Genomic DNA, 144,179 nt, shown 5'->3' with positions numbered 1-144,179 from the left:
AAACTTTATATAACAAATTTATGAAATGATGTTTGTTTTAGTTATGATATTGTTTTTTAGCAAAAGATTTTCTACTATCATTAATTTTTTAGATTGACTGTAGAAACATTGATTAGAATTGATTAACTAGTATGTGAGTAGTTGGCGAAGATTATGTTAAAGCCAAAATGTTTAAAGTTTTCATTTTTTTATTTTTAAACCACTAAAAAATATGAAATTGAAAATATAATTGAAGGGGCAAATTAAACGATCGCAAATTGCGATGGGTCAAAGTCATTTAGCGATCTTGTAAGTATATTATTTAAAGCAATTGTTAATTTTCATTTTTCTTGTTATAAGAAATAGTTTATTTTATAGTTGACAAAAAATTAAGTAACTGACTGTTGAGAACTTCACCCATAAACAATTCCCCCCTCATTGAAAAAAAAACAAACTAAATTGCGAGAAAGCAAACATAGAAGACAATATTGTGTTATGAATGTTTTATGAAATAAACAAAATAAGTAAAAGTTTTTTAAAATATTTTTCTATTTATGTTTTGAAATTTTTTTTTTTTTTTTAAATATATTTAAATTTTATTGATAAATCTTTTTTTAATAATATTGTTTAACTTAAAGAAATTAAGATTTTGAATGACTTTTAACATGGTTTCAAATTAAACTTAATTAAAATGTGATACTTTAAAATATGCAACTGACATAATTTTAACAATATAAATATGAATAAAGAGTAAAGTTACATTAACTTAAGTTACATTTTTTCATTACCCAACAAAATCTCATAACAAGGCCTGAAATAAGATATGTAAATCAAACCAACCTGTCCAATCAATTCTCTCAGTATAGATTTTAAACAACCATTGCCATCTAAGGTTAGAAATAAACTGTTATTATTTCTAGACTTAGATTGTTCATCAAAAAGATATTGATGAATATTCCCAGTATTCATTTGCTATTCCACGTCTAGATATCAGTTCAACAACTGTTGTGAACTGATATCTGAACTTTTTATATAGTTTTCCAACTTACATTAATTCTGACATAAGTTCATCATTTATATCTAATGGATTAAAAAAAGGGGACAACAACAAATAATTCTACTCTATACCATTCTTTAAGTAATGGGCCAGTTGAGAAACAAAATGGTTTGATCTGGAAAAATATTTTCTTAGCATTAAAAACTCACAACCTATATGTTAAACATTGGGAAACTGTTCTATCCAATTCCTTCACTCACTCAGTTTGCTAATATCAACTGCAACTTATTGTACACCCTATTAGAGATTATTCAACTTTGTTAGACACTTATCATTTGAAATTTTGTTACATTCATGGTACATTTCTCATTTTGTTACATTTCTGGTCCCAATTTTCTTAGATTATGCAAACAAAAAAAAACAATAATCTTGTTGATTAAGTCAAATTAGTGGATGTAAACCCAATTTATGCTAGTATTAAATACCTGGATGGACAAGAGTTGACTCTTTACCTTAATCTTGCACCATGAGAAAAGTCTTATATTATTGATGAGAATAATGCTAATGAGCCTAACAAAAATATAACTGTGGAAGTAAAAGATGTAAATAATAGCCCATCACCTGAAACTTTTTCTGAAATAAAAGTTAAACTAAATTTGCCAATACCATCTAATGATGGTTTGTGATGCTCTACAAAAGCTTGCAAAGTTTCTGTAAAACACAATGACTTTATATTAAAATGATGAAATTAGATTTTTGACTTTTCTCTAAAGATAGGAAGATTGTTTTTCAGTGCTTTTATTGTTGTTTGTGTTAACTTTTTGTGTTATATATTTTAACTCTACTATCTTTAGATTAGTATACAATTGTCTAATAAAACCTTCATTAAAGGGTCTTCATTTTTATGAGTTCATCACATATTGCAAATGAACATTTATCAAACAAAAATATATTTTAAAATGCTTCAAATAAACTAAATGTATAGACATAAATATTTACTTGTTCAGTAGTCATGGTACTGAATTTGATTTCTTTTTTTATTTTTTTATTTAGGTGCCCCAAAAAGTCCTTACGGTCTAATCACAGACCATTGCAGATGAGCATTTAATATGAAGGTCACGCCTCTTTCCTAATCAATGTCGCAAAACTTGCCCAGAAGTGAGGTTTGAACCATGGATCCTTTATTTCTGAGGCAAGTGTGCTACCACTGCGTCATGGCTGCTTTAAAAAACGAATATTTATCTCCTACCACAAGGATGTATTTATTAGCTATGGTTGTAAAGACCCGACAAAGTTCATAGATAAGCATTCCCAAGTTCTTGAATTTCAGTTAAAAATGATATAGTTTAAAATGTCAAATCTTTTATCAAAAACATTTATCTGATGTACTTTTTATAAAAATAATAAATATTAAACCTACATCCTTTAGTAAAGATGAATCTTCAAGTTCATTAGATCCAGAATCACTAATGCTTCTTTGAACAACCATTGTTAATCTATATTTGTTAACTTGAATATCTAAAGTACCTGTACTTCCAATGAACTAAGTAATTTGTATGCAAATATACTGAATATGTGAATATATCTTCATAACTTGTTTTTATTTTGTAAAAGAAAAAATTAGTGTCATATATTATAATTCATAAAAATATATAAAATATATTATTACAATATTATTAGTCTGATTAGATATAACAACAATAATACTAGTTACTAAGTTACCGCTACTAAATATTATTAGTATTGTACAATAAAATTAGTTTCATTAGTTATTGTTCACTAATAATCAAAAATAATAATACAAAAATTAAAAAAACAAACAACTAAAATACTATTTTTTGTGCTAAATTTGACCTAGATTATCTATGTAGATGATAGATATATAGTAAATAACATCTGAACATTTTAACGCATACCTTGAAAAGGTCATATAAAATAATTTAACTAAAAATAACTTTGAATTATTGGAGGCATAAATAGTAACACACTATTGATTAGTCTTGAATAATAAGCTTGAATATATCAACTTGAATGAGAACTAGTCTAATTAAGAATAAAAGCTTGAAAAGTTGTTCAAACCATTTTTTCCTTGAATTTTTTTGAAAACAGGCATCTAATTTTTTTAAAATGTTTGCATCAATAACATACTTTACATATTTATTTTAAAATTTAATCAAACTAGTATATAATGTTATAATTTAGAATCTATTATTATAAAGTAGATTAAATTAATTTCCTCTCGTTTAAAATTTACTAGTTTGCAGAGTTAACTCCAATTGATTGTTTTCACAGGTATGCTAGTTTGTATGACTTATAGCAACCACAGGAATTTATTTTAATGTTACTCGATCCGTATAGACGCATCGAAAATAAGCATGGTCTTTAGCGATAATCGCAATAATTGCAATAGGCCTAATAATCAGTAAACTTTCGGCCAGATAACAATTAACTGCATAAAAATTAACAAATGATCTGTTAATTTTTATGCTTTATTTTCTATAATTTTTTTTGAAGTCTTCACCATTAAGTCCAATACGAAAGTAGTGGTTGGCATTCCACCAACAATAATTGCAATAATCTTCAAGCTTGTTTGTATATTGTCAAAAATTGTCAACGACCTCAAAGTACTTTGAATTATTTCATTTATAAGAATTAGGGGCCATTCATAAATGATGTTAGTAAGTAAAGGGAGCATTAAAAAGTTTAACAAAAATTGTCAATGTCAAATTGTCAATGTATTGAGACCAAAACGATACCAATTTATGAAAACTTTTTATTTATTTTTTTTTTTAAGTTTTTAGTTACACTATCTATAAGTAGATTTTAAAAAAATCCATTAAAAATGAGAATAATACCATATAAAGGTTTGATGATAAATACGCATTTTCAATTTTATTTTATGGGGTGGGGGTAACAAAAACTGACATCATTTTAAAGTAGGGTTGGCAAAAATTGACAGAATTCGATAAAGAAGAGAGAGTGTGTATAAAAACCAGGAAAAATCACCGACATCATTTATGCACGGCCCCTTAGTTGTATTAACATAATTTGTTTTTATTGTTAATGGTGGTATTCATCTTAAAATCAGCAGTTTGGGAAATGACAAAACAAAATTTTATGTAAGGTTGTTTTTTTATATATTTTTCATTTTTTTTTTTTTTAAATTTTTTCTGCCACAATAAATAATCGAAGATGTTTCTTGATAACTGGAGCATATAATCCACAGACAAGTTTTGTGTGGCTTCTTACAAAACTATTATAAGCTAAAATCTTTAGCAATGTATTAGGTAATCTGGCTGTCAATTGTGAAAAAAAAACAGAATCATCCGGGTTATGTGAAGTGGAAAGAAAATGTTCGTACGGGCCTTTGCCATCGCACTAATTTTAATGATCATTTTTATTGCCACGTGTTATGTTCTGCGGGTCCTAATAGCTTGCGTAAATGGAAGATAGTAAGATAGGCTCTGCAGGTAGCAGCAATTTTTTTAATGCTAATTCACCTCCCCGAGGCCAAGAAGGCCACTACAGATGAGAAGGCTACTTAATTGTGGTTTTAACACTCTTTCAAACTCTATAACTCCGAAACATGAACCTTGACAAACAAGGCAGCTACGCGCAGGAACAAGTTGAGCGCGGTACTACCAGGGCATGGTGGGGATTGAACTCGGAACCTCTCGCTTATGAGGCGAGCGCTCTACCACTACACCACAAAGTTAATTTACTAGTATGGATATATAATATCATTAAGAAAGAGTTTAAAAAATTAAATGATGAGAGAGTTTTGAAAAGTCAATCACATAAATCGAATGTCCAGATGCCCAAATATTATGTTTATTTGAAAAGCTTAACTTGATTTGGGAGTGAAGTCAGCAGTGCTGTATTTTAAAGAGAAAAAAAGCTTTTGCTTTTTTGTGCAATTTTTCATTTTTGAAAAATCAAAACTTACGAATGACAGGAGATTTTTATTTCTTTTTTGGATTTGTTATACATGAATATGATAGAGCGTCTGAAGCAAAACTGTTGTCAAAAACAATATACTTCATGAGTTGTTGACGTATTTATGCAATTTTTTGAATAAATTATTGTAAATTAAAACTTTTTTTCTCATATTATACTCTAATCCTCTATTCAATAAGAAATAATGAAATTTGAGAAAGTTTTTTTAGGGGTGAGCCACCTTAATGCATATTAAATATTATTGTTGTCTAATAACTATTATGTTATAACAGTAATTTTACAACTGTATTATTATTAATCATTTTTTATTATACCATTGACTGATAAAGCCGTAGACGCAGCGGAGTCTGCATTAATCTACTTAAATTTAAGTCAATTTAAAAATTAATTTCCATAAAATTTAAGTCAACTTTAAGTGTCAGTTCCAATTTAAGTAGAATTGGAACAACTATAGTTGAGTGTATATAAACCAGGGTTTATTTTTGGCTTGACACTCTCTTAATAAAAAGCAAATTTTTCTAGATTTGAATTAAAAAAAAAAAGGTTGCGTCTCTAAATCAAATACTTCTCTTCTCCGTAACAAATATTATTACAATTATAATTACTTTTAATTAATTAAAATTACGCGACGCAATAAGGTTGGGGGTGTTATAAACGTCCCACTCCTTTCACATGACGTAATTTGTGGAATAAATGTTTAAATACAATAAAATCGTCAAGATACGAAAAAATGTTACACAACAAGAAAAAAATGAAAAATAAAGCAAATATACAAGTAATTCATTTTATAAAAAGAACGTGGAGACTTGCAAACGACAATCACGTATTGTCATTGAGAACCCTTTTAAATTAAAAATCTCATAAACTACGAATACGTAAATTAACATACGTAACATCAACTACCAATACATAATATGTATTGGTAATTGATGTTACGTATGTTAATTTACGTATTGGTAGTTTATGAGATTTTTATTTTTTGTTTATGTATAGTATATATTACATACTTTACATAAACACATAAATTAATGCAACAAATTGTTAAATGTTTAAAATTATATCAATTAAGAGACAAAATGATTTCTTTAAGTGTTTTTTTTTTTTTTTTTATGAGAGGTAACTGCATTCCAGAGAAAAATCAAAATGTTTTAAAATTATTTTATTCCATAGAGAAGGTTCTAGATTTTTTCTAAGTTTAGTTTTAAAATGGATCAACACACTTCAGTTGACAATAAACTTTTAAAGGCTCCTGTTTATTTTATATTAGTAAGCTTATCCAGTATATTACATTTATTGGCAATACACCAAGCATAAATTAAATTACACCAATACACCAAGCATAAATTAAATAAGGGGTAATTATTGAAATTATCTTTTTCTATTTTCTAAAATTGTATATTAAAGGTAATCAGAAAACTTATAATGATATTCTTTTTAAATAACACGTGTTTTATGCATCCTAATATTCACCTTTCTCATAGTAGTTTCTCATAGGTGCTTTTAAAGATATTGCCGTCAGATGCTTACTTTTGGCCGATGCCGATTGGTACAGGCCGATAACGATACATTGGCATCGGCCATTGGTTCAAATTTGTACTCTTCTTATTTTACTAATAGGTAATTTAGGATTTTTTTTCAAGTATAATGTTAACGGCCAATTTTATTGCTTGCCTATTTGCTAAAATTTTCTTAATGCTTTAATGCTTTGCATGTAGTTGATTTTTTTTTATTTAATTGTATCTGTATTCTAGGAATTAAACTTAGAAATAAAATTAAATAAGAAATAAGTTAACAATAAGCAAAGCAACTTAAAGTCTAACAAACTATTTTAATAAAGATGAAAGTAAACGTTCAAAGCAATTTGAAAATTTTGCAAAATAAAAATTCAAAGAAGAACATCTGGCAGAAATTTTTTTTTACATTTTACATTACATTTACATTTGTTGATTTTAAACTTTTTTTTTTAAATTTTATCTCTTTGTATAGCTTGAATCCATTACTCATATAATTGCTTTCCTAATTTATAAAAAGACACTAAATGCGGTTTTTATCAGCTCCTGATAAAAACGGTTCAATATCAGCTCCTGATAAAAAATATTTAAAGGTTTACTTAGACTTATACATGCATTTTATTTTATGGAATAATTATATTTTTGCATAAAATATAGAAATATATTTATTGTTTTGAACACTTTGTAAAAGTTTTAGTTCTTTAAATCTATAATCGTGTTCAAATAAAGGATGTTTTTTAATTTTATTTAAAACTATTTGAAGCAAACTGACAGAGCAAAACCTTAAAGAAGTTCCAAAAGAGACTTTATAAAATTCCTAAATTATAAACAATACCTGTATTAACAAAATAAAACTCTAAGAAATTTTTTCAAAATTCAAGCAAAAGAAGTTGTATTAAACAAAAATAAATTTACATTAATACCGATCACCGATCGTTATATCTTTTATATCATGTTATCACCACTTATTCCGACATAGTGATCATTATACCGCTCAGGTAATGATAGTGAATCATACCTTAGACATAAACCAAATCACTTCCATTTGTCTCAAGGCGTGCGACAAGAATCCTTTTTATCGCCACATTTATATAGTATCTATTATAGGGCTGCAAAAAATTTAAAGTTTTAATAGTTGTGCTCCCTGCCCTTTCTCAAATTATTTTAATGACTATCAGACAAGACAACAACATTTTTTATTTTATACTTTAGTTTAGCCAAACCAATGAAAAGTTCGAAAATGTCGAAAATTTTACTGTTTTCCAAATTATTCAAGTAACCAATTAGAAATATTATATAACAGTCATGGAATGGTTTCTTGATGGTTTACAACTCGTAAAATTAAAATACTTACTCATACTATAAACAACAAGAGAAGTGCACAGCACCAATAAGCTAAAATTAGGCAAAAGAATCACGCAAAGTTGTTTTCTTGAAATTTGATATATCTTGTCAGTGCTTTTCAAATGTTGGCAATAGATATTATCTCTGTATTTTGCAATTTGTAATTGTTCCAGCAAAGTCTGTGATGAGCTTAACTGCTCTCTTAGCCATTTCATTAACGGTTCTGCAATTGTGAACAAACATGGAAGCTTTATTGTAAGCTGCACCAGTTACCCATTATGTTGATGGCAAGTTTATCCAACTATTGTTGAGATGCAAGAGCCTGAACAGCTGCTAATACTTTGCGCCAATCAAAGATGGCAGCTGTATTAGTGAGGAAGTTGACAGCTGTGGAAATATTAGCACTTCCTTTTGAAGACAGCTTGTAGCATCGTCTTCATGCTTCAGAAGCTGATGAATGACTTGCTTCTTTTTGGAGTCGAACAAGAGTGTGGAGAAAAGTGCAAACAATCCTATCTCTTCAGTGAGATATCACAGATGTTTGTTATGTGTTGTCACAGCCGCATCTGTCACGGCTGGATCAAAACTTTTATACCAAGTGAGATCATTCCACAATTGCAGATCATTCACTGATGCATCTGCAGCCGAACGTGCTGAAAGCCATGTATTTATGTAGAAAATGGCATTTGAAAAAGTTGCATCACATTTGCAAAAAGCAAATGTGATGCAACTTGTCCATTTTACCTTTGTTACAATTTAGCTGCTCACCGAATGCATAAATCTTTGCGCTGTATAGGATGGTTGCTACCCATTGGGTGTGACTAAATGCTCCAAGCTGTAACCAGTGTACAGTGTATGAGATTGTTTTTCTCCCAGAAGTACCAGTATCAATTCGACATTTTCCCGATAATTGTTACGTGACATTACATCTTCTGATGCGTCATCATATTCAGGCTCAGACACCAGTTTACAAAAAAAGGCATTTACTTCTTGCTGACATTTCAGTCTATAGTCGCGAATGTCAAGCCTTTTGCACATCAATTGCTGAGCAAGAGAGTCCCAATGCTGCTCAAAATCCTTAAACTCTGGTGTGTCTTGGCTCGATGTTGCACAGAATAATTTCTGCTAAATTGCACACAAAATTCTTTCCAATACATGGTGTTAACAAACTAAGTAGGATACCTTTTTGCCTAGTAATGTTTCCAACTTGAAACAGACCCCATTCTTCCTACCAGAATTAGAAGCAGTTGTGGCAAAAACTAGACCTACATTTACATTTTTAACACTCCACTCTTGTATCACAGCATGGGTAACAGTTTCCTGGGTTGTCTTAATGCCATCAGCTATGACGGGAAAGCTAAGCAGTTTTCATTTTCTGTGAGTAGTCGAATTTCTTTTTCTGCTCTTCTAGTACTTGATATCGACAGTGTCACACTTTTAAATCAGAGTCACCCTCTAATTTAACTGCGGCCATTAGGGGTGCTCAGAAAAAAAAAAAGACTCAAAAAATACCAAAAACGGATTACTTTAAGTATCTTGAGGGCAAGGCTAGCATAAATATTTATTATAAACTTTTTTTTCAAGGTTTAGATAAATATCTGTATTTTTGATAAAAAAAGTATGGTTATTTTCTTTCTTCTCAAAAATCAGTATAATTTACATTTTAAATCGGCTAAAAAACGTTTATTACGTGGTGCGGCGTTGTTTTTATAACCTTTTCAACAATTAAATTAATACATTTTCCAAATGTATATATTCAAAATAAGAATAGAATTACTCATTTTATGTACGTTTATTATTTGTAATATTTTTATCAGAATAAAATAAAATACTCCTTAAGTTATGACTTCAATTTATTAAATTGTCTTCAAAAACCAAACTTCGCGTTTTTTTTACTTTTTTGCAAAATTTGGAGATTTTATTGCAAAAAATATTCCTTATGTGCAATATCAACGATATTCTGAAAAAATCAAACATGTGCCAAAGAACCTTACATCATTAGTAAATACGCGGTTATCAAGTGGTCTTTATAAACAAATCATTAACAATTAAGAAATAAAAAGGTTTTTTCAAATTTACCGAAAATGTTGATTTTGTAACATATCTGGTTTTTGCATATCGCGATTCAATATTACTTATTAAATCAAAAAAAAATATTTTAAATATTTAAAAAGATTTTGTAGAAGTTTCTTCTATAGTTTATCTAATTAATCTTTTTTTTTTGTTCGTGTTTTTCTATCTTCGCTTAGGAGGAAAGACTATCAGATAATCTTTTTGTTCGTGTTTTTCTATCTTCGCTAAGGAGGAAAGACTATCAGATAATCTTTTTGTTCGTGTTTTTCTATCTTCACTAAGGAGGAAAGACTATCAAATAATCTTTTTGTTCGTGTTTTTCTATCTTCGCAAAGGAGGAAAGACTATCAGATAATCTTTTTGTTCGTGTTTTTCTATCTTCGCTAAGGAGGAAAGATCAGATAATCTTTTTTTGGTAAGATTAGTAGAACTTTTCCCAGAAATCCTGAAAGCAGAGCGAACTCAGTCAACTGATATCAATCTGTTCCCTTTTTCCTCTTCGTTGTTGTAACGATGGACAAATTACTGTATCATGCTGATGGCTCTTTCCTAATGGTCATTGACAACAATAAGGCTATTGGCATAATTTTCAAACATTTTAATTGAAGTATGTGTATGACAGTATTGCGGTGAAAGTGAAAGCCAGTCTTTTATTCTTTCTTCAGTTAAACCTCTAAAACTACACATAACGTAAGAAAAGTCACCCTCAATGTTCACAAGAACTGTCAGCCTGTCAATCTTAAACTTTTTCCCTGCATTAATTTCATAAAGAGTTTTTCTATCAAAATGTATAACACATGGATGAGGAGAAGCTTCTATTGCATTTTTTACATCCTCTTTTGCTAATGTTGACATATTTTCATTTTCTGATTTCATCTTTCTAAAGGCTATTGATTTACTGCAATGTATATCTGTAAGTTCGACACCAGCTTCAGTTAAAATGGCACTTGTAACTTTTTGCGAAACATTTGGCGAAACATAGTTTTATTTCACTTGTTAAATGATATATACAACGCATTATATCTTAATTTGTGTTTCATATCGCTACTTGAAAAATTAAAAAATTGTAGTTATAAGTTAAGAATATATTTTTTTGTTTGGTAATGGTAATAAACATACATAAAATGAGTAACTCTATTCTTATTTTGAATATATACATTTGCAAACTGTATTATGAATCTAAATAACAAATTTGAATTTAATTGTTGAAAAGGTTATAAAAACAACGCCGCACCACGTTATAAACGTTTTTTAGCCAATTTAAAATGTAAATTATACTGTTTTTTGAGAAAAAAGAAAAAAACCATACTTTTTTTTATCAAAAATACAGATATTTATCTAAACCTTGAAAAAAAAATTTACAATAAATATTTATGCTAGCCTTGCCCTCAAGACACTTAAAGTAATCCGCTTTTGGTCTTTTTTGGGTCTTTTTTTTTTCCAAACGTGTGCTTTGAGGGGAAGGAAAAAGTGGTTCAATGGCGCTGAAATTTTTTGTGAGTAAGTTTAAATATATTTGCTTTAAATCTAGACGGTTTGGTTTTTCAAAATTGTTTCAAATTTCAAGTTTGATTTGCACCTTACTTCTGCAGTGTCCTATGGTTATCATACAGATCAAGAACCTTTGCTTTTACCTTGTCTTTTCGTTATATTTCAATGCTGGTTTTCGTCCATTGCTGCTGAACTTATGACAGTAACAACTTTGTCTGCCACAGCACCATTACAACTGCTTCTTGTACTTCATTAGTTCAACTTTCAAATAAAAAAACAAGCAAGTAACATCTCCTTTTGTAGAAACTCTTCAAGCTGGTAATTCCAATATGGGATTTCCTATCAGCTAGATATCATCATTTCTTTGAGCCATGACACAGTTGGAACACTAATCCATTTCTGCTATTAATTACTTAGCAAAGCAAAATACACAGTACTATCTAGTGAATTTAGATTTATAACATTTTCAATTGCATAAACGCGTACAGGTAGTCAGCCATTTTGCCACTTGTTACTTATAATTACCGTAGCAAATGAAACTTTTCCAATATTACCATAATTGCGTGTTAAACGTACATTATCACATTTTGGCATACTGGTAGCAAGGCTTACAGTATTCAAACTCAAGCAAAAATTCACCCATCATATTGGCATACATAAAAGAATGGGAAAAAGGGGCAGTGAGCATGTTTTTTACAAACTTTATTTTTTACCATTGACTTCTGAAGCATCATAATATCTATACTGAAAGTATGTTAAATTGAATTGTTTCAGATTGCAAAGTTGGAACAACTGTAACTGACATATGCACTGGCATTATTGCTTATGTAGACAATACAATCCTTCAAAGTTCTACTCTTTATGGACTACAATAATTAGTTAATAAAGTTCAAGTACAATGAAAAAAATTTTTATATCAAGCTAGACACTAAAAAAAACCGAGTTTATTATCTCTGGTTAAAGTTCAATTACAAAAAAAAATTTAAATTAACGCTTCTTTTCTATATGTCAAAAGTAATTGAAAACATCTTGGATTTCTATGGGATAATCAAGACCATACACAAAATTTAGCTACTCTCCAAAAAGCGAATGTAAACAAACGCATGATTAAGTTTCAATCAGTCTCCGGAGCTCTTATAAAATCGATAACTCGTTTATGTCAGCCATTAACTATAGTGCATATGTTTAAATCTCCGGCTGTACCAAATCTACATACAGCTTAAAAATTTTTAGTTATAAAAATGCATTTTTCAATAAATTATACGCTGTCAAAAGATCTGCATAAAAACTCCTCCTCAGCATATCAATGTAAAGCAAAAATTATCTACTTTCCTTCTTTAAAATTGATGACTTATCTTTTCTTCTCATTCAAAACAAATTAAATCTGTTTATCAGACTACTGAGATTTGTTTCGCCATGATTTTGACTCATATATTAAAGATTAATAAGGATAACTATTTTATCAACGAACTAATGCAAATTTGCAACCGATTGAAGCTAAACTTCGCCCAGTGTTTAATAGACGGTAAAAAAATCGAGATATAAGAGCGACAACTCTAAACAAATCATTCGAATTCTGGAATATTAAAGAAAAGAGAACCATATTTAAAAAATTGATGGAAGAAGATATTACAAAAAAAATTTAAATTAAACTTCAGACTAATGGTTCGAAACGAGCTATGGACATATTTTCGCGTCACGGTAAGGAAGGAGGCGTGAACTTCCTGGTTAAATACACTTCCACGGTGCACTGTGACAAGACCATTAGGTCTTCTTGGGGCCCTAAATAACAATGTAAAATTAAAAAAAAAAGTTTTATACACTTTTTTTTTCCCTAGGATTTGGGTGATGAAAAGAATAAATAAATAAGTTTATTTCATTTAAAACGTAATATATATTTTGTCAGAATATATTTTGAGACTTAAAAAAAAAAAATTTTGATTTAAGTTTAACTAATTCGTCTTAACTATGTTTTTATGTAATTTTCCTTCTTTAAAATTGACTATATAGTATATAGTATATACTCAATCGTAATCCGTTTAGTATTTGATGTTGTTATGTTTCGGCACAAGACACCAAAAGAGGACCTGGTAGGAACAACAATATGGATTCTAGTAAGAGTCGCATGGCGAAAAAAGGGGCTAATCCATCTTCTTTTGCTCAAAGTATAGGCTTTGTTAAAAGTTTATACACTAATCCTGCAAGATGGTAAATTTAAAATACATTTTTAATGTAATTATTTTTTTTGCCAATATTTTGTCAAAAAATCTAAAATTTATGTGCTAAAAGGTTTCAGAATAATCTAAAAAAATTTTATGTTTTTATTTTTATTTTCATTCTCTGCTTGTCAAACTAATATTTTATATAATAAATTGTTTTTAGTCATAAATAACAAAAAATTTCAATAATTTAAAAAATTAAGAATATTGTTAGAAGTTTGTTAAAGTTTTGAAAAATCAAAATGTTTCTTAATGCAGAATGTCAGATATGATTAGTGGTAAAAAATGTGGAAAATATAAATACTTTAAAAACATATGCAAAGCAAGCAGAGTGTTAGCCAGCTCTATGGCACCATGATACTTCCCAATTTCCAATGAGTTTAAAATTCCCAAAATTCATCAACCTTTTTTTTTTTTTTTTAAGTAATAGGATAATTTTAATATAAATTCCTAATATTTTGTGGAACAATATTGCAGGCTTGGACTGGAATGGTGTGCGATTTTTTTTTTGACAACTTGGCCATGACTGTTTAGATATTTTAAAAATGATTTTAGGAATGTGCTGATGAAAGAAATGCAAAGCTAAACTTAAACTAGCGAAGAAAACAAATAAATAAAAACTAGAGAAAAAAGAAAACAAGTCCTTATGAAAACGAAAGTATGTAGGCACTAAAATACAACTCAATAAACTCAAACTCAAAGCAAAAATGACTTTTTATTATGTTTTTAATTGCGTTTGAAATGAATTACTTTAAAACTTATCTTTTGAAATGTTTTATTAAAGTTATGCAGAACGTTTTTGCAAATTACTCTTAATGATTGTTTAATGAATAAACAAAATTTATTTAAATTGTTGAAAAGTGTTTTATATATTATTTTTAAATTTTGTAAACATTTTTTCCCAAAAGTTGCACAAAAAAAATAAATAATGTAGTCTTTTTAAAATAGTAATTTTTATTCATTTCATACTCTTACAAGTAATTTAAGTTAAAAAAAAAGGTTTTCAACAATTCTTTGTAAAAATAGAAACAAAAAAAATAAAGCAATTAAATCATTTCATTGCAACAGGAAGATTTAATTTAACTTATTCTTAACTTAAAAATAATCTTTTAACATTTTTTTAGAAAGACAGCAAAAATAGTTTAAAACGTTTAAATTTATCATAAAAAATACATGCCTACATAGAAAAAATTAAAATGCATTTAATTTAAACAATCATCATAATTAATTTTTTATTTTTATTTAAAGCCTTCATGTAAAATAAAAATAAAAAGATCAACAATAAAAATTTTTTTAATTGCATTTAAATCATTGAAACATCAAAACAGCTGTGGTCGATTGTAAAGAAAAAAATTTATAACTGACCACTCAGTTACAGCAAGCCATTGCACGCTATTCCTGTCAAAGTCTGATATTATACAAAAAATCATGGTTTGATTGGCATGTATAAAATATTAGTGCAACAAACTTAGTTAATAGTATAAAACCTATTGTTTTTGGGTTATATTTGTTTAGTTAGTTCTAAAGCAAATATACAATTAAATAAAATATAGCAAAAACATTTGCTCAAAAATATAATCTTTTTTGTACTAAAAAGTGACAGGTCTGCACAAGATTTATATAGAAACATACTTGTCAATCTTTAGTTTATGAACTGAAATATTAAATTTAAATTAAAAAGTTTATTTTCCACTTTTTAGTACTAAAAAGATTATATTTTTGAGCAAGTGTTTTTGCTATATTTTATTTTCTACTTTTTAGTCTTTACAAAGAGTTACATTAATGATGTATTAATATTAATAAATTGAAAAAAAAAAAAAAAAAGTTTTTTTAAAAGATTTTAATTTAAAAAAATGCAAACCCACTAGCAATCTAAAAATGAAAAGATGTATTTATAAAAGCGAAAAGTATTTAAAAAAGAAAAAGTATAACAAACCCACAAGCAATATTAGCCGATTTTAAAAATGAAATGATTTGTTTATAAAAAAGATAAAAAAAATTGTATTACAAACCCACAAGCAATATTAGCCGATTTTAAAAATAAAAAGATTTATTAATGAAGGAAGATTACTTTTAAAAAACAAATCCGCAAGCAATTTAGAAGCTAATTTCTATATAAAAGGTTTTCTTGCGTGCCTTTGGCGACAAAGTTACTTTGGGAGGAAGAGAAGAGTTCATATCAAGTGAAAGAAAAGATTATAAAAATAGCAAACAACCAACTTATTTTGAATCTCGACCTCATCCTTTTCACATATGACTATTAGTGATAGATAGCTCAATGAAATGATTCAGCTAGGGTTGCTCAAAGAGTTCCTCCTGGTGGAAGTTAATGAGCCTCACCACTTGTGGTTGTTAGAAAAATAGACAGAGATTTACACATGTGCAGTTTACAAAATAGGTGTTAATCAAAAGATTTGCTCAGATTCATGCCCTATTCCAAATATTGAGAATAGGGCATAAATCTGAGCAAACTAATCACCAAGTTAAGATGGACAGAGAGGCACAAGAAATAATAACAGTTAATACCCTTATTGGATTGTTAAGATTGACATTCTCTCCTTTTGGAATAAAAACTGTGAGTGCAATATTTCAAAAAGTGATAGAATCTGTTGTTGGTGATATTATTCCTAATGTGGTTATATTTCAAGATGATATATGTGTCAGTGGTAAAAATGCCGAAGAGCTCAAATCTAATTCTAGTCAAATTTTGATTAAATTTGAAAAATTGGGGATGAGTATAAATAAAAGAAAATTGAACTAGTATTTGTCTTTTATTTTTAGGATATGAATTGTTAGAAAATGGAGTTACATCAGATCACAATTTCAGCAAATCAGATCATCAATCAAAACAGTTCATAATGACATACATTGTGGACAGTTCAAACTTGATGTAGATTAAAGTTGGAAGTTTGATGGTCTAGCTACTGTCAAGATGTCAAGAAAAATATGTAAAAAACTGTAATAAATGTGCGAGATAAAGGTGAGGAAAAAGATTTATTACATACACGGATAAATGAAAATAAACCTTGGTTCAGAGCGCATATGGATCATGTCTATGATCAGGGTGAACTATTTTTGTTTGTAGTAGATTCTTTTTTCTGGATGGCCTGAAGTTATTAATGTGAGTAACCATGAAGCTGCCACAGAAATGAGTTGTAAAAGTTTTGGTATCAGATAGTTTTTGAGAAATGGAGTTGTAGAAGTTTTGGTATCAGAAATGCTGATGAAAAATCTGGGAATGTCCAGGGGAAATGGGTTGAATTTTGGAAAAGTCAGATAGAAATTGGGGAAAATGGCTTTTCATCAAACTTATGTGACTTATGTTTGTTGTATATTGTAAACGTAACATAAAATTTTATTGGGCAGATGAAGTTGAGTTTGGATAACTTTAAATCGAATCAGAGATAACAGGTAATGGATCAGGAAAAGTTCAGGAAAATATTGGCAGACACTCTGTTATAAGACCCTGCTATATCATCCTCAATCTAATGGAGCAGCTGAAGAATTGTTATAAACAGTAAATATGGGTTTAAAAGTTTATTCACTAGGTAAGGTTTATTATGTGGATATTTAAGTAGAATGCTTTTATATTTCAGGACAATACCTCATGCATTATGATCAAGGGCTCCTTCTAAGATGATGAGGAGGCAGTTGAATTCTCTTTTTACTCTGAGCTTTGAAAGTGTTCACCCTTATGGTATTGCTAAAGACCAGATTCAAAAATTTTAACTTGCTTCATTTATTTCTCAAACTGGGCAAAACAATGAAATCATGTTGAGGAATAATTCTTTAGTTACATTGGCATACTGTGACCAAGTAAACAAATGTTTAACTGAGCCTAGTATTGTTATGGATAGCGAAGATAGTATAATTTGTGATAATCATGTAAATAATAACAAAACTGGATCCTATCACTAGTGATAAACCTGCCCAAACTACTTTTGACTGAAAAAGCACGAATCTAGAATTATGAAGTATCTGGCTGATAAGGGGACAAAAAATGATATGTTTCGGGAATGTGAAGCCATAAAATTTTATTATTTGCGGACAAACAGTAACAGTTTTTATATATGTAGCAATTTTTATATAATATATAAGCAAGTAAAGATGTTATATATTGTTATATTTCTATTAATTGTATTTTATTAATGATACAACATTTAACATATTAAGCATAAATATCTCAGCAGTTATTTTACGAAAAATATATTAGTTTATACATAAATATTGTTTTATTGGTTTTATACTGTTTTCACTTTATATCCCATATGGGATGTGGCGTTTTGAACATTACTTTCCATGATGAGGGTTTTGGTAAATGGTTTTTAAAAAGTGTTTAAATGAATTTTTCTTTATTTACACTACTAAGTTTATGATTAAGATAAAATATATTATAAATTATTATATTATAAATTATAAATTATTACTATTATAAAAGTACATAATATATGATTAAGATAAAATACATAATATTACTAATATAAAGTACATAATATTCCTCACCATATGATTAAGATAAAATTCGGATAAACCATTGAAATTATTTATATTTTAGGCAACTTGTTAAACATACTTCAATCTTTTTTTTGGCTGTTTACTTGGCTCATGAATTTTCAGATGTTGATCTAATGGCACCTCCACCAATTTAATTGAAAAAATAGCATATATTTAAAGGTATTGAGTTTATGTATGGAGACTTTTATTCATCATTCATTAAAAAATCAACTTGTTTCTCTGAGAAAATTGTTGAAAAATATTTCTTTTTCGAGCTTAGTTGTACTAAATACAAAATAATAATAGTTTATTATGACCTTCAAAGAGTTATATGAAATATAGTCCTATTGTTAAAACGTAAAGTAAGTATGTAACCCTGACAACTTCAAGTAAACCTGACAACTTCACGCTGAAAAAAAACTTAAAGTAGAGTAAAAATTTTTAATTTGTTCGCGAAGTCAACTTTTATCGTCCAATTAAATTCGAAGGATGGAAACCGAAAGATAAGATTGAAGAGTTGTCGATAAGCATCTCATCTCTTATAACTACCATTACATTAATGCAATGGTAGTTTATGTTAAGTAATGCATTACTTAGCATAAACTACTACATAATTTTTAAAAAGAGATAAAAAATGAAGTATTGATTTTGACATTTTTAACATTTTTTAAATATATTATGGTCACTTTTACATTTATTAAAAAAATTGTTTTGGTTTGTTTGTATTAACTAAAAATTAAATATTCGTTGAATTTTTTTTAGGTTGTACTTTAACAATTTTGATTGATTTATATCATTTATATGATTGCATGTTTTTTTTTCTCATCTTTATTCAAAGAATTAAATCATTCGCTTTTTTTATAAAAAAGCATTCTGAGTTAAAGTTACATAGCAACTTTTTGATTAATTATTTTTATTATTAATTATTAGATATTTATTTATTAGAATGTTATTACTTTGTTTATAAGACAGTTTAACTCTTTTTTAATTTTGTTTTAGGTGCTTCCGTGTTGCTCTCGACTAAACTCTCTTGTTGTTTGTGTATTGTGTTATGTCAAAAGTATAATTATTATTACGTTGTGTTGCGTTGTATGATTTTAATATATTTTTTTAATGTGTTTAGATAAAATAATAAACGATACTCAGTTTAAAAAAATGTCTTAAAAAAACGTTTTAGTCACTTAGTTTTATTTGCAAAAACGTAAACCTACTAAAGGGGAGCATCCATAAAGTACGTACGCAGTAAAACCACTGATTTAAGACCCCTCTGAACACCATGCGTACGCACGCATTTTCTATTGCGAAATCACCCCCAAACTAAAAATTTTCAAAACATTAAAATTTTTAGTTTATCTGACATTTGGATGGTTAAGAGCCAAATCAGCCTATACAACGAATATGTTGAAATGAGATAATTTGACGCAAAGTTTAAAAGTCTTTAACAAAAGCCACTAAACCGAAAAAATTAAAAGTAAAATTTGCAATTCAGCGCACTTAAAAATTTTAATTATAGTATTTTGGTGTTTGCAAAGAAACACTACATAATTTATTTTTTAATATAAACTAATTTTTTTCGACTTTGTTGTATAGGCTGGTTGGTGCTTAACCATACATTTCTCTGTTACATAACACAATATTGATTTTTTAAACTCGTGAAGTTCAATGCCTTTGTTAAAAATAATAAAAGAAATCCAATTTTAGTAGAGATGGAGAATTATAGTTACTTGCTGTCTTTAAAATCTCCCTCTTTCCCGTGTAACCCCATGCCCGCGCGCATATTTTGAAACCCTATACAGGCTCAGAATAGGCAAAAATATAAGCAATCTGGTTCGCTGATTTTGAAATTGAGGCAAGTGCGTCTTTGTCGAAAATTAAAATTAAAACAACCAGAGTTTCGAAATAAATTTCAAAGTAAAGTTAATCAATACACGTCTTGCGTTACCATCTACACAAGAAATTCAATTTATTTTATTACTCTTCAGAGTATTTAAAAGGTATCAAAATGTATTTGTACAAGAGAATCTTGGTGATGGAGATTTTATCTGTTGTTAATTTAAAGAAATAAAAGAAAATGTATATGTTGAAGTAAATTCGAAACGATCTACAAATTTGTTTCTCGTAAAATATGTCCTCGGTTTTGAAGCATGCTTGATACGAACTTTGTATGCGGTTGCACCGGACTACTGGTAAAGTGTAAATTTTTGGCTGAGGCAGAGGTTGTTGTAAGCTTGTTACTGCATCTTTACACTAACTTGTTAATTATAAAAAGTTTAACATTTAGGCTTTTTTTTTTTTTTTAAACACCTTCGCTTCCAACAAGGCTGCAAGCAACCACTAATTAGAATTGGAAGTTACTTGAAGAGAAAAGATAGAGATTGTAGAGCAAGATAACGATTGACAGACGACTTGGAGGATTGCAAATTATATAAATCAGGAAAGCAAGATGAAAGAGAAGTAACATTACGACGATGTGATAATGGTTGGAGGTTGGCTGCAAGAGAAGGTAAAACTATGCATACGATGCGTTTTTGCATCTTGTCCAAAAGAGAAAGGGCATCATTAGAAGATCCGACCCAGATATGGCAACAGTATTCCATACAAAACCGGATTTGAGATTTATAGAGATAGAGAATAGAATCCCAAGTAATAAAGTGCCGAGCTCGATAAAGGAATGCAACCTTAGCAGATGTTAATTTTGCAACGAGTTTGATATATGGTTTCCAAGAAAGATCCGAAGTAAGAGTTAATCCTAGAAGATGAAGGGTAGATAACTCATCGAGTACGTTACCGTTCATAAATATAGGAAAATCTAAATTATTGCGATAACGATAAGTTTTTGGAAAAAGAAAATTTTTACAGATGTTGTAAAAAACTAGGTTACATGTTCCATATAAATCTACGATCTCTTAGGAAGTTGCTGTTTAACCTAATTTTTAAGAAGACTGATAAGGAGTACGTCAATATTTTATAAGCTATATTACAATCTACCAAAGAGTATTGAAGTCAAAAAATTTAACCAAATCAAGGTGAATTATGGCATTTATTGTAATAAAAAAACTTTTCAAAAAAAATTTATTAATATTACTTCAAAATAAAACATTACACATCTCTATTTTAATATTATTATTCAAGAGGTATTCTCAGAAATTTAAAAAAAGCATACTTGTTTTTATTGGCTATACTAAAAATTACATAACGAAACTATTTATAAAATTTGGAAATACGGAATACATTTTATTTAAGATTTTTTTCGTTTTTCTAGAGCAGACTATTTTTTTTCTTCAGGAGTATATAATGTAAAATAAATTTTTAACATTACAAATATAAAATTTATCAAAGTTTGTTGCTTTATTTAATACTATTTACCATCAGTTGCTATTAAAGGGTAAATATATTTCACCAATTATAGAATATAATTACCAATATTTTGTTTAGGTTGTAAAGCTATATATCAACAAACGTGTGCTTAACATGTATTGACTTTTGAAATTAAAATAAACAGCAACATTAACTTGTATGTTTGCAATTTTTCTTTCTACCTTTTAACACTAAGTTTTTCATGGTGTGGTAAGTTGAGAGTTATTCTTTTTGGTAATCAGTTTACTATATCAAAACACACTTGAGGACATCAGATTAAAGATTTTTTCTTATAGCTTATAATGCTACAATGGTTTGTAATCTTTTATTACTATACATTACCAAAGGCAATCGAAATTAGCTCATGCTTACAGTTGGTTTTAATTTGAGAGTGTTGCAAATTATCTGGGCTAGCTATAAGCGTAGTCAAGTTTTACCATTTGATTTATACTTTGTTACAATACTTGTCTTTTTTATATCTTAGAATTATAAAAACCATTAGGAAAACAAACTAATTTTTTAGAATCTTTATTTTAAAGTATCGTTTTGAAAATCATGGATGTTTTGAGTTGGGAAGTTTTGTAAAAGTATAACTAATATATTGTACAAAATTGGATTGAAAAAACATACTTTTTTCGTATTATTATTTGGTTTTTTATGCAATTACTCAATTTCACTATTATTATTCAATAGGTTTTTTGACATTTGTTTTGATTTAAACATACTGCGCAAAAGCCTTTCTTTCAAAATCAGCGAATCAGATTGTGCATATCTCTGCCTATTCTGAGCCTGTATAAGGTTTTAAAATATTCTACCCGCGCACGTACTTTATGGAAAACCCCCCAACTTTGTGTAAAAATCACTCTGTCCTTCTGAGTCTTAAATTATTTTTAACTGGTTAGTCTTATTTTTGACCGATTTATGACGTTTTTATGTTTAATAAAATTTCACTTAAATGACAGCTGACTCGCTAACTATTATAAGAGAAAAGTTTTATCGTGTATTAAGGGATATCACCCCCCAGTTTTAAATATGCACAATTGGAAAAAAATTTTGACATAAAGTAGCAAACAATATAATAAAAGTACAAATTTAACCAAAAGTTTTTTTTTTGATCATCGGTTGTTGCATTTACCCCAAAATAAGCAAAAAAATAGGATTTGCGCCGGTCAATTTTTAGCAAAAAGTAATAAAAAATTTTGGTTTCACATTTATAATAGGTGTATGTGTGTTTTAAATGAAACAGATTTGTAAAAAAAAGTCCTGGGTCTGAAGACCAGTCCGCCTAAAATAGTGTCAGAAAAAAGGTAAACCAGCCATACTTTTTCCTTAATTTTTTCTTTAATAGGCTTTAAATAGTTAAATAAAATAACTTTAAATAATTAAATTTTTTCTTTAATAGGACTTTTAAAAGACTTCCTCTTTTTTATCATAATTCTGTTCCGTTTAAAACACAGCTCTAATTGAAAGGAAGATAAGATGAAGATAAAATTTCAGACAAAAAGTGGTTCTTTAGTAAATGCGGCCGGCAGATTGAAAAACTTCAATCTGAGAAAACACGCGAATAGTAAAAAATAAATTAAAAAATTTACAAATATACGAAGTATTACATATAAAAATCTAGTTGAAATTAAAAACCTCCTTTTTCGTATGTTTTGTGTTCTTTTTCTAAAGTTTTGTCATTTTTCTTCATTTTTTTCGCTCTTAGTTTTTTATAAAATACAGTTTTCCTCGATAAATCGACTATTAAATGCGGATTTTGTTAATGTTATTCAAACCGTGTATTGTATAAAAACCAGGAACTATGTTAAGTTTTTCAAAAAATTAGGATTGATGATTTCATTCCAATGTTAAAATTAGCCACTGTATTATACACATCAAACTTTAGCACTGTCAAAGTGACAATTTTGACATGGTTGACAAAAAAGACATCATTTAATGAGAAAATCCCCTACGCTGCCATGTTCCATCACATGATACACTAATATATAAATCTCATTATCTTGACTCTGTTATCTAAAGTAAGCTACAACATAAGCCAATGCTTTTTGAGCAACTTCCTCTGTAATGTTTGCTATTTTCTAAACAAGTTTATCATAGTTTTTTTGCGTCATTGATTTTGGCATATTCATGAGGGTTGTAAATTTGTAAAGCCCAGAATGTCCTATTCCAAGAGTTTGCATTGTGTATACTTTGTGTGTTTTTACCACAACTTCCTTTTTTATTGATTAATTTAGAAGTGTAAAAGTCTTTTTTATGTTTACATTTTGAACAAATAATTGAAAGTTCACAAGCAAGTCCTCGCTTTTTGCTTTTGTTTTTAATTAATGTTAAAATCATTTGTAAACAAGTTGGGCAGCACAAAACACTCACATCATCAGACAAAAGAGAACAGTCAACTATTTTGTAACCAGTCACATCTTTGTTTATTAAATGGGAATTCTGTTCTGGTGGTGAGTTGAAAAGAGATTTAACTTTGTGATAAGAAGAACTCAACATATTGAAAATGTCAGTTTCATTATAAACAAAAGATACATTATTAATACTTAAAGAGGGAAGATTTACAATATTTGCAACTACTGCTACGAGACACCTTTACATTCTTTCTTCTTTTTACTTATTGTTGTGTTCTGAATTTAACTCTATCTACTTTTACCAGGATTGTAAACTAAAAAAATAACAACTTCTGATAAAGAATTTTGAGCTAAAACTAAAAAGCGGTTTATTTCATCATATAGTTTTTAAATCTAACAAGAAGCCAAAAAAGCTTTTTATATGTGAATTTTATTAGAAATTTTTTTTAACAGTAGTCATTTAACGAGGTGTACTACTAATAAGGAGTAAATTAACTATTTAAAGTCAATATTTTTACTACTTAAAAAAAATCAAAATTTTAATACTTAGATAAATTTTTAGATATAGCCACAATGATTTTTGAAATCCCCATACATTAAAATATATAAAACAGTATAAAAATTCTTTGGATTTTTTGAACATTTTTGAGTGTTTATATCCCATAAAAGGTTCTATCGTGTATAAGATATAAGCAATCGCTATTGACATATTAGAGGTTTTTGATAAAGTCTGGAAAGCTGGTCTTTTCCATACGTTTGCTATGGTGTAGCTAGGATAGTTTTCGAGAATTAAAATAAATAATTGATTCATTTGTTTCTAACTGCAAGCATTTAAGACGACTTCGAAGGCTAGTACTCTTTATTTCCATCGTTGACCCTGTAGGTAGTTGTGGCTTTATTTATCTACATTAATAGTCTTCTTGACAATCTTACATCTAGTAAGGTAGTTGTGGCTTTATTTCCTAAATTATATACTCCAATCTTGACAAAAAGTCATCTTTTTTGATTGCTTAGAAAAAGCAGCTGATCCTGAGTGTGATCTATCTTAATGCGGCTTAAAATAGTAGGTGAATTTTAATCCAATCAAAACTCACTTATTTACTGCTAAAAATGCTCGCATTTTTGTTAGGAAACCGAAATTGATAAACGGCAACACTCTCACAATTTTTTTTTCACTCTCACAATTTTACACAATTTGTGTAAAATCTCATGTTTAAAAAAATAAACTTTAAAATTTCAGTGATGAATAAAAAAAGCAAAGAAATCAATGCATAAATTGTTGGCGGTTTTTGAAAAATATGAAAATGTTATGTGTTTCTGGTTGAATGCCGCAAACACGTTATTCTTTTGTTAACAGAGCTAATGCCAATATAATTGATTACTATTTTTTTATTTAAGGAGAATGACTAAAAAGAAACATGTTGAAAATTCGTTGGTGAGTGTTGTAGCTTTGAAATAGAAAAATAATCAAAAATGCATTTACATTTTTGTCCTGTCAAATTTATGCAGCGGTTGTGAGTATTGGAACAAAAGAAAAAATAACTCTAGTTGTAATAATTAGAAAAATATTCACATTTAGTCCATAAACTACGTCACATAAATTACGTCCATAAATTACGTCACACAGTTTTGACCGTTTTTGACCTCCCCTTAGAACGTGACGTAATTTATGGACGACCCATTATCTCAATAACCATGTAAAAAGTTAAGGTTTAATAGAATTTATGAGTGATATTGAAATGTCTGGGCAATTTATGCAGAAGTCAACACAATTTTTTTATCGATATTATATCCAGTGACCAATGGATCACTTTTGCGTCTCCTTTTAAAAAAAAATGTCCTTCATTTCTAATATTATTTAGGACATTCATATTCTAAGGGTAAGTAGATCCGTCACTAATTATATGATCGTGGATTGCATGAGATATGTTAAATCTTAGATTCTTTGAAAACGCTTTAAATATTTTGCGGTTTTTAAGAAAGTTTATGTCCAAGCATTTTTACTTTTAATAAATTTTTTTTTTAAATTTTGTAAATTTTCGTAAACATGAAATATACTTCTAACGTCGTACAAATACTTGTTCGAATAAGTATTCGAAGCAATTAATGTTATTTACATAATATATGTATGTATATATATTATATATGTATAATATATATATACACATATATTATGTAGATAACATTATTTGCTTCGAATACTAATTTTAATAAATATTAGTACGACGTTAAAAAATATATATTTCACGTTTATCAAATGCCTCAAAAAATATTGTAACTGCGTTTTATGTATATTGATATTTTAACTTCTTATTAGCAATAGTTGTGTAAATACATTTAAGAAAAACACAAAACTCTTTATTCATGGCATAATTTGCAGTTACATAATACATTTTCAAAAGATTTAATTTACAATTATAACTCTAGTATATAAAATTTACAACTAAAGACATAAAAAAAAACTTAACATTGCTACAAAACATTTCAAAAATAAAGATTGTTGTGAATGTTTGGATGCAACCATTTACTATTCTGAACATTTTGCATTAGGTCTCCTCGAGTTCTTCGGTTTTCCAACGATTCTTGATTAAATACTTCAAGTTTATTCTTACATTCTAATTTTTTTTAAGTAACCAATTTAATTTCTCTTTTTTGTATTTTTTCTAAATGGTTTATACCTTGTTGTTGGTAAGGATTCAAAACCAAAACATTATTTTCTAAATATGGTCTCTCGAGCAATGTATATAACATTTTCATGGTTGGAACATCCAAATTTCTAAAAGCTCTGTTAACCATTTCAAAACCATATTCTGTTTGCAATGTTTGTTTCATACAATTTTTGTCGTAATTCTTTCCGACTACATGTCGAATTGTGAAAACAGAATATCAATAGCGAAAAAATAAACAATACACATCAACAAAAGCTTATACTTTACTTCTATTTACACTATAATTTTAGTTTGTAATCAAATAATGCAGTTATAAGTTGCTTTTCAGAAGTATTACAAATTTGGAAAAACCATGCAACTCTTCTTCATTATCATTCATTGATTAAGCTCACTTCAACAAACTTGTAGCCTGTAAACAGACGTTTGAATAAAGTTTGAACCAATCAAAATCATTCACGGCCTTTTTTTTGAAGAATTTTTAGGTTTCTTGCTTAAAACATTGGTTAGGTCAGATATATTTATTATCTGATTATTCAGGTGATTACGATATCACAGAGTACTGCGAAAAAACATTTAACTAGGAAGTTCAAGCTTGCTTTAGAAGTAAGAGATCCAGGGTTCGAAGCAAACTCTGGGCACATCGGTAAGGAAGGAGGTGTGTACTTTCTAGTTAAATGCTTCTTCGCGGTGCTCTGTGACAAGACCGTTAGATCATCTTGGGGCACCTAAAACTAAAATTAAAAATTTCAAAGACAAGCGCATAAACCGCTATGTCGCGGCTGTTTATTATTTTATTTTACTATATATTATCATTTTTTTAAAAAAAATACAGATAATGGAGACTTTTTGACCACTATTCAAAATCTAAACAAAATACTCATAAGTCACCATAACAAAGTATTAGCAGTGTCTTCATTTTGTAGGAATTAAAAACGCATTACCAGTATGAACAAAAAAGACACTTTAGAAAAAAAAGGTAAAAGAATACATTTAAAAGCCATTAATAAGGGTTGGAAAGATGAACAACTAGAGGCTTATAAACCCTACTCATCTGGAAGTTTTTGATATTTTTTTTAGTTATAAAATGTATATTGTTGTTTTTCAGCATTCGTGCAGCAGCTCATAAAGTGTAAAGTGTCATAAGCGACAAAAAAAAAAAAAAAAGGTTTTCATTTTTTTACATTTGTCAACTTTAAAGTTTCAAAATTTGCCGAATACAATTTGATATTGGCCGGTGGGGAAGAAGGGATGACATCACCCTATCCCCTGTTTAAGATTACTTTACTTTTGTTTTTTTCTGTGGGAAGGACCAATAAGTAAAAGGTAATCCCACGGACGCCATTTGTATCATTTTTTTAACTTTAATACGTAGGGAGACTAAATTATTAGTTTCCTTCTCTATTTAACCATTCAAGATTTAATAAGCTGACGGCGCCATTATTACCAGAGATGCCACGAATGTTCGACAACTATTCGGTATTCGGTGTATTCGGCAACATTTTATACTATTCGGTGTCCGGCCGGATATTGCAAACTGTTCGGCCGAATACTGAAACATGAAAAAAATTGCATGAAAAAAATTATTTCACTATATGTTACTATAAATAATAGAACAAACAGATTAATCAAATAATAAACATATTTTACATATAAAATTCTATTAATCAAAAATTTTTTTTATTTAAAACAATTTTTTTTAATAACAAACAATCCCGCTTTTCCTCGTAAATTGTACCTGCCTCTGAAAATAGTCGCTCATTATATACACTACTACTTGAAGCTGATAAATAAATCTTAGCAAATTATGCTGAATTTGGATATTGTTTTGCATTAGACCACCACTTGTAAGGATCTGCTTTCTAATTTAGGCGAACAGTTCTTATGAATAAAATAATTTCGTTTGCTGTTGAACTTTTCTGTTCGACATCTTCATTTTACTATACCCAAGAAATTAGTTTTGAAGCGCGGAAGAAGAAAAGTTGCAATCAAATATTTGTCATTTTCATTAAAGCTGAAATGCGCCTCAAGTGTAGATTGAAGCAAAGATCTCATTGTTGATAAATTCTGCGTTCTCTGTGCTGTCTCTTCCTTTCCAAGGTATTTTAAAAACGTGTTAACTTGTGGAATTACCTCATGTTATCACGTTTATTATAAATGTAATAAATATCGAAAAAACCCTACGTGATTATTTTTCTAAGTTTTTTAAACGGTTTGAGAAGTTTAATACATTGTTTCATTAATTCCCATTGAGCAGGTGTTAAATTGTTTAAACATGATCAGTTATATACAACAAGATAGCTCACTTTTGCTCTAATAATCGCTCCAATAAATAGTATTTTGAATTCCAGCGTTTTCTTACGTCTTGTATTAATTGGTGGTCTGACAGTTTAAGTTTTTCACAAATGCATTTTAGTTTTTATTGTACTATACTAGAGTGGTTAAAATGAGTGACTATTCGTCTTGCAGCAGCTACCGTCTGTGTTATTTCTATTCAAGAATTTAACAATACATTGCTAGCCAGTTGGTAGTAAATGAATAAAACACTTGGCAGAATTGGCAGAATTCTGCATCTCGTACACCTTTCATCATATTGGCTCCACTGTCATGAACAAGAAAGTGGATCTTGCTATTTGAAATTCTCCATCTTTCTGTAATAGTATTGAGTTGAAATTTGTACAATTTGTAAATTTGTATGTGAACCAGAAAACGGTTTCATCGCTAAAACAGTATGTTTAAGAATAAAATCTGAAGATACCCATATCTGGTCAAGTTTCAGTTTTTAACTTATTGAGAAGGTGATTTTTCGGAATAGTTATATCTTTAAACAAAAAAAAGTACTTAAACTTAACTTAGAGTAATTAACGTATTAAGTTACTGTAAAAAATAAAAATAAAAATAAAAAACACGTTTACTTAGTTATAATATACGTAATTGTTTTACTTACTTGCTTCCGTTCCTTCTCCACCACGCGAAATCTTGCTTTTACACAGCAAACAACTGCTAGTTTATTGTCTTCCATACAAATTTCATATTTCCAAACAAGTGATTTTTCATTAAAAGATGCAATTTTTAAAGCTTTTTCCAAACAAAAGTTTGAAATAACACAACTTTTGTTACTCATTGTTGTTTTTCGCAAGCAAAACGACAATCGAAATCTTTTATATTCACTAAATTGACTTTTCGATTTAAGTAGTTTTTAAAGGATAACTAATAATTAATGCATTTATACGGTTTTTAATGAAATATTTGAATTTAAAATAAATTATCAAATTTGTAAATAAATGAATTGCATTTAGTAAATTTAATTCATTTGTACACAAATTCTAGTGACAATTTATATTATAAATATATTAACAAGTAACATAAATCGCAATTGCCAAAAAATTTACAAAATTTTCTTAAGCTTTCACTATAGAATTACACTTATTGTGTATATATCTTATGAAATGGGTTGTAAGAAATACAACCTATAAAGAACAAAGTTTGATGTAGCATGCAGTCAACAAAAAACATGCCCAAACACGCAAATAAAACACGTACGCGTAACTACCCGTAGCGATACTGAGGTTTTCACTTTACAAATGCAGCTGCAGTGCTAAGTGCTGTATTGTAATAATTAGAGATGCCACGAATAGTGGCATCTCTAACTATTACAATAAGTATAACAAACTCTAGAACCTTTTTTGCCATATTCTTTTCTTCTCGAACTCGATGTGCTCTTTCGATGTTTTCATTTATTCCAAGCTTTGTTTTCACCAAGTTCTTCACTTTACTCTCCGTGTCTTGCCAATTTTCGTTTTCATTTTCCTCAAGCCCATTGATTCTTAAGTTGTTTCGGCGACTTCTATCTTCTAATTCTGCAAGTTTATCAATAATAACATTTTTGTTTTTAATCTAATAAACATTCGTACTTTTCGCTAACGAACTCCATGGATTTTTTCAAGTCTCTTTCTTCACTTCTAAGAGTTTTATTTTCTTCGGTTAAAAATGTTAATCTCGTTTCCAATTTTTCTACTTTATCGTTAAACAACTTCATAATTGTATTTTCATGTATTTCCATTATTTCTTTTAGTTGTGCTATTGTAAAATATTTTGCCATATTTTTTTTTAAATTTTATTTTTTCAGTTGAAAAACTTCTTTCTAAAAATACATGTCCGTACTCTGCGTCGCACTGCGTCTAAATATTTTATTTTTACGGTTAAAAAGTTTTATTTTTACGGTTGAAAGATCTATATTTTATTACTTATTTGAGAGAATTTTTGATAGAATAAGACGTCGGTAACATTTAATAGGAACCGTTGTGGCTACGGCACGGAATCTCTATAGCCAAATTGCGTTAATTAAGGTAGACACAATTAAATTTTGAGGGATATTCCTTTAGTAAAATTAACTTGGCTGCTGTTAAATTTTATCTCTATGGCCGATAAGTATCATAATTTAAAAAAAAAAAAATTCAATTTGAAAAAAAAAACAAGTAAAGGATATATGGGGTAAGTAAATATATCAATTTGGAAGTGAAACTTTGAGTTTTACATTACTAAACTTGATAATATTTTTTTTTCAAATTTTTTTAAACAATATTAACTAAGAATTCAAATTAAATTTCCTTTTTTCCTTTAACCAACACCTGTTTTTTAATGTAAAGTACGTCATGCAGAGTTTTATTGACTCTTTTTGTAGAGATTTTTTAAAATAACATTGATACCGAAGTTTTAAAATTTAAATTTAGCGTAACGTATTTATCTACAACCACTTAGATGAAAAAATGATCCGCAAGTCTTAAAATTGTTTATATTCGTTTTCAATATATTCAAAAATATTTCCATATTTATTTCCAAAAGCTCTAAAAGATCTTTAATAAATATTAAATAATTTTTTTAACAAACCAATCTAATTTTAAACTATGTGGCCATGGCCACTATGGCCACCCCTTAGATCCGTGCCTGGATGGTGTTAAGGCCAAGTGGACTAACCTTAATTTTCAAAATCGTTCAGGAGAAAGTTTTTTTAATTTATTAAAAATCATATTTAATAAAAAAAAAGAAAAAAGATTATTGTTAAAAAAAAGAAAATTTTTTCTCTACAATAATCTATGTTGTAAATGGGTTAGTCCACTTTGCTATAAATAAAATAAATAGTGTTATTAATGTAGAAACACAATAATAATAAAAACCGAAAATTAAAGGGTTAGTCCATTTGGCTTTTACACCATCCAAATTATATCTGCATTAAATTAACGATTTAAAACAATAACATTGTAAATGTTTGAAAGTAGCATTATTTTACACTTAATAAATTCAAAATCTTATTAAGCCAATTAAGAAATAAAATAGAAATTAAAATAGAAAAAAAAACCCAATTAAGAAGTAAAAATAAGAAAGCCAAACAAAACTTAACTGCTGATTAGCCAATTATTTTTTGTGCTGGACAAATTTACGATTTGGCCACGAAGTGGCCGATCTAGCAACCTTGCCACCGATTATGTCGGTTTTAAACAGATATTTTAAATATTCTTTGTCTACCGCATCAAAGAGTTTGTTATTCTCTGTATCTTGGTAAATCTACCAATGCTAGAATTCCAGATTTCTTAGATGGATAAGCTGCATCTTGTTAAATCTACTAATGCTGGAATCCCAGATTTCTTAGATGCTGGAATCCCAGATTTCTAAAATGCTGGAATCCCAGATGGATGAGCTGCATGGTAGATGGATAGGCAGCATCTTGGTAAATCTATCAATGCTGAAATCCCAGATTTCTTAGATAGATGTGCTTGCGATACTTAGTTAGGAGCTTCAGATTCTTATCCTTTAATAATTTAAATAACATATATGGGTGGCGAACATCGTGGTGAACAGACGCGTTTTCTTACAGTTAAATATTTTTTGGAATTTTTTTAATTCGTTAAATAAAAATTGATATGTCTAAATCAGAAGAGTTAGTTTCGATTGCTATGATGAGAGAGCTACTAAATATTCAAAAAGAAACAATTTTGTCTTTTTTTCATGAAGCATTATCGAACATAAATGAGAGGTTTGATAACTTTCAATCTAGTTTTAAAGAAGTTCGGCGAGAACTCGACGAAATGAAATCTGGATTAAATTTTGTTGGCGATGTATTCAACGATAAAGCTAGAGCAGTTGAGGAAAAAATTAATAAAGTTCACGATGATTTATCAAATGTACGAAAAATGCAGGGTAAAATATCTTCTGACAATATTGAGTTAAAATTAAAAAGCGTTGATATTGAAGACCGTAACAGAAGAAACAATTTAAGAATTGACGGGGTCGTTGAAAATAGCGAAGAAAAGAATTTGGAAATCACAAAGAAAAAGGTAAAGCAACTATTTAAAGATAACCTTGGTATTGAAAAAGATATTATAATTGATCGGGCTCATCGAGTGGGAGTAGCTAATGATAAACGAGAACGAACTATTGTCTTGAAGCTCCGGGATTACGAGGACAAAAAAACAATTTTGGAAAGAGCAACAAAATTAAAAAGAACTAATATCTTTCTAAATGAAGATTTTAGTTTTACCACGCGAAAAATTCGAAAAGAACTTTTTGATCAGGCGAAGATACATCGTCAAAATGGCTATTTTGCAAAAGTTGTTTACAACAAACTAATTGTTCACGAATTTCGAGAAAACACCCGCAACACAGATGTTATTCCGACATGCGTAAACGAGTAAGCGTTTTGAGTATTTTATTTTTTAATTATATTAAATATTTTTAAATTATACATTTTTAAAAAATGGCAGCGCTTTTTCCACAGAAATTAGATTTTCACAATTTAAATTTAGACTTTTTTGAGGACAACTTTATAAATAACCTATCAGAAGAAAATATAAATATTTTTCAAGAAACTCAAATGAACTTAATTAACACACCGTATATTGATCCTTTTGAATTTAAAGTAATAGCAGATGATGGCTCATTTTCTGTATTACACATAAACATTAGAAGCATGCAGCAAAATTTTGATAAACTTAAAGAATTTTTAAATATTTTAAACTACACGTTCGACATCATATCTATTTCAGAGACTTGGCATGATACAGAAAGTTCTTTTGAATTAAATTCTAATTATATATTACCATTTTATAAAGAGGAAATGGGAAAAAAGGAGGAGGATTAGGAATTTATGTCTTAGAAAAGTATGCTTTCAAGATAAAAAATATACTATGCTTTTCAAATGATAACTATGAAAGCCTTTTCATTGAAATTATTAATAAAAAATACCGAAACATTTTAGTTGGATGTGTTTATCGTCCACCGAGTGGAAAAATAAAAAGTTTCGAAACCTTTATCAAAAATACGATTATGAAAATAAATAAAGAAAATAAGACTTTATATATAACTGGTGACATAAATCTTGATGCTCTTTCTAACACAAAATTTCCAAAAATAAAATCTTTTTTTGATATGCTTTTTAAATTTCCCAGCAAACATGTCAGCGTTGAATCAACGTTGAAAACCGGTCGCAGCGTAGAAAAAGCGTTACAGTCACAAAAATAACGCGCTTTCAACGTTGAATCAATGTTTGTTGTTGTATACTAAATCGCGGTAAATTTAAACGTTGAATAAGCGTTGAAATTGTAACGTAATTTAGCTTCTCAAAAAAAGACGTTTCTTCAACGTGGAATCAACTTACGCAAAAAGCCATTTTAAAGACGATTCAAAATCTATGCTTCATCAACGTTAAAAATAAACCGCTTTTTAAACGTCACATTTTCAACGTTGAGTAAACGTATAAATATGAACTTATATTATCTTCTCAAAAAACCGCGTTTATTCGACGTTGAATAAAAGTACGCAAATAATCACTGTAAAAACGTCGCAAAGTTGAAGGTTTATCAACGTTAGACATTAGCTGCATTTTCAACGTATTTAAACTATTTATGAAACAACGCTTATTCAACGTTACATATACCAACGTTGAAAATGTGGTAGTTAAAAAACGTTGAAAAAGTGTTATTTTGCCAACGTTAATAAAACGTTGTTTTGACAACGTTGAGGAAGTGACACATTGAAAATTATTGTCTCATTAACTAGCCATTACAAAAATAATTTGCCGTAAAGAAAAGGCAATGAAAACTTAATAGAATGCATGCAGATGGTATAAAAAAAATATTTTGATAAAGTTATGTTTTATAACTTCTTTTTATTGCGGCTAATTTAAAACTTTTAGATTTTGCATCAAATTGTATATAACATACATAAATCTCAGAGTATATTCGGTTTATTCAGGTTATTTTTGTTGATGATTTATTTATTTTAAAATGACCATTTTAATAAATTGCAAAGTTGTATTAAATATGTTATTTCTAAGTTACAAATAGCACTTAATTTTAATAAGATTCAGATGTTTTAAGTAATATCAAAATTAATAAAACATAATAAGTCAGACTAAATTTAGTCTGTTCACAGACTAATTTTTTTATTTATTTGAAAAACTTTAAACACCTTACCCTAATTATCAAGCAAATATTCAGTATAAAATCTTCGACCAATAATGAAAGTATGCATTATTAAGTGTTTTTTTTATAAAAACACATTTTGATAAGAAACTTTATTTCCGTTTTTTTGAAAAACTTCTAATTTTAATAGGAAAAGTATTAAGTCCTAATTATAGAGTTGGTGTTGTATATTTATTACTAACATTTATTCTTTATCATATATTTTTATTTATTTTAATAATATGTATTTATTCATATATATATGGGTAAATTTATGAATATATATAAAAGAAATATATACATTTTATATGTGTATATATAATGTTTATATTTCTAGTCCTAATTTTAGAGTTAGTGTTGTATATACAATTCTAACATTTATTATTTATCACATACCTTTGATGTATACATATAAATATATATGTATATATATACAATATATATAAATACATATATATATATATCATACTATATATATATATATATTTATATATATACATATATATAAATAAAATATATATATATATATATATATATATATATATGCATATATATATATATATATGTATTTATATATATATGTATATATACATATATATATATATCAATATATATATATATATATATATATATATATATATTTATATGTATATATACATATATATACAGACATTATATATATATATATATATATATATATATATATATATATATATATATATATATATATATATGTATATATATGTGGTATATGTATATATATATATATATATATATATATATATATATATATATATATATGTATATATACATATATATATACATATAAACTATATATATACATATAAACATATATATTTGTTCCTAAATGTATATATATATATATATATATATATATATATATATATATATATATATATATATATATATATATATATATATATATATATATATATATATATATATATATATAATATATATATATATATATAATATAAACATATATATATATATATAAATATATATAATTATATATATTTATATATATATATGTAAATAAAACAAATGATGCCTTTTTTTTAGATGATCTATTACAATAACTTCACAATCTTGGGCTAAAGTTGTTTATTTTAAAAACAGATTGAAGCAGAGGCAGTTGCTCTATATTGTTGGGTAGAAGATGGTTGATTATTTTTGTCAACTGGTGTTCATGCAATATAAGCTGCCTATAATAGTTTTCCAATTGATTATTCATGGAACAAGCTTAGAGTTAAAAGATTTAAAGTTACCGGAGGTCATTAAATTTTACAGTACTCATTGCTATTTTGATTGTTTTATATGAATAAAAAAACTGTTATAGTTTTATATTAATGGTGAAGTACTATATCAAATAAACTTCTATAACTAATGGTGAAGTACTATATCAAATAAACATCTAATAAGTCTTATTTTTATTTTGGGATAAGTAAAATTTTGAATCTGTTTATTGTATTATGATTGCCTAGATATATATCGTAATCTGTTTGCACTGTGTCTACATTTTAGTTTTTACATTTTTGTTTATATTTGTTTTACTTAATAATTACTTATAAGTATCTATTATTAGATACAGAAGTAGGCGAAGGATTTAATTTTACGACTACAGAGGACTCCAAAAAAGAATGAAAGTAATTATGTTAGTGAATGATTGTGTTTCTCTTTGCATTTAACTTTTTATATGGTGAAGAATAAATAAAACTTAATATTAACTATTAGTCATATCTGATTTTAATAATACTGTTTAAATTTTTTTGACATGTGATAATTTGATTTTAAGTGTAAGTTTATTTAGTAAAGTTCTGGTGGATCAAAGATAGAGGAATGATATGGTTTTAACTGGTTTCCATCTTATGAGCAAAGTACATTATATGATTTAAATTGATGGTTTATAGTTACAACTGTTCAAGTAAGTTTAATTTAGTTAATTTTTGTATGGAATTGTGACTATTTTTAATTGTAAAATTTGACTTCCATAAAATGTATATGTCTATAATTATATATATATATATATATATATATATATATATATATATATATATTATATATATATATATATATTATATATATATATATATATATATATATATAGTATATACTAGTATATATATATAGTATATATATATATATACATAGATATATATATATATATATATATATATATATATATATATATTATATAGTATATATATAGATAATAATATATATATAAATATATATATATATATATATATATATATATATATATATATATATATATATATATATATATATATATATATATATATATATATATATGTATCATGTATAGCATTACCATTTTTGATAAATTCAGAACTCTAACAATAAAAACAAAATTATTTACGTTGGAATCTACATAACTTCAAAAATTATATGTTTTTTTAAAATTTGATTGTAATCAAGAAAAAAAATATTTACATATTTTTTTAAATCATTGTAAAAGTAACTCTATTAAATGAAATGAGCTATTTTACAATTATTTTAGATTTCAAAATTGCCCATATATGTTTTCAACAGGGTTAAGGTCTGGACTTTGTGGCAGCCATTTAAGGATGTTAGCTTTACTTTTTTTTTAGGAACTGTTGTGTCGCTTTGCATGTGTGTTTAGGGTCGTTGTCATGGTGAAATAAAAATTTGCGATCAATTCTTAAACGGATTGACATAAATTTTTTGAAAGCCAATCAACATACAACTTCCCTGTCATTATACATTCAACATTCACCAGTCGTCCCACACTATTTGAATCAAAACATCCCCGAGCCATAGGCGAACCACCTCCATGCTAGACTGTTTTTGTAAGATTTCTATCTGAGAGTGCATCACAAGGTCTGCGCCAAACTCTTTGTTGTTTTTTAAGCCAAGTATTTGACATTTATTCTTATCAGTCTATAACACTAAGTTCCAAAATGCCTCACACTTGTTAATATGCAATTTTGCAAATGCTAAAAGTTTTTCTTTGCTTATACGACTAATGAGGGGTTTACTTTTCTGGAGAAGGTTTATTTAAACCACCTAAATTATTAAACCACTTAAATTAAGTCTTCTCTGTACAGTTCAATAGGAAACATTTAATTTAAGATTTTCAAAAATCTGCCTTTAGGTTATTGTTGAATTTTTTTTTTTTTATCAGTGCAATTAGGATATTGGTTATTGTTGAAGTCTTAATGAGGCGACCAAGTCTTTTCTGATTTTCAGCAGAACCAGTTGTTTCATCCTTTATACCCATCTTCCTAGCACCACTTACTGATATTTGATATTTTTCATCTCATTGCTTGTAGGTTAGGCCTTTTTTTGATCAAAAGTGACCCGAGATCTGATGTCCAATGAATAACTTTAATGATAAACCATTATTATTATTTTAACTTTTTCTAAAAATAAATTCCAAAAAATATAGTTTAAAATGCTTATTGTTAATAACTTTAACAAAATATTTTTGATGTTAATACTTTTAAGTAAATAGTTATTTACAAAGCATTATATTTCATAATAAAAATGTAGATGTTTCTTGTTTTTGTCACATTTTATTTAGACAAAAAAACTCTAAGTTAGCAAAGTTCATTTAATAGAGTTACTTTTGCATTGAGTTAAAAAGAGTTATAAATTTTTTTTTTTTCTCTGGAATCAAATTTAAAAATAAACTTAAAGCATTTGCAGTTATATAGATTCTGACGTAAATAATATTGTATATATATATATATAAATATATATATATATATATATATATAATATATATATATATATAAATATATATATATGTATATATATATATATATATATACAATATTATATAATATTGTATATATATACAGTATCGGACAAAACGAGTGCAACCAAATAATGCTAATTTAGTTTCTTTATATAAAAGTGCTGCATTTTTTCAATTGAGAGAAATAACTATGTAATTGTTTAGAGACAAAGTTCTTCAAGTTTTATTCATCACAAAGTTCATTATTTGTACACGAAAATTAATAAATTAAAAAAATTCCCACAAAACAAGTGCAACTCGACAAAATGTTGACCAAGCTGTATTTCGCTATCAATATTTCATAGCGAATCCTTTGTTGTCGATCACAGCCTTGCATCTTCGAGGCATAGATTTGATCAGGTGATCAATGAAACTTTGTGGAATCGCTGTCCGGGCCTTTTGGATTTGTTCAAACAGTTTATCCTTATTATGAACACTTTCACGATTAACTCTGCGGTTGACGATCTCCCACAGGTGCTCGATGGGGTTGAGATCCGGAGATTGAGGCCGCCAATCCTTACCGATAGGTGGTTGTCTTGAAACCACTGCTTGGCTACTTTTGCAGTGTGTTTCGGATCGTTGTCTTGCTGAAAAACCCATTTTATTGGCATATTCCATTCAGCATGAGGTAACATAACATTTTTCAGGATATTTTTATACATAAAACGGTCCATTATTCCATCGTTTCGATGTATTGGACCTAGACCGTTAGCAGAAAAATACCCCCAGACTATTACATTGCCTCCACCATGCTTCAGGGTCTTATGGCAGTAACGTACAGCGAGGCGTTTTCCAGCCGGTCGACGTACACCGCAAATGCCATCGCTCCCAATGATATTTAACTTCGATTCATCACTGAACAGGACAGTTTGCCATTTCTGCACATTCCAATCAAAATGAGATGTAGCAAACAGGAGTCTTTTCTTCTAGTTTTATAGTGAAATCAGCGGTTTCTTTGCAGGGCGTCGAGAAAACAAACCGGCTTCAACAGCACGTTGTCTGATTGTTTGGTCCGATACAGGCAGCTCTAATTGCTGTTGTATCTCGACTGATGATATCCAGGGATCCTTCTTGACGGATCTGACAATCATAGAATCCTCTCTAGAAGTGGTGGAACGCGGTCTTCCACCTTTGTTATCTGCTGCCAAGTTCCCCGTATAACGATATTTGGAACATAGTCTTGATACGGTCCATTTTTTCACGCGATGTTTATCATAAATACTTTTTTGTGACATTCCACTTACGTAATCGTCAATAATTTTTTTTCTTAGTTCCAACCCAAGACCGTCGGGAGCCATTTTTGCACTTGAAGTCATAAAAATAATAAATATAAGCAATCACGCTTCTCAAGGCTTACCGTGTTACATTTACCTTGTGATGATACAATAATGCTCTGTGGAAAACAATGTCTTGGTTGGATGTGGACTGTATTGATGTAATGAAACACTTGTATAAGTTATATATATATATATATACATATGTATATATATATATGTATATATATACATATGTATATATATATATATATATATATATATATATATATATATATATGTATATATATATATATATATATATTTTTACTTTTTAAATTTAATAATAATTATACTAATTTAATAACATTTTTTTTTTACATTTGCTTTCAGACTACTAATGGTACAAGTTTTGTTTTTTGATTTAGATTCTGTATCTCAATGATATCCTGGCCTATCGATACGATATCCTGTTAATTGTATTTTTATATATTGCATAAATATATATGCAAACACTCAAACACATAAATTTTAAAGAAAATATTTTTATTTTTATATATATATCTATAAATTGTATAGGTTAAGCTTTTTTATATTTATCATTGTATATTACTGTTTGTATTAAAAATTGATTTTGGAAATATTGCTAGGGCAGAGTTCAACTTACAATTTAGTTTTATTTGCCAATTTAATATATATTATAGCCACGTTTAATTACGTTTAATAATACTTTGCGATATTTTATACAGCGCATTTAAGCGTTGGTTCAACGTTATATTTTAACCTTTACTCAACGTCTTTGTGTCACGTTAAATTGACGTTTTACTAACAACGTTACAAATCCTTGCAAAATAGACTGCTTTAACAGCGTTTATGCAACGCTTTTTAGGTAACGTTTTTTCAACGCTAAGTTGCGACGTTTATTCAACGCTTTTTATGTAACGCTTTTTCAACGTTTAGTTGCGACGCTTTTGTAACGTCATTTAGTAACGTTTTTTCAACGTTACGCAATAACGTTTAATCAACGTCTATTAAACAACGTTACATATCTTTGCAAAATCGATTACTTTGTCAACGTTTCCGCAACATCTTTTGCGACCGGTTTTCAACGTTGATTCAACGTTGTCATGTTTGCTGGGCTTATTCAACGTTACATATACCAACGTTGAAAATGTGGTAGTTAAAAATCGTTGAAAAAGTGTTATTTTGCCAACGTTAATTAAAGTTGTTTTGACAACGTTGAGGAAGTGACACATTGAAAATTATTGTCTCATTAACTAGCCATTACAAAAATAATTTGCCGTAAAGAAAAGGCAATGAAAACTTAATAGAATGCATGCAGATGGTATAAAAAAAATATTTTGATAAAGTTATGTTTTATAACTTCTTTTTATTGCGGCTAATTTAAAACTTTTAGATTTTGCATCAAATTGTATATAACATACATAAATCTCAGAGTATATTCGGTTTATTCAGGTTATTTTTGTTGATGATTTATTTATTTTAAAATGACCATTTTAATAAATTGCAAAGTTGTATTAAATATGTTATTTCTAAGTTACAAATAGCACTTAATTTTAATAAGATTCAGATGTTTTAAGTAATATCAAAATTAATAAAACATAATAAGTCGGACTAAATTTAGTCTGTTCACAGACTAATTTTTTTATTTATTTGAAAAACTTTAAACACCTTACCCTAATCATCAAGCAAATATTCAGTATAAAATCTTCGACCTATAATGAAAGTATGCATTATTAAGTGTTTTTTTTATAAAAACACATTTTGATAAGAAACTTTATTTCCGTTTTTTTGAAAAACTTCTAATTTTAATAGGAAAAGTATTAAGTCCTAATTATAGAGTTGGTGTTGTATATTTATTACTAACATTTATTCTTTATCATATATTTTTATTTATTTTAATAATATGTATTTATTCATATATATATGGGTAAATTTATGAATATATATAAAATAAATATATACCTTTTATATATGTATATATAATGTTTATATTTCTAGTCCTAATTTTAGAGTTTGTGTTGTATATACAATTCTAACATTTATTATTTATCACATACCTTTGATGTATATATATATATATATATATATATATATATGTATATATACATATATATATATAAATACATATATATATATATATATATATATATATATATATATATATATATATATATATATATATATATATATGTATATATATATATGTATTTATATATATATATGTATATATACATATATATATATATCAATATATATATATATATATATTTATATTTATATGTATATATACATATATATACATACATTATATATATATATATATATATATATATATATATATATATATATATATGTATATATATGTGTGTATATGTATATATATATATATATATATATATATATATATGTATATATACATATATATATACATATAAACATATATATTTGTTCATATATATATATATATATATATATATATATATATATATATATATATATATATATATATATATATATATATATATATATATATATATATATATATATATATTATATATATATATATATATATATATATATATATATAATATAAACATATATGTATATATAATTATATATATTTATATATATATGTAAATAAAACAAATGATGCCTTATTTTTAGAAGATCTATTACAATAACTTCACAATCTTGGGCTAAAGTTGTTTATTTTAAAAATAAATTGAAGCAGAGGGAGTTGCTCTATATTGTTGGGTAGAAGATGGTTGATTATTTTTGTCAACTGGTGTTCATGCAATATAAGCTGCCTATAATAGTTTTCCAATTGATTATCATGGAACAAGCTTAGAGTTAAAAGATTTAAAGTTATCTGAGGTCATTAAATTTTACATTACTCATTGCTATTTTGATTGCTTTATATGAATAAAAAAACTGTTATAGTTTTATATTAATGGTGAAGTACTATGTCAAATAAACTTCTATAACTAATGGTGAAGTACTATATCAAATAAACATCTAATAAGTCTTATTTTTATTTTGGGATAAGTAAAATTTTGAATCTGTTTATTGTATTATGATTGCCTAGATATATATCGTAATCTGTTTGCACTGTGTCTACATTTTAGTTTTTACATTTTTGTTTATATTTGTTTTACTTAATAATTACTTATAAGTATCTATTATTAGATACAGAAGTAGGCGAAGGATTTAATTTTACGACTACAGAGGACTCCGAAAAAGAATGAAAGTAATTATGTTAGTGAATGATTGTGTTTCTCTTTGCATTTAACTTTTTATATGGTGAAGAATAAATAAAACTTAATATTAACTATTAGTCATATCTGATTTTAATAATACTGTTTAAATTTTTTTGACATGTGATAATTTGATTTTAAGTGTAAGTTTATTTAGTAAAGTTCTGGTGGATCAAAGATAGAGGAATGATATGGTTTTAACTGGTTTCCATCTTATGAGCAAAGTACATTATATGATTTAAATTGATGGTTTATAGTTACAACTGTTCAAGTAAGTTTAATTTAGTTAATTTTTGTATGGAATTGTGACTATTTTTAATTGTAAAATTTGACTTCCATAAAATGTATATGTCTATAATTATATATATATATATATATATATATATATATATATATATATATATATATATATATATATATATATATATGTATGTATATATAAATATACGTATATATATATATATATATATATATATATATATATATATATATATATATATGTATACATAGATTTATATATAAATATATAGATATATATATATGTATATGTATATATATATATATATATATATATATATATATATATATATATATATATATATATATATATATATATATATATATATATATATATATATATATATATATATATATATATATATATATATATATATACATGTATAGCATTAACATTTTTAATAAATTCAGAACTCTAACAATAAAAACAAAATTATTTATGTTGGAATCTACATAACTTCAAAAATTGTATGTTTTTTTAAAATTTGATTGTAATCAAGAAAAAAAATATTTATATATTTTTTTAAATCATTGTAAAAGTAACTCTATTAAACGAAATGAGCTATTTTACAATTATTTTAGATTTCAAAATTGCCCATATATATTTTCAACAGGGTTAAGGTCTGGGCTTTGTGGCAGCCATTTAAGGATGTTAGCTTTACTTTTTTTTTAGGAACTGTTGTGTCGCTTTGCATGTGTGTTTAGGGTTGTTGTCATGGTGAAAAAAAAATTTGCGATCAATTCTTAAACGGATTGACATAAATTTTTTGAAAGCCAATCAACATACAACTTTCCTGTCATTATACATTCAACATTCACCAGTCGTCCCACACTATTTGAATCAAAACATCCCCGAGCCATAGGCGAACCACCTCCATGCTAGACTGTTTTTGTAAGATTTCTATCTGAGAGTGCATCACAAGGTCTGCGCCAAACTCTTTGTCGTTTTTTAAGCCAAGTATTTGACATTTATTTTTATCAGTCTATAACACTAAGTTCCAAAATGCCTCACACTTGTTAATATGCAGTTTTGCAAATGCTAAAAGTTTTTCTTTGCTTATACGACTAATGAGGGGTTTACTTTTCTGGAGAAGGTTTATTTAAACCACCTAAATTATTAAACCACTTAAATTAAGTCTTCTCTGTACAGTTCAATAGGAAACATTTAATTTAAGATTTTCAACAATCTGCCTTTAGGTTATTGTTGAATTTTTTTTTTTTTATCAGTGCAATTAGGATATTGGTTATTGTTGAAGTCTTAATGAGGCGACCAAGTCTTTTCTGATTTTCAGCAGAACCAGTTGTTTCATCCTTTATACCCATCTTCCTAGCACCACTTACTGATATTTGATATTTTTCATCTCATTGCTTGTAGGTTAGGCCTTTTTTTGATCAAAAGTGACCCGAGATCTGATGTCCAATGAATAACTTTGATGATAAACCATTATTATTATTTTAACTTTTTCTAAAAATAAATTCCAAATAATATATAGTTTAAAATGCTTATTGTTAATAACTTTAACAAAATATTTTTGATGTTAATACTTTTAAGTAAATAGTTATTTACAAAGCATTATATTTCATAATAAAAATGTAGATGTTTCTTGTTTTTGTCACATTTATTTTAGACAAAAAAACTCTAAGTTAGCAAAGTTCATTTAATAGAGTTACTTTTGCATTGAGTTAAAAAGAGTTATAAATGTTTTTTTTTTCTCTCTGGAATCAAATTTAAAAATGAACTTAAAACTTTTGCAGTTATATAGATTCTGACGTAAATAATATTGTATATATATATATATATATATATATATATATATATATATATATAATATATATATATATATAATATATATATATATATATATATATATATATATATATACAAATATTATATAATATTGTATATATATACAGTATCGGACAAAACGAGTGCAACCAAATAATGCTAATTTAGTTTCTTTATATAAAAGTGCTGAATTTTTTCAATTGAGAGAAATAACTATGTAATTGTTTAGAGACAAAGTTCTTCAAGTTTTATTCATCACAAAGTTCATTATTTGTACACGAAAATTAATAAATTAATCAAAAGTATTAAAAAAAGTGGATTTCCTTCTGGACAAAACAAGTGCAACTCGACAAAATGTTGACCAAGCTGTTTTTCGCTATCAATATTTCGTGGCGAATCCTTTGTTGTCGATCACAGCCTTGCATCTTCGAGGCATAGATTTGATCAGGTGATCAATAAAACTTTGTGGAATCGCTGTCCGGGCCTTTTGGATTTGTTCAAACAGTTTATCCTTATTATGAACACTTTCACGATTAACTCTGCGGTTGACAATCTCCCACAGGTGCTCGATGGGGTTGAGATCCGGAGATTGAGGCCGCCAATCCATCACCGATAGGTGGTTGTCTTGAAACCACTGCTTGGCTACTTTTGCAGTGTGTTTCGGATCGTTGTCTTGCTGAAAAACCCATTTTATTGGCATATTCCATTCAGCATGAGGTAACATAACATTTTTCAGGATATTTTTATACATGAAACGGTCCATTATTCCATCGTTTCGATGTATTGGACCTAGACCATTAGCAGAAAAATACCCCCAGACTATTACATTGCCTCCACCATGCTTCACGGTCTTATGGCAGTAACGTAAAGCGAGGCGTTTTCCAGCCGGTCGACGTACACCGCAAATGCCATCGCTCCCAATGATATTTAACTTCGATTCATCACTGAACAGGACAGTTTGCCATTTCTGCACATTCCAATCAATATGAGATGTAGCAAACAGGAGTCTTTTCTTCTAGTTTTATAGTGAAATCAGCGGTTTCTTTGCAGGGCGTTGAGAAAACAAACCGGCTTCAACAGCACGATACAGGCAGCTCTAATTGCTGTTGTATCTCGACTGATGATATTCAGGGATCCTTCTTGACGGATCTGACAATCATAGAATCCTCTCTAGAAGTGGTGGAACGCGGTCTTCCACCTTTGTTATCTGCTGCCAAGTTCCCCGTATAACGATATTTGGAACATAGTCTTGATACGGTCCATTTTTTCACGCGATGTTTATCATAAATACTTTTTTGTGACATTCCACTTACGTAATCGCCAATAATTTTTTTTCTTAGTTCCAACCCAAGACCCTCGGGAGCCATTTTTGCACTTGAAGTCATAAAAATAATAAAAATAAATAATCACGTTTCTCAAGGCTTACCGTGTTACATTTACCTTGTGATGATACAATAATGCTCTGTGGAACACAACGTCTTGGTTGGATGTGGACTGTATTGATGTAATGAAACACTTGTTGTATTTCACTTCTTGTATTGATGTTCTTCGATCAAACACTTTGATAAAACTCACTTCGATAAACTGTCTTGATAATACTGACTGATTGACTTCCATATACTGACTGAATTACATGTCGATTTACATGACTCTTATATAATAAAATGAACCTGTGTGAAACTGTTCTGGAAGATTCTAGATGCTTCTTTTCGATGCTTCTGGAAGCTTCTGGATGCATCTGGATGCTTCTGAATGTTTCTGGATATTTCTGGATGCTACTGGATGCTCCCAGAAGCTTCTTCTGGAAACTTCTGGAAGCTTTTGCATGCTTCTGGAAACTTCTTGATACTTCCTTTAATTATCAAAAAACTTCCGTGACGTTGACACGGACCAGAATTAAGAAAATGAAACAAACCAAAAAAGTTGCACTTGTTTTGTCCGCTGCAAAATGGCACTTGTCAACGAAGTTCTGCCTGTATGCTGTCACCTGTCAGCTGATTGCTCATGTCATGGCATGCTATGACTCCAGACTCCTGAACTGTTTGCTGTGGTAGTATAGTTCGTTTCGTTTTTAAGACATGTAAAATTAGGGACACTTTTTAGCATTGTTCGATGTTGGTTGCAAATGTTTTGTCCAATACTGTATATATATACAAAATTATATAATTTTGTGTATATATTTATATATATATATATATATATATATATATGTATATATATATATATATATATATAAATATATATATAAATATATATATATATACAAATTTATTTTTGTATATAAATATATATATTCATATATATATATATGTATATATATTTATATACAATATATATTTATATATATATATATATATATATATATATATATACTATATATATATATATACTATATATATATATATATATATATATATATATATATATATAAATATATATAATATATATATATATATATATATAAATATATACAAAAATATTTTTGTATATAAATATATATATATACATATATATATATATATATATTTATATATATATATATATATATATATATATATATATATATATATATATATATATATATATATATATATATATATATATATATACAGTAAACTCCTGGTTATTCGAACTCCCAAGGGGTATAAGAATTTATTTGGAATAAGCCGAAACTCGAATAACTGAATATGCTCTTTAAAATGACCTAATTTAAGTTTCTTTCAAATTTTAATAAAAGTAAAAAGTAAAAAAGAAAAAGACCCTTGGAATTTGGTGCTACTTCAGTTTTATCCTTGTAAAATAATAAATATTTTACAATTCATTGAATATATAGTCCATTTTTTATTTTTTTTTTGTTCCTTAAATGTCTTTTTTTATCTTCAAGGGGAGCTAAAATTATTTTGAATAACCGGAATTTTGAACAACTGCATTTCTGCATAACAGCATTTGCATAAGTTTGTTAAAGAAAGTTCACAGGAAATAAAAATTGCTTCGAATAAGCAGAAAATTTTAATAAGTGCCATTTCGAATAACCGGGAGTTTACTGTATAATAAATAAATAAATATGTATATATATATATATATATATATATATATATATATATATATATATATATATATATATATATATATATATATATATATATATATATATATATAATTATATATATATTATATATATTTATATATATATATATATATATATATATATATATATATATATATATATATATATTATTATATATATATATATATATAATTTATACATATATATAATTTATATATATATATATGTAATTCATTTATCTATATATTTTATATATAATAATATTAATCCATTTATTTAACCATAAAATATGAAAATTTACAATAATATTTATAAACTCACATAAATAAGGTTAGGTGTCACTCATATAGTTAAAAACTAGTCAATGGAGTGATACCTGAATCTATAATTATAAATTATATATATAAATAAGTTATATATATATATATATATATATATATATATATATATATATATATATATATATATATATATATATATATATATATATAGTATATATATATATATATATATATATATATATATATATATATATATATATATATATCTATATATATATATATATATATATATATATATATATATTATCATATATATATATATATTTAATATTATAATATATAACTTATACTAATTATACTTATTTAATAACTTTTTTTTTTACATTTGCGTTCAGACTACTAATGGTACAAGTTTTGTTTTTTGATTTAGATTCTGTATCTCAATGATATCCTGGCCTATCGATACGATATCCTGTTAATTGTATTTTTATATATTGCATAAATATATATGCAAACACTCACACACATAAATTTTAAAGAAAATATTTATATTTTTATATATATAAATATGAATTGTATATGTTAAGCTTTTTTATATTTATCATTGTATATTACTGTTTGTATTAAAAATTGATTTTGGAAATATTGCGAGGGCAGAGTTCAACTTACAATTTAGTTTTATTTGCCAATTTAATATATATTATAGCCACGTTTAATTACGTTTAATAATATTTTGCGATATTTTATACAGCGCATTTAAGCGTTGATTCAACGTTATATTTTAACCTTTACTCGACGTCTTTGAGTCACGTTAAATCGACGTTTTACTAACAACGTTACAAATCCTTGCAAAATAGACTGCTTTAACAGCGTTTATGCAACGCTTTTTAGGTAACGTTTTTTCAACGCTAAGGCGCGACGTTTATTCAACGCTTTTTATGTAACGCTTTTTCAACGTTTAGTTGCGACGCTTTTGTAACGTCATTTAGTAACGTTTTTTCAACGTTACGCAATAACGTTTAATCAACGTCTGTTAAACAACGTTACATATCTTTGCAAAATCGATTACTTTGTCAACGTTTCCGCAACATCTTTTGCGGCCGGTTTTCAACGTTGATTCAACGTTGTCATGTTTGCTGGGTTAATGTCTTGTCAACTATTAATAAACCAACGCGAGTAACAAAAACCTCTGCAACAGCAATAGACAATATTTTTATCAATAATTATTTAGAAACGACATTTGAAACCGGTATATTTTTGACAGATATTAGCGATCATTTCCCGATATTCATAAAAATAAAAAACTTTAAATCTATGTCTGATTGTCATTCAAAAATTATACATTTAATAAAACGAAATTTAAAATTGAGTAACACTAATAAATTAACAAGTAGACTAAAACAAGAAACATGGAACAACGTATATAAATGTAAAGATACTAATGAAGCTTACAATGCCTTTTTAAGTACATTTTTGGAGTACTTTAATGAAACCTGTCCAAAAGAGATAATAACAACTAAGTCAAAAGCAATTGCTCATCCATGGATGGATAAATCGATATTGTAGTGCTCAAAAAAGAAGCAAAATCTTTATAATAAATTTCTGAAAAATAATAATGATAATGAAACCAATTACAAAAATTACAAATATTTTTACCACGATCTCATTAAAATATTACAATAATCAAATCAACAAATGCAACTTTGACAGCAAAAAATTGATCCATTATTAATGACATAATGGGAAGAAAAAAATTGAACTCATCTTCTCTACGTAAACGAATTGTTATTGAAAACAATGAAATAATTTGGCAAAAACTAATTGTGGAAGAATTCTACAAATACTTTATAAATATTGGTCCGAATCTTGTCAAAAAAGTACCAACATTTGAATCATTTAAAACCTACCTAAAACTCGTAAATAACGCTATCATGCATGATTTTGAATTAAACTATAAAGAACTTGAGGAAGCTTTTTCCTCTCTAAAAAAAAATAAGCCCCCAAGGTTTGATGAAATATCTAGTGATATAGCTGTTGCAATCAAACACAGTCTTAATAGACCTCTGTTTCATATACTTAAACTCTAATTAAGTTCTGGAATTTTTCCGGATGTACGTAAATTAGAAAAAGTTACTCCAATATACAAATGTAATGATCATTCTGACATTTTGAACTATAGACCTATATCAATACTTTATGTATTTTAAAAACTCTTCGAACGTGTAGTTTATAATAGAGTCTATGATTACTTTATTAAAAACAATATTTTTTTACCCAAATCAATTTGGTTTTCAAAATAATATTTCGAATAAGCCTGTAATCATTGAAATAGTAAACCAAATAACTAATGGTTTTGAAAAAATGAATTTTATTTAGGAATATTTCTTGATTAATAAAAACCATTTGGTGCAGTGGATTTTTGCATCCAGGTAGATACCCTAAAACATATCGGAAAAATTAATAAAATTTATTACCGGATTAAATGCTATCTAACTAACATAGAGCAATATGTGCATATTGTCCTATCTGGAGTAATCAATGTCTTTGGAGAAGTTCCTCAAGGATCAATTCTCGGCCGACTCCTGTTTTTAATTTTTATAAATGACTTCTGTAATGCAAGTTTTAAAACTAAATTCAATCATGTTTGCGGATGAAACTAATCTATTTATTATAAACAATAATATCAAAAAACTATATGCGGATATGAATTTTGAACTAAAAAAAGTAAACAATTGGTTTAAGGCTGACAGACTCTCGCTTAATGTATTTTATATGGCGAAGCCAGGATAACTTTTCATTAAAAATAATTCCTGAGAATCTTATACTTTTTTTTTTAGTTTTTCTTTTTGATTAGTTTATCATTTAGGAAAAGGTCAGGCAATTTAAGAGGAAGATTTTCTCTTGTGTTTTTTCATGAAGTAGTACATATTTTATTTTCTCTGCATCCAGTCAAAATTAACAAAAATCATAGGTTTAATGCATTGAGTTCGCTCTAACATCAATACAATGTCTTGAATTAATCTACTTTGAACTAATTCATAGCTTCATTAGCTAAGCAAACATTTCATGGGCAAGTACTAAACTTTGTAGTTTACAAAAACATGCTTGCAGAATCATTTACTTTTACAATAAACATAAACACGCTAAAACCTTAATAAAAGATATGAAAATGATGCATGTATATGAAATAAATATCTATTAGCATCTAATTTTCATGTATCGTTTCAATAACAATATCTCTCCTGCAAGCTTTAACATCAAGTTTGAAATAAATAAAAATGAAAATTATCATCGAAGAGCAAATATGATGAACACATATAAACTGCCTCGGATAATTAATAACTATTCAGAATATAGCATTTCCTATCGAGGGCCAAAAGTATACCTTTCATATCGAGGGCCAAAAGTATTGAATACCTTTCAAAAAGGATTCAAGGGTATGGTTTTAAATTCGTTAAGTTCTTTCAAGTTTACAACAAAAAAAGAAATTTTTAAAACCTGAGAAAAATTTTTAGTTAAAGTTACGCTGAATAATTGTTATTAAATCTGTTCTTGTTTTATTTTTACTTTTTGTTTTATTTTTACTTTTTATCTGTTGCTTTATAAACTTATTAGCGCACTTACGATAATTTATTGAAATTTTATTACGTATTATAACATATTACAAAGTTCTTTTAAAATATTGTTAAAGGGGCTCTTGAAAAGATTTCGATGACGTTTGGCCATCCTCATCTTCTTTGAGCCCCTATCTGTTTTACTTATTTTATTTATTGAAATTTTATATTACGAAGTTGTAAAATCTTATATTATATTAAAACAGAGAAAGAAAAAAAAAAAAAAAAAAAAAAAAAATATATAATTTCTTAATTTAATTAGTTACCTTATAAAATAATGTTAAATGTTAACATTATTAATTATGTACGGTTACCGTTTTTTTTACTTAGGTTTGTATTTAACTTCTTTTTTTTTGTTTATTTGTTTATACTTATTTACATAATTAAAAATTATATTATTTTGTACCTGACAGCAGCTTTAGAAATGACGAGTTCTCTAAAACCAACCTTGTTTCACTCATTACAAGAGCAGTAAGACATCTACTATTGGGATTTTTTTATAAATTATTTTGCAGATAAGATCTTTATCTGAAAATCTTTGAAACAAGCTACAGCATGCTTTGTTTTTGTTGAGCCTAACTCTTAATTACACATGATTTGTGTAACATGAGCAAAATTCGATCATGCAAAACAGAAATATATATGTATCAGCAGTTTAAGCATGCTTGTAAGTCTCTTATAATATTTTGCGTTAGCATACCCAAACCAGTTTCAAAATTTTTTTTTTGAATACTAATTTTTTTTTCTTGTCACATAGTTAGACCTACAAAAATCTCGACCTAATAAGTTGTTCTACAAAAAAAACATCAACTAAAAAAGTAGAACTAATTTTCAGATTTATTTCAACCTATTCATGACGTTTTCGTGTTTAATCGATTTATTTTTTTACCTATTTAATACATTTTTCATTTCAATCGGTTTGAGATAAATTAATTTTCAATCAATTATCTGGCGTGTGTTTTTAACGATATTTTTTTTAAACTACAAAGTTTTGAAAATAAATAAATTAACAACCAATAAGTTTTCCAAGCATTTATCGAACCTTATACCTCCCGATTCTGAAGACAGTGCTTTAACCACTGCGCCAAGGCTGATCAAATTGGGCTCGTATTCTAATCAACAACAAAATATACAAAATACATACCGGAAAGACGTAGCCATAAAATTGAAAATACAGTTGATTGAATATTATATATATATATATATATATATATATATATATATATATATATATATATATATATATATATATATATATATATATATATATTAGGATTAATTTGGACTGGTCATTTGTTTGACCAACAAATTTTTTTATGTTTAGACATTCTTCCTGATGAACCTACTGATGGTGAAACACAGTGTTAAAGTAATCAAAAATTAGATTAGTGTTTTTACTAATTTATTATTGCTCTGTTCTTTTAGAACATTGAGCACTCTATTTGTAGAATACACTAACATAATTTATAATTTATATATATATATATATATATATATATATAATATATATATATATATATATATATATATATATATATATATATATATATATATATATACACACAACTATATTAAAAATATAGTGTAGCCTTCTAAACATTAACAAAATTACCAAAATTTTCTTACATTTATATATGAAACACTCCTCAATCTTTCAAGGTAAGCAAAAACACAGCTTCAAAAAAGAAAGACAATAAATTACCATAAAAACTACCACCCGTATGATTCTTTCCCTTTTCTCGTTTTCAGTTTTTAATGCAAATTATATCGTCGCACTAGATTCTGTTAGGCTGTTTATTGACGTTACACTTACACGTGGCACAGGCCTCGTTTTTTGCGTACGGTCCAGTTTTTCATAAAAAACTGGACCGTACGGACCGTTTTTTATGAAAAACTGGACTGTACGTAACCTTAAATTAGCACCTACTAAATGTGAGCTGACAGATCTTGTTACGGAAGATTATGATGAGCAAGCTGAGTAAGGTTATCTTACTCTACTATGATCTGGATGTTTACCAGTAAAGGATTTTTTAACAATAGACTGTTTGATAAGCATCATGATCATCATACTTACATTTATGACAAGCCATCATTTCTACAAAAATAGATACAAACTACTCCTTTAACAATATTGCACTGCATTAAGAGGTAGTTACCGATGAAAAACCTTCTAATGAGATTGCTCTAACTTCGATGCAACATTTTTATTTATCATTTAAAAGAATATATTGCTTTTTTAGGTTAAAAATGAATGCTATATGTACAATGTCTCTTACAATAAATTGAAGTTTAAATTAGTCATGTAACCCAGCTCTGCGCTATCTGCGTGGCAACAAGAAAAAACCTCTTAGAATATAAAATGTAAAGTGGTTATAAAAGTAGACAAAGGTCATACAAAGATGTTATGCTCAAGGCAACCTAATCACTTCTTTATAGATTCCTATTATTTCTTTTCTGAAAGTATCTCGAATGAATGGGCAAAGACTAATAAAATTTGTTCGGAAAATGGGTTTGTACTATTTATTTTAAACGAACTGTGGGCCAACAGCTCGTTTTTCACTGTGCTAGTACGATTAATAACCAATCGCACTAAGCTGACCTGCAACTGAAACAGTATGCAGATCTGAATAAGAAGAATACATGGTAATTTTGGTAATATTAATAGTATAATGGTAATATTGATGCCAAGTTTTGACGGTTTAACTTGTATTGATGAACGAAAAATGCGTCGGGCGCAAAAAACTTGCATAATACAATATTTCTATTAATTTTTACAAAAATTACAAAAATTCCGACCAAAAAAAAGCTTACAAATAAATAAAATTGCCAAAAAACGATCAGAACAGATCATATTATTAAACTATGTTGTTTACCTAAACAATGTATTTATTAAAAATCTTATTCAAATTTGGACAAGCGATTGTGATTTTAAGAAGTTTCTTTAAAAAAGAAAAAAAATCTTTTGTCTGGATTTTTTCGCTATAAACATTTACATTTTATGATACCGCAAAATTTATCACTTTAATTTTTTTCGTCTTTTCAAAATTCACAGACCTGATCATTTAATGGAAATACGTCGTAGTCAACAAAATGACTTGTTTTTTTAAAATATTAAAGCGTCATGCAGACGCTTTAATATTTTAAAATTGCCTTAACTACACCGAGTAGATAAATATTCAAGTTAGTTTTTACTTCCAACAGGGCGTGTCTCTTATTACAAATTTCTTTTAACGGGCGTGTCTGTTATTACAAATTTCTTTTAACGGGCGTGTCTGTTATTACAAATTTCTTTGCAGTTCAATAATTTATATGACTTCGAAATTTATACCAAGATGTTTGAATGTTATCTAAGTCAAATTTAGTACAAAAATGTTTACAATTAATAACAATAGTTAATTAACAATAACTATTATTATTAATTGTAAACATTTAATAATAATAATAGTTATTGTTTGATATTTTATTAGTAAACAATAACTATTTTTATTGTTTAATAAGAGTATCAATTATTAACGCTGTTGAAAATAATTATTTGTAATAATAGTTTTTTATTATTTACAAATAATTGATGTTTCAAATTTAAAGAAAAAAAAAAATTCATATCTAGGGGCTGTCCATTATTTACGTCAAAAATTTTCTGGCATTTTTTACCTCCCCCTCTCCCTTGTCAACAAGTTGTCAAACTTCTCGCGATCCACCCAAAAAAATACGTAAACATTTAATTACCCCCCCCCCCCCCCCTCTTTCAAACCCGACACGTACAGAACTAAATAAGCACACACATCTTGGGTGTGCTTATTTGGTTCTGTACGTGTCGGGTTTTAAAGAACAACACGGTTTTTAAAAAGTAGGAACATAAATAGCTTTAGTTAAATACTGAAGGTGTAGCGAGTATGTAACACAGGACAGCAAACGCTGCCTAATTTTCCTTTTTTTAACTAAATTTATGAAAAAAAGTAACATTGTTGACGTCACTTGTCTTGACTCCCCCTCCCCCGTATCAACAAATGTCAAAAAAATTCAGACCCCCCCTCCCCTTATTTTGTTGTCGTAATTTATGTACAGCCCCCTAATTATACTATTAACATTAGTATTATTAGTCTAATAATCTTTTTTATGATTATAAAAAAATGATTATAGAAATAATTGATGCTAATTTTTTCAATAATAAAACAAAAAGTTACAAAATAATTTCATATTGTTATATTCAGTATTTAAATACTGAATTTAATTTCTATGTGTAAATATTTATACATAGAAATTACTTATTTTATAGGAAGCACAGCTACTTCATATAATTAAATTAATAAATATAGATTTATTTTACCATGGTTGTTCAAATTAGCCATGGCGAGCCAGGGTCTACTGAACTTCAAGATTCACCTTTTCCAAAAGATGTAAGTCTAAATTCTATTATTTTTATAAAAAATTTATAGCAGTTTATATATCCACAATGTAGCTGTGAAAAAGCAATTGGTATTAGATGTAAAGATATTTATCTTTAATATCAAAAACAGAAAAACAAAAAAAAATTTGCTATAATAATTTGTTATGGGTACATACTGATAGTCATGGTAATCCTACATTTAAGTGGTCTAAAATAAATATATATTTTTTGCTTTTTGCGCTCTTATCAATGGAGACTTTTTAAGATTGCTGCCCCTTGCCAAACCCCTAGTTGATGTAGTAGTACACTCTTGTGGCACAAGAAAGTGCTGCTACATTGAAAATGAAAACAAAGAAAAATTTTTTTTTGTGCTTAGGAATCAGGAATTGTTTTTATTCTGTTGAAAAGTATATGTCAAAATATATAAAAAAATAATAAGATTTTATATAGGCCTCACATTTTACCAATCATTCCTTGTTTCGTAATTCTCCTTGTTGATTAATTCTCAACATGGGTTTATCAAAGGTCATATGAGCCTAACAAACTTAATATTTGTTATTAATGACTTAGACTTTAGCCTTAGATAATAAAATTAACATAAATAATGTATACCTTGGTATATTAAATACTATAGGCACAATTCCGCATTAAAGTATTACTTAATAGATCAGAGGCAAAGTATCAATATTAGTGTTATGTATTCCGAATTGAAGTAACTAGTGGAGTTCCATGGGATTCAGTTCATGGCCCAAATTTGTTTTTGATATATATATCAATGATTTTTCTGATTTGGTTTCAGTTATTATATCTATTTGCAGATGATACTAAGTTACAAAATTTACTTAACCTGTAAAATGATATGGGCATTTTAGCTGGGCAAAATTATGGAAACTAAGTTTTATGTCAAAAATGTAAAGTTATGCATTTTGAACCTACAATTGCAAAATTCATGTATACACTTGTTGATACAACTCTGAATATCTCAATTAATCTAGAAAACTCTCTTGTCAAAAAAGACCTTGCATTGAATGTATCAAACTTTTGGTTGAAAGTCTGCGTTGAATGTAATTTGCTTTTTCTTACCCAAAATAATTACAAAGATTAACACTGCAAATAAAATTGTTAGAATAATTAAAAGATCATTTGTAAATTACAATATCTTATCATTTTCTACTTTATTTATTCTCCTTTTCAGGCTTACTTTTTTACTTTGTAATGAGCTACTTTCAGCATAAGTGCAAATCTGTTTCATCAGCAGATGAAACAGCCATAATTGCTCATAACATTTTCTTAAATATACATAAGTAGTATCAATTAATCACTTAATGACTATTATGGTTTTCCACTGTAGATTTTTTTTTTTTATAAACTGAAAATTGCTTTGCAAGCAAGTGCAACATGCTATTGTTTATTTAGTGCAGGTGTTCATGCTAAATTGCACTATTATAACAGATGAACATTTTTAACAGCAGCTGCTATTGTGTATCAATACAAAACTGTTGTAAACCTGCCAGTCTGCTGTAATTGACATATCTAGATTGATAGTTTAAATATATTTAAGTTTTTTCCTTCATGATTTAAAAACCTATTTCATGTATGTTAATGTTTGAGAGAGCAAAGTTGCTTTACTTTGTAACTAAAAAGTTCTTCTTATACTGTACTTTTTTACTTTAACTTAAGTATTTTGATTGAACAGTAGTTTTTACTATTACTTTATTACTTTTACAGCCAGTACTTTTACTTTTTGCGTAAATATTTTGAAAATGTAACACCCTCAACCCTGTCCTCATCTTGACTATTACAGCTCTGTCTATCCTAGGCTTAAAAAAGACTAATCGAAAATGTTCTATACAAGTCTAGTAAAACTGTTTTTTGCCTGACTAGTCTCACTTATAAACTGAGATGACTAAATTTAACTAGCATGAACTCTTACCTAATGACATGGTAGAAACTTACAAATTGACTCACAATCTTTATAAGCTAGTAGTTAAAATAGTTGAAAAAAATAGTTACAAATGAGTATTTTAATCTTTATAAGTTAGTAGTTCATATCCTCATTAAACACCATTTCGTACTGCTTCATCAACAACTGCTGTCACTCTTATAAAATGGAAAAGATTTTTTGTAAGCTGGAAAACCTTTTATTAGTATAAGAGTTATAAATTTGTGGAATAGTCTACCATCTGAAATATTATGTTAAACATCTGTCACAGCGTTAAAAAATATCTAGATGCTTATTAGGTACATTAAATGTACATATAAACAATTAGACCAGTAAAAGTACATATATATATGCACAAAAGGTTGATAGGCTTGTTTATTATGCTTAATTGTTCTATTTGTAAAACCATTACCTTAGATAGCGATAATAATAATGTAGAATTATCGTACACATTAGAGTCATTCCATTTAAAATCATCTAAATAAAAGAAAGTTTGTCACATATAAATCTTAGAATTTCTTTATTTGTACATCTTTTGCAGTCCATATTAAATAAATGATAACTGAGAAAATTTCAGCTAAAACTATACATGGGTTGTTGAGGTATCGTCAGTTAAAGTACTGCTAATTCATTTTTGTGGTTATCTGAGGAGACAACAAAGCATCTTTGACATATAATATCCTGATAATAGTTTGGAGAATTTTCCAATAAATTTTGAACCTAAATAGATTTTTGCTCAAGGTATTAAAAAATCCTAACAACAGGACTTGATAGTCTCAAGAAATGCATTGTTTATCCAGTTTTGTTCAAAATTATTGACTTGTAAATTATTAATTGTGTCTGTAATATTTTCTCTAATTAAGCACTCAATAATAACATCTTTTTTATTTTTGAAAAACATAAATTTTGTAACAAAGGAAATAAATGTTCTTTTAAAACAATTTTTTAAATTTAAACATCAATATAATTTTATTTATTAGTTTAGGAAATGTTTAGTCATGGGGATATAAAGGTGGCAGGGAAGGTGCAACTTGTCGCTAACCCCTTCTCCCCTACCACCAAATTTGGAAAAAAAAAAAGGAAAACAAATACTAAGTTACTAAAAATATGTAAATAAATTACAATATAATTTTAAACATATATTTTATATTTATTTTTTTGTAACCAACTGCTTATGTTCTTTAAATCCAAATCAGATACGTTGAGCGTACGATCTGATATTGTTATGGGTGTAGAAAATATGCATATAACTTCTGAGTTGAGCTCCCAACACTCATCATTTCTCATTGGCCAAAAGAAATTTTAACTGGTTTATGTGAATGCATAAATCTGACTTTAATATCATGTTCACTTACATCTTCAGCAATCCCTATCCACCAAAATTCATCATAAAAACACGCAATATAGTCCATTTTTAAATGTTTAATGAAATCCCTTTATTATTTTTGTTTTTTGGACTAATATCAAATACTATGTGTATTCATGCTATTTTTTTTATAACTTATTATATTTGAACTTAAAAAATAAGTGTAGATACTATATGTATCTACACTTATTTTTTTATAACTTATTGTATTTGAACTTAAAGGAATAAAATGATGATTCATCCTTGTGCCAGGAACTGTTCTACCATCTAAATATCTTTTTTCTAAATTTGCTCGAGTTTAGTCAAATTCCTCCTTTTAAAATATCTTTAGACAAATGCCTGTTATTTTGTCTTTACAAAAAGAGTACACTAAATTAACATCCAAAACAGAGCTATGGCTATGCTCCCTGCACCACCCCAATCAGGAGGGGGGGCAGCAAATTAAGGGGGCCCATTCTCCTAAGGGGGCAAAATCTCCTAAAATTAAATATTCATTTTTATTTTATATTTCTATCACATAAGAAATCATTAAACTCATTTAGTGGCATTGATTGTAACAGCAGTGTCATACAGTCAGAACTCTGCCATTGCTTGAATACTACATCTTCTAGCTCATGGTTTATAAACTCATGCACTAAATATCTTTTTTATGCTTGAATACCAGGGCATGGCTTACATCAGTGCAGCATAGACTGCACATCAGTGCAGCATAAACTCCACAATTTCAATAGAAAAAACATTTAAACTCATAAAGTCTTTATAAATTTTATTCCACCTATTTGCATAAATTAAAAATTCTGTAATTTGATGATGTATGCTTACATATACATTGTGCGTACCTGATACATTAGTTGTAATGTATCAGGTACACCACTTAGGTTTCAAAGCTCAAAAGTTTGATAAACTGACCTTGACATTAGGATAGTCTTTTTTAAATGCAAGCCTTCCCAAGAAAGGCATAGGTTTTTTATCTTGTATGCCCATGCATGAGTATTTTATTTTAAACAACTTGGTCACAGCCGTTTGCAAGTTTTATTAAATTAAGTGTTGCAGAAAAAACTAAGTTTTAAAACAAAGAAAGCAAAACTAACAAAATAGGAAATTTAAAAAAATTTTAATAGAAAAAAATTGTATTTTTGTTTCTTTAGGGTGGTTGTTATTTTCAGCAACAAAATTGGTAAGGCTAAGCAAAAAAAAAAGTTTCAAGTCAACATTAAAATAAATGATTTTCCTATATTTTATTTGTTTTTTTTTAAAATAGAGGAAAGTGAAAATATAAATTACTATCTGTTAGTAAAATATTTATGTATAATTTTAATGTAACAAGTATATATTGTCCCTATATGAATACATATACAGCGGTGGCCAAAAATTAAAGACCACTCATTTTTTTTTCAAAATTTATTTTTAACCTTAGTATAATTTTATTTTGGAAAAAGGTATCAAAAAAAGAAAAATATTTTTAGAAAGAATTTCTATTGTATTTTATATTTATTATAAAAGAATTTATAATTTTTTTACAAAATAATGTTAAAAAATCAAAAAACTGACTAGTAAAAAATATAAATGGGAAAAAAAATTGGACAAAATTTTAAGACCAGTTTCAAAAATATTTCAAAAAGCAATAAAAAAATAATTTAGAAACGTGTTGCTCCTCCATTTGTTTTCAAGCACTCTTGTTCTCGTTCTGGCATTGAATTCATTAAAGTTTTGATTACTTCATCAGGCACATTTTTCAAATGATGAGAGATAGAAGATTTCGAATCTTCCAAATTGTAAAGTTGTTCTTTGCCATGCTTGTGATCAAGCCATGACCATAAATTCTCTATTGGATTCAAGTCTGGACTATTGGCAGGCCATGGAAGCACTTGAATTTTATTAGAATTGAACCAATCGCTAACAACATGCACTTTATGACACGGCGCATTATCTTGCTGGAAAATAAATCCATCTTGCAACTGCCATAAATCAATGCTAGGAATAAGTGAGTTTTCCAAAAATTCGATGTACCTTTCTTTGTTGAGTCTATCATCAAATAAATGAAAAACGCCAACTCCACAGGCACTCATACAGGCCCAAATGCCTATTGAACCACTGCCTTGTTTTGTTCGTTTCAAAATGCATGATTCATCGAACCGTTCGCTTGGAAGTCTACGCAATATTACACGACCTTTTCTGTTGTCTACCTCAACGTTCATTTCATCACTAAAGACCACACGGCTCCACTGATCTGTTGACCAATTTTTATGTAGTTTGCACCACTCTTTCCTGGCAAATTTTTGTTTTTTATTTAAGCGTTGTTTTTTTGCAGCAGTACGCCATAAATAATTTAAATTGTGGAGGACCCTTCGCACAGTTCTAGGGCTTGCTTTCAGACCATTTGACAGTGTCCATTTCGTAGACAAGTCTGTAGATAATGCTTGTCTGTTTTCTTTCATTAATCTCACTAATGAGCGAACATCACAGTCATTTGAAATTTTATTTCGTCCGGTCCTATGACGATCATTAATTGACCGGGTCTCTTTGTATCGTTGAATTATGTTAATAATGCAAGAGTGAGACCTTCCGAGCTTTTCTGCTATTTGTCTGATGCTATAGCCTTCTTCTTTTAATACAAGAGCCGCGTATCTGTCTTTTTCTTCGATCTTTGCACGCATTTTTGCAATATTTTTATATCCTTATTGCAATTCAAAAAATAAATGTTTATTTGATATCGAAACTCAGGTTTTGACATTTTATTTTATAGCCAACGTAATAAGCAATTAAGACAGTTAAAAAAAAAAGGATTATTATTTTTAATAAGTGTAAATTAAAGATTTGAAAGTGTTCGTTAAATTTTGTCCAATTTATTTAAAGAAGATTTATAAGTACTCATCAGTTTTTTAATAAGTTAAACGCTATTTAATTAGAATTAGATTAAAAAAATTATACCACTTTAATCCATATGTTTTAATTAACAAGATATTAAAAAAAAAATTTAATATGTCAATTAGAATCTTCTTACTTTTAATTTAAAGATTAAAAAAACAACTAAAAAATGAGTGATCTTTAATTTTTGGCCACCGCTGTATGTAATGCATGCATATACTTTTATGTATAACTTTTTTTATTATATAATTATATTTATTTATTCATAAGGATATTGAATTTACAAATAAAAAATCTTCTTTATTACAAAGTTTAAAGTTTTTACAAAATTTTATGTTAATTCTTAAAAGATGTTATTTTTGAGTGTTTACATCAATCAAATATTACAGTGATAATGAATGAGTCTAATTTTTTTCAGTAGACCTAAGATAAAGTAATGATATGCAAATATATGCAATCAACATTTTTGCCAGCAAAAATGTTGATTGCATATATTTCGGGTAATAGCCTCCATTTTTACCTCCAAAAAACAATAATTTTAAAATAAAACTGGATAAACAAGGCATTTCATGAGACTATTAAGTCCTAAAAGTAGTATTTTTGAACTCCTTGAGCAAAAATCTATTTAGGTTCAAAATTTTAGGAAAATCCTCCAACCGTTATCAAGATATTATATGTCAAAGTTGATTTGTTGTCTCTTTAGATAACCACAAAAATTTTGACGGTATCTCAACAACCCATGTATATTTTTTGCTAAAGTTTTCACAGTTATTATTCATTTAATATAGACTACAAATGATTTAAAAATAAGGCAAATCTGTAAATATTATTATGTAACCTAATAGTTACATAATAATATTTACAAGTTACATCTCATAATATTTAGTATAGTTTTTTTTTTTTAATTTTGTACCATAACTGGGGTGGAGTAATATATGTCTCACTTCCTGATACTTTCCCAGTCATAATATAATTTCACTGCCAATTAAAAGATTTTTTAGTTTCAAGAAAGTATGTCTATCCTCCAGGGTGCAGCCCTCAGAATTATGGTCGGCATTTGGCAATGCCGACTTAAAAGTATTTGAGGTCTGCAAAAAATTGCCGACCTTGTTTCTATTTTTTATGGTAAGACCTTTGTATCAAATTATTGCCAATCTCATTTTTCCTAATTCTGAAGGTTCAGGGTGTGAGGTTAAGCCTCACAAGTCTCTTAAATTAACATCTTAAAAATAGCCATTAGGGCATGTAAAACTAAAAAAGCCTTTCGTGAGATTGAAATTGCAGAGGAGTTCATTGTTGATAATATGAAGATTTGAAGAACATTGACAGAAAAAAGCAAAAGTATTATACTGATTTTTTTTCTCCAGATAAAATCATCACTGTCTGCAATTCAAAATTGACAATTTGAATTGCAGAAAATATAAAAAGGTAAAGTACTGCAGTATCAATGGATACCATTAATAGTTATTTTAATGATTTAAAAAGGTCTCACAGGTGTCAAGCGGTCAGGTTTAGTGAGCTATGGTGAGAATATTAGAAGAATATTATAGATAGGAAGTGACTGAGGCCCTGGCCCTGGGTCCAGCTAAAGATGAGACTTTTTGCAAACCCAGCTTTGAAAAAATTATTAAAAAAGATTTAGCAGGGGTTGAAAAAAATTTGTATTACTTTATATATTATAATTTTGATTCTAAGGGTTTTAGGTTGAATTTCAAAATACATGAGGTTTTTCTTCAGATTCTATTAATATGTATAGGTACGAGCTGGAATGTGTTGAAAATAAAACCCTAAGCGTTCCTTCTTAGTCTAAAAATGATGTTTTCCGATAATATAGTGTTTTAAAACTATATCATTTATATAATTTATAAAAAAATATATATCATTTTTATCATTTTAGCTATCTTTTATTATAAATATCAAACCCACATGACATTCCTTTGTCATTGTTTTCAAAATGTGGTTAACTTAATATATAATAATGCCTTTAATAGTTTCACTAATAAAGCTTTTAAAGCACTTGATGACTTGTTTAGAAATATTAACTGTTAAAGTTTGTATAACTGTAATAATTTTATAATTACGTTTTATAACATTTTTATTTTATAAACATTTATTTTTGTTAATAAAAAGTGTAGTATTATTTTAAAAATTAACAATGAATCCAGAGATTCAGTTTGTTTTTGTTGCTGTAATAAAATGGAGAACTACTCTCTTCGTAGTATCCCATCACTATTTACACGAAAGATTCAATTTTTATATAAATGCACTTTCCACTGGACTTTGTTGCCTTAGCTAAAATGTTCTCTATGCCAAAAAGATTATTATTTTTTATAAATATTTTATTAATTTATTAAATTTTTTCTAAAATATTTTAATAAAAATACAAATAATCTTGTCAAAGATTGAAGAGGTTTGGAAAAGTGGAATAGAGTTACTTATAAAGGTTGGAAGGGTTACTCTATCTGACAATCAATGCTTATGTCCAATTTGTTGTATGGTATCAGACAAGCGCAGCCACAAGATTTTTAATTTAAGAGATTATATCATTGATTCAAATGAAAATTTTTGCATTGAAAGGTTAAACTTATTCTGCACTGACTGTTTTCAACTATTTGGAAAGAGCATTAGGCACCCATGCACCAGAACATCTGCTGTTCAAAGTGCTAAGAATCTTATTTATTCCAAAGATAAAAAGATGTCAGAGCAAATAAGCTCAACTGTTCTAAGTTTTTAGTAAAGGCTGAAAATTTGTTACAATTATCCACTGGTTGATTTTTAACTATTGGTTCATTTGTTTATAATGACTTGATGCAATATTCTATTTTAATTTAATATTAAAAGGATCACTGCTACCTGTAGTACTAAAACCCAAGCTTCAAACAAATAAAGTAGTATCTACTAATACAATATTTGATATCAAGAAAATCATAATCTGCCAGAAAATGTTGTTTGTGATATTCTTAGAGGTTTATAAAAAGTTTATGGTTGTCTAGGTGTTTAAATATTTTATAATATAATTTAAACAACAGCATATTAGTTTATTTATTTTCGAAAAATTTATAATAGTTAATATAACTCACATTGCTTATAATATAGGAATTTACAATTAGGTGTTGAAAAGAATTCAATTGTTGCTGTTATGAAGCTTCTCATGCTCTAGAAAAGTTTTACAGTTACGAAAAAAAAAAAAAAATGCTTTTTTAAATGGAAAGAAAAATGAACTTAAAATCTCATTGTTGAAAGACGTTGTACAAATTAAAGATCTCACCAGACTTGTTCAAAAAATATGCTCTCTACATATATTTAAGCCGATGAAAGCCATTGTTAGAGTTGGAATTGATGGAGGACAGGGTTAACTAAAGGTTTAGTAACTTAACCTACTTTATATTATGCAAATAAAAGAAATAGAATTAGAATTATTATTCAATTGTATTTAATTTTCAGGTAATAATGAATATTTTTGATGAAACAAAGTTAGAGGAGCAAAGTAGAAATGAGAAAGACTCAGGAGTAAACAAGGTTATAATTCTGGCTTTGGCATGCGATGTCAAGGAGAATAACCATAATCTTGGAATGCTAGTTAAATTAATCTAAATCAACTCAAATTTTTTGTGGTTTCTGACCTAAAGCTTATAAATGTAATTCTTGGCATATCAGTAAGAGCCTAATTTTATTAATTTTTTACAAGTATCTATTAAAACTTTAAATCTCAGAATAACAAAACAATTTATTATAGAGTCACGGTGGAAAACATGCGTGTTGTAACTGTATACAGCTGTACTGGTACAATTAGCTCGTCAGGTGACTTGAGAACTTTACGTTCAGATTGCTATTAGTTCCAAGATACAGGATATCCTTATAAGACTATACTATTATTCAATAATGTTAATAACACATGTTTGTTTGAGGAAGGTTCTGAAAATTTATTCTTGATACCATCCCACCTCCGGAACTTCACATATATGATTATTGACATTAACACAATTTTTGACATTCTTATTGTTAATGAAGGCCTGAAACCCTTTTACAAAAATATAGTAATCTGGGATGGGTATAATGGTGGTGGATTAGATAGACCTAACTGTGGTAAATTTCTCAAATTATTGGATGGAATGATGCTGGTAATACTAATTCAGTTATATCCATGCATTACTAATATATACTAATTATCTACTAAAAATGTTTCAGTTGCAAAAAATTGTTTTAGCATGCTGCTAAAATCTACATACAGTGAAGATATATAGCAGTGTATTAAATCTGCTGAATATTTAGTAATACTATTGTAAAGATGTATTTCACAAAACATTATCACTTTGGTTGGAAGTTCCATATAATCAAACTCCACCTTGTAGATTTTCTTAATAAAAATCAGAAACTTCTTGGACTTTTTCAGAGCAAACATCCAAGGCTGTACATAAAAAGTTAAAAAAAAATATTGAAGTGCTATGCCATCACAGAGACTAACACAAACCACAGATTGAAGCTTAAAAAAGCAGCTTCTACCAACAGATGAGAATTTAAACTAATTAAATACTTGCACGATTTAACTTATTTATATAATATATATGGTCTCATTGTTTAAGTTGAAAAAAAAAATGTTTTCTATGCATTTTATTTTGCTTTGAAACCTGTATAGGCCCAAAAAAATAATTCTAGTATCACGTTAACCATAAAGTTATCAAACTGCTAAGGTATTATTATATATTAAATTAATCACATTTTGAAAACAAAGTTTTTAAACATTTTCTGGATTTTGAAAAATATCAATTTTGGACTGTGAAGGAATGCTTAAGATTTTATTTTCAGCACATTTTAACTTGTACATATACATATTAGTAGAATCTGAGGAAAAACCTCATGTCTTTTGAAATTCAACCTAAAACCCTTTAAACCAAGCAGTGAGAAGAGAGATCAGTTTGAAAATCATCTGCTTGTTCTAAGCAATCAAAAAGTGAAGATTTTTTGTCAAAAAAAGAGTATAAAGTTGAGCCGTCAGCAAATAGAGCCATTTTAAATGTTAGACTTTCATGAAGATTGTTATTGTAAATAAGAAACAATACAGGAGCAAAGATAGAACCTTGTGGTACCCTTAAAGTTACTTGAAAATAAATACAGAAGAGTGTAAGATTTCAAGAATAACTTTAATACTGCAATTAGAAAAAATTAATTTAATAATCTCAAAACCTTTATTATGAAACTAATAACAGAGTGAAGACTAATCGTAGGATAGTTGGAGAGGTCAAAGTGTAAGTAGAGTTAATCTACTTAACTGGCAGGAAGAGAATGGCTATTTGATTCAAATAACTCTGCTTTATTCTGGAAAAGTAAAAAGATCAGACCTATGAATTAGAGATTAAATGTTAGTTTTTAGTTAATGTTTAGTACTTTAGTTAATGACACTGTTGAAAACTAACCGAAAGTCTCTAGAGCCTAATATCTGTAACAAGATTTAGTAAACTGAGAATAGCAGAGCTTAACATCAGACAGGACCTTTTTACATTCTCTTCTTGGAATTATAAAAGGATATTTGTTCTTAAGAGAGATGTTTTAGTAAAAACGATGAAGAAAAATATTAATGTTTAATAAAACAACTGCTCAAGATGGTGAAAAATGTGGAGTGCTTTATGCATACATATTATGAATATAAATGTATATGTTTGCTATTTATTTAGATGCTGGCATATAATATCCTTTCATATTTATATAAACTTTAGTATTTATATAGTGTAGTATTTGCTGAACAAGAAGATGATTAAAGAAAAGATTAAAGTGATTTAGGTATCATCATGTACCGAGGTAGCAGCTTCAATGAAAAATGGTAGTGATAGAAATAAGAAAATTTGGAGAGAGTGCTTTACATATTGTATGAATGAGCTTTAGTTAAGAAAAGAAAATGCTGTAGGTTGTTTATTTTAGAGAAACAGCATAAAAAAGGAAGGCTGAACCCTGACGATGATGATGATGATGATGATGATGATGATGATGATGATGATGATGATGATGATGATGATGATGATGATGATGATGATGATGATGATAGTAATAATGATTATAATGATTATGTTGATCATATTGTTTATATATGCATATATATATATACAAAATATAACATGAATTGTGAAAGAAATTTATATACTTTAGGATATATATATATGTTATAGCAGCCTCAGCTTTATTTTATCAAACCCAGCCCTGGCCCCAGTCAAATATCAACATTGGTTGCTTACTAATTATAGATTGACTAAACGCCCTGAACTTATTACAGAGCTTTAAAAAGTTATCAACTCATTTTTTCAAGTGCTGTAAAAGGCACATGACTTCTTGTTTATGGACCAAAGTGGAACAAAGGGCTCTCTTTACTCAAAGTCAACATTGATCAAAAAAATTTAGAAGAATGATTTCTAAAAATTAAAACTATGGAAGGTTCATTCAACAAACTGTTACAAGAGATGCATTATTGAAAAATTGGTGAAAAACCTTTTTGTAGCTTACGGGCCACAGCCAAAAAAGTAAGCTACAAAAAGAAAAAAAATTATTGCCCTCTTATTGGTCTTCAAAGTAGTACTGGATTTAAAAAGAAAAAATAATAGAAATAAAGAGAAATACCTTGCAATTTTTAATGTTGTACAGATTTTGAGCACAAATGAAAATAAGTGTGTCAAAGTAAGCTCCACGTAGTGTTGCTATATGTCTGGCTTTTATGATGAAGAACACAGTAAAAATATTTATTTTTACAGATTTAACGCTGTATTCTTCCCTGTAATAGTCGGATGTCTGGCAACCCTAGCTTCCTGAGACTTTACATAAATTTTTCTTAAAATTGTTGCTCAGTATTATACAATTATGTTCTTTCACACTCTATAAATAATTATGTAATCATAAAAATATTTCTTGCAAACATGATTTTTAATAGTTTGAAAATATAAAATTAAAAAAATATGACCATAAACAAGTACTGTTTGTTGGAACTTTTAATTCATCACAATCCAAAGAAAAATGACCATATTTTAGAGAAGGTAATGTTTTTTGATTAAGCTAATAACATTTCAGTTACCTGTTAAACACTCAAAAAATAGGTTACAGAGTTTTGACAAAGTATGTATTTTTTTCTAGATGATCTGATGTTAGTTGACCATAATGAACCTATTATTGTATTGTGTTTAATGTCTATATAAATCTACCACACAACTACATGTTGCATGTATACAAGTTGCATTGTTTTTAGAAAGGTGTTTAACAGGTTTACCATGTGCACTATACTCTTAACACTGTTGATACTTTATCATAATGCTGCTTCAAGAAAGTCCATTTCGTTGGTTAATTTGTTATTATCAAACATTAGTTTGATAATAACAAAATAAACGGTTCTTGATTTTTCAGTTCAGATTATAAATTTTTTTCGTAGCAGAAAAAATCTTGCAGTAAATACTTAAAAAAAAAAAATATTGTTTGCCTACCCAAGGCCAAGAGGGTCAACTACAGTCAAGGAGGTAACATTGTGGTTACAACCCTCTCTCAACTCTTTAATGTGAAACTTGGCAAACAAGGCTGCTGCACAGTAAAACAAGTTGAGAAATAAATTAAAACAGCTTTCCATCTACTGTCGAAACCATAGTTTTTCCCTCATGTAATAATGTATTTAAAGAAAACCTCATTGACACATTATCTATCATCACATATGATAGATAATGTGTCAATTTTACATTTACAAGCTTTTACATTTGCACTGACTGATTCAATAGTTTGATTGGTTAAATTAATCTGTTTCAATTAGAAAGTTAACTTGTAATTTTGGTATTATTATTGTTTTAATTAAAACCCATTTATGCAAACAGCCATTTCCCCTAAAAATGTTTAGGCCAATTGCACTGGGTCATCTTCTGATTTGCCCAAAACAGCTCCACCATAGTAAGTAATTGAATAAATATCTCTTCATTTAATATGATATATGTTAAATCTGTTAAAAGCTGCATAAATTAAGTTACAAATTTTATTTGTAAGAGAATTAAAAATTAAATAAATTTGTTTACATTATTTTGAATTTTTAATTAATATGAGTGAGTGTTGAACTTTATTAAATGATTTATTATAAAATTTCCTTAATATTAAAGAGTAAACTAACAGCACATAACTTTATTATTATTTTTTGTTTGAGTTCACTCCCAACAAGGCTACAAACAACTACTATTAAGTTGGGAATTACTAGAAAAAAAAAAGAATAGAGTTATAGAGCAAGGAAACAGTTGACAGAAGACTTAAAAAGTTGAAGGTTGTATGAGTCAGGAAAACATTAAGATGAGAGATAGTTCCGAAGCATTGAAGTGCGGGGAAAAACAAATAAAAGTTTTTAGAGTATGCTATACAATGCATTTAAACATCGAAATGACGCATTTAAACATCGAAATAACGCATTTAAACATCGAAACATCTGTTACGTCGCGGTCGTGACAAAAAAGATATTGCATTTTACTTTTTTCCAGGCAAGGGTATTATGTAAAATGTAATATTGACAATAAAAATGAAAAAAAAGATAATTTTGGCTAACATCAAAATTTGTTCTATCATGGTAAGATAAGATAAAGTTAATAATAATAAAAAATAACAAAAATTACAATAATAAAAATTCAATGTAAGTTTTTAGCATTCAAAATACATTTAAAATGTTTGTGATAAAGTATGAAATACTATTTTAGAATGAAATGATTCTTGTTGGAGAAAAACGAAAAATTTGTTGTTACAGAAAGAAAAATTGTTCATTATATATTGTCATCGCAGCTTTAGTTGTTTTGTGTATTGTGTTGTCTGTCGGACTGCTTTTAAAGATGTTACATTCAAAGTCTTGTGAAGTTATACAATCTCGCTCTAAAAGAAACATGGCTGATTCAATAATGTTCTTTTGGCTAAGTGACATTCATTTAGATATATTCTATAATAATTCAATATCAACACTCACTTCTTGCAGAAGCATACAAACAAAAAATGATACTATTTACCCTATTTCTTCCACATATAAAGCTTTATATGGTATACCTGGGTGTGATACACCATTAGAATTATTGAAATCTACTGCTAATGAAATGCAAAAGATAAATGCAAATATAAAAAATTCTGCTGAGTTCATTCTAGTAACTGGTGAGATATTTAAAATTTATATTAATTTGTGTAAATTTTGTCAAATAATAAAATAATTGAAAAAACATTTAAATATATTTCAATTTTGTATTGAAATATATTTAAATTCAAAACAAGCATGGTACCAAAATGGGATTGTAAATGATGCTGAATCTCTAAAGTCATCTCTACTTTAAAGGATGTCTCAATGCAGGAATGACTTTTGAGATTTAGCTCTCTCTATTTTTGTTGATTTATGAAATGATTCTTTTGTCAATCAATTTAATAAGTTAAATAAAAAAGACAAAAAACTTAATTTGCTTTTTATTTGCTTGCAAAGCACTATTAAATTGAACACTGAAAGTAAGTTAGCTATAACACGTCAAAAATATTTTGAAAATGTGTAAATGAAAGAAAATGCGTAAATGAAAGGAAATGTATTTATCATTATTATGCTATAACTTAGACATTGACGGATTCAGGAATTTTTGGTGGGGGAGGGGGGAGGAGAGAAGGGGGGATATGTGGAAATATTTTTGTATTTTGTATCACATTCGGATTCCCTTAAAAAAAAAGTTACTCTTTTTCTAAGATATTTCTGGATTTTCATATTCTGGTGGTGGTGGTGGTGGTGGGGGGGGGGGTGGATCCCTGGATCCTTCACTGAGCTAGAAAGGATTTTTATTTTTGTAAATTATAATATGTTTAGGTGACCAAGCCGCTCATGATTACGATCAATTTCAAGTTGATGTTGAACAAAGTATTTTTTTGTCAGCAAATAAGACACTAATTGAACTCTCTAACGCTCTTCCCCTTACACCAATTTTTTTAGCTGTAGGTAAGTTTGATTTTTCATTATTTATTAGTACAGTGTTTTAGTTTTGTAGTGATTATGCATTGGTATTGTTGTTTTGTAGTCGTGTTGTGGTCATATATAGCGTTGTTATTACTTTTAGTAGAGTTGCACTTATATAGTGGTGGGCAATTCTATTGTACGGAATGTATAAACTTATGCACTTCCTAATAATACTTTATTGATAGATACCTATAGTGACATTTTATTAAAGTGACTTCTATATACATTGTAATGAACTGTGTATAATTAAACAAAAAACTGCTATCTAAAATAATACAAAATTTAAACTAAATCTTTTTTGTTATATTTTTTCATTTAGTTAACTTTCTAAAATAAAATTTATTGAAAGTATGTTAAATTATGCTATAATTATGAAAAACAAAACAAAAATTCAAATTGTGTGTGATTACTAAAATTTTATTAAAAGAATGCAAATAATTGGGTCAAAAGTAACTGGAATAACTAAATATATCTTTTTTAAACAATATTGACACAACAAATAATAATTTTTTTTGTATTTTTCTATGATATTTAATATACAATAATAATTATATATATATATATATATATATATATATATATATATATATATATATATATATATATATATATATATTAGCCCATCCAATTTTGACTCAATGAACAAATTTTAATACGCGGAGTGTCATAAAATGTTCCCAAAATATTATTTTGTTAAGGAAACCTTTTTATTTTGGATAACTATTTACACTCACGCCACTCTTTTAAAGTTTAAAATTTTAACATTTTTTGAGTTTTCAAACAATCCATTCAAATAGAAATTTACAAATCATGAACTATATAATAACGTCATTACAAGTAATGGAAGATTTTTTTATCTATACGGGTTGTGCACATTTTTATTACCATTATTTTTGTTAACTGGTGGTATTTTAAAAATGCACAAATTTGTTATGAAATTAATAAAAGTTTTTAAACACAAAAGCGTTGAGATCCAATGCACAAAAATCAGAAATTTGTTAGATGCTTTTGATCTCATACAATTTACCCACTTCAAGCTTTGGGAATTTAAAAGGGGTTTGTGCAAGATTAGCTAAGTTTCCTGGCCTACCATTATTCTTGATAACCTCCAGCCATCATGTCCGAGAGTTTCATATAGCCGTAGCCGTAAATAAAACTGTTAAGTCGGTGAATAAACTATTTATATCATAAAACCATAAAAGGTTAAAAAATAGTAAGGTAAAGATAAAACTATTTTGCTTTAAATACCTTTTTGCAAAAATAAAATTATTAAATTTCTAATTTTAAAATTATTTACATTTAGACTTTTGAGATCAGACCATTAGGTGAAAATTAAAAAATATGGAGCTGTTTCACAGGCCTTAAATTTTATGAAATTCAAGTTGCATTTCTCTAAAGTCAGGTTTTTAAAAAGTTTCTCTAAAGTTTCTCTAAAGTTTTTTTAAAGGCTGGTTTTTATTCTGAGTAGTAAAATACTCAAAGAGAATAATAAAATGACTGTCTACATTTCTCTTTCCAGGGCGGTTTTTGACCTTTTTATAAGTGAAACTTAATTTGATAAGTTTTGATATTTTAGTCTTATTATTTAAGAATAATTTGTCATAAAGCAACAACTTGTTTAAAAACAATGGCTTGCAAAATGATTTAAAATCAGATGTAAAATACGATAAAAATAACTCTTAACCAATTTTTTTTTCCAATGACAGACTTTTCTTAGAATCAGTAGAAAAATAATAAAAATGAAATCAACAGATTTTTTATCTTGTCAAAATAAATGTAATAAGTTTATAGCAGTGTCATTTTAAACCTTATTTTATCTACATTGCATTATTTTTAATTTACACTTTTAAGATCAAAAAGACTATTGGCAGATGTATATTGAGCCTGCTGCAGAGGTGAAATTCAAATCATGGTAAAACCATAGTGGTGTTTGGTGCTGGCATTAGCATCTTTAATCACAATATAAAAATGGTAAAAGTTCTGTATTCATAAACAAAGGGAGGTCCAAAAAGATGTAAAAACAGATAGAATCAATGCTGGAATCCTTCTGAAAGCAGTTTTTGTTGATAAAGACCACTAGGTCTTGAGTTGTATATTTCACCATACCACTGTTTAATTTTTGATATTCTAGGTCATAGAAAAAATGCCTATGGATGAGACTTTCTCAGACTTTTTAGAGACAATAAGTTCCAAAACTTTTGAAATCTTTTAAAGTTGTTAACAACTCATTAGAAATCACACAAAATTGTAAATCTATTGACCATAGTTTAAGAAATTTATTTCTTAAAACAAGAAATATATTTCGTATTTTAAATAAATTGCAAAGTAGGATATTTATTTCTAAAAACAAGAAACATATTTTTTTGTTATAAGAAAAATATTTCATAATAAAAAGTTCAATTTTGCTGTGCTTACAATAAAATTTAACCAAGATAGTATAGAGTGTATGATAAGCTTGGAGAAGTTTCAGAAGCAAATAAAGAGTTCTTGTAAAAAAACCATTAAAAAAGAAGAAAAGTGGATTCAAGGAACTAGCTACGGCGACTGCTTTTTTGTTTTCTCGTTCTTGAATAGCTCTTATAATTTGACTTTTGATCCGATACCTAACTGCAAACTCTGAACCTTAAAAGTACATTTAAAAATTATTTTTGTACATATTTTCTTGAGATATCTGTGTTAAACTGAAAGTTTACACGTATATAAATATTTATTGTACATTTGCAGCGTTTAAACGCTGAATTCTAAAGCAAATTTGCTTTAGAAACAAGAGATCTGAGGCAGTAATGGATCCAGCATTTTTTGGTGTTTGAGATAACATGGAGCAAAATACAAATATTTGTATGTTTATACTATGTCAAATAATGATGCTTTTTAAAAAGTTGCTATTATTGGATGCTGGGAACAAAAAACCCCTAAAATATTATTCCACCTGCCCCAAATGTGAGAGCAGCAAGTTAATGAAATATATTTTTTACTATTCTCAACTAAATTTGCAGATGTGGCGCAGTGGTAGGGCACTTTTTTTTTTTTTTTTTTTTGTTATTCACCTCCTCAAGGCCGAGAAGGCCACTACAGATGAGGAGGCTACTTAATAGTGGTTATAACCCTCTCTCAACTCTATAACTCCAAAACACGAACCTTGAGGAACAAGGCCGCTGCACGAAGAAACAAGTTGAGCGCGGTACTACCAGGGACGTGGTGGGGATCGAACTTAGAACCTCTCGCTTATGAAGCGAGCACTTTACCACTACACCACTACCGCATAGGCACTTGCCTCAGAAGCATAAGATCCGTGGTTCAAACTCCTTCTCTGGGCAAATTTTGCGACATAGGTTGGGAAGGAGGCATGAACTTCCTATTAAATGCTCTTCCACGGTGCTCTGTGATAAGACTGTAAGGACTTCTTGGGGCACTTAAAAAAAAAATTTATATACATCGATAAATTTTAAATATTGCTTTACAATCTTGAAGCGCTTAAAAATTATCACCATATAAAATTTGTAACCCCCTCAAATTGAGGGGGGTCTAAACTTTATATAGTCATAATTTATGAACGCTGAGAGATAATACTATGAAACTTAAAATTTATCCATGAATATAAACTTAGTTAAGAATAGTAAAAAAATTATTTTACTAACTTGTTGCTCTCCTAATTTGGGGCAGGGGGTATGAAATTTTATACCTTTTTTTTGTTCCCAGCTTCCGACCATCGCAATATTTTGCAAAGCATCATTATTTGACATAAGTTTAAACATACAAATGTTTGGAGTTTGTGCCATGTCTGTTAGCTATCTCAAACACCAAAAAATGATGGATTCTTCACTAATCTGTGGTTTGATGCCTACTCTAGGCCTACACTTCCAAGCTAAAAGCTCTTTTGCGGTGCTCTGTGATACAATCATTAGGTCTTCTTGGAGTACCTAAAATAGCCACAGAAGAAATGTGTATATATATTTTTGAATCACTTTGATATGTTTGGATCTAGTTTTGTTTACAACAAAAGGTCGAAAGTCCTTTACCCAATCTTTTAAGGAAACCATTTTGGATTTGGATTTGTTTGATCCAAGGCTTGAGTAACAGTACTTTTTTGAATAAAAACATAATTTAATACCAAAATGAGGTAAAAATCATAAAATTTGTCATATGACTGAGAAAAAGCTCAAAGATCAACAAAAAATCACATTACAATTGCCAAAGTGTTAATTTATCTATCGTAATCAATTAAAGATAGGTACAATATATTTCTTAAATCATTTAGCACAGTGTTTTTTTTGGAACAGGAACACATTAAGAAAATATCGTTGAGCAAATTAACTGGATGCTTGGAAGTTGCTATAAATTTAGTCAAAAATCATAAAAAGTGTAACTTCGAACAATTGGCGCAAATACAAATCAAGAAAAAATATGAAATAAAAATTTTTTTCATTTAAATATGATCTCTATGTCACTCATTAGCCGCTCCGCATAAAAATTGGTTGTCAAAAAAAATTATGGGATTGGCTAATATATGATCTCTATGCCACTCATTAGCCACTCTGCATAAAATGTCAAAAAAAAATTATGGGATTGGCTAATATATATATATATATATATATATATATATATATATATATATATATATATATATATATATATATATATATATATATATATATATTTATATATATTGTATATATATATATATATGTATATATACATATATATATATTTTTTTAATTCACCTCCCCAAGGCCCAGAAGGCCACTACAGACAAGGAGGCCTCCTTAATTGTGGTTATAACCCTCTCTCAACTCTATAACCTTGATGAACAAGGCCGCTGCATGGAGAAACAAGTTTAACGCGGTACTACCAGGGGCATGGTGAATATATATATGTATATATATATTTTTTTTGTTATTCACCTCCTCAAGGTCGATAAAGCCACTACAGATGAGGAGGCTACTTAATAGTGGTTATAACCCTCTCTCAACTCTATAACTCCGAAACACGAACCTTGACGAACAAGGCCGCTGCGCGGAGAAACAAGTTGAGCGCGGTACTACCAGGGACGTGGTGGGGATCAAACTCGGATCCTCTCGCTTATGAAGCGAGCGCTTTACCACTACACCACTACCGCATTTATATATATATAAATATCTATCTATATATATATATATATATATATATATATATATATATATATATATATATATATATATATATATATATATATATATAATATATATATATATATATGTTTATAAATATACTTCAGTTGGGCTTCAGTACATACATTGACTGACATAAGGAGAATATGCAAGGAAGTTACTGCTACATCAATTAAGGGTTTGAATTAGGACAGCAATGATCTTTTGTCATTATTCTTTGCTTTTATTTCTTTTGGAACAAAAACCATATGGGTTTAGGCAGGCAAATAAAATTAGTAGTTGTATATCCATATATGCTATAGTATAAATTAAAACCTTAAAAACATGGGGTTGTTATAAAGGGGTAAAGGAGTAGAGGTCAGAATTTTCATAAGAAAATTATTACATTGAACATGACATAATTTTTAGCAATGAACTCTGTAGTCATTCAGTTAATTTAACAATGAAAACTCTATTCATTCAAAGCATATTTAAGTAATTCTTTACAGTGAAAGAAAAGTGTTGATTAAGGAGGTCTTATAGCATCTCTTATAACATCCTTTAGGAGCTTTATGCTAATATATAATTGGGTATTTAATGCAATGTTTCTGAAAGAACATGAGCAAACTCACTGAGTTAAAGATTTTAAATTCTCATGATATTCAATCTGTTTCCTTTTTTTTTTGTTTGCACCTTGATATAATTGCCTAGGTTTGTATACTACTAATACAATACTGTGTATGTATTTTATATCATAATTTTTTATTGAACTGCGCTTAACTTTTCTTTTTTTAGGAAATAATGATATTGTCTATGATTATCAGCCTCCTGTTAAAGTAAATGATAGTTTTTATAAAAATTATGCTGAGATAATGGAACCATTCATGTTTATAAGTACTGATGTTGTTAATAATAATGCAAGAAGTCATTTCAGAGAAACATTTTATATCGGTGGATTTTATAAAGTTTATATAAAAGGTATTTTCTTTTAACGATCTAAATATTTTAAATTTGCATCTCTGCTTACTTTTCTTTATTTTTTAATGTATTTCTCACATTTATTTATTATTTCACTTGGTGAAATTTTTCTTTTTTTTTAACTTCAAAATTGAAGTTTATATGTTTCCTGAAATACTGCATTTTTAGTTTTCACAAACTTTTGTCAAATCTTTTCTAGTAAAGTTTGCTTTTGAAGTTAATTATTTTAAACATTTTTGATTAGTTTTCCATAATTACATAAGTTTTTTAAAATTTAGAAGCCTCCATAATACTCCTAGTTTTAAACACAAACTATTGGATAACAAAAGCATATGAAAATAATTACGATGTTGTTAACATTGGAAACATTCAAATGAGTTGGTTGATTACTCAGTTGAAAGAGGCTCAATTGAATAACAAAAAAGTTATAATTGCAGGACACATTCCACCTGGGTTATTGTTTTACTTTTTTGTTGTTGATTAGTAAAGTAAAATTTTTGAAATTAAACTGTTATTTAGTACGGGTTGGGGCAAAAGTCCTGCTACCATTTTGATTGTGCGCCATCTTGGTTATGTGACATTTAGATCAGTTTTGTTTTAAGTATTGTGTTGTGTAGACGCTCCAGTTTTATAATGGATAAATATATGCCACAAGAACGAGCAGAAGTAGTGACAGTATTTATCGAAAGTGATTGTTCCATTATTGCCAATCAGTGGAATTGGCATAAAAAATATCCTAATCGTCCAGTGCCTCACAAAACCACAATTTATCGATTACATGCCAATTTTTGACAGTCGGTACAACAGCAGACAGACCTTGTTCTGGAAGACAACGGACGTCTTGTAATGCTGAAAATGTGGCTCTGGTGCGCGAGTCTCCAGAAACATCAATTCGGAGACGTGGTTCCCAGTTACACATTTCTGCACGCAGTTTAAGGCGAATTTTGAAAACTGATTTGAAAATGTTCCTGTACAAAATTCAATTAGTCCATAAATTGCTACCGAGAGATCTTGATCAACGAGCTCAGTACAGTAATGCAATTCTAAAGCTGTCTGGTGAAATTGAAGATTTTTTGTCTAAATTGATAATGAGCGATGAAACCCATTTTCTTCTCGATGGCCATGTCAATAAACAGAGCAGTCAGTTTTGGGGAACAACAAACCCTCAATTAATTCATGATACATCATTGTATCCACAAAAAACAACTGTATGGTGTGGTATTCATGCTGGAAACATCATTGGTCCCTATTTTTTTGAAAATGAACAAGGTGTTCAAGTGACTGTTACTGCTAAGTGGTACCAAGACATGATTTGGACATTTTTTTGTGCCTGAAATGGAAGAGCAAGGACTAGAGGACATATGGTTTCAGCAAGATGGGGCCACAGCACACACAGCCCGTTCAACAATTCATTTATTGAATAACGTTTATCCACGAAGACTAATTTCGCGAAATGGCGATTTAGCATGGCCAGCTAGATCTCCGGATTTAACAGCACCAGACTTTTTCTTATGGGGTTTTTTAAAATCAAAAGTTTATGTGAATAAGCCCCAAACGATTCAACATCTTAAAGGCAATATTCATCATGAAATTGAAGAAATTCACCCTGAAATGTTACAGGATGTCATGAAAAATGCCTTAAAAAGAACCGAGAGTTGCATAGCGAATAACGGTTACCATTTAACTAATATAATTTTCCAATCATAACGAAAAAAAATGTAAAGACTAAATTAAACTTTTTATAAAAACCATACTTATCTTTTCTTTGAACAAAGTTATGGGCAATCAAAATGGTATCACTTTTGCCCCACCCTGTATATTATAAGTTTTTAATAACAATTACTTAGTAATTAATCAAATTAAATAATTAATTAAAAAAAAATTGTTTACCATAAAAGTACTTTTTGTTTTGTTGTTACTTAATAAAAAAACTTTTAGCTTGTTATTACCAGGGCTGTGGAGTTGGAGTCGTGGAGTCAGATTCGCGACATTTTTAGTGGAGTCGGAATCGCTAAACAAAATCGCAACTCTGACTCCAATATTAAAACTTCTCGGTATTGCACATGTATGTACAAAATATTTAACCTTCAAAGAACTTTTCATATATTTGCCAAAAAAAATTTGTATTTAATTATAGCATAATATTTTTTTTAAATTTTGCTTTGGAGTTAGAGTCAGAGTCTTACTCTGAAAATTTCAATGATTCGAGTCTGAGTCAGTACTTTTTTTTTATGACTCCACACCCCTGGTTATTACAACTATGTATATATCATGTTATTACAACTATGTATTTATAATCAAACAGGTGTAAAATAAAAGTAAATGTATATATAATTATAGCATAAATATGAAAATATAAAATATCATAAATTTATAATATATTTTATAATAATTTTTTAGTAAGTATTTTTATCTTGTTTTAGTAATATTTTAATCATGGGGCCAATTGAATGACGATTAAAGAGTCTATATTTTAACAACTTTTTTCAGAATAATAGATCTCAGTGACCTGTTATGATCTCAGTATGTGTTATGATCTCAGTGATGTGTTAATCCATTATTAATACTTATAATATAACTATTATTATTAGTTATTATTAGTATCATTAATAATAGTTATAATGTAAAACTTATTTATCTTGCAACAGGAAAAAATTTTATGATTTTTATAAAATTCAATAATCTAATTTTTTTTTTTTACTTTTAGTTAGTAAAAATGAAGTTTTAAAATAATCTAACTGTTTAGTAATAAAAAGTTTCAAATAATTATTTGATTTTTTGCTGAGTCATTTGATATTAAATCACCTAGACTAGTTCAATCTTATGTCACAGTATTGTTTAAATTTTATATTATTTGGAGTCCATATTAAATAAATGATAACTGTGAATGTTTTGGGTAAATTTATTTTTGAGATATTGTCAATTGAAATAAAGCTAATGTAACATTTTAGTGATAATTTGTGGAGGCAAAAAAACTTTGACATCTTGTTAATTGTCACATCTTAATAATGGTTGGAGAATATTCCTAAAATTTGGAACCCTAATAAATTTGATACTCAGTATTGATAAAACTTAAATTTTGTCAAAATCAAAAAAGATTAAAATGTTTTTTAAAACATTTTTTAAAATGAAATATCAAAATTATTTTATTTATTGACTAGGACATATATAGTTGTATATATGGGGAGGCTTGGGGCTCCTTTCTAAAATTATTTCTAAAATACAATTTAGAAACATAATGCAAAACAAATTTTTTTTTAATTTTAAAAATGTTTTGTTTGAATTTTAAAGTTTTTGAATAGTTATGTTGCATTTGAATTCATTTTTAAATTCATTTCTTTTAAATTGTTAAAATGTTAACTCTTTGTTTAGTTATGGAATTAGCACAAAATTTTTATGAAGTTTAAGTTTCAGTACATACATGCTTCTTTATGGCAGCAGACTATCTTATAGCCTGCTGTCATAAAGAAGTGCTGCTACATCAACTGAGGGTTTGGCATGTGAGAGCAATCTTTTCTTTTATTAATCTTCGTTTTTTATTTAAAATTTTTCTTAAAAGTATGGTTATGAATATATTGAATATGGAGAAATGTGATATTCTGTAGTAAAGGTTACAAAAAAAAAACCCAGTAGAAACTGATGAAGGTCATAGTAAAATCTAAAAGAAAGAAAAAGATTGAATATTATATCTCTATTGCTAGAATTTTGCCAGTTAAATTGAAAATTTAAAATATTGAGAGTGTTTCCAGCAACATGCCTGCATCAAAACAAAAGTTTGAGGGCACTATAGAAATGCAAAAATGGTTTTGTTAGTATACAATTTGTTAGCATACAATGCAGCTTTATTAATAAATTGCACCATTTTAATCAATAACATAAACAAAGATCATGATTTAGGCATTTTAATGTATAGCATTAAAAAATGATTTTAAATACTTTTCTGGGACTGACTTCAGTTGCCATTAGGTACTTATGTTAACAGATGCACCAAAATCATGTAAAAACATATCAACTTAGACATGTAAAAAATGACATGTAAAAAGATATCAATTTAGTTTAAAGTGTCTGAGTATCTTGTTTGAACTTTAAAGCAAGTTAAAAATGAGAAAAGAATTCTATCGTTGCCAGGAAAAAAAGTTAAAAACAAAAACAGTGAAATTTGTTTTATTAACTTTTAATAAAGTGATGATTTTTTAAGCATGGGAAATAAGATTTTTTTATTTTTAAGAAAAACCAACATATTCACAAAACGTTTGTTACTATCTTAATAAAATACATATTGCATTTAAAAACAACTATTTTAATGTTAAGGCTAGTTTGTCAATGTTTTGAACTCTGTTTGTCAACTTTGAAACCCAAGTTTGAACTCTGAAACCTAAGTGGTATATTACAACTAGTTCATCAGGTACAATCTTTATGCATGTATTTATGTTTATGCATGTAAAATCATTGTTTATGCAATTAAATGAAATAAAAGTTAATAAATTTACGGCTTTAAATGTTTGCTCTTTTAAAAATGTAGAGATAAATAAAACCAATATTCTGATTTTCAAGCATTAAAAGGTGTTAAGTGTCAGTGTTCACAGACCATGAACGATAAAAAGATTTGATATTTAAGCATGGGCAGAGTACTGACTGTATGACACTACTGTTACAATCATTGCTGCTAGATGAGTTCAAGGATTTCTTAAGGGACAGTGTTGACAACTTTACCATTTATTCATATATTTAAAAAACACAAAGTAAATACTTGGAAAAATCTTAATCAAAGCAAATGCTCAGGAGATTTTGCTGAAAGGATTTTAGGAGATTTGGGTGAAAGGATTTTAGGAGGTTTTGCTAAAAGGATTTTAGGAGATTTGACTGAAAAGTTTTTAGGAGATTTGACTGAAAGGATTTTAGGAGATTTTGCTGAAGATTATCAATTTGTTGCCTGGGATTAGGTTCAAAGTAATCAGTGAAGAATGTCACAATTGTAATTTATTTTATAGAGAAAACAATTTTTCAAATAAAAATCTTTTTGCTACCATTCAGTGGTCATGACTAAAAAGGTCATGAAAGGTCGTAAAAGACTAAAAAAATTAACAACTGGACAGATTTTGGATGTTAATATAATATACTTTTTTTGTAACCAATATTTATGAAATTTGTTTTAACTTATTTTCTAAAAAGAAAATTGATCAAACTAAAGAACAATTAGATATAATTAAACATTAGAAAAATGGATTACATGTTTTTATGATGGATTTTGGCGGTTAGGGATTGCTAAATGTGGTCTATGTGGATTCATGCATCCACATCACCTGTTGAAAATTTCTTTGTCCTCTAAGAAATGATGAGTGCTGGGAGCTCAATTCAGAAGTTATATGCCTAGTTTCTACATCCACAATATTATCATGACTGTAAATGCCCTAAATCAGTCATTAAATAATGTATACATTTTAAATTATATTGATGTTTTTTTCAAAAATGTTTTAAAAAATATTTCAACCTCTTTTGTTACAAAATTCAAGTTTTCAAAACTCTGAAAAGATATTGTTTTCGAGTGCTTACTTTGTTAAAGTATTGAAAAGGTAATGCATGAATCTATTTTTTTTTCAGTAGACCTAAGATAAAGTAATGATACACAAATAAAAATTTCTCTGGCAAAAATTTATTGGAATTTCCAAATTTAGAAATACCCCTCAAACCATTACAAAAACATTATTGCAGGTAAGTGAGATAGCATTAGTCCCTTTTTCTTACTTGATTTAATTAAAGTAACATACTTATAATTTTCTATTTTTCTGATTTTACAGTTATTAGTTGAGTAAAAGTTATTACATACTACCAAAAGATGGTGTGTGTGTGTGTGTGTAATCCAGTGAGTCTGTTATATATGTCAATGTTGCTATGTTGTATTCTCAGATTATTACTAAAATGCTAAATCAGCATTAATACAACTGGTGGTATCTCAACAACCAATGTATGTTTTTAGCTTAAATCTTTGCAGTTGTCATTTGTTTAATATGGACTGCAAACAATATAAAAATAGAACAACTCTGATGTAAAGGGTGACAAAAATATTTTTTGTTTTTTGATAATTTTGTATGGAATGATTATATATTTTTTTCTTTTGTTATTTACAAGTAAGTACTACTTGGTTGTTATTTGTAACAATACATTGTAACAATTTCAATTTGATTTTTGAAATTCATTACTCAGTTCTTTTGATAGATTGACTATATTGTCGCTGCAAAACAAGACTTAAGTCCATTTTTGCTGTTCTGAGAAAAAGGCATTTAAAGTTTTAAATTTATCAATGCGTTTGATCTTTTGAATCCCCTTTTGAATGATTTTAGTTTATTTATAGCAAATTCTATTATTTTTTATAAAATGATAAAAAAAAAATTTAAATTTATGCAATTTAAAAAGTAAAATTGACTTAAGATAGTCTTAAAAGGATCTTAAATATAGAAAATTTCACAAATTAAATACCTCAAGTCCATAAATTTTAAAATTATTTAATTATTAAACTCTTATTTTGTTAGGTTATTTATTTAGTGGTAATTATCAAAATAGTTTTAAAATAATCATATACTGATGGAGTCATTAACATGTAACAAACTTGAAAAACACTGAAAGTAAATATAACAAAAGGTGATATAAGTAACATAGCTTTCATTCTGTAATGTCTAGCCTTTACTCAGTTTTCTAAGTGATAGAAACCGGCTCTGCACAATTTCTTTTGGTTGTTTGATGACTTGATTTGTAATAACATTTGGGTTGTTAATTTGGTTTTATCTTTGGTATTTCATCATCATCAGCATCCTTCATACAACTGGCTCGAATCTTAAGGTTTGGTAGAAATGATGATGCTGTTTTGGAATATAACTTTTGTTGCATAGGGAAAGAAGATCCTTTATTTTCAGTGCACTAATACCTCTTGGAGCAAGATACTTCTGCTTTTGTAATTGTATATCTGCTGCTGGTTTTGTGCAACTGGTCGTTTTTGATTGAAAAATACAACTTTTATATTTTTCTTCATAACTGTATTTGAAGTAAAGAACATCCGGATATTCTTTTAAAACCTTTAGCTGTACAATACTGGCCCACATAACTTTTTTTGGTTTAGATTTCTTTGCACCTTTTGATTTGGTCGAATTTGACATTTTAAAGCATTTGTTTGCTAATACTGCAGAGTATGCTGGAAATGCTTTTTCATTTTTAAAATTGATTATGTCATTATGATTTAACACAGTTAACACACAGGTGTTTTTTTTAAAAGCTTGTTTAATTGTTGTTTCCCATTGCATAGGTGAATAGATTGTTCAATTTCGATATTGTTTTTCAATTATTGAGTGAGCTGCATCATTTTCACTCTGACTATGTACAGGTACAAAGAATGTAAGCTCAATTAAATCTAATTTGAATAAACTCAATGCATCTGGTAACATTATGTTCATCATTCTATTTTGATTTTGACCCCACATCGATCACAGAAAAGAAAAAATGGTGTTGCTCCTTCTTTGCTTTCAGATTCAATAAACTTAAATACTACTGTACTCACTTCACAGCTAGCTTTTTCCCCTTCATTCTCATTCCAAAAATACAAATATATCTTTAAAGAATCAAGTTCTGTAACAGTGAGGTTATGATTTTGCAGACGTCTGGAATAATAAAAAGCTCCAGTTGTACCATAAGGTGATAAAAGAACTTGCTCTAAATCAAAAGCTGCAGTTACAATCAACAATGTTTTTATTGCGTCTTTCTTCCTTTCTTCTTTATAAGCTTGAGTAAATTTTTTGTCACAGACATGTTTGTTATACTTTTGGTAATCTTCATCATTCTTTTCTATTTTGTTTGTGAAATTTTTACAGGTTCCACACTGATCTTTCTTAAGTTTTTGGAATTTCAAACAAAATCTACGTTTAAAAACTCTCTGATAGAACTTGTACCCTTCGATAACAAGATTTTTCTCACTGCAATACTTTATGAAGAGTCTATGCATTTCTTTAACTGAAAGCTCCTGAGGAAGAAACTGTGATTTTTCTGTGTGTCTCACGTAGGCACAACCACTCGAAATGTTTGAATATGATCGATGATATTTTTTCCCATTCAATTGTTATTTTTCTTTGGTTTTTGTAGCGACCTCTTAAATCTTTTTTAACGCTTCCTGTAGCAGTTCTTTTTGCCATCGCTGTTTTTACTGTCTGCTGTGATATCCCTAAAGTATCAAGAAACATGGTTGCACAGATACACATTTCAAGAGCGCCATTTTCTTGACATGGAAAGCTGTATGTAAATGTTCAGTTTCTATTTTTTTTCTTTTCCACGTGCTCCCTTTTCCTTCTTTGTTTTGGTTCTTTCTCTGTTACCCTTGCCCCAATGTATTGGCGCCTTAAATCAATACACTTCATTGACCAATATGAGGTAAACAATTCTTTACAATATTGCTCTGTAAGATTTTCTGCACACTGAAACAAGCATTTCTTGCCACATCCTATTCGCATTTTCTTACCCTCAACCACTACTTCCTTTCCTTTATTTGGACCAGTCTTTTGTACATGAGAAAATCTCTGACCTGTGTTCACCTTAAATTTTCGAATGTTTTTAATCCATGGTAATGGGTCTTTCTTCTTTTTTAGGCTTGTATCACATAGGGTTGGGATAAGTTCTTTAGTGCCAGATTTTTCAAGTTCAACAAGTTTAAATTTTTCACAATCACTTAGGTTTCAAAGTATTGCTGCCCCAATATTAATTTTATCAAAATCAAATTTTGGGTATTTATTAAAGTTTTTCATTACTTTTGTTATAAAGAATCTTCCAAAACCTTTAGGTATCATCTCTTGGTGGACAGAATCACTCCCTAAAAATAATGTAATCATTTAAAATAACTTTCAATAGCACTTACAAGTAACATATATATATATATATATATATATATATAAATATATATATATATATATATTCTCATGCATGCTTCTAATTTATAAATTAATTCCAACATCCCCTGACATCAAGATAAAACATCTTACATTCCGTAGTATTTTCAAAAGTTCCACTGAAAATACGATTTCTATTATATGTCTGGTAGACATCTTCGCCATTGTCTAAGCCTTGTTTCAAAATTTTCATTGGTACGGAACATAGGTCATAGGCCAAATTGGAACGTTTATTGCATCCTATAAAACATAATAAAGTCATCTCATTGTAATAATCTATATTAATTTTTTTTTACAACTAATTATTTTAGGAGAGAAAATTTTTTGCAAAGCATAAATTATGTCTTTAAATTAATTACCTGCTACTGTAAATATTTACTATAAGTTAATAAATTAATGTAAACTGTAAAATATATTTAACTAACTTTTTATTTAACTAACCTAAAAGGTCGCTTTAAACTATTAGCGTATTTGGAACTACCAAACTATTATCTTCGTCAACATGATCCATACAGTTACTTGTTGCAACAGTCACAGATGTCATATTAAAATCTTTTAACTAACAGCATAAGACATGTAAAATTGAAAATAAAATTTGTACATTAATTTTCTCAAAATTTCTACTAATAAGTTATTCTAAATAAGTCCTTTAGATTTTATACTTATAGAGTTTAAGAGTTCATTGCGGTAAAATAGTTATTACTTGCGGTGAGTTTTAGCATTCTGAATATTATTCAGAGTGTTATAAATAACTGTTTAATAACTATCATTGCCAAATGATAATTATTAAACAGTTAGTTATATTGTTCTTAATATTATTCAGAAGGCTAAAACTCACTGCAAGAAATAATTATTTTACCACAATGAGCTAACTTTGAAACTCTAGTAAGAAACTTACTAAACTCAGTAGAACTCTAGTAGAAACTTTCTAAATATTATTATATGGTCATAATAAGTTTAACTCATTTTTTATACAATAATTTACTTGAAAGATAGTATAAGCATCAAAATAATTTATGATTTAAAAATACCATATAAATACACATAAGATAGTCTTGCTTGAGTCTATATGAACTTAAGAAAGTTTTTCATGTCTCTTTAAATATTTTTTTTGGACATAAGATATTTGAATTTTGCTCATTGTGGCCTAAATTTAATCATTTTTGGTTCCATACATTGTGAGATGATTTTTATGCACCTAAGGAGTACTTCTAGCCAAAAAAGTCATTTTAGCCAAAAGTGGACTTAAGATAGTTTTGCTTTGCAGCGACGATATTATCTAAATAATAGATATGTTTTCTTCAATAACACAATGTTACAAGTTTTCTATTGTTTATAATTTTCTATGCTAATTCTCTGACAATCAATATGATTTTCAATCTTTTTATTCTACGGCTGACTTGCTAACTGCTGTGACTAATAAAGATTTTATCTTGTATTTTATATTGAGGTGGTGAGACTAAGGAGACTGAACTTTCGATAATGTTTAGCATTATCTTCATAAACTTGCTTCTAATGTTGCAACTGGGAAAAATTTTAAGATTAATGAATTATTTCTTTTTAACTGTAATATTAAAGTCATCCTTGAAGGCATAAACTTTTTTTCATTTCCAGTAACTTCTGGGATACCTCAAGGTTCCATCCTTGGTTCTGTTTTGTTTTTTTTCTACATTAATGATCTACTTGATAACATTACATCTAAAGTGGCTCTATTTGCTGACCTCTCAACTTTATACTCCTGTCTTGACAAAAATTCTTCTTTTCTTGATTGCTTAGAACAGGCAGCTGATCTTGAATCTGATCTCACTTCTGTAACAGATTGGGGCTTGCAGAGGCTTGTGAATTTTAACTCAGTTATTTACTGCAAACAATTATCGCAATACTGTTGACAAATCTGTAATAACGAACTAACTGGCCGGAACCATAAAATACAAGTCTTGATAAGTCTGTTTGATACCGACCATTTCTATACTTATTTCTTATTTTCTTATTTGATATTCCTATTTTTTAGTAAACAGTAGAATAATAATTTAAAAATTGCTTTTAAAGCAAAAACAAAAAGGCTTATTAAAACCCTCACCCCATTTATTTATTTTGAAAGATCAATTCTGAGTTTAACATCTTCCAACTTTAAGAAAGAAAATTGTCCTCTTACAGCGCTAAATGCACAGATTTACCTAACTGATTAATTAAACACATAGCATAAGTATCTCTAACATAGATGACAATTGCATAACATTTTACCCGGTGTTTTTTGAAATGTAGGGCAACAATAAAATTTCAATCCCCTCAATAAGACTATTCTTAGGGATACTGAATATTCTAAGAAACCACAAGAACAGATCACTGAGGAAGGTATGTCAAATATGTTAATTTTATCTGTTAGACTTTCATTTAACAATTTTTCTGTTTCAACAAAGAAAATGATCAATATATTTTTAAGGTAAACAAAGTAAACTACAAAAAGTTCTTAACAAAAAATAATCATATAAGTGAAATTCTATATGTGAGGATGATAATAATGGGTTTAGGCAAGTCTTCCTTTTAATTTTTAAAATGATTTAATGTATATTATTATGTTATTTTAACTAACGTAAAAATTAAAACTAATAATAAAAGTACAATAACAATTTAAATTAAAACTTTGTAACATTCTGTAAAATTCTGTGAAGTAAAATAATTTTGTAATAAACGAAAAGTCAAGTTTAACCCCAAAACAAAATTTAATATGAAAATTTTATGTAGTAAAATATAATCTATAATTATACAATATATAAATTATAAAGATACATTAAATAACTAAACGTGAAATTAAACAAAAAAAATTTGTTACGTGTTAGTTCAACATTCAGTTCAACATTTATTTAGTCTTTGGTTATGATTTCTTTATTCTGAAACTTTTTAAAACTAAAAACAGAAACCTAAAAATAAAATAGTTTCATAATTATCTTTAAAAAATTTTAAATGCTTACCCATTGCACAAACTGCTATTTCTCAGCAGTTTGGATATTAGAATCGTTTTTTTTTTTTTTTTTTTAAGTTTTATAAGAAAAAAAAAGTTTTTTTTTAGAAAACCTTAGCTAAAAGTTTAATGAATGTCATATGAATTTTTATTAGGATAAAAAAAACAACATAAGCAATAACAATAAGATACACCCATTTCAATTTCAAAGAAATTCTTAGTATTTTATTTTTTAAGCTCTTTATTCATTTTTATTTGAAAAATTATGCAATATTTTATTTTATTAAGATTCAATCCCAAAAAGGCTGCAAGCAACCACTACTAAGTTGGGAGTTACTAGAAAACATAGAGTTCATTAAAAACTGAGTCAGGAAAACATGAATATGGGAGAGAGTTCCAAAGGGTTGAAGTTGAAAATTCCATACAGGGATAAATAAGAGATTCACGGAGGTAGATAATGGAATTAGGAGTTAGATAATGGCAAGCACGATAAAGAGAAGGAAACTTAACAGAAGGTATATATGGTTTCCATGAAAGGTCAGTAGTGAATAATAATCTAAGAAGATGTAAAGAAAGGACAGTAAATATCTAAGTAAGTTTCTTTAAAGTTAAAATTCACAAGCCACTGCAAGTCCAAATCTTTTACAGAAGTGAGATTAGATTTAAGATCGGCTGCCTGTTCTAAGCAATCAAAACAGAACCAAGGGTAGAACTTTAAGGTACTCCAAAAGTTACTGGAAATGATCAAGGATGATTTTATTAGAGCAGTTAGAAAGAAGTGATACACCATAAGAAGTAAGCTTATGGAGAAGACCAGCATGTCAAACTTTATTAAAAACTTTAGATATGTCAAGAGCAATAGTCCTAGCCTCTTTGCCTCCATCTAATGCACAATAAAATCTTTCAATAACAGCAAGTCAGTTGTAGAGGGAAAGGATCAAAAACTGTATTGATTGTTTCACTATAAGTTATTTGACTTAGATAGGATGTTAGAAATTTGTAAATCAAAGACTCAAAGACCTTGCTAATAACAGAAAGAAAACTGATCAGATGATAGTTAGAGGGGTCAGAATGTTCTCTAGAGTTTTTTTAAATTGGAACTACTGATACCATTTGAAATTACTGAAGAACATTATCACATTAATGTTGTCTGGACCACAAGCTCTAGAAGAGTTTTATTGAGTTATGACTTTGCATGACCGAAGCAGGGGTGATTTGAATGTCTAACAATTTGTAAACCTGTTTAACTTGAATGGAAGGAAGAGTATGGCCATAAGATTAAATAGAGTTAGAAGAAAGACTGAATAGTGAATATGATTTTAATCAAATTAGAAGAAAGTGGTTTTTTAATTTTTTTGATCATCATAAAATAAAAACTGTTAGTATTTAGGCAATTTAGGCAAATACAATATACAATTAGGCATTTTATTTTTTAACAAGTTATAGTGGAACATTATTATGAATAGTTTTTTTTTATCTTTATTTATATAACAAGAATAATAAATAAAAAATCATCCCTTAAACAACATTGTTGCAACTAGCCCCTGTCTTCACTTCATACATATTTTAATTATATGGTCAACAATGCAATACATCAGTATTTAAACAAAAAGTTCTGTTTTTAATTGAAAGTTTTAAAAATTTTAAATTTTATTTATGACTTCAGTTAAATTTGAAAAATATTCATTGTTTTTTTTTTTGTTATATGATAATCATACTCACCAGCATGATTATCATATAATTAAAATAGAAGCAGTCCATTAGTAAGGTCTGTACAAATGGTCAGTTTATTAATTAAGTGTTTTTTATAATTGAAATATAAAAACAATTGTTTTTATTTAGGTGTTCATCGTATGAACTTCATTGTAACATGTGGTTGAGCAATTACACAGATATTTATTTAGACATAACAGCGAGAATTTACAAAAACATTATTGCAGGTAAGTGAGATAGCATTTGTCCCTTTTTTTTACTTAATTTAATTGAAGTAACATACTTTTAATTTTCTATTTTTCTGATCTTACAGTTATTAGTTGAGTAAAAGTTATTACATACTATTAAAAGATTGTGTGTGTGTGTGTGTGTGTGTGTGTGTGTGTGTGTGTGTGTGTGTGTGTGTGTGTGTGTGTGTGTGTAATCCAGTGAGTCTGTATGGTCCTTTGATAGTTATATAATTTTTTTTTATCATTTTCATATTGTTACCTTTTTTATATTTTACTTATCAAGGTTACTTTCAACTTGTATAATAGTTTTTAAGGCTGTCAAAAATTGTGAAAATGCCTACCTGAGTACCTGTCAAACAGGCAATTATCCGGGTACCTGGTAAAAAATAAATATTTGTTATAACAGTTTTTTTTTTTTATATGTATCTAAATTTTAATTTACTTGAAGTGTCCAGGTTACACAAGTCCCAATTATGATTTAAAAATATAATCACATCTACTGTTTCGGGTGCCAAAAATGCACGCTGTCAATTCGTTACTTTCCCAACAGTCGAGAAAGTGCATTCTGATGGCACTAAAGTTGCTTGTATGCACATGTACTTGTGCGCTTAAATAGCATGCTTTGGGTAACATTTGGTTTTATTTTTGATCTGTTACAAATGCTTTTGGCCCAGTTAGTACACTGTATCCTTCTGGGTAATAACATTTTGTTATTTCAGTAGCAATTGCATTTTTGCAACTTATGTCAGCAGTGTATTCTTCTTGTTTTACTGCTCAGAAACCTTTTAGAATAATAGACAACAGTGGATAGACTAATGACAACAAAGGATATTTATGACCAGATAGCATAGTCAGTATAATGACTTATGCAAGCAACCACTTTTCATCTGTCATTTGGAAGAGTTAACAGATTTGTTTTTGTTGTAAAATTTCCATCAGGCAGCACGACCTCAATCATCCAACATAGCACTAATTCCTCTAACATATCCAACATTGAATTCCACTGAGTAGAGCAGTCTATGATGACTTCCAATGATTTTTCATCATCATAAAATTTCAGTGCAGCTTGTTTGTTATGCAATTGCTTTGCAGCCCAAAGCATATTTACAATTTCTGGAAGTTTCATACCATCTCCATTTGCTAGCTGTAACATGTGAGCAAAACAGCGCGATTTACTTATGTATTTAACATACAAGCTATTTTACATACGCCAAAAACAATTTCAGTTAAGCGGCTTTTTGTCATTATTTAGATTTTAAATTAATTGATAACCAATTAGATAAAAAAAAGTAATTATTTTTATGAAAAAACCACTTTAACTTTTGAATGTCTATTAGCGCTTATAACAATCATAATTGTCATTCAGAGTTTTGTAAGTTTGTTACAAAAGTTGAATGACAATTATGTTAGTTACATGCACTATTTACTAATGAAAGAAATTCAGATAAAATTAAAAACTAAAAAATCTTAATCTCTATTAAGAGCCACTTTCTATAAGAATCAGACAGAGCTCAATAGTAACCCTCTTAAAAATTGCTAATTTTTTAATATGTTTTTGCTATTCATACTCGAAGCTCAATTCCAAATTTTTTTCAAAAAATTATAATTTGTTCTCTATATATTAGATACTAAAGTTTGACTGAATTTTTCGAAATATTGATCAAATGGTGTCGAAGGCATTTTTAAACTCAAAAAAAAAAGCAAAGTAAATACTTTTAATGAGTATTTCACTTGATTTTTGTTTATTGGCTTGTTCAAACCAAAAATTAATAAAATTGGGAGAAAAATTTTTTTTTCCTTGACAAAATATCATGATTCAAAATACGCAAAAAATGATTTTTTTTGTCTTTTGTGATCTTTGTTTTCATTCAAAGCTGCGATTATCCTATAATTTTTTTTGTTATTATAAATCTTTATCTAGTTAAGTACCTAAAAGTATAAAAACACCTAAAGTAAAAGCTTAGCCGCAAAGTCCAACTCAAAAATAAAATTCTTTTAACACATTGATTCAGGGTTCACAAAAAATTCAATTTAAAAAAACTTACATTGACCTTTAATCTATCTAATTTATAAAAAATAACTTATAGGGTATTGCAATAGTTCAGAAAAATAACATTAATAGTATAGATTTCTAAGTGCTTCTATATTTATTTAAAAGCGCTTAAATTCAGTATGTTTTCTTGTTACTCTTGTTAATCATATTTTTTGAGTATAATTTATACTCGGAATATGTTTCCTGAGTATGATTTTGAGCATGATTATTTTATATTATAATAGATCTCTTTTGCATATTTACAGTTAAGATTTTTTACTTTTTTAAAGGCATTTAATCAAAAATGTCTTCATTTTTTGAAGACATTTTTGATTAAATGTCTTCAAAAAATATTTCTTACGACACATGTTGTTGCTTTGAACGGAATAATTGTAGACCTTACATCCGACCTACTCCAAATGTAGATGAAATGTTTATAACAAGCCAACTCACTAAAAATATACAACCACATTTTACCGACCTAAAGGTAAACTAATATCTTATTTTCGTAAAAACTCGTGATTAAATAGATTTGGTACTGTAACTTCTAAATCCTAATAATTAGTTTTATTAATAAGTTTTTGAATCAAAATAAAGGTTGCAAAATAATAAAATTATTTTAAGGTCTTAAAGTGTTATGAGCTAGCTGGTGATTGGAACAAAAAATCTCTAATTGAAAATCATTTAAACAGAAATTTTAACAACACAGAGAAAATATGTACATATCATCGCTACACATTAGAAATAGAATGGAAACAAGGAAAACAATGTATGCACCCTAAGCACAAAATACAAACAGGGAAGAAGCAAAATTAAGGCGACCCACACCAAGATCTATGACACTTTAAATATCTTCCCATTATAGTTCATACTTTCCAATCGTTCAATTATATGCAATCTTCATCGAAAAGAGTACTATTCCGAGTCCAGGAAAAAAGAAACAAAAATAAAAACTGAACATGTATCTACATCAACAGCTACTAATATTGATTTTATACCAGTTGAGTTTTTACAAAATCAAGAAGAACTTAATACTTCAAATGAAATCAGAGAAAATGTCACAGCTTGTCTTGGGACCAGTCAAATTAAATTCCAGGTTACTTGTAATTTTGGCATTGGAAAGCCTCACAATTTACAAGAACTTAAAATTTACAAGAAGCAGACTTTCGATTCCAAAATGTTAACATTTTTTAGATTTCATCTTTTTAAGTGGATTGTTACAAGACGTTTCTTATAGCATTTCCAAAATAAAGTATGGCAGTGGTGATGTTGAAACTGTAGCTAGTGCCATTTTAACAGCAAAAGTGCATTCACTAAAACAATACTAAGAAGTTACGTAGATGCTGGCAATGACATAGTAACAATATGGTTATGGCATTAAAAACGGTATGGTTAGTGTAGCAAAAATTGAGAATGTTTACTTTAGCTGGTCCTAAAATTCCAAGTATAAGCAACTACTATTCCTATGAGTTCCAAGAAAACTACATGACTTTGTGGCGATACTTTGAAATTGGAGATAGAGTTAAAGTGCTTTACAAAAACCTTTCAGTTGAACCATCAATTGAATTGCTTGTTCCATTCACAAGTACTAAAGGAAACTTTCAGCAAAAAAACCCTGGGTGGAAAAAAGAAAAAAAAAATTGTGACTTAAATACACTACATTTTTGCCAAGAGACTGCTTCTATTGAATCTATTGAAACTATTGAGTTAGAAGAGCATATGCTGACACAGCGCAAAAGATCTGAACAATCTTCTTTTTAGATAAAGTAAAAAATGTTTATACTGAAAGTTGAAAGCAACTTTGAAAGTTCATTCTAGTTCTGTAACTGCATCGGTTAAGATCACGCCTACCCCAATAAACAATATATATTCTCAAAAGTTATATAAATTAGGTTGGGCATTGCTAACAAGAAAGACTTTTCATTTTTCCATTAAGTTGAAAAAACCTCTTTATGAATACTTCATAAATGGAGAAAATACAGAAAACACAGTGATAAAAAAATATCTTACAGCTGATGAGTTAGTTTTAAGTCAACAAATAAGATCTTTGTTGTCTAGGTGGAGTAAGCTATTAAGAATTGGAAAGTTAACTGCTCCAACTAATGAAGAAGAGGATAACAATGAAGTTGAAAATGAAGAAGCCGAGATATATCAAGAAGAAATACCTAAAATTGCAACCAAATTTTCTGTTAAATGGCTGATTGGATGGCAGTTGTTCACAAAAACCAATAGTATACAAGTATTGTAGAGGTAAAAATTTTGTATATATTGTTAAATTAAAAACTTGTACTACATAAAACTAAGTATAAAGCTAACATTGCATCAACAGCCAAGCTAAAACTTAAATGATTACACAGGTCAACAACAAAAAAAAATTTTCTGGTGTTGAGCAAGCAATTTGTTTTTTGTATAGCATTTCTCATTTTGATTTCGTATGCAACTCATTTTTTACCATCATGTCAAATTGTAAAGATATTTGGGTTCAAATCTTTAGTACTTGGGCTAAAGTCCCTAATATTGTTGAAAAAAAAGTTATTCAAAAGTCAACCTGGGTCTCAAAAGAAGCGTATTTTCATAGAGATTTTAAAAATGTTGTTATCATATTTTTTGTTGACCTGTGTTATTTACTATAGAAATTATAAATTTTATTTATTCATGAATTTTGTGTTAAAATTTTTTCAGATAGCTGGAGTAAAATTTTTCAGTATGCTGGAGTACTTTAAATGACTGCATGAAAAGTATTTTTTTTTTGGAAAAAATTGTTTTCAATGACCTAATTAGAAAGATAGCATGGTATATTCAAATGATGACATTTTATGTAAAATAAGTCCTCCAACTCCAATTAATCACCATGGTGATTACATTTTAGCAACAAATGATTTTGAAGAAGCTAATGAACAAATGAGCTTAAAAAAAAAGTTAAGTTGTATAAGAAAAAATTTATTGTAAAACAACATTTGCGTTTTTTTTAAATAACTTTCAAATATGCCTAAACTTCACAACTATTATCTTTCTATCTGATAATTAATAGAAATATGTTTATGTTTGCCTTAATTTTTGTAAATCTAGGGTTTTCACCATTATCATGTCACAATCAATGCGTCAAAAGATTAGAATTTTCTTTTTGAGTGGATTTTGTGGCTAAGCCTCTACTTTCCCATAGGTTTTTTTGTACTTTTAGGTACTTAACTAGATAATGATTTATAATAACAAAAAAAAATTATGGGATAATTGCAGCTTTGAATGAAAACAAAGATCAAAAATGACAAAAAAAAATCATTTTTCGCGTATTTTGTAGCATGATATTTAGACAAAGAAAAAAATTATCTTTCCCAATTTTATTAATTTTTGGTTTGAACTAACCAAAATACAAAAATCAAGTGGAATACTCATTGTACTTACTTTGCTTTTTTTTCAAGTTTAAAAATGCCTTTGACACCATTTAGTCAATATTTCCAAAAAATTTAGTCAAACTTTGACATCTAATATCTAGAAAACCAATTATAATTTTTTGAAAAAAATTTGGAATGGAGCTTCTAATATAAATAGCAACAACATATAAAAAAATTAGCAATTTTGAAAGAAGTCACTCTAAAACTTTAGTGTTTTTGGCTGATTCTTATAAAAAGTCACTCTTAAGCTAATTATTTTATAGAAATATTTAGCAAAAAATAAAGTTGTTTATAGTTGAAGACAAATTTTTTTTGTATACGAAATTAGTAAACAAAACGCAAAAAAGAAAAAAAGCTTATAAAAGAAATATATATAATAAAAACTTTTATTTATTGTCTTGTGAGCACAATGATATTTATGCATCTTTTAATTGCATTAAAAAAACTACTTAAATTTCTATTTAATAATAAAAATGAATTAATAATATTAAAGAAATTTTATTTTATATTATCTTTATTTTTATATTATATTTTATTTTTTACTTTGTTTTTATTTTTATTTTATTGTAATGATTGATTTTTTTGCTTGAAAAATGATCATTAAGAGTATGTAATTTAGTTCATAATAAATATATGATTTAATTCCAATAAAAAATATATGATTCAATTTAAAACTAATTTAATAAAAATATGTGATTTTATTCTGATAAAGAAAATATATAATTTAATTTTAATTTAAAAATATGCATAATTTAATTCTGATTTAAAGAATATATTTAAGTTTAATAGAATTAAAGTTAATGTTTAGGTTTAACTTAACTGTCAAATTTATTTAAAAATATTACTAAATATTGTTCAATATTTAAATTTTATTTGTTCTTATAAAAAAGTTAGCTCATTTTTATTGCAATTATTTTTTGTTTTTTTTTCCCAAACATTTTTTGTTTTTTTTCCCTAAAAATTAAATTTCTTGTAAACCTGTTTCGAGGCTGCTTCAAAAATGTGCTTTGAACTTTTTTAACATTATTTAAAGTGCAGCAATTTTTTTAAATAAATGGTATATATAGTGGTATATTTTGTTTGGAAAAATAATCTTTGCTTACACAACAAAATCGCTGATTTTGTTGTCAAAGTTTGTTACTGGGTAATTTTTTAAAAATAAAAATCATTTTTAATTGCAAAGTTTCTATTAGAAGTTTAAGAAATGTTAATTTTAAAAGATTTAACATACTTTAATTCATTTATGCAAATGTCAAAAAAATAATGAAATATGTTTATATCAAACATTTTTAAAAATGTAATATTAAATTTAATCATTTAACATTAAAAAAAAATTGAAATTGAATAAACATTCCATAATAGAATTTTTAAATTGTTTAACATTTATTTAACCAGTTTTTTTAATTAATAATATTGCAGTGGTTATATTGGTAATATTGAGGTGGTTATAGTGGTAATATTGCAGTGTTTATAGTGGTAATATTGAGGTCTTTAAAAAATAAAAAGAGAAAGAATGAAAAATAAAAAGAAAGAAAATTTTATGACCTCAAATTCACATTAGACTAATGCATTAAGCATTTTTTATTGAAAGTGTTTCGACTTAGAGACAAGTTTATTAATGATTTAGAGGAGTTCCAATTTACATAAAGAAAAACATTGTTTATGTCCATAACATGAGATTGGCATGAAGCACATAACATGCACATAACATGAGGTTTATTGTAGTCAACATTGTACATAAGTGGGTCTCTGAATAATAACTTTCCGAACATTATATATATTCAAAAATTGTTATTGTGATAAAAAATTGTAACTATGGATAATTTGAGCAACAAGATCTTCAAGATCTTCATTTTCATATCATGTTAGTATTGTTAAGTTGTTTTAAAGTGATTTTAAATTTAAAAAATGAATATAACGAATTTTAAATTTATCAAATAATGGGTACCCGTCAGTTAAAGATGCTTTCTGGGTAATAACCAACAAGTGGGTTACCTGTCAACAGCCTAAATAGTTTGAGAGTTGACAATTAAAAAGTCTTGCCCTAATGTGGCACAGTGTTAGTGTGCTAGCTTTGTAAGCGTAAAGTATGGAATTCGAACCCCACCACATCCTAAATATTGACACCCTTAACTTATCTGTGCAATGACATGGCCTATCAAGATTAGTATTTTGTAATCATAGGGTTGTGAGAGGTTTGTAACAACATTATATTTAAAAATATAATGTTGTTACAAATGTTTTTTATCATTACTAATTTTTTTAAAGATTAGACAAATCACTTCAATTTTCTGAAATATTTTAAAAATATTTAAGGTCCTTTTATAGCATGGTAACTATACAAACTTTCTAAACTTTAATTAAAAGTCTGATAAACACTTGATATTGGTAAATAATTTTGTATCAAGCTAAATAAAATTTATTTTTGACATTTGACAATGATATTTCATGTGTAGTTTTTGTGTGAAAATTAAAACCTATATTTAAAATGATTTCAAGATTCATTTAAAGAAAAATAAACTATCAATTTCAATGTAATTTGAACTTTTTAGTATATGGTGCCAAGAGGAATTGGTTGTTTTCAACAATATAATTAAGCAATAACATTTTAGAGAATTACATAATAAATGAAAAAGAAATTTGCTCTCATCCAAAAGATGTCATTGCCAAGTACATCTAAAGGATGACATTGGGCTTATGCAATTTAAAGAAACGAAAATTTTGAATTCAATAGTCAAGTTATTTACAGAAATAATGGAATATTCTTTTAGCAGTTCTTGTTGCTAAAAAATACTTTAGATGTAGAAGATAAAAAAAAAAAGAAAAAAAAAATCGTAAATAAGAAAAAAAGTGAATAAAATCATAGAAAGTATTGCCACATGTCTTGATGATATTTATTTAATGTCAATTACTTTAGAAGAAAAGCAACTTCATAAGGATATTAATAAATTTATTGCCAACTCCAAACAAGTTAGTAAACAAATCTATCAGTCATCTGATATAAATATGGTATTCACTTTAAAAGAATTTATTGGTCACTTAAAGGTATTCTCATCAGAAAATATAAAAGTTATAGGGGATCTGCATTTATTACAAGGAAAGTACAACAAACTACAAAAAACTAATAACACAGTTGTGTAAAATGTATGTGTAACAATCTAACAGTGCAAGTAGATCTCATAAATCAAAAGAAATCTTTTGTTTCAAGGTCAATAAATTATTGTTAAATAATTTATTGTATCCTTAAATAAAGTTCCTGTATACTTAGGGTAGCCAGATGTCCGGTTTTTACAGAGGAGAATGTAGTGCCAAAACTGTAAAAAATAAATTTTTTTACGGTTGTGTTCTCCTTTGTAAAAGCCGGACATCTGGCAATCCTACGTATACTCCATTGCAAAGGATTCAAGTTTAAATACTGAGAGTAGAAATAAAGATTCCTATACTACCATGGTTAAAATACAAAAAGGTAAACTGGAAAACAAAAATAACTTTGTAATAAGTTATAAGGATTTTAAAGTGATAAAAAGAAATAATTAAGTTATAATGAGCTAAATTAAAAAGTCCAGGATAGAACTTGTTTTTGGAAATAAAGTTGCTAACAACTGAAGTTTGATGGTAGGCAAACAATTAATTTAAGAGTTTTATATATTTGTTGATGGAGTTTGTTACTCCATATTTGAAGAAGATTTTTGAAACTACATGAATAACGAAATAGATATTATATATTAGGAAATGTTATTTCTTTAGACGTAAAACTTAACTCTGAAAACATATACAATTGTTCTTTTAAAGTACCAAAATTACTAAAAAGGGAATGGCAACTAAACTTGATGTTTGTGATAATAAACATGCGGTAGTGGTGTAGTGGTAGAGCGCTCGCTTCATAAGCGAGAGGTTCGGAGTTCAATCCCCATCACGTCCCTGGTAGTACCGCGCTCAACTTGTTTCTCCGCACAGCGGCCTTGTTCGTCAAGGTTCGTGTTTCGAAGTTATAGAGTTGAGAGAGGGTTATGACCACAATTAAGTAGCCTCCTCATCTGTAGTGGCCTTCTGGGCCTTGGGGAGGTGAAATAACAAAAAAAAAAAAAAAAAAAAATAACATTAGTGTCAAACCATATAAAATGCATCCTGAAAGTTTGAAAATTGAAAAACCACATCAGTATACTGAAAAATATTTGCTACAAATGTTTCACTAAAAGTGTATGCATAAACACTTATCTTCATCTTAACAATTTTACATTGATTGATTTACATTCATACAATAGTCAAATACCAAACTATAAATCATAATGGGAGGAAAGGAAGTAAGTTTACTCTTGAGTCCTTAGTAAAAGGGGGAGGGGGTATTTATTAATTTTAGGAAAATTTTCCCACCCACCCAAGCTTATTTAACCCCCCCCCCCCTTCCTTTATTAATTTTTACTTGTTATCAACAACAACAACAAAAAATCAGTTAAAATCGGCCTCAAAAATTAGAAAATAATCATTTCAGTCACTAATAAAAACAAAAATGTGGTAACAATAACGTATCATAAACGAAACATTCTTCTTAATTACAAACAATTACTTTAATCATAAACAACTATGAGAGTGAAGGAAAATGAAGGAGTGAAAGAAACTTTCTGTCAGGTTTAGGGTTTAGGTTTATATTTTATCTTCGTCATGGAAGTAATTATTTAAGACAATCTTTAAATTTTTCTAATTTTTCTTTTATTGACCATATTATCAATTAAAGAAGTTATTTAAAGATTGTTAAGTTATTCCCTCGTTTAACCTTAGTGATTACATTCATTGAATTTTATGTTGATTGGTGTAAGCAGGGCAAACACCCTTGGTTATATTAACAAATATGAGCTTGTTTGATTCAATAAAATTAGTAACATGTGGTGTGAGATTGTTCTGTGTTTGGTTTTTTACAAAGTTTTGAATTATATATTATATAACTTTCAAATTTTATAAGTTCTGAATCTGAATATATTTTGTTTAACTTTTAACTATATTTTACGTAATTATTTGGTAATTAAAACTAATTAACAATAATAATTAAAAATAAAAAGGTGAAATATTTGCCAGTTCTATTTAAGATTGTTTTTTTAAATGTTAACTATATCTTTTTTCACCTTCTGATTTTTTAAATTTAATATTTAAGTTTTGGATTATTGTTAATAAAACATTTAAATTTGATTAAAAAGCAGAAAAACAAACACTGTGTCATAAATCCACCCTCAGGTTGAACTTTATCCAACTTAAAAAAAAAAATGCCATCAAATAGATATTTATTAGAATATTAAAAATTAAACATTTTAAAAATCCAAGGGTGCATTTTTAGACTGGGGGGGGGGGTCTAAAATCCTATTGAAAATATTAATAATAGGAGGGCAGAGGGGTCTTGGCCCCTAACTTGCCAAATTTTTAATATAAAGTATAAATCTAGCATAAAATATGCAAATATATTTAAATTTTTTGTTTTATTAAATTTTTGGCGCGAAATGCAAAATGCGAAATTGGCAAAAATTTAAAGGTTGGTTTAATAAATTTTCTAAATCTTAAAAAATTTGTATTATAATACTCATGGCATTGTTATAATTTTAGCAAATAAAAAATGAACATAAATAGTTATTGGTGTGTTTGCTGGGAAACAAAAACTAAAAAGAGTCTTATTGCAGTCCAAGATACTATTGAAAAACTAGTGCAGATGTATGTATACTCTGGATACATGAAAGAAATTGCAACCTATCCATCTTCTATATGTGGAAATTGCAAAACTAATTTGTACATGCTTGCAAAAAGAAAGAAACCACCAGGTTAGGTTTAAGTTAAATGCATCTTTTAAAATAGAATTTTAAAATATCTGCTAAGTTATAAAAATGTCAATTCTGTCATAAAAAGCTCAAATGTCAGTTCTGAATAATTATTATTTAGATTGATTGGATTTTTAAGAAGTGCAAGTCTGATATTACAATTAAGATTGATGAGAGCTCTTCTATCTTCTACATTAAAGATCTACTCTAAATGTCTGTCAATAATAGGTAATATAAACAGAAGATTTTTAAATATTACATGATATTGGTATAGTCAAATTACCATCAACAATATTTATTTAGGTCGTGGCTTAGAGCACAAATGCTGCAAATCAACTGCTGTAAAAAACCTTACATCATAGGCATTGGAACAAGGTATGCAAAGTGCAGAGCAGGTGGCTTCTTCAATAATGAAGGAAAAAATGAACAAAGAAAAAGTAAATTCAGGTGATCTATTTTATTTAGCTACCTGCGGAAAACTGCAGATAATAAGAGTTGGTTGTCCTGAGAACAAAGGAGACAGAAATCAAATCCAGCAAATCTCTTTTGAAGCATTCAAGGAACTTCGAATAAATCTTGATCTTTCAAACAGAGGAACTAGAAAACTGATTTCTACTCTTAACAAGGCCACAGGAAAGAGAGTTGTCCAGTCAGAAGTGACAAAGTTACTGTCAGATCTTGAATTAACTGTGAAAAATTATTACAGTGTTTAGTCCATGCAATTTGAAGTTGGGGATAAAAAGATACGAACCTGGTTTTTGTAAAAGATTCTTCAGATTTTGTTATGAACATTATAAGTGAGAGAGCGTTAAATCCTTATAATACCATTGTACGAGTTTCAATTGATGGAGGTGGAGGTTCATTGAAAATATGTGTTAACATCTTTGATGCAGATGAACTTAAAGTTAACAGTAATTATATAAAAAACAGAAGTAAACGTCGGGGATCTGACGAATATATTGGGTCTGGTGTGCAACGTATACAGTTTATTGCTATTGCTGAAGATGTTCCTGAAACATATCAGAATATAAAACAAATTTTAGATATTATCCAGCTAGACAGCCTGGGTTTTCATATTGCATAGGATTTAAAGTTGGCTAACATGATTATTATATATTGTGAAATTGAGAAGACTATAAATGCAGGAACTCTAAGACTGTTTGGAAGCCTTGATCTTCATCTTTCAGAGTTTCAAGCAGCAGGAGAAAAAAAGAAACAGCACAGCTGTATAAAAATGTTATACGAAAAAGGCTTATTCATCTTGATGAAGATCCAGAAGTTAAAGTGATAAACAAAATTCCTCCATCATCGTTACATATATTTATGGGTTTTATTAATGTTCTCAGCGACCTAGTTTTTACTCTCTGGCCAAACTTTAATCAGTGGCTGTTTGGAAAATACATTCTCAGACATGGCTATCATTGAGGAGGGTTTGATGGAGTGAACTGTAACAAGATATTGAATAATCTTCAAGATCTAGAAGAGGCATTCCTAAATGATTGTCGACAGCTAATACCTATAATTACATGTTTCAAAGATTTAAAGTGTGTCGTGGATGACTGTTTCTGTGATTTCCTTAGTCCCAATGTCAAGCATTCTATTGCTAGATTGAAAGACTCATATAATTACCTAATAGAGTTTTCAAAAGACTATAATTACACCTTACCCATAACATGGAAGGTCCACATCATGTTAGCGCATATTGTTCCTTTTTGTGAAGAAAATCAATGTGGTCTAGCCAGATTTGCGGAACAAACTGGAGAAGCTATTCACTCTAAGTTTAAACCAACTTGGGCAAGATACAAAAGAAATGTAAGTCACAAAGACCACGGAGAGAACTTGCATAAGGCAGTTTCAGACTTCTCATCAAGGCAAAGATAGTAACTTAAAGACAATATTAATTAACTTTATAAATAATATGTAGTAACTTAATTAAATAAAGATCTGTAAAAGTATTTAGCTTTATATAATTTTCTATAAAATTTGTCTTCTGCCTACAAATGACCGAGAGGCCGGATTTAGGTTCACTAAAATCAATGTTTGAAAAAAATAAAGATGAAAGATACAGTCGACTCTCGATATCTCGAACACTAAGGGGACCGGAAAAAAAGTTCAAGATATCAAGAGTTCGAGATATCAAGAAAAGGGTTGAAAATAAATAAAATTGCCCGACTTTCATTAAAACAAGTTATTTTTCTGACAAAAATCATTAACAACAAAAACTACAACTTTTGGAAAAAATCTGTTATCTGATATTGCTTTAAATTATCCATCTTTTCCATCTTCATTAAATCCTCAAGTTTTAGTGCTAGGGATTGTATTTCATTTCCGTATTTTGAGCTGTATAGCGAAGCATTTTGAATTGTTTCAAAAGCAATTTTTAATTGAATATCAGATGGGCGTGGCGGGGCTTCGACGTCAATAGCTTCGTCAACGCTATCTTCAACTTCATTATCGTCGTTTTCAAAATTAGGGTCTAAAATCTGAGCAATGATTTCAGCATCAGTAGCAAGTGAACCGGTGGTTACTACATCGCAATCTAAACCAATGTAAGATTCCGCTGAGAGATCTTCTCGGACGGCACGAGGATCTAACTCTCGCAAACGGTTAAGTTCTTCTGTCAAAAATTTAAAAGAATGATCATCATCAGCTTCTTCAATACTCTTGTTTGTTTTGCTGTTCCAGCTTTTTTAAAGCAGTTGATGACAGTCTCCTTCGACACAGCATTCCATGAAGAAACAAGATCTTTCATTGCTTGAAGTATAGAAATTTTTGGCATGGGTTTGTTATTATCGACAGCCTTGATACACAAACGCACAATTTTGTGACGATAATGAGCTTTAAGACTTCGTATTACGCCTTAATCTATGGGCTGAAGGACAGATGTGGTGTTAGGGGGGAAAAATATTAGGTTGATGTTGCTTAGCCCTTCAATGTGTGGGTGGGCAGAACAGTTATCCACCAGGAGTGCTACTTTCCTGTCTTGAGCACGAAAAAATGAGTCAAGTTTCATTATCCATTCTGTAAAAAGGTCTCCGGTCATCCAACTTTTCAGCTGATTTTTATATGTGCAAGGAAGTTGTTTAATGTGCTTAAAACACCGTGGGTTTTTAGATTTTCCAATAACAAACATAGGTAATTTTTCTCCCGTTGCACTCCCTGCTGCTATGCCTGTTAGTCTGACTTTACTATTTTTTTCCCCAAAACATTTTTCTCGTGATAAATGGTATGTTTTGTTTGGTAGGCACTGGTAAAATAGTCCAAACTCATCGGCATTGAAAATGTTTTCAAGCTTGTAATTCAAAAGCAATGTTGGAAGTGTAGTTTCATTCCACGAAGCAGTCATATTATTCGTCACGGCGGCACTTTCACCTGAGATTATTTTAAAGCTGATGCCGTTCCTAAAAATAGGAACAGAATAATTGAATTTTTATTACACGTTTAAAAAACTAAATAAATTAAATATAAACAGATACATGTTATTTGTTTATATTAAAATTGAACAAGATTTGACAAAATTTAACTGACCTTTCTTTCCTATTATGAAACCAACAATCAGATGCTTTAAAATCCAACTCTCCTAATGCTTCTGCGAATTTTAGTGCCTTTTCTTTTAGTATGGTACTATCAATTGGTACTTGTTGACTTCTTTTTGCAACGAACCACGTGTATATGGCCTTGTCTACATTTTTGAAATTACCACTACGAAGTTTCTTCCGTTTAGATTTTGTGCCATTTTTTTCCAGTGAGGTTAATAACTTGGTTTTATTTTTAATCCAGGTTGATAATGTGTTCTTTGGGACTCCATACTTTTTGGCAACCTCTTTGTTAGACATCCCAGTCTCTAGGTCTTTAAATGCCTTGCATTTTTCTATTATAGATTTGTTTGTGAGTTTTCGTTTAACGAGCGGCATGTTGCTGCGTTTGACAAAAAGAATAAATTATATATTAAAGGAAAACTTTTCAGAATTTCGATTCTTAAAAAAAATCGAATTAAAAATTTTTTTTTTTCGAAAATTGGAATTTAAAATTGGAAATTAAAACATTTTTGAAAAAAAAAATGTTGAAAAGTTCGAGATAACGAGAGAAAATTGCCCTGTGGACCGAAAATATTGTTCGAGATACTAAAAAGTTCGAGATAATAAGGTTCGAGATATCGAGAGGATTTTAGCCTAAACTAGTACGTTATGTCCATGGGACCGCTAAAAATGTTCGAGATACTCAAAAGTTCGAGATATCAAGTATTCGAGATATCGAGAGTTGACTGTATATAAATTTAGCATAAAGTTATTCAAAAAATAAAGTATATTTTGGTGAATTAAGTCAACATATATTATCATTATTATTTGAAAGAGTCATACAGTGCCCCATAAAATACGAGTTTTGGTACATTGCATGCTTAAAACTTAAAAATTTAAACTAAGATTTAAAAATAAAAAGTAAATTAATTAATATACACCACAGAAATAATACAAATAAACTAGTATACGTCATAGAAATAATGTAAATAAATAATCAAACGCCATAGAGGTATTTTCATAATTAAGGTAATAAAAAAATTTAAACTAAGATTTAAAAATAAAAAGTAAATTAATTAATATACACCACAGAAATAATACAAATAAACTAGTATACGTCATAGAAATAATGTAAATAAATAATCAAACGCCATAGAGGTATTTTCATAATTAAGGTAATAAAAAAGCATGCAAAATTCTTGCATGCAAGAATTGCAGTGCATGCTTTTTTTATGGCAAAGATGGAATGGAGAGGGATGTAAACAAAAAATTTAAATATATTTCTATATTTTATGCTAGATTTATATTTTATATAAAAAATTTGGCAATTGGAGGGTCAAGGCCCCTCTGCCTTCTTATTATTAATATTTTTAATAGGATTTTGGACCCCCTCAGTCTAAAAATGCACCCTTGGATTTTTAAAATGTTGAATTTTTAATATTCTAATAAATATCTATTTGATGGCATTTTTTTTAAGTGGGATAAAGTTCAACCTGAGGGTCGATTTATGACACAGTGCAAATAAAAGTTGACAATAATTATTTGAATATACCAAAACGTTTTTAAGAAAGTTTTTTAATCTCTTTTTTTTATCCATTAGTTCAATTATATGGACACACACATGAAGATAAAATAAAGCTATTATACCAGAGTCAAATATTTCCTCCTATCCCAGAGGAAAATATGAAATCTTATATGCTTCTTGCTCCAAGTATAACACCAGTTTATCAAAATAATCCTGCTTTTAGATTAGTTACTTTTAATGAAGACAGAAATATTGCAGATTATGATCAATTTTATTTTGATTTAGTTTTATCTAATGGTAAGTTTTTTAATTTCTATGTTTTAATATCTTTAATATGTTATTTTATTTAAAAGAACCTATTAATAAAATAAAGAAACTTAATTTTAAAATTTATTTTCATCAGTAACAATATATAGAAATTTAAACTTTTATTTATCAAAATCTTTAGTTAATTATACAGTATCGGACAAAACATGGCGAACTCAAATTTAAAACAAAAATTGATCATAAACTGAAGAAAAGTAATAAAACAATTGAACATATTATTTTTCAAGTAGTTTATTATGTTGTTAACAAAATTTAAAACTTTTGAATCATACTAAAAATCACCAAAAAAGTTTTATAACACATTTTCCTTAACAAACTACATTTTTCTTTTGACAAAACAAGGTGAACATTCAAAAAATCGACTGAAAATTCAAAAAACTACAAAAATTAACTTACTATTTTTCAAAAAACTTCAAAAACTAACTCCTTTACTTTTAATTACTGCTTTCATTCTTTGAGGCATAGCCTCAATTAATGAGTCAACAATTCTCATATCAATCTCTCGCCAGTCCTTCTCGATTTGTTCAAATAGTTCCTCACTGGTCTTCACATTTGCACGCTCAATCTTATTGTCAATTATTTCCCAGAAATTTTCTATGGGATTCAAGTCAGAGCTTTGCGCAGGCCACTCCATTATGGTGATATTCTTGTCCATGAACCATTATTTTACAATTTTTGACGTATGTTTGGGATCATTGTCCTGTTGAAAAATCCATTTTAGGGACATCTTCCATTCAGCATGTGGTAACATAACATCTTCCATTATATCTTTGTACGCAAAGCAGTCCATAATTCCATTAATTTTGTGAATAGGACCAGTTCCTAGTGCTGAGAAACATTCCCAAACCATAGCACACGTTCCCTGCTTAATACTCTTCTTGGTATATTTAGTATTGCATCTGGTGTTCTTTGGTCTCCAGACTCGCTTCTTACCGCCGCTTCCAAAAAGGTTATATTTTGATTCATCACTAAAACGTTTTTCCATTGGTCTACAATCCAATTTTGGTGTGCTTCGGCAAATGCAAGTCTTAGCTATCTATTTTTAAAAGAAGTTAGTGGTTTCTTGGCAGGCATTTTGGCAGGAAAATTTTGCTTCGTTAGCTCTTCGTCGCACAGTGCGATTGCAGATTTGTAGCTTAAGTTTTTCGGTTAATTTTGTGGATGACAAAAACGGATCTTTTTTAAGCTTTTTAACAATTCTTCGATCTACTCTTTATGATGTTTTTCTTAGACGTCCGCCCCGATGGTTTGTTTTTAGCAGTCACGAGATCCAACTGATTTGACAGTTTTGCTTACAGTCGATTTAGCTATATTATATGTTCTACAAATTTCAGCTTGACGTTTTCCACTTTTAAAATCTTTAATAATATTTTCAAGTAAAACACTTCCTTAGTTGTCATAAGCCATTTTAAGTTGCAATATTTTACGCTATATATCATGAGTTAAATCTATTTTTAGTTTAATTGAAAAAATAATTGATCAGACGTTCCAAAATCTATTTTATTATTTTAGAGTAATGTTATGATAAAAGTGAAAACAAAAGAATACGGTAAATTGAATATAGACGATGAAATCTTATGAAAAAAGCATCGTTTTGATTTGTCCACCTTGTTTTGTCCAAAGAAAAATGAAGTTTGTTGAAAGAAATGTGTTATAAATTTTTTGTGTGATTTTTAGTATGATTCAAACGTTTTAAATTTGGTTAATAACATAATAAACTATTTAAAAAATAATATGTACAGTTGTTTTACTTTTTTTTTTTTAGTTTTTGATCAACTTTTGTTCTAAATTTGAGTTTGTCCACCATGTTTTGTCCGATACTGTACAATATTTATTTTGTTATTTTAATTTTAACAAATCATTGTTTTTTTTTCTTTTTCTACAGTTCTTAAAAAGCCTGTTTGGTACAAAGAATATTCCTTTTCCAATGCGTATAATACTTCTACTGTTACCATCGATGTTTCAGAAAATTTAGTGCAGTCTTTAGTCCAAGATGTTCAAACATGGGTTTTGTATTCCAAACACATGCTTGCATCATATAGTAGTAAGAGTTCGTCCCAACGTTTCATTGAATATTGTTCATCAATGTATTTGACTTCAAAACCTTTTAATGACTGTATGAATTTTTATAAACTTGCATAAAAATAGTATAGCTTAAATTTAATAATTTTTTAAAAAGTATTTATTTTTCAATGTAAAAATATTTATGCACTTGTTTTTTATTTTTTTAAGTATTTATATTTTTTAAGAATTGTTTTTAAGAATTGTTTAGTTTTAGTTTTTAAGAATTGTTTTAGTACTCACGAAACTTTTTTATTGAAGTCATACTGAAAAAGGGAAAAGTGGAACATGTATGTATGTATGTATATATGTATGTGTGTATGTATGCATGTATGTATAAAGATTATGTGAGATCCCAAGAATATACATCCCTTAATAATAAAATAATAATAAGAAGTTTTGTTTTTATATTTACATTCTTTTTCTATGTATTTATAGGACATATTTGTTAAAATAAGGTTAAAGTTCTTGTTAATTTTAGAAGATGTTCTAAATTTGTTCATTTTATGAAGTTCGCTGCAAGCGGTATTTGTAATAATGCTTTTAAAATAATATTTGTATATCAAAAAATTTAATAAAGTTTATTTGGTAAATTGGGCGCGGGGCAATGGGAAGATTGAGTTTAAGTTGAGTTTATGATTTTAAATTACTTATTAGTTAATTTTTTATGTATCAAATATTTCAGTATATATTCTAAGATTATAACACATTTAAGTATATTCGACAACAATAAAATTATTTACTGAAAGAGCGCTTTTTTTTTTTTTTACGAACTGCAGTTTATTAAAAATTATGTATTAATAAATGTTTTTTCAAAACTTAGTTTACAATACTCGCTGATGCAAATTATAGAAATGATAAACGTTTGCATGCAATGCTCATTTTTAAAGGTTTTCAGTTGAAGTTATTTTTACTTTAGATTTACGTTCTTGACATTGAGAGTCACTTAACAAATCTTTTAATATTTTTCATCTTCATCAATATATTGATCCGTTGCAAAGACATCGCAAATGGCGGACGCTTTTTTTTAACGGTTCAAATGAAGTTTTTAAAAAGAGAAAAATAATATAATAATGTAAAAGAAATTGAATAATTAAATCAATTAAAAATATAAAAAAAGAAAAAGTGAGGTAAAAAAACAAGGAAACGAAAAAAACTTGAAAAAGAAGAAAGTAAATAAAAATGGTATTAAGGAAATAAGGAAAAAACCGAATAAGAAAAAAAAAATTAAAAATCGATTAAAAAAGAAAAAGAATAAAGGTTTGTAAATAAAAGAAGACAAAGAAAGAAAAAACTTATAAATTATATAAAAATAATTAAAACATATTTGTAAAATAAGGAATATTCTTTGTTGTACTGTGTTATTGTTTGTTGTTATTATTCCTTTCTTGTTTCTTTTTGTTTTTGTGTTCTGTTGAGTCGTAATGTAGTATTTTTTTTCTTTTAGTTTGTGTATATATATCGTATATATTATACGAAACGATACTTATTTTAATACTATTTTATCATGTGATATGTTTTTAATTTTCTTTTTTTCTCTCTTTCTCACACTCTCTTTCATTTCAATATTGTTCATTCATTATAAACACTTTATACTTTTTGTTGCTTTTTTTTATTTGTGTTTTCTTTTGTTACGTTTTTTTCTGTATCTGATAATAAGATTTTATAACGGTCGTAATATTATTGCTTGAGTTAAATTGTTATTATTATAATTGTTTGTTACTTGTCTCTGTTACTTTTATTATTATTTTCTATTGTTATGTAAACTCTATCATTATTATTATATAGAGCACTTCCACGACCGTCTCACAAAAAATGAAAAAATTAAACAAAGCCAATATACATAATACTATAAATCAGTAGAAAGCTCTACTTCTCCTCTTTCAGAAAATATATAGTTTGTTATAGTATGCCGCTATCATAAAAAATTATATGGGCTGAAACAGAAGATAAAAATAGGCGTTTTTGCGATAATTTAAATCATTTTTAATCGCCAAAGTTCAATTAAACCTATAAAAAATTCAAAAACCGTCTTGCTCATTGCAATCAGGTTTTTAGCTGCACTAATCATTGCTATTTATGATAAAAACATACTTATTGCCAGACGAATTTAGAAAACCATTTATTTTAATCAAATGTTATTACCACTATTGTCACGCTGTGACAATTAGGGTACCAATAGTTTTATTTCTAAGACAACCAATAAAACTTAGGATTTCAAAATTCCAGCGCAGTGAGAGCTCTATCTAGTACATTTAGAAAAATATTAACATGTTTAAAAAAATAATTAGCTCAAGTTATTTTTAGAATCTTTTTATGTCACGCCGTGACGTCAAGGTGTGATAATTTTTGACAAAATTTAAAACAATATTTAAAACTGCTAAACTAAAACCACAATTGAGTTTTTATCAATTTTAATTGGGCAGATTATTGTGCAGTTAACTTTACTTAACGTATTCTACAAAAACTACGAAATATAGGTATGCTTTGGATAGGCAACATTTGCTCAGTTATCCTTGAGGCTCTCTTTTGGGATCCATAGAGCCTGTCTAAAGGATAGTTGTAACTCCATTGAGCCTTGGACGAATACGTCCGTCTCCATAACTATTGTGTTGCTTTTTTTTAATCTTTCAAGGGTTTAACATGCCTCTTACTCATGCTGAACGTCTAAGGAATTATCGTTAAAGGCAGTTAGAAAAATTTGATGAAAAAGTATTTAAAGAAAAAGAATCAAAAAGGAGAAAAGAAAGACGACTTGCTAACTTGGAGGCTCAACGAGAAAAAGAAAGAGCAGACAAAAAATAGCAGAATTAAAATCTGTAGCTGTTACATCACCCACTTATAAATCTGCAAGCACTCTTGGAGAAGCTGTTAAGAGAGCCGAATCAGCACTACCAAAATCACAAAGAAAGACGGCTAAAGTTGTACAAAAACTTTTAACAAAATGAATAAAACAGAAAAAATACTTAGTCCAGAAAAAATACTTAGTGAAAATGTTTTAGATGCCTTAACTGTAAAATTGGTTCTTGATTTTTACCAGCGTGATGATATATCCCGTCAAGCACCCGGTAAAAGAAACACCATTGTGGTGAGATTAAAGAACAAGAAAAAAACTGCAAAAGCGTCATTTGGATGTGAATGTTAATGAAGCTTATGCTATTTTTAAAGGTGATTATCCTGAAGAATCAGTTGGAAAACCAAAGTTTGCTAGTTTACGTCCACCACATGTGCTTTTGTTTAGTTCAATATCAAGAAACGTTTGATGTTGTCAACGACATCAAAATATAATTCTTATCCTTGAAACCTTGCACAAGTTTGATTCAAATTTTTTATTGTATTGACATGAATTTTCTCTTAGCATTGTATGTGATAGTGAAAAAGACATTTGTTTTAATAATATGTGTACAACATGAAAAGATGCTGTAAAGTTTCATAATCTATATGCTTTGAATGAAATTGACAAATTGCTGCTTCACATGGGAAAGGATCGGTACATGCTATTGGTGGGACCGTTAAAAGAATAGCAACACAAAAAATAATCCAGAGAAAATTTATAAAAACTCATGCCATAACTTTTCATGAAGCTGTTAAAAATGAGACTAATTTCAATGTCTATTTTGTTTCTAGGGAAGATATTATAAATACAATAAAAAAATTTAAAATTGATGAGTTATTTACAAAAGCACTAGCAAAACCAGGAATATTTGCAGCAAACTACTTAACAACAATAATGGGAAAATAGAAATGCAACCTTATTCAAGTGCCAAGTATTTAGTGAAACAACTTACGTCTTCAGATAAAATCACCGAAAAACATGTAAGAGTAATGTCTTAACTTTTCGTTTAATGCCAAGTTAATGATTCAGTTCATCTATATTAGCTGAATCACGGTGTTGATCTAAAAACTAAAAAACAATGAGAAAATATTGGTCACGCTGTGACGTTTTATATTTTCTTGCATGAATGAGAGGCTAATATATCCCCCCAAATTTTTTTTTCTTGTTTTTTGTAACACCTATTATGAGCTAAGTAAATAGCAAAAAAAATTCTTCTTATATCTATTTTAATATTAAAATATTAAAGGCTTAATCCAAAAAAAAAGACGGTTGTCACGCTGTGACGGTCGTGGAATTGCTCTATATTTATTACATATTATTATCACATATTTTTTAACTGCATTATTAAGATTATAAGGCATATTTTATAATTTCATCGTTTGTTTTTTTTAATTATGTTAATTTATATTCTGTATTATTTAATAGTATTGCTGTTGTTGAATTTATTTTTTGTTTATTTTATTTAGGTGTCACTCCTTTGACTAGTTTTTAACTATATGAGTGACACCTAACCTGATTTGTAAAACTATAATTAAATTTGTAATTTTTAAAATTTGGTTAAATAAATGAATGAATGAAAACAAATGTCATAAAAATGATTAGCTAAGAGCGTAAATCTTATATAAATAAGCTAAATATAAAGAAATTTAAAGTAAGAGTTTTGATTTTACATATATATTTTACGATTTAATTAGAAGTAATAGGCTTTGCAATCACTTTGCAATGACATCGCAAATGGCGGAAGCGTTTATTTAACGGTGAAAAGGGGAAAAAGAGAAAAGGAAAACGAAAGAAAAAATTTTAAAGAAAAAAAAAGATAAGTTAAAAATAAAGTAAACTAACAAAAATATTAAAAAGTATAAACGAACTAAAAGATTAAAGAAAAAACAAAACAAGAAAACAAATAAAAGAGTAAAAAAAACAAATAGATTTAATAAAATAAAACAAAAAAAATCAATTAAATGCGAAGTAACAAGTTAAAAGAATAGGAGTTTAAAAAATGTTCGAAAAAATAATAAAAAGAATTAATTAAAACCAAAATAATTCGCTACAAATTTTTTACGCTTTGCGTTATGTAGTTTTTGTTTTCGTTTTGCAGTTTTTGTGCTTTTCGTTTGCGTAATACTTGTTATTATTTGTGCTGTTGTTGCTTATTATTTTTATTGGTGCTCGCTGTTATTATTGAGTGTTTTCGTACTTTTTTGTCTTTTTATTTAATTCATTATAACTTAATCATTTTTTTAAATTAATTTAATTTACGCTTGCTTTTATTTATTAATATTGCTGTTGAATTTTTTGCTTGTTTGTTTATTTTATTTAGGTGTCACCCCAATGACTAGTTTTTAACTATATGAGTGACACCTAACCTAATTTTGTAAAATTATTAAAAAAATTGTAATTTTCAATTTTGAGTTAAATAAATGGATAAAATAGAAAGATAATAATAAGGTGAAAAGTCTTGTTATCAAAAAATCTTGTGTGAAAAAAATGTGTTACCTTGCAATCTTTACTCGGGGCGATCTTTTCATTTTTGAATTAATTTTGATTTATCAAAATAGTAATAATTTAATGAATATAAAAAAAATTTAAATATAATAAAATAAATTAATTGATATCTTTGTAAATATATTGAAAACAGTATTATTTTATTGATAAGAAAATAACATAAGAAGTTTTGACAATATATTTTGTTTAATTTAATTTTATTGGTGAACTGGGGTAAAAAGGGGCACCAGGGTTTCGCAACTAAATCCTTTTTAAAGTCTTAAAAAATATTGCAATTGCCTGAATTTGAAGAAACAATGCTATATTGATCTATAGTCTATTTTTCATGCAGTATTATTGTTATAAGGTAAACACAAATTTCTATCTTTTTTGCCTAATCTTTTTAACTTACGACTTAATAGCTTTATTGGCCTACTGATAATAGCTTTATTGGCCTACTGGTTAGTACTACTACATATATGTTATTATTAGCAAGTACTACTACATATATATTAGACTTGAGACCAATGACTTGCTATAAATTATATTTAACCTATAAATTGTTATAGATTCACAGAGATTTCAAAAATAATATTTATTTGTAATAAAAATGAATTTTTTAAATTTTTAAAATTTTTAATATTTTAAATTTTTAGTTTTTTAAATTATTCTTATACTTATTTGCAAGACCGTCGACAACCTTTTTTGATGTTTGAACAACTTTGAAACATGAAGAAAACTCCATATTTAAGTATGTTCATATATATGAAGAATGAGGATGCTATGCAAAAATTTGCGCTGGCTGGAGACTGGAAACAACAAAAACCCTAAAACGTTAGATCCCCTCCCCAGCCCCAAATAGGAAGGCAATGAGTCAAATTTGTTTTTCTTTTTGTAATCTTAAACTTAATTGATATTCCTCGACGAATTTCAAATTTGATTCAATAATCTTTTGATGTTTGGCTTTTGAGGGGACTATAAACTTTATATGACCATATAAAGTTTATAGTCCCCTCAATTTGAAGGGGGTGTAAACTATAAATTCATAAAAGCCGAACAACAAGAGATTATTGAATCAAATTCGAAATTCGTCAATGAATATCAATTAAATTTAAGATTAAAAAAAGAACAACAAATTTGACTCATTGCCTTCCTATTTGGGGCTGGGGAGGGGATCTAACGTTTTAGGGTTTTTGTTGTTCCCAGCCTCCAATCAGCGCAAATTTTTGCATAGCATCCTCATTCCTCATATATATGAACATACTTAAATATGGAGTTTTCTTCATGTTTCAAAGTTGCTTAGCTCAAACATCAAAATAAGTTGTGTAACACAAATAATTTGTGTTTTTTAATTTTTTTTTTGCCGATAAATTAAAAATAAAAATGTTTATCTTTTTCAAAATCTCTGTAAAAAATGTCTTATTTTGAGACTCAGGTTGAAGTTTTTTTTGACAATTTTAGGTGTTTTGTCCTAAGTAGGGTAAAGGCGCCTATGATGGCATAGCGCCTATGATGGCATACCGGTCATATTTCCATTAAAATTGGTTTTGGTAAAAAAATGATTAGACCTACATGATTATACTGACTTTACATTAGTTTTAGTGAAAAAACGTCCCTTGTGCACAAGTATTGTTTTTATAATCAACAAAAATCGATTTTGGGATGTGCCGTTGTAGTTTTATTTCCTTCATATATTTAAGATTGTGATTTTACTATTAACTGTGCGGAAATGAAATTTTCATGCATTTTATATTCAAGTTTTGTGCATTTAGTGGAATAGTTACTTTAATTTTATCTTTTGAACAAAGCAGACACAGCTTGTTTTAATGAAAATGATGAATTTTACCCATGATGGCATACTGACGAGTTGGGGGTGTTGAAATATTGACGAGTTGGGAAAACCTTTTTTTTATAAGAAAAACTTATTTTTAAGTAAAGTTAAAAGAAAGCGATGCTCCAAAATTTTTTTTTGGTCTAAAAAATACGTAAAACGCAATATATCCTATGCGCATGCACAAAATTTTACAATGCTGGTGTGTAGCATGAAATGGTAAATTAGGATGGTTTCGAGTAATTTCTGGCTTTTCTGAGGGAAGACTCTAAGGTTAAATGAAATCATTAAGTTACCCTCGATCCTAACTAGCCCCATCCTCCCCTATGCCATCATAGGAGCAGTGGTTGCCAATGATGGCATACTTGTCATCATTGGCAACCACTCAAATAGGGGAAAGGCCATCATAGGCGCCTTTCGCCTATTTGAGATTCGAACCCTAATATCTTTAAAACTTGACGTGATAGAAAAAAAAAGATAGTATATTTGAAATCATAATGAGGAATACTATAAGAAAAACATATTGTACGCAAAAAAAAAGTGAAAAAATAAACTTTGTTGTCCTGTGTAATTTTTGTTACTCTAAAAGAGCTTTTTCTTTAAGTACCTTGTTTTACCCCTAAGTCAAACTACAAAAACAACAAGTCTTTTAATCTAATCATTCGGGTTTAATTTTTTTTTAAATTTGGCTCCTCGTAGGAGTGTGGAGTGCATAGCTTTAAAAAATTGTTTAAAAAATATTTGAAAAAAATCATTACCTTTTTAAGACATAAAATAGAAATTATCGGTTAATTGAAATAGTAAGTAAGAGAATTAGAAAAAACTGGCAAAGTTTCAAAATATACATAACACAGAAAAGTAAATTAACATAAAACGTAAATTTACTTTCAAAAGATTCAAGTAAAAAAATAGGAGGAAGGGTGGGGTGTGTGTGTGAAATTTTTTTGACAACTGCTGACAAGGGGTAGGGAGGGAGAGGTCAAGGCAAGTTGACGTCAACAATGTTACTTTTTTAAATAAATTTAATTTCAGAAAAAATAAAAATTAGGCAGCATTTTCAGTCGTGTGCTACACACTCGCTCAACCTTCAGTATTTTAATAAAGCTATTTATATTTCTACTTTTCAAAAACCGTGTTGCGCCTTAAAAAAATCCAAAACATACCAAACTAAAAAAGCAAACACGAGATGTTTACTCATAACACTATTATATTTTTCACAGTTGTTTTTGGTTCATTTGCTGTGTAAACGAAAAAGATTTATCCAAGAACATAGTCTACATTTTATTGCTTAAATGTTTATACTAGAGATTGGCAACCTCTTACTTGACACTTTTTTGTAACAGTTCATGTTTAAAAAAGATACAATTAACATGTTTCTAAATTAAATGTCTCCACGATTATGAACGAAACGTTTCTATCTGCCCGTTCAAAAGTCTTTTTCTAGTCAATAGAAAGTAAAGATTTGTAATGTTTTAATCTTTGGTGCATTAAATTAAATCTCTTACCATACGAATGGTTTAAAAATATTTCTTCCAGGGTCTTTCTGGTTCTTTTAACAATATTTCTTCCAGTGCACGTCTAGATAATGTCTAGAAACTTACATAACTTGTGTAAGAGCACTAAACTAAGTTCTTTTGTGATTATCTTGGAGTCTGCACAAAGTAGTGATATTGGTCATCCTTTTTTTAGTTTAGATAAGTCTCCCTCTTTCGAGAGAAAGCTCATCAGTGCCGTTTGTTGTGTCTTAGTTTAATTATTTTTAGTATTGAATATATTTAGATTTGCTAGGAAATTGAGTTCTTCACCGTAAATGTACCTAAAGTGTTAGCCTTGGTCTGCGGTATACCGCCTATGCAGAAGACTTTCCCTTTATTTTAACTATTACAATTATTTTGGCAGCGTTGTGTAATTCATAACTCCTAAATTTTTAGTTTAGGAGGTTGCTTGTTCAAAGGTTTTGTCAGTCGTTATATATTGATCCATCTATGATTTGACTTTCTCTAAAAGTTTTAATTGAATGTTCTAACGGTCCTCGTAAGATTTTGTGTAAATTTGTATGTTTTGGTATAAAAATTTTTTTTTATGTTTTAATTTTTTTTGGATATTTTTTTCTATTTGGAAAAGAGATATGGATGATTTTTCTACGTCTTCGGTCTTTTTTTTTTTGTCTACTTTTTATAAAGGTTTCTTAATTGTTTGAAAGAGACTTTTTTTCCTTTTCTACAAATTTTAAATTTTTCAAAACCAAGTGGTGAAAGGTTTACAACATAAATCTTTCAAAGTACGCGTGTAAAGATGATCGTTACACTAGAGTGACATTAGTTGACATAATGACATAACTTAAAAAATAAAATAAAAGTAAGTTCGATGTTCTTCACGAAAAATGACAAAATGTTATCTAATGAAATTTGAATAAATTTTTGACTTTGTACCAAGCCTATATTTTTTTCTAAAATAACAAAACTAGCTATTTGAAAGGCTTGATTAGCAAATACTCTTTTATTTAAGTCATCAAAGTTTATCGACCAATTTGAGATAATGCAAACATCTTTAGTCTATTTTTTTTGACTTTTTTATTTTATCTTTAAGGTATTAAATTTTATCTGCTTTCCATTAATATAAACTTTGTTTTGAAGAACTCATGTTTTTAAATTGCTTAAGTTTATTCTGGCAAGAAAAAGGTTAAACAAGACTATTTTTTCCTAATTTTTTAGAGTACGCGGTTTGCGAATCGGTCATTTAACAGCTCGGGTAACCAATAGATATTTCTTTAATTCGATTGCGCAAATAATTTCTCAGCTTCAAAAAGAAGCCAATAAGGACAAAATTGTAAACAAACTATCTTCGTACTAAATATAAATGTCTTATTTTAACTCTAGCATTATCAGACTAATATTGAAAAAAAGTGGACGAAGTATTACTGTATATCATTGTATAGAAATTCATTTTATAATAACAATATCAAAAAAACTGATATCGGTCCGAACCAAGAGAAAAAACTTGATGTTCACAAAGCTTGATGTAACAAAATATGTTAATATAGACGTAAAGAAGCTTTCTTTACGAAAATTATCAGCACCTTCTTAGAAGGTGCTGATAATTTTGAAATAATGAAACACACTAAAGTGCGGGAGTTTCACTTTAGGCCTTAGGAGATAAAAATTAGTTGCAGTAAAAAATCTTAAAAAAAAGAAATGAAGTTTAAAGCTTATTTTCATTTAAGACAACATAAGATAAATTACCTTGAAAATCTCCTTGTAAAATCTCCATGTTAAATAGCCAGAGCTCACGACTAAGTTAAGTGATAAAAAACTTTATACATAACTGGATTTTACAAATAGTCAAAATTGTGAAAACTGTAAGCTGTTGCCATCCGAAAAAAACAATCGTTTAAAAAAGATTAGTAGTAGTTTATGAAAACTAAAAGAGCTTGCCTGAAGAATATAAAAGTTTAAAAATAATCAACAACTAATTGAAAAATAATATTGTTAGTTACAAAAAAGATGATAAATGTTTTAACTCGTTGACTGGCATGAGATAAGAAATTTTTGGCATTTTATTTGAATAATAAAATCCTGGAAATGAACGTGAAAGTATGAAGTATTATCCTGAACATCATTCTGAAGAAAAGTTTCCCAAAGAATTGTTTCCATATCCTTCATATTTTACATATCTGGTTATAGGTGAAACATGATTGACCAACAATCGATTGACCAACTATTTTGTTATTAACATGGCTTAAACTTTGTTTATTTAAATTTTACTTCCTGGTTTAAGACACCAAAATCTATTGGGTCAAGATCTTATTATATGGTTAAATTTGATATACCTTAAATTTGGTGCAATACTATTTTGGTCTAATTTATATTACCAAAAACTTAACATGTCATAATGTTTCAAAAGACTTATCTTAAACAAAAGTTATTATTGACTGTTTTGAATTGGTTTGTCAAAAAAATTCAAGCCTTACAGTTCAAAGTAGTTTGTTTTCCCACTATAAGCACCATTTTATCTTTAAAGGATTAGTTGGAATTGCTTTTTTTTGGTACATTAACATTTTGTTAGTGAATTACTTGTTGGTTCTATTTTTGATATTGAAACAGTTAAGCAATAAAGACTTTCGAAAAAAGAGCTATAGAAAAGTGGATATTCTGTAATGGCTGATAAAGATTTTTTAATATCTGATTTGCTTAAGCTTTTTGGTATAACACGTAATGGAAGAAATCAATTATTACACAAAGAAGTTATAGAAAGTCAAACAATAGCAGCTTTACAAATTCATGTAGAATGTGCCATTTTTACTTTATAGATCCTCTTATAAAACTGTAAAAATACATGAAATGTACTATTTATTATTGAGATAAAATACATTTTTTATAAAAATACTCCAACTTGTCTACAACATCTAAAAAATCACATTTATCAAAATTATGTTTACAATAATAATTCCACTATAAGTCATTTCATAAACAAACATATCTATAAATAAATATTGATTCAGTAATAAGAAATTTATTAAGAAATATATATATATATATATATATATATATATATATATATATATATATATATATATATATATATATATATATATATATATATATATATATATACAGTGGCGGATCCAGCATTTTTTGGTCTTTGAGATAGCTAACTTCCAAACATGGAGCAAACTCCAAACATTTATATGTTTATACTTATGTCAAATAAGGATGCTTTGCAAAAAATCGCGATGATTGGAGGCTGGGAACAAAAAAGCCCCAATTTTTGTGCCCCCCCTGCCCCAAACGTGAGAGCAACAAGTTGATAAAATATTTTTTGTATTGTTTTTAACTAGACTAATATTCATCGATAAATTTTAAATTTCATAGTAAAATATTTTAGCTTTTAAAAGTTATGACCATATAAAGTTTAAACCCCCCTCAATTTGAGGGGGTATAAATTTTATATAGTCATTATTTTTGAACACTGAAAGATAATACTATGAAACTTAAAATTTATCGATGAATATAAGTCTAGTTGAGAACAGTACAAAAAATATTTTATCAACTTGTTGCTCTCACGTTTGGGGCAGGGGGGGGGGGCACAAAATTTGGGGTTTTTTTGTTCCCAGCCTCCAATCATCGCAATTTTTTGCAAAGCATCCTTATTTGACATAAGTATAAACATATAAACATTTTGGTGTTTGCTCCATATCTGGAAGTTAGCTATCTCAAAGACTAAAAAAAGCTGGATCCGCCTCTGATATATATGTGATAATAGCTGATCGTTATAAAACTTTATTGTTACGTTTATAAAATTCTTGTCATAATATTATTAAAGTTAATTGATGTACTTTATTAGTCAAGTCATAAGCTATTTCGGCAGTATGGCATCTTGAGAGGGAACTGAAGAAACAGTTGTTGACGCTGAGGAGGAAGCTGACGGCAGAGAAATCGTCGATAATTTATTACCAGCGATCAGACGATCAACCAGAGAAAGGAGAAAGCCGACATATTTAAATGACTATGATACTTAAGAACTTCAGTTCTTGGATGATGTGATAATAGCTGATCGTTATAAAACTTTATTGTTACGTTTATAAAATTCTTGTCATAATATTATTAAAGTTAATTGATGTCATTTATTAGTCAAGTCATAAGCTATTTTTGTATATAATTACGCCCTCGATAATTTTTGTTTCTGTATAAAAGTTGTCAATAGAATTTAATAAAGAGAGTCAAAAAACAAAAGTAAAACAAAGTTGTCGTAATAACAATATATATATAAATATATATATATATATATATATATATATATATATATATATATATATATATATATATATATATATATATATATATATATATATATATATATATATATATATATATATATATATATATATATTCCTAGAAATAATTTACAAGTCCATCTGGACTTGCACCAAAACAAGGAATGCATGGTTAATCTTATAATCCAGTTTCAACAATTTTATTATGATTTAACATGTCTTTAACATTTGTGAATTTTTTATTGTCTTATGTAAATTGTTTTACCAAAAATTCAAAGTTTTTTTTTTTAATAGATAAGCAGAAAAATTAGTAGACGGATTATTGAAGCAATTTGTCGCTATTTGTTTACAATTTTGTCCTTATTGCCTCGTTTTGGTCTTAAGAAAATAGTTGCGCAATCGAATTAGAGAAACGTCTATTCTAGGAAATAAATCAGTTTCAAGAAATTACAGAAAAAGGCGCATTTATAAAATAATAGAGAACTTAGAACTAAGTATCAATTTGAAAGTCAATTCAACTATAGTATTTAAGATGGAATTAGGCGCTTATTAATTGAATGGGCTTAACAGTGTTGATATATCAGTTGATATTTGAAGCGAACTGTCTCCTAATGACAGTTTTTTTGATTTCGTAGGTCAAAAATTTTAAATCATAATGGGTCTGTTTAAAAGAATCTTGTCTTTGGTCTAAAGAGAGTTTTTGAAATATGAAAAAATCCTTTACCTCTTTTATTTTTAGTGTATGTGACTAATTTTGCAGACTTTAAATTATTATTCTATGCTTAAAATTAGAAGCACTTTGATTCAATTATAGATTTGAAACATCACTAATTTAAACCTAGTTACGAAATAGAGTTGTGATTTAATCCCCATCAAAAAACAACAACCACAATGCATGTATATATTCATGTATATATAAATGTATGCATGTGTATCTTCATGTATATGTACAATGCATGTATATGTTCACTTATACGTATGCATGTATATATTCATACATGCATACATACGCACATACATACATGCATACATACATACATACTATCATACATACATACACACATACATACATACATACATACATACTTACATACATACATACATACATACATACATACATACATACATACATACATACATACATACATACATACATACATAAATACACACATACATACATACATATATACATACATTATGTATGTATATATGTATGAATGTATGTATGTATGTATGTATGTATGTATGTATGTATGTATGTATGTATGTATGTATGTATGTATGTATGTATGTATGTATGTATGTATGTATGTATGTATGTATGTATGTATGTATGTATGTATGTATGTATGTATGTATGTATGTATGTATGTATGTATGCATGCATGTATGTATGTATTGAATACATACATAAATACATACATACATTAATACACACATACTTATACTTATGTATGTAAAGTTTTGTATTTTGCAATGTACAATGCAATTTTCTAATATCATTTATATATATATATATATATACATATATTTATATATATATATATATATATATATATATATTTGTAAAATACACTAACATAGTTTACATATATATATATATATATATATATATATATATATATATATATATATATATATATATATATATATATATATATATATATATATATATATTTGTAAAATACACTAACATAATTTACATATATATATATATATATATATATATATATATATATATATATATATATATATTTGTAAAATACACTAACATAATTTACATATATATATATATATATATATATATATATATATATATATATATATATATATATATATACATACATATATACATATATATGTTTATATATATATATATGTATGTATATATGTATGTATGTATGTATGCATGAATGTATGTATGTATGTATGTATGTATGTATGTATGTATGTATGTATGTATGTATGTATGTATGTAGGTATGTATGTATGTATGTATGTATGTATGTATGTATGTATGAGTGTATGAATGTATGTATGTATGTATGTATGTATGTAAGTATGTATTTATGTATGTAGGTATGTATGTATGTATGTATGTATGTATGTATGTATGTATGTATGTATGTATGTATGTATGTATGTATGTATGTATGTATGTATGTATGTATGTATGTATGTATGTATGTATGTATGTATGTATGTATGTATGTATGTAAGTATGTATGTGTGTATGCATGTACGTATGTATTGAATACATACATAAATACATACATACATACATACATTAATACACACATACTTATACTTATGTATGTAAAGTTTTGTATTTTGCAATGTACAATGCAATTTTCTAATATCATATATATATATATATATATATATATATATATATATATATATATATATATATATATATATATATATATATATATATATATATGGCTTGTATATGAACAAGCGTAACTCAACCACTTTAGAAAAATTCGAAAAATGACTAAAATACAAACTTTTTGAAAACACTTTCAAGAACTTTTAGTAAATTTTCTCACTGCGTCTAAATTAATCACTATTGTGGTTGTTGGAGATGATGGCACTTTAATTTCTAGTTAATAATAATTTTATTAATATTATTATTTTATATCTATCTATCTATCTATCTATCTATCTATCTATCTATATATATATATATATATATATATATATATATATATATATATATATATATATATATATATATATATATATATATATATATATATATATATATATCAGTGATGGATCCAGGAATTTTTGGGGGTGGTTGTGGGGGGATATTGAAATAATTTTGTATTTTGTATCACATTTGCATCTCCTAAAAAATTAAAAAAAAAATGGTCTGCTATTTCTAAGATATTTTAGGATTTTCAGATTCTGTTATATATGTTGTATATTAATTATATGATATATATCAACTTGTTTCCCCATGCAGCGACCTTGTTTGTCAAGGTTCGTGTTTCGGAGTTATAGAGTTGAGAAAAGGTTATTACCACAGTTAAGTAGCCTCCTTAATACTAACTTTACAATACAAGTTTATTATTTTAATATGAATAATTTTTAATATTTTTTGAATCAAACTTAAACAATTTAAAATAGATAAAAAGAAATTAAATTAATAATGAAAATTAACAATTATGTGCTTATGAGTCAACTGCTGATAGCTTAGTAAACTTAATAAATTTATTAATTTTTTAACAGCTAAACTTTCTAACATAGCCATCAATCTTGTTGAAAATATCAAAACTTTAAGAAAATTTAATGACTTTCTCAAAACCTCAAATCTTTTTTTTTTCCAAAATCGAAAACCTTTTTTTCTTTCACTAGTAACAACAGAGATTTTAAACATTATCTCTGTAATAAGTTCAAAAAAAAAATTAATTGGCCAAATAATATTTCCAACTCAATTTTATAACTATAAAACAAAATCATATATGATCCCATTTTTAAAATCGTAAGCAACTCAATTTTACAAAAGGAATTTTTCCTGACTTTTTTAAAATTTCTAACATTATTTTCTATTCACAAAGATGGGTTGAAACTTGAGCTTATTAAAAAGATATGGATACTGCCTAATGTATAGGGTTGCCAGGTTTCCAGCTTTTACGGAGGAGAATACAGTGCTAAACCTGTAAAAATAATTTTTTTCACTGCACTCTCCTTCATAAAAGCCTGACATCTGGAAACCGTACTAATGTTTTTATTTTTTTTATTTTTTATAATTCACCTCCCCAAGACCGAGAAGGCCACTACAGATGAGGAGGCTACTTGTGGTTATAACCCTCTCTCAACTCTTTAACTCCGAAACACAAACCTTGACGAACAAGGCCGCTGCGCGGAGAAACAAGTTGAGCGCGGTACTACCAGGGACGTGGCGGGAATCGAACTCAGAACCTCTTGCTTATGAAGCGAGCGCTCTACCACTACACCACTACCACATTTAGCTAAAATATTTAAGAAAGTAATCTTTGCAATCCCTCAAAGGTCTGCCTTTAGGGCCTCATTACCAAACATCTCCTTAAATCCTTATCATGCAAAAATATATTTTGTTGAAACAATTAAAAACATTTAAACAATTAAATATTGTTCAAATGTTTTTAATTGTTTCAACAAATTAAAATATGGCAAAAATTATATAAAGTGTACTTATTTTATATCATCAAATTAAAATGTATAAATTATTTTGATATAGCTTTTATGTAATTTCAAAATTTAATTAGTTTGTTTCAAGTTAAGTTTTTTCAAAATTAAAAACAACTTGTTTAAAAAATATTACTTAAAAGATAATATTGATTTTTAGCATATTTAGCAAAAGCCTTTGTCAAATTAGAATTTCTTTTTTGAAATTGTCCATGAGAAAAGACATAATACTATGGCAAAAAACTTATCACTTTATCATATTTTGGCATTATGTTTGGGTATTTTCTTGTTAAGTTTATTGTTATTGTTTCTATTTTGTCAATACAAAAGGTATGTTTAATATATTTTTGTTTTATCATTTTAGTTTTGTTATGTTTGTGTTTTCAGTATATATAGTTTATTTAATTTATTGTTTCTTCAGATTTTTACTAAATAATGATCAAAAAAAAAATAGTTGTCACATACTTGTAATCTTTTTTGTGGTCAACTACCCTAGTAGCAATATTGATACAATGTTGATGCAATACTATTTATCTTGGCCAATATAGCGTCAGTAGCGTGCTGGCCCCTATATCTTATAAAGGCCATTTAGAAATAAAAATTTTTTACTTTATTTTTTAAATGATCAACAAATATTTTTTTATTTACTTAATTTATGCTTTCAAAAATTAATCTTTTTAATTATATGATTTAAAATAATTATCTGATTGAAGTGTTAAACTTTGAGAACTAGTATATTAGTATTTTGCATAATAAAATGTAATAATTACGTAACGTTGGTCTCAAAAATAATATCAAAAAATGTTTATTATTAGGTCACATAAGTCACATTTAAGAATTGTAAGAAGAGGTATTCCATGAGAAAGTGGGACAAGCATACAACATACCATCTCAGATTTTCTTCATACTTTGTAAAAAAAGTCACCTTTATAACATAGACTACAAAATTTTAGTGCTGATATCTAATGGGTTTTGGAGGTATTGTTGTTTTTAAAGTTTTTTTGTTTGGCGGCCATTTTGATTTTACTATAGTTTTTGTTTTACAAGTTACTGTTCAACTATACATGTGATGAAGATGAAAATTAGCACCAGTATAAGTTTTAAGACGAGAAACTAGAATATGGTATTTTCAATAAAGAATTAAAGACTTTAAAGGGATCCTAAACCTTTGAGATATGTTGTGTTCATATTAAAGAGAATTATAAAAAAAAAATGTTTGGGCTAAATTTTTTTGATTAAAACAAAAGAATAAATGTATACCAAGAAAGACTAACTTTTTTATTTTAGTCGAAGCTTGCTTTCTTCGTTTTGTTGTGGATCAAAAAGTCAGCATAATAAACACTGCAATCAACAGGCTTGAAAATTTATTTAAGCAAGTTTTATTTCTAAGAGTTTTAGTACATGTCATTGATTTTTTTGTTTGTATAAAAGATTATTTATATAAACAAACAAAAAAGTCAATGATGTCATGTACTTAAACTCTTAGGAATAAAAAATCAAAAAAGTATAGCCCAAATATTTTTTTTATCATTCTCTTTAATATGAACACAGCATGTCTTGGAGGTTTTTCATCCCTTTTATGCTGTAACTTTGCATACAAAATTATGTGATAGTATTTCTTATTTCTGGATAGTTTCATGTCATTTCCATTTTTGGTTCATTTTTAATAGCTTAAAGAGTGTCAAATGTTACAAACGCCACTCTTGCTGAATTGCCCAGCTATTTTTGAAATTCTATCAAAGGCAGAACAGAGGTTTGGTAACTATGATAGCATTAATTTTTGGTGATTTTTTTTTGTTGATATTAAAATATTTTAAAGAGTGTTTTGGTGCAAAATTGATAGGTGGGATTTTTGAAATTCGTTGTAAAAATATAAAGTATTACCTGAATATAAATATTATAGGTATGTGTTCTTGATTTTTTTTTAAATAATTGACATTGATAATTTTCATTTGGGCATTTCCATTTCTGTGGGTGATTTTTTATTTTTCTTTGTTTTAGCAATTAAATGCTGGGACTTGAAGCAATATATATACTATTATGATTTCTTCAAAAAACATTTATAACAAAAATATTTTTATCATATTTTAGGCTACCTGAATAAATTAAATATATATATTTTGATTATTTTTTTTTTTTGCGTAATAATATTGCTACAGTTTGAAAATAAACAACAATTTTCAAAACTCTATACTTTAGCTAGAAATAATTGATGACTGCCATTTCTCATCAAAAATATATTAAATATGAGTTGTAGAAGTATATTATTTCACTTAAAATACTCACAAGCAATTTATTTTCTTAAAAATATCTACATGAAATTAACAAGTTCGCAATTTCCTTGCGTGATCATTCACGAACTGGGTTTAATCGATTGCTGTGACTCTCTGATACATAGTGCAATCCTGTAACTTCCTGGAAAGCTGATGTTTAAAACATTTAAAATATATATATATATATATATATATATATATATATATATATATATATATATATATATATATATATATATATATATATATATATATATATATATATATATATATATACTGATGTTTAAGACATTTAATATATATATATATATATATATATATATATATATATATATATATATATATATATATATATATATATATATATATATATATATATATATGTATATATATATATATAATGCTAAAACTTATATTTTCAGAGGAACTAAAGTTTATTTATCTACTAGCTAAAATTTGAATTTTTCTTTTCTGAGCGAAATTCCTCTTTAAACTTAATTCATTCTTTGTTAACATCACTAATGTATACCATTTTTTGTATAGAAAATATTTATATAGGTTAGAATTAAATGAGAGCGAATTGGAGATTGCCAGTTTTATTATTATGAAAATAATAGACAAAACATATAACCATAATTCAGATAAATATTTATTTTTAAAATAAATATTTGCTTCCTAATTAATGACATATTATGTCAGGTCATCTTTTACTAAAACAGATGAAACACTCAACATAAGCTGAGACTTAGTATTAGTCTGATATTTTACCAGCTGTTGTTCTTTCTCCGTAGGTAAATTGTTAAAATAAAAAAACAAGTTATAATCAAAATTAAAAAAAAAAAAATTTAATATTTAAAGATACTAATGATATAAGTTATTTTTATTTTAAGTAAATGTATATTATTAAGTAACGTATGTTAATTTTAAATAAATGTTTATTGTGTATTTTGTGTTAATTTATAGTTGAATAAAAAATTGAAAAATAAAATGAACAAGATTTTGTGTACAGTTAGTATTTTATCAAATGATCAATGTCATAAAATGGTGTATACTAAATCAACTGGATTGATAGATATATCAAGCTATTCATAGAGAGAGATAGAAATTTATTATTATGGAGATCTGGGCTATCTATATTTCACTTAACCGGTTTGCTAACCTTCAAAAGTACTTTTAAATTACTACTTGATTCAAATACAACTTTCTTATCGAAAGTTGATAACCCAAAATATAATAAAAAGGTTTAAGAATTAACAAACAAATTTTGAATTCGAAAAAAATTCAAACCATTCAAAAGAATCAATAAAAATCATAAAGTAAAAGAAAAAAAAAAGAAAAAGAAAAGTAAAAATTAAAAAATATTATAAATAAATATATCTATTAAAATAGTAAAAGAACCTTTTTGATTAAATATAATTTTTATTTAACTTGATTCTGTTGTATCTTGTTTTATTTAATTATCTTAATTTATTACTATTATATATTTTTATATATATATTATTGTTAAGTATATTACTAGTATCCTTAATTTAGTTATTAATATATTATTTTTACTTTTATTATTATTTTTTAATATCATTTCTGTTTTCGTTTATAGTATATTTATAATATTAGATATAATTTAATACAATTTTCTATTTAATTTTTATTTCCTTATTCAACTATACATATTTTTATTTTTGGTTAGTTATTTTTGGTTACATATTTTTATTTTTGGTTAGTGATATATTACTTATTATTCTTTTGCTTTATTATTATAACTATTATTTTATATTAGATTGCTCATTAATACTGCTTAATTTATGGCACATGGTAATATTATTATTACTATAATAATGGTTGCTATTATAATACTATTTATAATATTGTATTGTTATCATTTTTCCTTGTTATTTTTATTATTATTATTAATTTTCCTTTACAACTAAACAACTTCAAGCTTTCTTCTAAATTTGGCAAAAATTTTTTTTAATTTTCTTATTAGTTTAACTATCACCTCTAATTTTCAGGGAGTATGCACTGCATGTACAAAAAAAGTTAGTACAAGTTACCATGTAATTCAATGTGGTGTATGTTTGTTTTGGATTCATAGAAAATTTAACAGGCTTTATGATCATGAGTACAATTTAACACAATTAAAACGCTCATCATGGCTGTGTGTAAATTGTACTAATTGTACTGTGTGTATCTTATTTAAGGGAAAATGTTAGGGGTAAAGGATCCAACAAGTATATTTAAACTAAAAACTATCTTTAAAGGCTATAAATATACTATAATTAATCTAGTGAAACTAAGTGAAAAAATTTCAAAAAATTCTTTTTAGATAAAGAGCTAGTGTCTCTTGTGCCATCTACTAAAATTCATTCTCGTGTTACTTGTCATTCAATTAAGTCTAATCCTTTTTCTAAAAAATCAATAGGTCCTAACAGCATCCCTACAAACATTCTTATTGGTTTTAATTCTGAATTTAATATCTCTTTCTTAAATGGAATTTTTCTTGACATTTTGAAATTATCTTGTGTCATTCCAGTATATAAAAATGGCTCAAAACTCTAATGTACTAAGCTCCTTGAAAAACTAATGTATTCTAAATTATACTCATTTTTGAATTCCTTTAACTGTTTAAATGAATTTCAGTTTGGATTTCAATCAAAACACTCTACTTGCCAGGCCTTAATAAGTATAACCGAAAAAATAAAAAAGGCACTGGATACAAAATGCTTTCAATAACGTTCAAGTTTCGATTAAAATGGTATGATTAACGAATCATACCATTTTAATTTCTAAACTTGAACATTATGAAATCCGAGGAGTTGCTTGTAATTAGTTTCAATCTTATCTCTCAAATCAGAAGCAGTTTGTTTGCATTATTGGTTACAAATTAAATAACAAACACATAGTTTATGGTGTTCTCCAAGGTTCTATTCTTGGCCCTCTATTGTTTTTGATTTATGTTAATGATCTAAATAACTCTATCTACTTTTCATCAGTCCATTTGTTTGCTGATGATACTAATATCTTGCATATTAATTAGTCTTATCATTCCTTGTGTAAGAATATAAACTTAGATCTAAAAGATTTAGTTCATTGGCTAAATGCAAACTTAATTTCTCTGAACTTGGAAAAAACTGAACTAATATTTTTTTTATTTCCAAAACAAAAACTTTATACAACAATCATTTAACTAAAATTAAAATTGGTTATAGATATTTTTATCCTATACACGTTGTTGAATATCTTGGTATTTTTAAAGATTCGAACCTCTCACGGAATTCTCATATAGATGCAATCCGTTAAGAGCTGATGGCATGCTTTCAATAATTCGCCATTATGTTGATAAAAGTACCTTTAAAAATCTGTATTTTGCAATATTTTTAAGTCTTATCTCAACACTGTTGTCCGGTTTGGGGACAAATTGGCAACTGTAATATTAATAAATTGTTATCAGCTCAGTTTCAATTAATCAGAATAATTTTCAACTCCATAATACGGAAACTTCAAATTTCTTTAAAAAACTAAAATTCCTAGGTTGTCAGCAATAGTTAGATTTACTAATTTTCTTTTTGTTTTTGACTCCCATAATAAAAATTTACCTTTCTCTATTACAACCTTTTTCACTGAAACTCGATTTATACATTCACATTTAACTAGAAACATCAATAATGGAAAACTAAATGTACCTCCCTATAAAACTTAGAGGTATGGTAAGTATTCAATTATACATCAGTGCATCAGTGGATGGAATCAAAGTCTTGTGTGCATTGCGAATGAGTTTGAAAAACTAAAACTTCTAAATAATTTATCTTTATTTTTTTAATTTAAAACAAAATAAATTTAAACATGTTCTAAAAAAAAATTTTTTAGTTTTCTTATTTTTCTTTTCCTTCTTACTATTTTTTTAGAATCTTTATTGCTTTTTTTCGTTATTATTTATTATTTTTATTACTGCTATTTTTATTATTACTATTATTGTAATTATTATTGCTGTTACCTTTGCTCTATTATTGAATAAAGTTATTATTGTTATTATCATTATTTTTTAAATTAATATTAACAATATAATTATTTGGTGTCACTCCTTTGATCAGGTTTCTGCACCAGTGACTCCTTCTTTGTCAATCAATTATTTATATTTATTCCTAATAATGATATAATTTTATTATTTATAATATTATAGATCTTCTTTCATTATTATTATATTATTGTAATTATATAATGGTAATTTTTGCGGAAATTTATTATTATTATTATTATTATTATTATTATATTATTGTAATTATATGATAGTAATTTTTGCAGAAAATAAATATCTTGTTGTTGTTGTTGTTTTGTTGTTATTGAAACAACACCTGGTGTTGAAATATTCCTTTATGTTGAAAAGAAGTTGTAAAAAAAAAAGATTGGTCTGCCTTAAAGGACCACAATGGTGAAGATAATTTTCTGGAATAATTATTTTTGATGAAGATAAAGAAGTTGCAAGAAAAAGAACTTATAAACACCAGTTTTGATAAAGTAGATATATTACCAGTAAAATTTCATAGGGTTCCACAACATGCTAAAATTTGTCCAGGGAAAAGAAAATTAATGCAAACTACTGATGTTATGTCAAAAAAACTATCAGTTATCCTAAATGTTAATGCAACAGACCTAAATAATGATGTTACTGAAGAGCCCAATCTTGTACATCAGAAGAAAGCTGAAGATCTAGATAAATTGATACTTTCAATGCAAGAAAAGCTGAAAATGGAAAACAGAAGAGAAAAGATTTTGATTTTGACATTGGTTCCAGATTCATGTTCTTTAAGGAAAATAGCTGAAGTATTTAATATATCAAAGTCAACTATAACTAAAGTAAGAAAACTTAGGTTTAAAAAAGTATATTATCACTTCCAGAAAAAAATGAATCAGATATCATTGATAAGGTGGAAATCTTTTATTGTAATGATCAGTTCTGTCGGCCGTTGCCAGATATAATAGATTTTGTAAGTGTATCAAAAAAAACAACATGTATCAAAGAAATTGCTTCTTTGCTAAGGATGGCAATCCCAGGATCCCAAAATCCCTAGATTCCGTACAAATTGTTTGGGACAATCCCCAAATTTCCCGGATTTCAGGATTGTCTTAAAAAAAGTAAAAGTACAAAAAGTTTCAATCTTATTTGTAATTAAGAAATTTAGACATCATAAAATGTAAATATAGGCTTTGGAATTGTAGCTGCTTGGTTTTGTAGCTGTTTATCCTCTTTGCATTGTTTTCTTTTTGTTCTTCCTCTTTCTGTATTTTATCAAAAATGCAAGCTAAAAGCATTATTGCTTATTTGCAATATTATACATTTTTAATCGTACATATTTTGTATGATTAAACATATAAAAAATGTATACATAGTATAATATTAAAACTAATACATTATTAAAAATAAATAAAATTTTAGCAGTTGCTAATTGGAAGATCAAACATTTTTAATAAAAGAAATTCATTTTAATTCCAATGTTTACATGATTTTAATTTCATTTTTATGTCCGCTCAATTTAATTACAAATATGTGCGTGATTCACAAAAGTTTAATTAATGAAGTTAACTAAATATAGAAAGTTTATTAAACTACAAAAGTTTACCTAACATCCATTCAACTGATGAAGTTATCCAAATACATAAGGTTTATTAAATAAACTTTATTTATTGTTATTTTAAGTTGAAGTTGTTTTTGAAGAGAAAGATTATATTCGAAATTCAAATGATTCATTGTTAATTAATGAAACATCTGAAGTTAAAATTAGGCACCAAATTATTGGTTATAACAAAAACATCAGGAAAGTTGTAAAAATATTTAAAATAACAGAAATGAAAGTTATTTACAAAAATTATAAAAGTTGAGTTTAAATAGATCATCATTTAATCATGAATTGCAAAATCCGAAGTAGCAGCTCAAATGAGAACTTAAAAAAAAATAAACTATTGTGTTAAAAAGGCACTTCTAGATTTATTGTTTTATAAATTAAATTACTTAGGTTCATTAATGAATGAAGTATTTTATTTATATCATAATTAAATTAATCACTTTTAAGTATTTGATAAGTGCTTAAAACGCTAGTTCTTCTTATGCTTCTATTTCTACAATAGCATTTTTTTCTATTCAATCCCCAAATCCTGGGATTGAAAATGTCCGGGATTTTTGCTATCCCTATTCTTTGCAAAAGGAATTATTTATTGAATTCAAACTAGAGCACTCTCAGTCCAAAATAGAATTTTCAAAATTTGCTCAGTTAAAGTGAAAATGTTGTGTTTATGCTGGTCAAAAAAGAACCCATGCTGTTTATATATGTACAATACAATACATCAAAACCTAAAGCTTATGCTTAGCGCAGTAAACTGGAGAAGAGTTGCAATGAATTTATTTAGAAGATTTTTTGTAGCAAAGAGTCAAAGGAATGCATGGTTCACAGATGTAATTGTTGCCCTGGAATACAAAATATTATCAATTATATAACTGCAAGTCTATTGTAATATGAAGGATAAAGAGAATAACAAAGTTGATGAAAATAAAATAATTGAATACAAACAGTGAAGTACAACAGATAGAATAGAGCTTCTAAGCAGGGCTTATCTTTTCCCAGAATTCCGAATATTTTTCTCATCTTTTAGTTTTTTTGGATATACAAAACCTTTTCCATACATATAAGTTTAGGTTATTATTTTATATTTTTTTGTTATATATTTCCTTTTTAAACCTTTTTCACTCATCACTCATACAAAAATTAAGAAAAGTTTAAAAAAAATGGAAACAACTCGGCTGAAAGCAAAACTAAGAGGAACAAAAAGGAATAAATATTCAGGATTTTTTCCTGATATTTTACCTAAACAAATTTCTGGATTTTTAAAATATGGCCTGGATGATCTATGTCTAAGTTACACATCTACAGTAGGCAAATTTATTGAAAGTCTTAGTGAAAAACTAAGCATAACATAACATCCCACACTTATATTGCTAAAATACTAGGTAAATATTTGAATATATTGAGGTCAACTATGCCTATAAATGAAATTATTGTTTTGGTTGATTTTGCAGAAAACTTTAAATTTGTCATACAAGAAGAAATCCAAAGTTACTACTAGAACCAACAGCAATGCACACTACATCCTGTAGTTATTTATAACAGACATGACAAGGGTGCTACTAAAAGTCAACCATGGTCTTTATGATATATATCTGATAACTTAACACATGTTGTATTTATTTATTGTATAGTAAAAAGAACTGTCAAATTTGTACAAGAAATGTTTCCAAATACCACAAAAGTCCACTATTTTTCTGATGGTTGTGTTAGTCAGTACAAATATTGCAAACATTTTTTAAAATAATGTCATCATGCTGAAGATTTTGGGATGCAATGTGATGCAAAGATATTGTTACTTAAAAATCAGCTATTTTTAGCAGTTTTTTATTTGGTGGCCATTTCGATTTTGCTATAGTTTTTGTTTTACAAGTTACTGTTCAACTAAACATGTTATATATAGCTGAAAATTAGCACCAGTATAGTTTTTAAGATGAGGAATCAGAATATATTTGTTTTCAATGAAAACATTTAGAACTATATCAATATGGGACTTCATCTATAGCTATTTTTGAAATTTTAACAAAGGCGGACCAGAGGCCTGATGTTTGTATGTATATCAAACCTTTATTTTAGATTTTTTCTGCCAACCTTATGCTGACCTAACACAGATTAAGGTTGGCAAATTATTGCTGACCTTATTTTTCTTAATTCTGAGGGTTGAGCGCGTTTTATTCCTAAGAGTTTTAGTACATAATGTCGTTGATTTTTTGTTTAAAAGATCGGTAAACAAACAAAAAAATCGATGACGTCAAGTACTAAAATTCTTAGGAATTAAAAGCGCTTGAGTAAATTATCAAGTCTGTAGATTGCAGCATATATTATGAAGACTATTTGACCTACAACAAAATGGAAAAGGCGAGCTTTGACTGAAACAAAAAAGTTAGTTTTTCTTGGTATACATTTATTCTTTTGTTTTAACCAAAAAAATTTAGCCCAAACATTTTTTTTATCATTCTCTTTAATATGAACACAACATGTGTTGGAGATTTGGGATCCCTTTCAGTATTAAATTTAAAGAAAAAAATCTAAAGGATCCAAAATAAAGTATAAAGAATAGAACTGCTATGTAAAAACAGGAAATGTATTGCTGTTACAACTGTAAAGCCAGAAAATACTTTAGAAAAGACAAAAGTTAAAAAATGAGATGGTGACATAAAAATTAAACTTTTAAACTGAAATAATAATTTTATTTAAAAATTAATTATATTTAAAATTATTATATCTAAGGTTTTATCTATCGTATGTAAATTATACGATAGAAAAGTTTAATATTAACTAATCGTAATTTCCTAAGAGACATATACATATAAAGTAGTAATTATATACACAATAATAAAACAGTGCAACTCCCCAAGGGAAATGATAAGTAATTATTTATGACATTTTTCCAATCATTAAATTTGTTTATCTTTAAAACCATACCTCTTTTTGTCATTTTTTAATTTTGCCTTGATGGTTCTGGTTAAACATATACTAGGGCGCTCTCCAGTTTTGTTGCAATGGTTTAAAAAGATGGCTAGATTGCATATGCAATTGCGTTACAATGTTTGATTCTGGATCAAGTAAGGTCTTTTTGTCTGTAACTAGAGATTTGTTGAGTTGTGAAGTATACTCTGAGTGGTTGGTATTATTTGTATCAGTATTTTCATTATCTGAATAGGGAGGTTTACTATCTCCTATTGGTGCTATATCTTTTATAGATACTGTAGATTATCTTCTGCTTGGAAATTTGATGTGTGCATACTGTGGCTCAGCTTCTATTAGTTCAGCTTCTTCAACTAGGGGATCATATTTGCTAGATTGAAGATGTTTCTTTACCAATACTTTCCCTTGTTCAAGCAGCCAGGTTAGGGGAGATAATCCCTTTGAAGATCTCCATGGAACGTTCAAGAATTTCTCATGTGGGGTTGCATTTGTTGCAGTACATACATGATTGAATTAAATGTAATGCATCTTGTAGCACAATTTCCCAGTTTTTGACTAGTAGATTTCTTGATTTGAGAGCAAGTGTCCCTGATTTCCATATTATAACGATTTTTAGTTGATGTTGGAAGTGAGTCTTTATAATCTACATAAAGTTATTCAAATGGTTGGGTTGCTTTTATAAGGTCAGCATTAGGTGGTTTGTAAAATCGAGGTTTAAGTTCATAGCAGGTGATGCACTGGTTTTGATTTCTTCTATGTCTGGCAAATTCTGACTGCAGACAAAATGGTTTATTCTTATTATGCCTGGATGACACAGAGCATTATGGAGCTCTGCTAATTTTACTTTGTTATTACATATATGGGAACATGTAGAATTTGTGCTTTTATTATTAGGTGATTTTTGATTTAAAGGGTGGAGCATGAAGATTGTGTTAAACAATCAGCTGCTTGGTTATATTTATGTGGCAGATACTGGCCATCGCATAATTTTGTCATTTTTAATTTTGCCTCAATGGTTCTGGTTAAACATATACAAAACAGCTTGTTGGTCAGTCACTAAGCTAAAATGACGTCTGGTCAAATAATGTTTCCACATCTGGAGAGCTTCTACAATTTTGTATGCTTCTTTTTCAATTGCTGTTTCATATATTTCATATTTGCTTAGGGGTTTTGAAAAGAATGCTGATGGCTGTCCATTTTTGTTTAATGTTGCAGCTAATGAAAAATCAGATGCGCTGGTTTCCACAATAAATGGGATTGTTTCATCAATTGTTTTTACAACAGCATTGGCAATATCGTTTTTAGTAGTGTGAATGCGTCTCTAGCTTACTGATTAAGTGGGAATGTTGAACACTGTAATAATGAAAGTACTTTTTCTGAATATTTAAATATAAACGTATTAAGCGAACAGTCCTACAAATCTTTGTAATGATTTTACTGTGTAAGGGTGAGGGGTTGTCCTTAAATTACGTCTTGCAGTTTTTGACATTTTTTGACCCCTCCCCCTCCCTTGTAACGCATCTGTAACACTTTATTGACTCCCCCCAATATTACGCAACAATTTTGTACCCCACCCCCCCTTAAAAAATTTTTAAAGTCTTTTTAGGGAGGTGGGGTGGGGGGGGGTGCAAAATTTTACAAAATACAAAACGATTTTAAATATAATAATGCCTATAATTTTCTGAGCTTCTTTGAGTTAATTAACTAGTACTTTTTAGTCTGTTTAATGTTTTTTTTTCATTCCAATAGTTCCGTGTAAAATTGTATAAATTAACATCGCTATCCTAAACTGGTACCAATATTTAAAAATCTATTCTTCCGATATATAATACATGCAAATAATTATAAATATTACGCCCCTTAGCGTGACATAATTTATGTACAAACCCTAAAGGTAAATTAAGTAGGGGGTGCAATCTCTCTGTATCTGGCTTTAAACTATTATTAGATAAAACGTAGCCGAGTAGTTTTATAGAATTGACTAAAATTACTGCTTTTAAATGAAGCTTGTTTTCCGCAGTTGCTTTGTATAGTTTCGATAAATTAAGGTTGTGTTCAGTTTGAGTCATGCCAGCTACCGTAATATTATCTAAATATGAATAGATCTGTTTTAAGGAGTTTTCAATTATAAATTTGTTGATTTTCCTTTAAAAAACAGCAACTGCATTTGTTGGTCTAAATGGCAATCAAGTCAAATGGTACAACTTGCCACCGGCTTCAAATGCTGTATAAGGACTATCTTTTTTAAAAAGTGGTATTTGATGGTAGGTGCTTATAAGATCAAAAGTACTAAAAAAGTGGTAATTTTGATCTAATCAACTATTTTAGGTAAACGATCAAGTTTAGTGAATTTGTTTATAGTTTGGGAATAATTGACACACATTCGTTTTTTTGTGTTGTTGATTTGCAGTGATTACGATTTGTGCTTTCCAAGATGATTTGCATGGTTCTATGGTTTTGTCATTTAATAACTTTTTTATTTCAGAAAACACAAAAACAGCACTTCTAAAGTATTATGTTTAAGGTAAAAAGCTAGGTTTATAAAACTTTTTTGAGCATGGTGGAACAGTTACAGTAAAAGGATCTTTTTAAGTGCATTTTTTGATTATTTTAATGAAACTTGTCCACAAGAGGTTATAAAAGTTAAGGCAAAAACAATTGCTTATTCATGGATGGACAAATCAATACTAAAATGCTAAAAAAGGAAGCAGAAACTATATACTAAATTAAAAAAAAATAAAAACAATAATAATATTCAAAATTTTTTACTTTGCTAGATGATGAGTCATGTGAGACAGAGTTTAGGTAGAACAAGAGTTTTGTGTTGGAAGAAATTGAGTGTTTTAAATTGAACAAGAGATATGTAAGAGATGTACATCGCTTGAGCAGTGACCATGGTAGTAGTTGTAAAGAATAGAAAAAGATGCAACCATATGAAAAATGGGACAGAAGCACAAGCTTTTGAGCTAGAGCAAGACCAGCCCGAAAATGACAACAGTATTTCATACAAGAATAAATAAGAGATTTATTAAGCTGTAAAATGGAATGAGGAGTAAGAAATTTAAATCATAGCTCTTTTGACCAAAGTATATGGTTGTCTCATCTATCAAGTAAAGCCACTTTAAGGGGAAGATTATTGGGATGATCATTAATACAAAAGAGAAGTAACATAGGAGTGAAGATGATCCAGCATTCATCATCTAAAGCAGGAAACAATGTAACGCTGGTTTAAATCTATGACAGCATGTTAATAAAAAAGGGAGTGCAAGGCTGTCCTACAAAATTTTTCTGCTTACTTCTAAAGTTTTTGCCCAGGAATTAGTCTTCAAGGCAGTAGCTGGATACCAACAAATGCAAAAGACAAATATTTTAATCAAGACACTAATCTAACCTAAACTCAATCAAGTACCCCAAAGTCACTCTGACTTTGGGGTACTTGATTGGGGTACAGGGCAGTGAGACATCTGCCAGGTTATACTTGATAACATATTACCAGCGGTTGAATGATCATAATGATCTTGTCCCTGACCTGTAATATTTAGTTTTATATTATTCATTATTCTTATAATCTGTTAATTAATCGGAATCGACTTTGGTATGGGCCTTTTTTGTCTATCGGTATTGGTATCAGCCAAAAATGTTCAATTGGTAAATTACTACCAGACATCCATATTACTATACTCTGTTGATATCTTCGTATTGTCCATGATGGAGGAAATAATTAATGATTCAATATCACTTGTATTATATATTTTATTATATAAAAATTCCTTAAACTTTTGTATTAAGTTCTTCTTCGCTGGTTTAGTAAAAATATCAGCATAGTTATCGTTTGATGGTATATATTCTAATAGTATTCGGTCTTGCTGATAAAATTCTCGTACGAAATGGTAACGAATGTCAATATGTTTCGATTTCATGTGCTTTATAGGGTTTTTAACCAAAGCAATGGCTCCTTGGTTATCATTTCTAAGATTCACTGGTTCGAAATTTATTTGTAATAGTTCTTTTAGCAATTTAGATAGATAACTCATTTCCTGGCAAGCTGCAGATATTGCCATGTATTCAGCTTCACATGTAGACAGTGCAATACTAGCTTGTTTCCTTGATTTCCAACTAATAACAGGTCCATTTTTACTCAAAGAAAAACAATAACCTGATATACTATGTCTATCTTCAAAGGATGACGCCCAGTCAGCATCACAGTATGCATAAAGCTTCAATTCATCATCTTTCCGGAAGGTTAAGCAATAGTCTAAAGTATATTTAATGTATTGAAAAACATGATTTATCATAGTCCAATCAGCACTATTTGGTTTTGATAAGTGCTGGGATAAAATGGTAACAACATAGCTTAAATCTGGTCTAGTACATGTCATTGCATAAAGAAGACTTCCAACCATTTGTCGATAGAGTTTTATATCTGAGTCACTAGATTCAGTTGATTCTTGATCTTGATATGAATTAGGAACTTGCTCACATGGGGTTGACCTTGGTTTGCAATCGAAGAAACCAAATTTATGTAAAACATTTTGCAAATAATCTGATTGGTTCAAAGTTACACAATTGTTAGTCGAGTTGAATTGGATACCAAGAAATGATGTCAATGGTCCTAAATCTTTCATTTTAAATCGCCTACTTAATTTCTTCTTCACTTCGAATAATAATTGGTTTGAGTTGGCAGCAATAATTATATCATCAACCCATACTAGAATCATTGCTATATCATTATTGTCTCTTTTGATAAAAACACAAGCATCAGCATTTGATTGGACAAATTGAATTTCTTTAAGAAAGTCACTTAAAACATTTTGCCAATTTCTACCACTTTGTTTCAAGCCATGAAGTGATTTATTTAATTTCCATAC

The 144,179-nt window shown here is 27.6% G+C and overlaps 3 protein-coding genes and 3 long non-coding RNA genes across 6 annotated transcripts in view; 5 read left to right on the top strand and 1 right to left on the bottom strand.

Annotated features, from left to right (window-relative positions):
* LOC101236337 (sphingomyelinase phosphodiesterase D) overlaps window positions 1-2,576 on the bottom strand; it is a 42,843-nt gene extending 40,267 nt beyond the window's left edge. Inside the window, exon 1 of the mRNA XM_065818180.1 lies at window positions 2,397-2,576. Coding sequence (XP_065674252.1) covers window positions 2,397-2,465 — 69 coding nt within the window. The 5' untranslated portion in view covers window positions 2,466-2,576. The remainder of the gene's footprint in view (window positions 1-2,396) is intronic.
* Window positions 2,577-13,420: 10,844 nt separating this feature from the next.
* Window positions 13,421-19,241, top strand: LOC136091228 (uncharacterized). The gene is made up of 3 exons (XR_010643808.1): window positions 13,421-13,560; window positions 18,127-18,245; window positions 19,065-19,241. It is a non-coding gene; the product is annotated as an uncharacterized LOC136091228 (long non-coding RNA).
* Window positions 19,242-32,363: 13,122 nt separating this feature from the next.
* LOC136091093 (uncharacterized) lies at window positions 32,364-33,134 on the top strand. The gene has a single exon (XM_065818078.1). The coding sequence runs from the start codon at window positions 32,364-32,366 to the stop codon at window positions 33,132-33,134; it is 771 nt and encodes a 256-aa protein (XP_065674150.1).
* A 2,845-nt stretch (window positions 33,135-35,979) lies between these two features.
* LOC136090529 (uncharacterized) lies at window positions 35,980-40,477 on the top strand. The gene is made up of 4 exons (XR_010643467.1): window positions 35,980-36,195; window positions 36,508-36,576; window positions 36,733-36,846; window positions 40,385-40,477. It is a non-coding gene; the product is annotated as an uncharacterized LOC136090529 (long non-coding RNA).
* Window positions 40,478-42,986: 2,509 nt separating this feature from the next.
* LOC136090759 (uncharacterized) lies at window positions 42,987-49,332 on the top strand. Its single transcript, XR_010643697.1, has 3 exons — window positions 42,987-43,235; window positions 43,392-43,505; window positions 49,096-49,332. It is a non-coding gene; the product is annotated as an uncharacterized LOC136090759 (long non-coding RNA).
* Window positions 49,333-56,524: 7,192 nt separating this feature from the next.
* Window positions 56,525-111,920, top strand: LOC105844795 (sphingomyelinase phosphodiesterase D). Its single transcript, XM_065818443.1, has 8 exons — window positions 56,525-56,676; window positions 71,536-71,974; window positions 72,663-72,791; window positions 78,731-78,913; window positions 79,192-79,366; window positions 92,642-92,739; window positions 109,086-109,307; window positions 111,223-111,920. Exons 1-8 carry the CDS (start codon window positions 56,608-56,610, stop codon window positions 111,477-111,479), a joined length of 1,572 nt encoding a protein of 523 aa, XP_065674515.1. The 5' UTR covers window positions 56,525-56,607; the 3' UTR covers window positions 111,480-111,920.
* Window positions 111,921-144,179: the final 32,259 nt, after the last annotated feature.

This window comes from Hydra vulgaris, chromosome 14 (assembly GCF_038396675.1).
Source record: "Hydra vulgaris chromosome 14, alternate assembly HydraT2T_AEP".
Taxonomy (NCBI): Eukaryota; Metazoa; Cnidaria; class Hydrozoa; order Anthoathecata; family Hydridae; genus Hydra; species Hydra vulgaris.
This window is presented reverse-complemented; position numbering and strand designations above follow the sequence as displayed.

Bases quoted from the DNA above. Each gene is read 5' to 3' on its own strand.
- LOC136091093 (XM_065818078.1), top strand. From the start codon at position 32,364: ATGTCTAAATCAGAAGAGTTAGTTTCGATTGCTATGATGAGAGAGCTA.
- LOC105844795 (XM_065818443.1), top strand. From the start codon at position 56,608: ATGGTTGTTCAAATTAGCCATGGCGAGCCAGGGTCTACTGAACTTCAA. The intron at 71,975-72,662 runs GTGAGATATTTA...TAATATGTTTAG, and splicing joins TGAGTTCATTCTAGTAACTG to GTGACCAAGCCGCTCATGAT. The intron at 109,308-111,222 runs GTAAGTTTTTTA...CTTTTTCTACAG, and splicing joins TGATTTAGTTTTATCTAATG to TTCTTAAAAAGCCTGTTTGG.